The 123589-nt window shown below is 53.9% G+C and overlaps 3 protein-coding genes across 6 annotated transcripts; 1 reads left to right on the forward strand and 2 right to left on the reverse strand.

The window, feature by feature from the left end:
- Positions 1 to 4166: 4166 nt before the first annotated feature.
- Positions 4167 to 7599, reverse strand: Znf664 (zinc finger protein 664). Its single transcript, XM_042668999.1, has one exon. The coding sequence runs from the start codon at positions 7197 to 7199 to the stop codon at positions 6414 to 6416; it is 786 nt and encodes a 261-aa protein (XP_042524933.1). The 5' UTR covers positions 7200 to 7599; the 3' UTR covers positions 4167 to 6413.
- A 15740-nt stretch (positions 7600 to 23339) lies between these two features.
- Positions 23340 to 42798, forward strand: Ccdc92 (coiled-coil domain containing 92). 4 transcript variants are annotated; one of them, XM_042668997.1, is made up of 4 exons: positions 23340 to 23396; positions 37895 to 38040; positions 38466 to 38507; positions 41630 to 42798. In XM_042668997.1, the coding sequence occupies exons 2-4, from the start codon at positions 37911 to 37913 to the stop codon at positions 42397 to 42399; spliced, it is 942 nt and encodes a 313-aa protein (XP_042524931.1). In that variant the 5' UTR covers positions 23340 to 23396; positions 37895 to 37910; the 3' UTR covers positions 42400 to 42798. The 4 variants fall into 4 exon arrangements, with proteins under 4 accessions (XP_042524931.1, XP_042524930.1, XP_042524932.1 ...); XM_042668996.1 differs by lacking the exon at positions 23340 to 23396 and adding an exon at positions 23641 to 23712; XM_042668998.1 differs by lacking the exon at positions 23340 to 23396 and adding an exon at positions 23656 to 23710 and having other exon boundaries at positions 37888 to 38040.
- Positions 42799 to 43239: 441 nt separating this feature from the next.
- Positions 43240 to 120569, reverse strand: Dnah10 (dynein axonemal heavy chain 10). The gene is made up of 79 exons (XM_042668943.1): positions 120343 to 120569; positions 119272 to 119354; positions 117876 to 117973; positions 116132 to 116240; positions 114605 to 114720; positions 112980 to 113205; positions 111477 to 111634; positions 110632 to 110862; positions 109818 to 110008; positions 108684 to 108882; positions 108282 to 108476; positions 107264 to 107434; positions 106684 to 106860; positions 105867 to 105992; positions 104145 to 104323; positions 102964 to 103115; positions 101617 to 101781; positions 100583 to 100790; positions 99983 to 100139; positions 98321 to 98797; positions 98005 to 98163; positions 96971 to 97087; positions 96786 to 96888; positions 95699 to 95877; positions 93805 to 94016; positions 91739 to 91892; positions 89882 to 90115; positions 88723 to 88845; positions 87682 to 87915; positions 86655 to 86878; positions 84908 to 85177; positions 84612 to 84795; positions 83686 to 83820; positions 82823 to 82975; positions 82476 to 82664; positions 81913 to 82059; positions 81161 to 81352; positions 80705 to 80823; positions 80112 to 80270; positions 79105 to 79240; positions 78012 to 78134; positions 77247 to 77381; positions 76775 to 76991; positions 75555 to 75674; positions 74875 to 75020; positions 74275 to 74427; positions 73318 to 73578; positions 71766 to 71938; positions 70683 to 70776; positions 70174 to 70341; positions 68967 to 69155; positions 68447 to 68618; positions 67632 to 67835; positions 67177 to 67257; positions 66036 to 66233; positions 64502 to 64663; positions 63568 to 63742; positions 63151 to 63332; positions 61358 to 61494; positions 59775 to 59992; positions 57432 to 57653; positions 57113 to 57260; positions 56011 to 56290; positions 54948 to 55177; positions 54076 to 54349; positions 53148 to 53252; positions 52615 to 52769; positions 51789 to 51943; positions 50800 to 50983; positions 49872 to 50072; positions 49019 to 49228; positions 48770 to 48865; positions 48295 to 48466; positions 47467 to 47598; positions 47137 to 47348; positions 46879 to 47046; positions 44785 to 44965; positions 43851 to 43996; positions 43240 to 43528 (listed from the first exon to the last, which is right to left on the reverse strand). Exons 1-79 carry the CDS (start codon positions 120567 to 120569, stop codon positions 43382 to 43384), a joined length of 13794 nt encoding a protein of 4597 aa, XP_042524877.1. The 3' UTR covers positions 43240 to 43381.
- Between the last annotated feature and the right edge of the window lie 3020 nt (positions 120570 to 123589).

Below are 123589 nucleotides of genomic sequence, written 5' to 3' on the forward strand. Positions count from 1 at the left end.
CCGCTCCTGGGGTGCAAACCCCAGCTTTTGCACTTTGTACACCGTCTGGTCTCTTTGCCCTGTTGAGACCATCTGAACCCCCAAGTGAATCTGAAGCGATCACCACAGTGATCTATGACACCCCTGATAGTCTGAGTAAAAAAGCACTCAATACAGATGTGCCCTGCCATTCTGTCCCCAGAGGAACCTCCTCTGTGACCTCAGGCTAGCCCCATCACCTCCCAGCAGATGAGGGCACTGCCTGGCCCGCTCCCCGCCCTCCATCTGGAATTTGCCATCACCGGCTCACTAGGAACTCCTAGGTGGCATTCAGCATGATGAGTAAGTTCCAAATCTCCCAGCCTTGGCCCATCTAGTGGCTTTCAGTCTCCCTAAAAATATCCTGCTCCAGAACCTTCTGGCCTCTCCCCCTAGCTCCTGACATCATCCCTTCCTGCGCCGTGCCAACACCAGCTCACACCCACCAGCAATTGTGCTGTGCCACCTGCCTCCCTCCCTGCCTGCCGCCTGCCGCCGCTCAGCATCACACCAAGGGCAGGAAACGTTCTGTTTCTCTGCCGCCCCCATGCCTGGTATGGCGCGCCAGACATGGTGGGTATTCAGTAAACACTGAACAAGTATCTCTACTGAGCTGAACAGAACAAGAAAAGGAGGGAAAATCTTGAGGTTTGTTTTCTGGAAGAACATTGCCAACAGGAAAAACGGAAATCCGATGAAGCAAGCCAGTGCCCCCTTGTGGCCGCAGGTGGGAGGGCCCGCACCACCCACAACGTGGGCACGTGGCCTACTCATTCAGATACGGGGTTCTCAGCTCCAGGTAGGGGGGGCACAGGCACCCCATTGCTGTCATCTGCCTAAGGGCAGCCCATTGGCTCAGAGCCTTGGCTCCAGGACTGAGCTTTCCTCAGCCAGGGACAAGAGTCATGGGCACCACAGGGAAGCTGACTGTGTTTTCTCCCTCTAAGCATGAGCCCACCCACACGTCTCAGATCCCAACCCAGTGGCATCAGCGGGTGAGTGGGTAAGTCATGGCAGGTGGGGGAACACTGCACACCGCACACAGGAAAGAGGAGGTACAGGCGGGCACACAGATGAAGAGTTACGTCTTTGGGAGGGCAAGTGGAGGGCTCAGAATAGGAGGGACAGGGCTGGGAAGGTGGCTCAGTGGCAGAATGTTTGCCTCGCATGCATGAAGCCCTGGGTTCCATTCCTCAGCACCACATACACAGAAAAAGCCAGAAGTGGCGCTGTGGCTCAAGTGGTAGAGCGCTCGCCTTGAGCTGAAGAGCTCAGGGACAGTGCCCAGGCCCAGAGTTCAAGCCCCAGGACTGGTGAAAAAGAAAAAGAAATAGGACAAAGGGTGAACAAATGCAGCAGTGCACTCACTGGACACTATGTTGAACTATTCAACGTGTGGGTGGGAATGGGAGGCGAAAACTGGGAGAGAGCAAGTGGTAACACTGCCCAAAGACCTGTACCGCGTCGATGTAACTGCAGTCCTGTTTATAAAGAGGTATTACAATGACATGAGTCAGGCAGTGAGCACACTTCCTTTGGAAGTGTCTTTCCTTCACTCTCTCTCAGTCCCTCCCTCCCATCTCCACCCATAAGTTGTATAGTTCACTTTTATCAGTGTCCAGTGAGCTCCATGGATATACTATTTTTTCTTTTTTTTTGTCGGTTGCAGGACCTGAACTCTGGGCCTGGGCGCTGTCCCTCAGCTCTTCAGCTCAAGGCTAGCACTCTACCACTTGAGCCACAGCGCCACTTCCAGCTTTTTCTGCTTATGTGGTGCTAAGGAATGGAACCCAGGGCCTCATGCATGTGAGGCAAGCGCTCTATAACTGAGCCATCTTCCCAGCCCCCTTTTACACTTTCTGTATACCGCTTTTTTTTTGTTGGTTGTATGGCCTGAACTCTAGGCCTGGGCGCTGTCCCTCAGCTCTTCAGCTCAAGGCTAGCGCTCTAACACTTGAGCCACAGCACCACTTCCAGCTTTTTCTGCTTATGTGGTGCTGAGGAATGGAACCCAGGGCCTCATGCATGCAAGGCGAGCACTCTACCACTGAGCCACCTTCCCAGCCCTGTACACTACCTTTATAATAATAAGTAAAATCTAAATCAGGATGTGGTGCTTAGCGCAGGCCTTCAGCATTATTGCTGGTTTAAAAATAAGATCTCCCAGTGTAGTCCAAGCTCAGCCTTGGCCTCAGCCTTCTGTGTGCTCTGATTATACACACCATCACACTGGGCTCAATAGGATTCTGTTGATATGAAGTCTGAGAAGGGGAAATGATAAATCAGAACAGGGCTACTTGGAACTGGGGGTCTGACTAGGAAGGGTACAGGGTGATGTTCATGTTCTTTATCCAGAAAGGGAGTTGAGTTACATAAAAAGATGCATTGCACTTCACTTATCAAATACTGGACTTAAGAGTTCACATATTTTGTTAAGTGTAAATTTCACATAAACAAATGCCTAATGTGGCGCAACCGGCACCTTTGGGGTTATCTCCGAAAGGCCCGCCTCAGACCTTGACCTCCAGAAGGACAAGAGAGGTTGGTGTTACTTTAAGCCATGGGGTTTGTGGTCCTTTGGAACAGCAGTGGTAGAGGAAGGCAGCCATCCCTCCCACGGGTGAGCTCCCACCATATCCAGCTCCGCCTCCCTTGGCCGCTGCCCAGCTGGCCCTTTAGTAGTCCCTCAGGCCCTGGAGGCACAGATACACAGCCACCCTCCAACCTAGAAATTATTACAGAGAACGGGAGATTCAGACGGGCCCAGCACAGATGTCACCGAGGGGACTTCCTGGCTCAACGCTGGTCCCCCGGTGTGTGGGTGCGGTGGTGGCAGGCAGCCCTACAGCCACTCTTTAAAGTCAAGCCACTTAGGAGCCCTGGACGTATTATTTTTTGGGAGCCTAGAATCTTTCCCATGCCTTCCTGCTCTAGAAGCAAACCCGCTGCACACCCAGCCTCTCCCACACTCACAGCAGGGGCCGCTGCACACCCAGCCTCTCCCACACTTACAGCAGGGGCCGCTGCACACCCAGCCTCTCCCACACACACAGCAGGGGCCGCTGCACACCCAGCCTCTACCACACACACAGCAGGGGCCGCTGCACACCCAGCCTCTCCCACACTCACAGCAGGGGCTGTGGCACACTCAGCCCTTTCCTGAATGGGAGGCCCGTACCCACCTAAGGGCAGGGCTGCCAGGCTTGACAGCAACAAATCACACAGGGTATCCAGTTAATTGGGTTTCAGATTCACAAGGAAACACCTCTGGCCTAAGTGTGTCCTGTATACAGAGTTCATTTAACTGACACCCTGCAGCTAGTTACCGGATAACACTTGTCAAGGGAGAGCCTGGACGTCGGGGACCTCTAGAACCTCCAGGATCTGTAACCTGGCCTCCCGTCTGCTTGAATAGCAAAGAAAAGTTGGCCAGCCATGTGCTGCCCCAGCTACGGTACACTTCACTCACAGGCCACCAGACCCTGGCACTGAGGCAATGCACAACTCAGGAGTGCACCAGGGTGTGTGTGGACTGTGGCAGGAGGAAAGCCTTAGCTAAAGGGTGGGAGTTGTGGGACTGAGGGTTGCTAGGGGAAAAGCAAGCCCCACAGCATGATGGGAAGTGAGGAACTGCTGGAGGTGTGGCTGCAGGCTCCAAGGGCAGGTGTTCACTCAGAGCTGCCCTTTGTATTTCCCTTCCACGCAAAATCCATGCATACATGTGTCCCCTCTCTTGTAATTTCTCTCCAGCTTACAGCAACGTCACTCACTGGACAGTTTAGCAGCTGTGGCCCCTGTGGAAGGGGCACTGGGACCTTCTGTGGATACATTTACCCCATGGTGGTGCCGTAACAAGATGGTATTACTGGGGGGGAGCCCCCTCCCCTCCCTGGGCTGGGACTCAGCTGCCAGGCGGTCAGATGGGGGCAGGCACAGAGGATTGCTTCTCAGCACAGGTCAGACCTGGGAGGGCAGGCTCAGAGCGGAAGCAGCGCCTATGGTTGCCAGCTGGGCAACAGAAAGAACCAAATTGGATCCCCAAGGAACGAGCTCACCGCTACTTTCCGGACCCCTACCCGCTTGGCGCAGTGTCCAAGCTCCCCTCCCACCGTGGACTACGGAAGGCACACACTACAGGCAAGCCCAGACCCTGTTATAAAGTGGTTTTATTAAATTGATTTGGACATACTGTAGGTCAAATAATATTTTCTGAAGATAACAATTATGGACTTTAAAGCTCGACATAAAATTAGTAGCTTCAAAAGTGTTAGTCATTTTCCCAGCAACAGCATGATAAAATAATTCAACTATGTAGAAATATAGAACTCTAGGACTAGCTGGAAACTCAGAAATTATTTAGTCTAATATTCTCATTTTGTGAGAACTAGACTCAAAAGATTAAACAATTTGCCCAAGCTTACATACCTAATAGTAATAAAGCTAGAAATCAAACCAATTTATCCTAAAACTAAAATTCTACCAATGGTATTTCAACTGGCTTTCTATTAACTAAAAGTCTAGGCTTTCCCCTAACGCTCCACGCTACTGTGACATGAAGTGATAAGACACTACAGTAAATTGCTGTGGCGGCCGTCAGGCCTGGGGTGGCTGCAGCCGGCACCTGTGCCTGTGCTCCGGACAGGACAGGGGTGGCAGCAACACAGAGGCTGTCAGCAGAGGTGTCGGCACCGAGATCAAGGCGGTGACAGAAAATCTCAGTCTGGCTCTGGCCTTAGCCCACTGCTCAATCTCTGCACAGAACCCCTTCCAGACGGCCGGAGCCAATCCCAGCGTGGAGATGACCCCAGGGTCACCTTGGCAATGCCATGACCACCTTGAGAAGCCATCTCGGCCTCTTAGACAGCTGACAGATGCCGTCACCTGACTGCCCACTTCACAGGTCCTTAATTTCCCCAAAGACTTCCTGAGCAAAAGGGACTACATGTGGGACACACATGAGAATGGGAATGAGAAGAAAAACAATGTTAAAAACTGGTCACTTTTTTTGTTCTTGTCATTGGGGACTTTTGGTCTTTTAAACATTCCTTGAGTTCTTCCACTTAAGTTTTAATATCCAGCAGAAACAATCAAACAAAACAAACAACAGGTCTGCAGAAGTCAAGATCCCGAGCAGCCCGGCCTCTCCCCTCCCCGTACAATGCCAGCACCCGCCTCCCTGCTGTCCCCAGCAAGCAGCACCTGCACTGTGGCCGGCGCCCCTCCACCTGGCCCCAGATGCCCCGGACCCTGGCGAACGCTCTCCCCCCACCCCCCACTACATACCACCCTAGTTTATTTCTTCATAGCACGTAATCACTACCTCAAACTACATTATTTATTTGCTTACTTATCAGCTGTCCGCCCCACCGGAAGTTACCTCCGTGAGCAGGGCCCTCGTCTGTCTGGCTGATCCAGTGGCATTCCCAGCACCCAGCCCAGTGCCTGGCACTCAGGCGTTCAATAAATACTTGTTGAATGAATGAAGACGGAAAAGAAGATGGATGAACAATACACATCCATGCCTGCAAGGAACTGGTACGCGGTCCAATCCGCAATGAGTCGGACACATTATTGCCCAAGATGACAAGCAACAGGGACAGCAGCTCCTCCCTGCTTCCCTCCGGAGGGCCCACCCCGCGTGGAAGGAGCCCACCCGGGGCAACGCTGGAGACAAGTGTGCACCTCGCTTCTCCCTGCTATTTACATTCAGCTACTTAAAAAAAAAATTCAAGTTAAAAATACATGAAGCAACCACTAGAAACTAAGTCTAACATGGAGACAGTGATTGGCAGAGTCCACAAAACTAAAAAGTTCCGGGCAGGCATGTCTGCTGACGACTTCCTGACAGGCTGAGCGAGCCACTAATCTAAAACGAATCAATGCCATCTAGGAAGGGCGGTGAGGTCAAGTGGGCTCAGAAGTGGCAGGAGCGATGGAAGGCTATGGCGGGCTGAGTGAAGTGGCCACCTCAGAAATACCAGCATATGCTCTTAGTGGGGCTGTCCATTTTCAAGCGCATTGACCAGCAGACTTGAACTGAGAGGAAGGAAGGGGCATGAGCTCCGAAAGAGAGCTTTGAAGAACAGCACAGACAAAGTGACTCCAAGTACTGCTGAAGGGTTAGGGGCAGCATGTCAACCACTAAAGCCACACACCACAACAGGCAGACGGGGATGGGACAGGTGGCCTGCCTCGGGCACACGATCAGATTCCACGTTCAAAGTCAAGCTGAGGGACACACTGGTGTGAATGAACGAACAAACAATGCCTCACCTACGCTTCCTCAGTGTTCTGCCAGGGACTGCTGCAAGCATTCTGGGTCAATGCAGGTGCTCAGGGCTACTTCCTAGCGGCACTTAGGGGTTTCCGGATTATTAACTCTCAGCAAGCACTCTCTACATGACGGCTATCTTCAGATGGTTTCTCTCCTTGGTGTGCACCCTTTGGTGGATGCACAGGCTGGTGCTCTGGCTGAAGGCCTTCCCGCACTCATCACATTTGAAAGGCTTCTCTCCAGTGTGCACCCTTTGGTGGATGCACAGGCTGGAGCTCTGGCTGAAGGCCTTCCCGCACCCACAGCACCTGTAGGGCTTCTCCCCGGTGTGCACCCTCTGGTGGATGCACAGGCTGGAGCTCTGGCTGAAGGCCTTCCCACACTCGTAACATTTATAGGGCTTCTCCCCAGTGTGCACCCTCTGGTGCATGCAGAGACTGGACGTGTGCCGGAAGGCCTTCCCACACTCCTCACACTTGAAGGGCTTTTCCCCGGTGTGCACTCTCTGGTGCATGCACAGGTTGGAGCTGTTACTGAAGCCCCTCCCACACTCACTGCAGACATAGGGCTTCTCTCCCGTGTGCACCCTCATGTGAATCTGCAGGTGGGAGCTCCAGTTGAAGGCCTTGCCACACTCGTAGCACTTATAGGGCTTCTCTACCGTGTGGATTTTCTTGTGCCTGTTAAGCTTGGTGGTAGTGCTAAAATCCTTCCCACAATCATCACACTTGTACACTTTCTCTCCTGTGTGGTCTCGCCAGTGAATATGAAGCTCTGATATATGAAAGAAACCCTTGTCACACTTGTCACATTTATGGGGCTTCTCGGCCGTGTGGCTTTTCTGGTGCATGAAAAGATCTGCTCTCTCGGAGAAGAACTCCCTGCACATGGGGCACTTGTAGATCATTTTTCCTATTTGGTATCGTGACTCGGAGGAGAACCTTCTTTACCGGCACTGGTTCCTAGTTCCTTCGGAAGGCCTCCTACTCAGCCATCCTGCAGTCTATCTCAGGCCCGCGGTGCGTGGCAAGCTTGCAGTCAGCCCGTGCTTCTCCCTGCCTGTCTTTCTGTGGAAGGTTTCTCCCTGCATAGTGCTCCTCACCCAGTGGTATTACTGACTATAAAGTGACATTACTTCTGTAGGAACCCTACAACGCATCAACAGAGAACTTTCTCTTGGGTCCTGAGTGGTCCACATTCGAGGGGTTTGAAGCCCTGGAGTCTTCCTCGGGCGGAGCAGCCTGTAGCTCGTGTCTAGAAGAGGTATGCAGAGTTTGTCTGTGAGCTGAGCTACCCCGTCAGTCAGTGTGCTTCTGCCGCCCGCCCGCCAGACAGGCGACCTCGCCAGTGTGCAGGCTCCTCGGGGCCAGGGCCAGCCGGCGCTGCTGTCTCCCCGCGGCAGCTTGCCAGTTTCCTGAAATGGAAAACAAGGCGCTGAAAATGCCTTTTTTCTTGGCTAGGCACAGACCTTTCTGACCCGAGTCAGCTCCCTTATCTTTTAGAGGGACAGGTCTCTTGGGATTGCAGCTCCAAAGAAGAGAGTGGGGGGCTATCACGCTCCTGTTCTAGCCACGCACATGATCCAGTTACCACTGCACACTGCAATCAGCCAGGAAACACATGGGGAACCAGGGCTGACCCTGACCAAGCAAGAAATCCTCTAAGAGACCCACAGTGAGAGGCAGCTGTCCTGCACAAAGGAACACGGAATGCAGCCCCACCGGCAAGTTCAGGATGAACAATGCCGCTTTCGGAAAACAACACTCTGCTTGCACTGCCCTCTCATCTACAGAAGGATGTATCACGCCATGCTGCTGCACCAGCCCCAGCTCCACTGTCCTTGACACCGTCCTCATATGCCCCAGACTTGCTCTCGCCCACCTCACCCATAGTTTCTTGCCACTGGCTTTGTTCTTTAGTTCTCATATACCCTAAGCTGCTTTCTGCCTCAGGGCCTTTGTACATGCTACATTCAGTGTAGGAACCACTCTCTGACTGTGTATGGTTATGTGTCATGTACACCATGTTTGCCTAAACAAGGGCCTGGCTGGATTCCATTTTAATCTCCTTTGATTTCTTCAAAGCATCTAACTTATAATTATCTTCTTCGCTCCTGGTTTTGACCTGCTTCATCCTGGGACAGAGCAAGAGGGGGCCCCTCCCAGTGCCTCTTTCCAGTCTTGGGATAACCCAAACCAATCCATTCAGCAAGGGGAGTGAGGAGAGATTCTCCGAATCTTTATGTGAGGGCCGTCAGCAGTGCTTCCTCCTCACAGTCTACAGTGGCACCTCGCGGCCTCCTGCAGATGGGGCGCCTGAGACAGCTGAACTGCTGCAGGACTAAGTGTTTGGGAATGAAATTCAATGAGGCACTCAGAATTCCTACAAAGATACAGGTGGATATCTAGAAAAACTAGATGCATGTTTGTGCTCTAGTCATGTGCCATATAGATATGTGCCCCAAATATGCCAGTGGGCAGGCAGTGGCCAGGCACCAGGCACTGCGTCATTCCTTGAAGCAGTGTTTACCACAGCAAACCTGCTGATGAGCGCGCCCTGGCAGCTGCCCCACGAGGTGCCGCAGAGGCACTGGGCAGGACCGGCATCACCTCCATATGGCAGAGGCACAGATGTCCTGGGCGAGCTTCCACACTTACAGGGATAAAGCAATGTGGGCCAGGTTCCGGTGGCTCATGCCTGTAATCTTAACTACTCAGGAGGCTGAGAGATGAGGAACACAGTTCAAAGCCAGCCTGGGCAGGAAAGTTCATGAGACTCTCATTTCCAATTAACCCCCAGAAAACGGAAGTGGCACTGTGGCTTGAAGTGGTAGAGTGCTAGCCTTGAGTAAAAGAGCTTAGGGACAGCGCCCAGGCCCAGAGTTCAAGCGCGTGCAGGGACAGCGCCCAGGCCGAGTTCAAGCGCGTGCAGGGACAGCGCCCAGGCCCAGAGTTCAAGCACGCGCGCGGCCTCTCTCTCTCTCTCTCTCTCTCACACACACCCATAGAACAGTGTGGTATCACCTAACCTGAGCCTTCACCCCAATCAGTACCTATGGGGAAGGACACAAGGGTGCAACTATCCCTACTCAAAAAGAAGGTTAAGCAGGAAGACAAAAAACACCCCTAAAATTGTAAAAGAAAAAGAACATGTCTAGCAGCCGGCTGACACCTGACAACAGTGCAGAACAAGAGACAGTGCAAAGATGTCATTCACAGCAAAGCTGGGAACCAACCTTCAATGGAAGGAAAAGACACAAACGTTAAACTGAGAAAAAGATCTTGTGGCTGGGCACTGGAGGCTCATGCCTGTAATCCAAGATACTCAGGAAGCTGAGATCTGAGAATCTCAGTTCAAAATCAGTCAAGAAAGGCTGTGAGACTCTCTATTTTCAGTTAACACTAGAAAACTGGGAGTGGCACTGTGGCTCAAACTGCCAGCTAGAGTGCTAGCTTTGAGCAAGAGAACTCAGGGACAGTACCCAGGTCCTGAGTTCAAGCCCCACAGCCAACAAAAAATAAATAACAATATAAAAATTGATTTCGAGGGCTGGGAGGTGGCTCAGTGGTAGAGCGCTTGCCTTGCATGCCTGAGGCCCTGGGTTCGATTCCTCAGCACCACATAGCAAAAAGAAAAAAGCCGGAAGTAGTGGCGCTATGGCTCAAGTGGTAGAGCGCTAACCTTGAGCTGAAGAGCTGAGGGACAGCGCCCAGGCCCAGAGTTCAGGCCCCACTGCCGGACCAAAAAAAAAAAAAAAATGATTTCGAAAATGAGTTTCTTTTTCTGCTCCATCACCCACATGTCCAGAGAGGTGACAGAGAGGCGCATACCAAGAACCCTTCCCTTGAAGACCCTGCTCCAGCAAAGTACAAATGTGACCCCTGGACAAATGCTGGCTTCAAGGTCAGAGCGCCACTGATTGTGCCAGAGTGTGAGCTGACCCAGCCAGGAACACAGGTCCTCAGCACAACGTGGAAGGAATGGGAAACCAGCAGATAGAAGCACGCTGCACATCCAAGCCCAGGCGTTGTGAAGAACAGGCAGGCGGGCGGGCGGGCGGGCAGGTGGAGAGGGAGAGCCAAGGCTCTAGCACACTGGGAAGTCAGCACCAACTGCGTGCTCTGATAAAAACTAAAGAATAAAATGCTTCCTGTCTTTCCTCAGAAGTCTCTCAGACCCATGAGACAATGCTACAGACTGTGGTGAGCACCAAAGCAGAAAGAACTGGGGATTGACCCAGAGAGCTGCATGGGACCTGCTCTGTGATCGTGGCTGATCTCAGACTGACCTGCACACAGACTGGTACAATGTCTCCACCTGGCCAGGATAATTAAAAAAGATAATAAGTGGGAAAGTACCTATCAGAGTGCCTACAGCATAGCTGAGGCTAAATAAATATTTGTTTCTTTATTTCCTACATTTTAATTAGTGCATGACACATTCTTTCCTTTGCCAAGCGCTGCAGTTCACAGGCAGAGGCTTCTCAAGCCAGGATGATCTAATCTCCCTTAATGAGGGCTCCTCCTCTGCTCAGAGCCAGAGTCCCCTGGTGTCTGCGGCTGTCTCTGCCACACCCACGCCCGCCATGCCTCTCTAGGCCTTGTTCTGGTGTTCCGTTCGTTCACAGGTCTGACCCCAGGTGCTGCCTCAGCTTGTGCTCCCCTCCCCTCCTTGCTCTCCAGCCCCAGGCCAGGCCTCAGCTCATCTGTGAGTAAATGCAAAGCATCATACATGGTAAGAACCAGAAACACATGGAGGCAAAAGACCCAGGTTCCAGTTCTTGGTCTGACTAGCTGTGTGACTGGTGTTATTCCCATGAGCTTCAGCTTGTATAGCTACAAACGTGAGATCATGTGTCATTGCAGGGCCCTTCCTGCCTCCCATGGGAGAAGGGTACAGCCCTGGTCCCTGACACCCACTCAACCCTCGGGAGGGAGGGTACTGGTACAGTGACTGACAACAGATTCTCCTCAGGACAACACTAGGAGGCCTACAGAGAAGGCACAAGAGTGCGCACCCTCTTTCCAGTACTTGGCCTGCTGGGGGCCTCAGGGCAGGGGAATTGGGTGAGGCAGGGGCACAGGAGAAGTATAGGGCTCAGGTCAAATCCTCTCACAGGCCAACTGGAAGAAAGAACCAAAGCACAAAATCCACAGCCAGGGCTGGGAAGGTGGCTCAGTGGTAGAGCGCTTACCTTGCATGCATGAGGCCCTGGGTTCGATTCCTCAGCACCACATAAGCAAAAAAGAAAAAAGCCAGAAGTGGCGCTGTGGCTCAAGTGGTAGAGCACTAGTCTTGAGCTGAAGAGCTGAGGGACAGCGCCCAGGCCCAGAGTTCAGGCCCCACTCCACAGCCACCCCTGCTAAGAGACAAAGCAATGCCTGAGGGCCACAAGGTGCAGATTAGCCACCACCGGAAGAAACAACTCAGTTGGCTTGGCAAGCAGGCAGGGGTGGAGGGATGGGGAGGGGTGCAGGTCCTCAGTCATGCCTGGGCAGAATGACCACTTCAAGGAGCAGCTGGAAAGTTAAGGATGTGGGATTCTTGAGGGTTTGGTATGTTTTTTTGAAAGTGTGATAGGAAATGACGTAACAATGCCATCTTAACTATTTTAAGTACACCGTTTAGCAGTATTAACCTCCATGCACATTATGACGACACTCTTCTTACCTGGTTAAAGCAAAACAGAGTCCTTCAACAAAAGCGCCCTCTCCTGCTTCCCTGCCCTGCCAGGCCCATCCCGTCCTGGGCTCAGCTCCACAAATCTGACTGCTATGTGAACTTCTGGGCCGGTTATTCTTCACCTGGGTCACAACTCCTGAACAGACTTGTCCAAGGAGTGGAGTGAGCAGACTTGCTCAGCAGACAGAAGGGGCGTGCAGACTCACACAAAGATGAACAGCACCCGGACACTAGGTGGCACCTTGGAGGGCCACAGGTACCCAGTGCACCGCCACCCACTAAAGGAAGCAGGCTGTGTACGGTTCCAACCACACTGCTGCCGGTCTGTTTTAGAGGTGCATGCTACTAAAGGCTGCTGTCAAGGCTGACCAGTGGTTTCAGCAAAACCCTCAGCCCTAGGTACCTTGGATGGAGCACAACTGAACTAGAAACTAGGGAAGACTGGAACATCCTAAGTAATATCCCATGGAAGACTCAAGCTAGAGACCAAATACCTTGGTGTGAAAAGAATTCACAAAACAGACTGATTCTTCAATGTTAACCACCGTAATAAGAAGTCAGCTCAGAAGAGAGCAGGACCAGAAAGAAACACAGAACACCTGCTGCGGCAGGTACACCGCTACCCTCTTCCAAATAGGGCAGTGGACCAGAACCCAATGTGGCACTCGGGAGAATGGACAAAGGATGGTGCACTTCATGAGGAGTGGCCTGTGGAAATGGAAAGCACTACACATCCACGTGCAGTCAGCCCTCCAACCTGGCGCAGTCAGAGCCACGGGGCCGGAGGCCCACCACCAACCCAGCTGTTCCAGCTGGGAACAGGAGCGAGGAGTGGCGTCCTGCTCCCACTGGACGCTGGCCAGGGCTGCTTGTCTCATGCTTCCCAGCCACAGGGGCAGAACTTGATTCTATGACCCACACAAGTCAACAAGAACACTGTGCACTTCAGCAATGACCCAACAAAGGTGAACAAGCTCCTGTCCCACAGAAAAATACTCCTAAGCTTCCTGAGTTGGGGAAGGGTTGTTAAAATATGATCAGAGGTCTAAAAGCTCAAATGAGAAAGTCAAAGAAACGGAACACTTGTGCTGGGAGCAGGCAGCTCTCCAGATCCTGTGTGCAGATGCTGATGTAAAACACGGCTCCCAGGAACCAGCTCAGGGAGAAGGCCACAGGTCAAACTTACGAGAGAAACCACCACAAACTTCTGAAGCAACACCCTTAGCAATATAGTTTTGTTAACTCAGTGAGGACAAAACTGTGGGAGAAGGTGGACATGAACTCTAGGAGCTAGAGAAGGCCTGAAAGCCAAGGGGGAAACAGAAAAGCAAAGTGCCAGTGCCCAAGTGGCCCAGGTGGGAAGAAGATGAACAGAGAACAGATGAAGATACCTCACAGAGTAAGGACCCACCTGACCAACATCAACACCAACAAAGCAAGCTGAAGGTCCTGAGTATCTTCCCTATTGAGCTCAAAGCTCGAAAGAAACTCCAGAGATAGCTTTCGTTTAACGTAGTCAAAGGGGCTTCTCCATCTTGGACTAAGGGTCAGAGAGGGGAAACTTACCACAGTGCCAGGACATTCCAGTAAGGCAGAGGCAGGGCCTTTGATGGCTGAAGGGCTACAGAAGCTTGAGGTCCTGCTAGGTGGGAGATAGAGAGAAAAAAGCAGGTTACATGGTGAAGAGTTCAGATCAAAACATTCTGAAGATCAAATGGCCCACCCAGCTCAAAGAATGAGAAACCAAGGAAAGGAAATCCAGGCAGTCTGCACATCTTCACTCTGAGATACAGGAACCCTCCCATCACAATACACTCGCCCCATGAGGAGCAGGTGCCTGGATGACAGACACACTGGCTAGCAGCTCAGAGTGGGAAGCCAGCTTATGTCCACGGATGCTTCAGATGAAATGAGCCTTAGAGACAAACTAGTCCAGCTGGACAGTCTACAGCTGGACTAGACTGGACTCCCATCTTACCCTTACCAACCCTTGATGGGCAACTGTCACCAAAAAGGCCAAAAAGGGACCTCATGCCTGTAATCCTAGCTACTCAGGAGGCTGAGATCTGAGAATCATAGCTCAAAGCCAGCATGGCAGTAAAGTCCATGAGACTCTTACCTCCAATTAACCACCAGAAAACTGGAAGTGGCACTGTGGCTCAAAGTGGTAGAGTGCTCACTCTGAGCAAAAAATCCCAGGCTGTAAGTTCAAACTCTGCAACCAACAACAAAAATGACAAGAAGGGAGTTTGAGAGAGATGATTAAAAAGAAAGGACTATCATTTGTTTATAGAAGTTCATACAGGAGTACTTACAACAGCCCCTAGCCTATTTAAGATCTCAACAGATCCATTACCACGACCCTACTCACTCCACCTCCATCCTCTACTCTACAATGACTCGGGTTAGGACCAACTTCAAGGAGTCACACAGATTATGATGGTCCTGCACTGTCAGAGACTACAAAATAGGAAGGGAATAGAAAAGTGAAAGTAGGGTCATTGATTGATTCCCCTGTGGAAACAAAGGGCTGGCTCAGAATGAGGGCCACGCATAGGCCATGCGTTCAAGAGTGGGCATCCCCAGGGAGGGGATGCATACCAGCTCCAGTACAGTGCAGCTCCAGCTTTTGTATATACGAGCTGCCTCAGCTCTAAGGAGACCAGGCTGCCCTTGGGCCACATGACTACTGAGACCAAACACAGCCCCTGGGACCCAAAAACTTAACTCTGATGATGGTATAACTCAGAATGACATGAAAAGCAGATTCCTTCTTTCTCAGGAATCTAAACAATGCTGAAAGAAAGAGGAGTGAGCTCGAGAGGTAAAGCTGCATTTGCATAAAGACTACAGAGGGCCTGAGGAGGAAGGAGAACCCATCAGTAAGGAGAAATTGAGGGGAGAAGATATAAAAGATATGCAGAACAAGAGAAATAAGCCTGTCAGCATCAAAAGGAGACAGGAGACCACCACCTGGAAGCTGTCTCTGAAGCACCCAAGGTATCTTCTAGTCTACACGCATCCCCACCACAGCTCATGCTTAAAATATTACCACTCTTTATTCCTAGCAACCAGAGGAACAAATCCTTAGCTCCTTTATTTCTCTTGAATTGCAATTTTCCCAGGAGGCTCTTCAGTCCCACAAGTAGGTTCCTGGAGCGTCCACTCTCCCAGACATGAGAAGACATACCAACTACACTCCCCAGCAAGACTGGCATGTTTTACCCCTAGGCAAAGCAGTCTGTAGGATGTACGAACATGTCAAAGGCCCACAAAAATGCTGGAGACCTGAAAAGAAACGGACCACATGGGGAACATGAGAAGAAACTCACAAGTTCTCGCGGGCTTCACTTACTGTCAGCAGTAGCAGGGTTTGACTTCAGGCCTATGCTTGCTAGGCAGGTGCTCTCCCACTGGCCACACCTTCAGTACACTGTTACTTATTTCCCTGGACACTGCTAGCCATGTTCCTCTGGCTCCTCCTGACCCTGGTGTGCTTTCTTCTCTAGCTGCAGAAAACCCTGTGCTTTGCATGCAGGGTGAGCACCTGGCCCTACACAACCCCACTTCAATGCTCTGCCAACTCAAACCCACACATTTCACCCATCTGGCCTGCCCCTCCCCTGGTCCTCAATTCTGGTTGTCACAGAAAGCCCAGTTGTTCCCAGTGACTCCAGAGGGCGCTCCAACACTGGCTCATAAGTTGGAAAGCTATGGAAATGTGAGCATGCTCCCTGCAGGTTCCCCGCTCCAACTGTCATCATGATGTAAAGACAACAGTAACAAGTAATGGAACACAGTAATGAGAAGCCTGCGGTGCTCCAGGACAGTGCCAAGCACGCTGAACCTGTGAAATAGTCAACTCTATCAGGCTCAGCCATATGTGTGTAAAAATGATTGAGCCAGGGGCTGGGGGTTTAGCCCAGCGGAAGGGTGCCCGCCTGGCACGCGCAAGGCCCTGGGTTGGGTCCTCAGCCCTGGGGGGAAAAAAAAATGATTGAGCCATGGGCTGGGAAGGTGGCTCAGTGGTAGAGCGCTTGCCTTGCATGCCTGAGGCCCTGGGTTCGATTCCCCAGCACCACATAAGCAAAAAGAAAAAAGCCAGAAGTGGCGCTATGGCTCAAGTGGTAGAGTGCTAGCCTTGAGCTGAAGAGCTGAGGGACAGCGCCCAGGCCCAGAGTTCAGGCCCCACGACCGGACCAAAAAAAAAAAAAAGATTGAGCCAGAGGGATATAATGGCACTCACTCCACTGAAGAAAAAAGGTTTCAACTCTTGTTACTGTTTATTCACAGCTTAAGAGGTAAAATTTGCATCCTGAGACAGAGGTCTGCTCTGGCTACAACGGCCTCCTTACAATGTCCCAATACCATGAAATGTGCTGTAAAATAAGACCAGGATATAAGCTATGATTATTTGATGAACTTGCGGGGCTATGAAAAATAAATGAGCTCAAGAATAGCTTTATCGAACATCCTACAATGTATCAGGTGACACAGGACACATCATGTTCCAGAGTAAGAACAAAGGCAGAGAGCTGCTTCAGGGCTGAGAAGCCATGAAAATCACACTTTTTGAAAACTAAGCTTTAAATGCTTCTGATACATCTCCAAAAATCAAGTTCATTAAAAAAAAAAAAAAAAAAAAAAACCTTTCTTCCATTTCTCTGTAAAAGTCTGCTTTCACCAGTGGCCACCCTGTGACTTGGTGTGGCTACTTTAAACCTGGCCTAATAATTTCAATCTGCCAACTTTAGTTTTACTCCTAGTCCCTTAGTGCAGGGGTTTGAACTCAGGATCTTACGCTTGTTAGGCAGGTGCTCTACCCCTTGAACCACGCCCTCAGCCCTACTCCTGACCCCTTTGTGCCCTATCTAGGATATTTAAAATTCCATCCAAATTCCAGGCAGGCTCGAGCACCCTCTTCTTGGTCCATTCTGGCTGGCAGCAAGACTCAGCACACCAGGGAAACCTCCCCAGAACGGTGTACTCAGGAGCCAACCAGATTCTCCTCCCTGAGAACTCAAGCCTAGGAGGTGGAAAGGCTGGGTCTATGAAGCAGGCTAGAGGGTTAACAGAGCCAAGATGGTTTGGAGGAGCCATTCTGGGGTACACAGGTCTCATCCTGCAGGGTGCAGAGTGAGGAGCAGCACAGAGCAGGTGGGTACTGCCCAGGACAGGCCAGTGATTTAGGCAGCAAGCAGCCTTACTTAACCCTGCCAACGTCCAGACCCTTGAGCCCTACACCAAGAAGCTACCAGCTAGAGCCTGGGGTCATGCTGCACTCACCAGAAAGCCTCTAGCCTTTAATCACTTTTCAGCCAGATGTTGGCTGGCTAAGGAATTCTTGTGCTTCTCTAACCAACTTTCCTGTTATCTCTGTAGGCAGTGGTAGCCAAGCCCAGCTCTGCTTCCAGCCTTCACTTTACTCTGCATATGCTCACCCATGCCTAGCCAAGTGGTAAGGACACTCAACTCCAAAATCTCTACCACATCCATTGGAGGGAGGTCCGGACACCAGTCATCAATTCAAGTCACTCCAAGTAGGTGGGAACAGTCTGGCAATAGGATGACTGGACAATATCCCAAGAAGTCCTACCACCTATCCATCTACGCAGATTAACTGGATGTACTCCAAAACAACTCAAGAGTCATCCCGAGTCACATGATCTTAAATCATATATTCAAAAGATGCTGACAGTGCAGTCTAAGATGGACAGACATTCCCAGCTTCAATAATTTACGAACGAGGGGGCTGGGAAGGTGGCTCAGTGGTAGAGTGCTTGCCTTGCATGCATGAAGCCCTGGGCTCAATTCCTCAGCACCACATAAGCAGAAAAAGCCGGAAGTGGTGCTGTAGCTCAAGTGGTCGAGCGCTAGCCTTGATCTGAAGTGCCCAGGCCCAGAGTTCAGGCCCATGACTGACCAAAAAAAAAAAAAAAATTTACGAACCATTTTGTCAAGGAAAAACTGGTCACAGTAAGGAGCTCCACACTGTAGCCAGTTGTTTTAAACAGCAGCCTTAATTCCTGCACTACAGACCACCCCTGGGAAACCCTCATGAGGCATCTACATATCCCAGAAGTCCTTCAAACTTGAAAGGTCTCAAACTGAAAGTACATTGATTCTTAGGTGAGATGTCCCCACCAAGGCCTGCTACAATCCTTCAAGTGCTCAATCCAGAAGCCTGCCCTATCAAATTGAGGACATTCTACCTCTGAAGCTCCTTAAACTGTTCCACTTAACCATCTACTCTGTCACAACTTGGACTCAGGCCACCACCATCCCCTTCAATGTCTTATTTCTTCCTAGCCTATTACCACTCTAACAATCATTCTGAAACAAAGTAGACTGCTTTTCCAGCGGGTCTCACTCAGTGCAATTTCCAAATGTTTATAGATTTAAAAAATACTTGAACTTGTCACGCAACTAACATGTCCTCAGAATATTCTATAAAATGAAATGATCCATTATTTTATACACACATACATATGTGTGTGTGTGTGTATATATATATATATATATATACATATATATATATACACATACCTGGCCATAAACATAAAAAGCACTACTCACACCATAAAATAAGTTTACCTGGGCGCTGGTGGCTCACGCCTGTAATCCTAGTTACTCAGGAGGCTGAGATCTGAGGATGGCAGTTCAAAGCCAGCCAGGACAGGAAAGTCCATGCGACTCTTATCTCCGATAATCCATCAGAAAACCCTTTGGTGGCACTGTGGCTCAAGTGGTAAAGCGCTTGCCTTGAGCTGAAGAGCTTATGGACAGCATCCAGACCCTGAGTTCAAGTCCCATGGCCAACCAAAAAGAAAACAAAAGTCTAATTGGAGAGAACGAAATTTGCTGCACAGGTGCCAGTGGCTCATACCTGTTACTCAGAAGGCTGAGATCTGAGGATCACAGTTTGAACTATCCCAGTAGGAAAGTTCCTGAAACTTTTATCTGCAATTTACAAGGAAAAAGCCTGAAGTGGCTCAAGTTATACAGCACCAGTCTAGGGACAAGGACAGTTATTAAGCCTTGAGTTCAAGCCCCAGTTCTGACACACAAAAAAGATACAAAGAAAAGGGTTGGGGGAGTGGCTCAAGCAGTAGAACACTTGAAACATGAGGCCCTGGATTCAATCCCCAATAGTGGAAAAAAACAAAAAACAACAAAACCCAGTAATATGTGTGACATTAGGATTACTTTCCTCACTAAAAGATTCCAGTTTGGATACAATGGGCTGTAGAGCCCATGCTCAACACACAGAACTCCTTTCCAGCTGCTTGCTCCTGATCTCTATTTTTGCTAGGCCTGGAATCCTCCCAATCATTTCTTTTACCACTTATTGTGTTTCCATGTAGCTTATTTCTCGTGTGAACAAGTTCCAGTGGCTTGTACAGATACTCACGTTTGGGCATCTCTGTAACATTTAAGCCTCATGCGAGGACTATGCAGGGCGTCTTTTGTGGACCTCACTTTCTTGTAAGGCCCCACCTGTAAGTTTTGTGCTTTCTGTGGTAGTGTGGTCACTGCCGGGGAGTATCTACTCCTTCCGTTTATTTTCTGCTAGACTATTTTTGCACTCAGAAAACTATAGATTTTATGCATTTGTCACATGCCTAGTCATTTAGTCCCTAATTTTGTCTACTTTTGCTTTTCTGTTATTCTTATCCTAGTCAATAACATTTACAAGTATTTCCTTCAGCTTAAACATCTAACACTTCTGTGTTATAGCTTTCTAAAAACTTAGAAAAACCCTGTTAAGTGTTGTTTCAGTTTTTAACTTTCCTGTTAAGTACAGTGTGGACAACTAGCTTAACATTTACATGTACTTTTCATTAAAAAAGTCCCTTTGTTCTCTGCTTGTATTAACCCTACCTGTTAAAAGGACCCCTGCGTGTGTGTGTGTGTGTGTGTGTGTGTGTGTGTGTGTGTTTAATCAACATCTCTTTTGACAGAGTTCCCTGGAAATGGTGTGGCCTCCTCACGTCCCCTCTCCACGCTGTGCCCTTCCCTCTACATGTGGTAACCGGCACGGCTGTTTTAACCTGCTCTTCTCTTTGTATCACTGCCCCGCTTACGTCCTTGCGCGGGTTCCCCTTTCACTCTGGATGAACCACACCATTCCTAACCATCCCGAACCTGCCAGGCAAGATCCTACAGGATCTGCTCCCACCTGGCTGCTCTCTGCCTGGCAGCCTGGCCACAATTTACCAGGTGTTCCCCTTAGTTCTGGAACGGGCAAAGCTCTTCCCCCTTCAGGGTTTCCCCGAAGGTTTTCTTCTGTCTGGAAAAGTAGTCCCCATTTCACTCCACACTAATGCCTATTCACCCTTCGTATCTCAGCTTGAATCTTTGCAGTCTTTTCTGGACCACAATCTTAAATGTGGTCCCTGTTTATGTGCTCTTTTACAACAGGAGCTATGCAACTTCCTAGCAGATACTCATTTCCGATTAATGTGCAGTTGTATTATTAATTTCTAGCCCCTCACCCTCCAGTTCCCAAACTATAAACTTCAAGAAACGACACAAGTTGATTTTGCTGGCCAAACTACAGGCACTTACATTAGCATGTGACACAGCTACAAAGCCCATGATCATGTCGCCTACATCTTTTTTTTTTTTTTTTTTCCTTTTTGCTTATGTAGTGCCGAGGAATCCAACCCAGGGCCTCAGGGCCTCAGGCATGCAAGGCAAACACTCTACCACTGAGCCACCTTCCCAGCCCATCGCCTACATCTTAAAATGCTACCTATCACATCATTTAGCTAATATTTAAGTTAGTAAAGCTCTTTGATTCTGCGTATAAATTCAGTAAGAATTTGCTTTCCCTGAAGTGACATAAAAGGTCTTCTGAATGTGCTACTGCACAGGAACACATGAGTACAATTCACATCGCCAGGAAACAAATTCTAAATATTACAATGAGAGCATTATCTAACGTTGGATTTGTTAACGTGATTTATGGCTAGCCAATTGGCCACCCTCTCCCCTTTTTTTGTTTTTGATGGTCCTAGGATCTGAATTCAGTACCAGAGCTTCCTTCGTAGGTAGGTGCTCTACCATGGAACAGAACCCAGCCCATGTCTTATTTCTTACAGCATGTAACAAAGCACTAGGAAAAATGTGCCTTAGAAGTCTTTGCCACTTGAGTCTACCAAGCATTTTCAATGGTGCCACTGAATTGTGTGAGGTAGAGGACAGCCATCCCTAGTTAGAGAGAGGGAGGAGGCTTGGGAAGATCACATGCCCTCAAGGCCGCAGGACTGGTAAGCAGTTCAGTCAACACAGCTACCTCAGGGGAGGGGCCAAGTTCCCACAGGTAAATTCTTAACCAAAGAGAGCTTCCAACAGAAAAGCCTCCTCTCCGTAATTAGCATAGTTCCCTGCTCCCTTGAACAAATTCCATCTCACCAAAGAATAAACACCACTTAGGAAAAAAAAAAAACCTGCTTTAAAGTTGAAACTTCCATTGCCATTCATCTGGGAAATGGCTCAATAAACTACAGTATACTTAAACTATGGAACACAATGCAGAGGTTGCGGAAAATGAAGTATTACGTGCTAAAAATGAAAAGACCAAGTATTAGTTGGCTAGCACTTGTTAAAAACAAAGGTGGTGTACGAATCCACTGTAAAGTATTTTCGAGGATCCACAAGAATACCCACCACACACATACACCTCTGAAGACAGGTTAACAATCAAAGGCTTTTGCGTCTCTGGGAGGCAGTGGCGTTTACTAAGAAAATGCATTATAAGTCTCCAGTTAATTTCAAAATTGTAAATTAACCTGTAGGTTGAACAAGGTCATCTATTCTGCTTGGAAACGCTACCCTTTCTACAAAGGAAGTAGGGGGCCCACTTTAAGGGAGAAGACATAAACTTGAAACAATACACTCTTTAAATATCCCCAAAGTCATCCCCATAGGCAGGGAAGCCCTTGGACGTCTTTTCAACACTAGGTCTTCTTTGTTGAAATGACAGTAACGTGCGAGCGCTCAACCCCGACAGTACGGGGCCAGCTCCTCGGAGAAACGGACTTGTGCGGTTGGACAAGCCGGTTCTCACAAAGAAGCCGAGTTTGGAGGGCTCTGGGAGGTGAACTGGCAGAGAGCCGGGGAGGCTGATCCGGAAGGGCTCGAGTCGGGGAGGGGGCTCTGCGGAGTTCTTCAAGCAGGGGACGGCGGGGCGAGTCCAGGCGGAGGAGGGCGTGGGGCCCGTGGCCGCAGAGGCCCCGAGGGCTGCGGGGGGCCGGCCAGCTTACCTGGTGCGAGGCCGGCCCTGGTTGTGGTCACACAATGGAGGCGTCCAGCGGCGGGAGCCCTCGGCGCTGGGTGCGCCCCGCGTCCCTCATCACCTGCGCGGGATGCACGGCGACCGAGGCCGGGCCCGGAGGCTTCACTCCTAAAAAAGAAGACAAAAACCGACGACAGGCACCCTGGAGCGGGACCGCCGCGAGCCGCCCGGCGCCCCGGCCCGCGCGCGGCCATTACCGCCCTCGCGGGACCCGCCTGGACCGGCTCCAAGGCGCGGCCCCACGGCCTCCGGGGCCGCCGCGCTCCCCCTTCCCTCGGCTCCGACAACAATGGGCCCGGGCTCGGGCTGGGCTCCCGCGGGGCCTGCGCCGGCCTCGCCCCGCCGCTGCCCACCCGGCGCCTCCGGCCGCCATCTGCGCCCCCCGCGCCGGGGCTCCGGGCCGAGTCGCCCTTCCGGGCCCGGGCGCCGGCGGCGCGGCCGCGGCGCTGACCTTCCTCCCCGCCGCCGCGCCCGGCCGCCGCGGCCCGGGCCCGTCCCGAGCGAAGGCTTGTTTTCCTTTTCTTTGAGGTACTCCGCCGCCTTCCAGCCCCCAGCCCGCCCCGCGGCCCACGCCCCGGCCGGCCAGGCACAAGACACACGCGAGCGCTCCGCCGCCCAACTCACTCCAAGTGCGGGCTGCGAGCGCCCCAGGCCGCGGGCTCCGCGCGCCCACCGGCCCGCTCCTCAGGGGACGCCTCACAGGTGCGCCTCCGAGCTGCGCGCGCGCGCGCCCCGCACACCCAGACGCCTCCGGGGGACGGCGCGCGTGCGCACGCACGAGGCCGACGACCCTCCCCTTCGCCCCCCCCCGCCCCCCGCCGCGAGGGTGGTGATGGAAACGGACGCCCGTGCGCATGCGCAGCCCATGGCCCCGCCCCCACCGCCCGGCGCGCGCCCCCACCGCCCGGCGCGCGCCCCCACCGCCCGGCGCGCGCTCCCGCTCGCCTCTTCACTTCCCCCCACCTTCCTCCCCCGCCCAGGTCCGCGTTACCCAGGGCAACCGCAGTGCGGCCGCACCTGAGCTGTGCGCCTGCGTCCTACGGCCAGCCCTCCCTTCCCCTGCATCCTCGCCCCCGCCCTGCCGCAGCTGGGGGGAGCGGGGCATCGCCCCCTCCCTGCCGAGTGAGTACCGACCGGCCTCCCGCCCCTCGCGACGCTCACAGACCCGCAGCCGCGCCGGCGCCTCGTCCCCGCCCGCCCGGTCAGTGCGGCCAGGCCTCGCCGCCGCCGCTCCCAGCGTGCACCGCGGCGAGCGCTCCGAGGGAGCCGGCGGGATGCGCCGGGCGGGCGGCGCCCACTGACCCCGGCGGCGCCCCGCGGCAGGGCCGCAGCCCGCCTGCCCCGCACGCCCCGCCCATGGGCCGCGGGTCCGGGCCGCCGCCCGCCCCGAGGACCGCGCCAAGCGGGGCAGCCGCCTGAAGGACCGCACCGGCCGCAGGTGAGGCGGCGCCCGAGGCGCGCCGGGTCCAGCCCGGCTCACCTGGCCCCGAAGCGGGCGCGCCCCGCCGGGCTGGGCGGCCCCGGCGGGGAGGGGCGCGGGCGTGCGGGGCGCGGCGGGGCGCCCACCCCTGCGGGGCCCGGGCCGGGGCGCGCCCCGCCGCCGCCGGGGAGGACCGGCCGCCCGCCCGCCGCGGGGTCCGGCGGGGCGGGGAGCCTTCCGCATTGCAGGTGCACCGGGAGCGCCCGGGCCGCAGCCCCCGCTGCGGGTCCCCCGACGCCGTCCCGGGGCCTGGCGCCGTGCGTTCGGGCTTGGCCCGGGGTAACGTTTTTGCCGGCGCCCCGCAGCCCTGGGCGGCGGGTCCCCGCGAGTCCCCGCGAGTCCCCGAGTTGCTCTAACTTCCCGCTCGCGCCGACGCGTGCCTTTCGGTCCCCCGCGTCGCCCCGGTCCACAGTGAAGACGCGGGGGTCGGGGGAAATGCGCGCGGGCCCCGCGTGGCACCGCGGCGGCCGGGGGTCCGACCGACCCCCGGGGGCCCAGACCCACCCCGCGCCCGGCTGCGGGGCCCCTCAGCACGCTGCGCATTCCCAGAAACCCGCGAGACGAACGCTGAGCCGCCGCTGCGCAGCCCGGAAATGTATCCGAAGAACGCGATTAGCCCGCGGTTCTGGTTTGTCGTTGTTGTTTTTTAGTAAGTCTAGAATTCTCTTCTAATTCGACGCCGACGTTTAGAGTGACTTCTGCCTTCCAGGATGGTGTGGAATTTGTGTATTTCTTTCGACTATCTGCTTGCCTAAGTGGCGGACGTGGTAAATAGGTTTGGAAGAAGAGTTTTAAGATTTCCATCTTCTGCGTGTGTGCACCGGTATCCACACTACTGAGAACACTTCAGTCTTCAGCTGCTCCTTTGCATCATATACAACTTGAAGTAGAGGTTAACTGATTATGCGTGCCAGGCATTTTACTGTAACACATTTAAGTGTATTCGTGTAACAAATAAGGGTTATGTTTTTTTTTTTAATGAGGTATTTTTGTTGTCTTTTAAGATAAATTAATCTCTTAGAACACATCATTCGTTTGGGATTCTTAAGTCTTTGGTTTGGCATAGTTGGGAAATTGATTTTCACATCATTACTTGGCTATCTGCATGAGCTTGAAGTAATGATGTCCAGCACACAGTCGATGCTCTTAAGAAATACTTACAAAGCATTTTCTCTACTTCTGGCAAGAAAGGAGACAGATCTTTTTCCTTCTGTCTATAACAAGATAGCCGTAAAGTAGTCATACATAGTAGGCACACACATTTATTTGCTAGGAATGAATTCTGCCTTCCAGGTTGTGTATTATTCAAGGACAAATGACAGGTGCTCCAAAGCTGCAGTCAGTGTTGGAGACAGGGACTTCCAGACGCATTAGGTAGGTGCTGGCTGAGCTCGCTCAGCTCTCCAGCTCTGATGTTGCAGCCTGCAGCAAGGTTTGGGCAGGATGGGAATATGTCCAAATCATCTTCAGATATTCCCAGGTCTGTCATGAGCAAAGTACAGAGCAGGAACAGGAAGCAGCTTCTCACTGAAAGCAGAGGGTGTGCCCTTAGATCTTCCTGCAGGGGAGAGGGGCTGCTCCTCTCCTGGGGGTCCCAATAGGCTGCTTGGTTCCCGGCACATTGGCCACTCTGGATGTTGTAGAGCTGAGGGGAGGGGCTTTGAGAGGGGTTCTCAGGGCAACTGGATTTCCCTCCCGGTCCCTTGTTTTTTTGCTTTTGTTTTTTGTTTCCAGTGCAGCTGGCTTCTGTAGTTGTAGGCACAGTGGTGTCCCCAGACAGAAACGGAATGCTGGGAAGGTTTCTGCGAGGTGATTCTAGCCCTGCTCTGCGCTGATCTGGGTCTTACCTGTAATAAAGCACTCTCGAGTTCAGTGTGTTATTTTACAAGTTTTCTGTATCTTTCCCTTTGGTTTTTACTTTCTACTGTAAACACCTTTTTTTCAGGAGGCAAGCAGAGCATTGATTTCGTTGTTTTTTTTTTTTAATGCTGTTTTTAAAACGGAAATGATTTCAGCCATTGTTTGAGAGTCAGCAAGTTGTGAAGGTATATAGGTTTCTTTTTTCTTAGCTAAGATTTTTAGAAGGCACTGATTAAGAGATCTTTTTTGTTGTTGGTGGTGGTGGTCATGGAGCTTGAACTCTGGGCTGGGCACTGTCCCTCAGTTCTTCAGCTCAAGGTGAGCAATCTACTACTTGAGCCACAGTGCCACTTCTGGTTGTCTAGTGGTTTATTGGAGTTAGGAGTCTCACAGTCTTTCTTGCCCGGGCTGGCTTTGAACCTCGATCCTCAGATCTCAGCCTCCTGAGTAGCTAGGATTACAGGCGTGAGCCACTGGTGCCCTGCTGAGATCATTCTTGTTCTGTGTTTTAGTTTATTTCATTACTCAAATATGACTTGAGTTTCACAGTAAAAAAGCCCAGTCGTATCCACCTACAGTAGTTGTGTTGAATGTTTTCCAGTGTGTCAGCATGGTTTAAAGTATATGCTGGCAGCTGAAGGGAAAAACAGCCAAAACTAGAATCACAGTGAGCTGAAAAGATTGGGTGAATGGGAGCTGTGTGAGGAGGAAGACATGCTGTACTCCTCCTAAGCCATCCTTGGGCCGACAGATTGATCAATGGGAGTAATGACCTAGCTCCATGCTTGCACTAAGTGGGCCAGCAGGGTTAGGACTCTGGGCTGTGGCCAAGGAGCAGGGCGGCTTCCTGTGCTCACCAGAGAGCCTCGGTGCTAGAACCATCTGCCAGGACCGAAGGACCTAGGACGGAAACCAGGCCGGTGGAGTTAAACCCTCACCGGGCCGCTCTAATTTTAGAAGAACTTTGAGAAAAACAAAAAACAATTCTGAATTCATGTCTTCGTGTACTTCATTTTTAAAGTCCTTTTTCAAAGTAGTTCCTCTTTTATTTGTTAGCCGGTGAATTTGTGCCTGTGAACTCAGGTGTGATAGCTGGCCTGCACTCTGCCGCTTGGATTGGAAAGACATGCATTGATTGTCAGCTATGCACCAGGGGTAGGAGACCATGGTCAGGAGGCTCTGGCCAACCAAAAATGAAGAGTCCTGAGATTTTTATTCCTTCAGGAAAAAAAAAAATGACATGCTACTTGAAGCCCCAGCAGTCAGAATGCCGTCTTGTTAGAGGTTAGCAGAATGCTTGGTAGACCACGCTAGCTTGAAAGACCTCTGTTAATCAGAATATTGCTGGCTTTTTTAGGCAGATGCCCACGCTAGAGTGTAGACAGAGTGACAGGTCAGTTTTACCATTTCAGGGTGGGCCAGCACCCCTCGCCAGCAGCCTTGTGAGAAGGGAGCTGCCCGCAAGGGGCAGCCTAGGGGCTGCTGAGGGGCTAACAAATGGGTTGGGATGTTGTAACAGTGCTGTGAAGAGCGATGCCCAGGCTGGTGACGGGGGCTTGGTACTGCAGTGCAGTGACAGGACATTGGGCTCCAGGGTGGCACAGCCATGCGCCTGGCTGTGGGAAGCCGGCGCCTGGTTCTAGGCCTGGTTCCAAGCACGGCCTGTTGTGCCCCCGCTAGTCATCTGCCATCTATGTGTGGCTACTGTTCATGGCCGATCTGCACCTGAGCTGATTCACCACAGCGGAATGGAAAACTCAGTTTCTAAGACACAAGCTGGGCTTCTCTAGTGGCCATTTCTGTCACCACAGAATTGCCTCGGCTGAGGGAGGTGCCCTTCCTGCTCTGCACCTAGGACAGGGGCAGGGAGGCTCTGAGTGCTGCCAACTTGCCCGAGGTTGTGGACTTGACAAATGGCAGATTCAGTGGCAAGGAATGCCACGCAAAGGATGAGAACTGTTCGCTCAGAAGTGGGCCTGTGATGGCCCAGGGTGTGCCACTGGGAAGAGAGACTGCACATGCCTAGGCTGTCTATGCCTCAGCTTTCCCCACGAGAGGAGGGGAGGTAAAGGCACTTATCTCCTTCTGCTGTTGGGAGACAGATGCGGAAACACTCGGTATGGCACCAGCCCACCAAGTTCTAGCTGACTGGTGGACTGGCAACTGCGACACAGACCCACTTTTGTGTGGCTACACTTAGGCCAAGCATTCCTGAATGTACTGGAAAGAATTAGCAATTTCTGTCAGTGCAGAGCATCTGGGCCTTATCTCCCAGAGCTGCCCTGAGAACAGGCTCAAACCCCCAAAGTTTGGGCATGGGAGAGGCGCATTCTGGGAGGGCCTGGGGCATGGAAGGCGCTAGCTTTGGGTAAAAGACTTGCCTTTAGTGCCTGCACTGGCTGTTTATAAATGCTGCCAAGGTCTTCAGTCATCAGGGATGACCCTTGCATGACTGACTGCTCCAGGAAGTAAGTGACTCTGAGTCTGACACATGCTGGCAAAATAGCTGTCATCACTATTTTTCCTAATGATTTTCTGCTTTTCCTGATTTAAAAAAAAATGTCCTTGTATAATTTTTTGCCCACATGCCCTAGACCTAGAGGCTGTGGTGGGCTGGAATTGGTTGGTGGCCATCCTTGTGTTGTACTTTATTGTTTGTTGTTGTTCAGTCCTGTTTGGGGGACAGGTCTGGTGCTGCAGCCCAGGCTGGCCTCGACCTTGCGCCCTTCCTGCCTGACAGGTGTGTGCCACTGCGCCCAGCTGCTGATGCACCTTAAAGAGCAGACAGAGTAAGACATTGTAGCACCTGCATGAGGTGGAGGCTGCCCCAGATGGCTGCTGCTTCCCAGGCTTCTGCCATCTGCCTGGACTGTAGCTCTGCATGTGACCTGAGCTGACCACCCTGCCTGCACATTCTGAGCGCTGGACCCCAGCTGACCAGAGGGTGTGCCCAGGGCTGGTGCGACCAGAGGACATAGAATTTCCAATGCCATGCAGACAGTTAGCCACTCTGAACCAAAATCATCCTGTTCCATAAAGTTCGGCTCCCTGGAGTGCTTACTGGTGAAGGATCTTAGAGAGCGCGCAGGTGCCGGCTGCTGGACCCCGTGGGGAATGAGGCCAGGTGTGAAGGAAACTGGACCAAGCCAGCCTGGAAAAGGCAGCAAGCACTAGTGAAAGCTGACCTGTAACCGCAGCGGAAGGCATGGCTACACCATTCTCTACAGACTCCCCGTGAGGTGCTGTTTCCTATGTCCCACGTCTGCCATTCTCCACCAGTGCGTCCCCTCTTCCTGCACAGGTGTTCGGTTCTTTCCGCTGGGTCAGTGTACTGGTGCCTCATTTCTCTTAACGCGGCCCATATGTGGAGTGAAAGACAGGCCCTGAAGTAGCAGCACAGCGCCCGCTTCCCGCACGCAGGTGTCAGCATCCTTAGCTGGGTCCTAGCATTGTTTGTGGATTTTATATGGCCGACTCTTGGTGCCGGGGATTGAACTTGGGGCCTTGTGCTTGCCAGGCAGGTGCTCCACGCCTTCAGCCACCTACCGCAGCCCTTTTTGCCTTTGCTTGTTTCTCAGTTAGGGCTTCAAGGTAACTTTCCCCTGGCCAGCCTCAGACTGCGGACCTCTTAGCTCCATCTACTAAGTAGCTGGGAGGGCCAGTGCGTGCCACAACACGGGGCTCCTGGCGGACTTTGGTGACGGACAGGTGCCTGGTAGGGTGCTTATCTTCTCCTGAGGAATGAACCCAAGATTTACTAAAGAACTAGAACACGTGAGCCTGGGGATTCTCTTGCTCCTGACATAACACAAGAGTCATTGTGAGTGCTGTGACACCGGCGAACGGGCCTCGGGCGCAGGAAGCTCGCGGACGGGAAACCTTGAAAGAACTAAATGTCCAAATGGGGCCGCTCTGAGCACTGGATGGCAGGTCAAGGGCCAGACAGCTGGAAGGGGACATGCTGAAGCCATCCGAAAAACATCCTGGGAAGAAGAGCTCTAGGGAGATGGCCAGTGCCTTCTAAAAGAGTAAGCATTCCCGAGACACAGATGCTCAGTCGCTACACAGCCGCCCTTGGTGGCCCAGGGAGGCGCGCAGTCACCGCGGCGACGGCTTCACTCGCTGCACGGAGGGGAGTCGAACTCAAAGATCTCTATCCTCTCCCGCATTGAAGCTGCCTGTGGGTAATTGTTGTGGTCCCATTTGAAGGGGCAGGTCAGAGGAGGAGGACTGGTGTTTTCCCCCGACTTCATGGCTAAGTTCTAACGCCCTGGGAGATGGTGCGGCCGGGACCCAGCATGTGCTCCTCAACAACACGGCACGTCTGTCTTTCTGTGAGCGGCAGTCTTGACTGCTGTATTCTGTTGGAGCTGATGACACGTTGGACTGTTTCCCTTTCCATAGCAGTAGAGGAGAAGCAGGGCCACACTGATGGGTGCGGAGCGTCGCCAGCACACACTTCCCTTCTCTGCAGCCAGCCAGGCCCCGCCTGGCTAAGCACACACAGCATTTGAGTCAGTTGAAATGGTTTACCTGGCAAACAGAGAGAGGAGCGGGTTTTAGAGCAGTGGCCCTGTTCTCTGTCTACTTGGCCTAGGAATTGCCATTTAGAGTGTGGTTGCAGGGCACTAAGATTTGATTGTCAGTGAGAAAGGACAGTTTGGCATTCAGGCCACCATACCTTTGAATTCTCAGCCAGGAGACAGTTAAAATCGGCAGAGCTTACCACCAGATATGAAAATGAGACTGCCAATTCGATATGACTGCTACTTGTCCATCCATTAAAGGGAAATATCGTATGTAAAACTGTTTGAGGAGGTAACTTGAGAGATTTATGTCCTTAAATTGTTGGCTTGGGGAAGTAATGCCGTGGCTCAAGTGGTAGAACACTCACCTTGAACACAGGGACAGCGCCTAGGCCCAGAGTTCAAGCCCCATGACCGACAAAAAAAAAAAAGATGTTGGCTTGGGTCATCCTGGTGGAAGTTAGAAGTTCAAGAAGTGATGCTGTGGCTCAAGTGGTAGAGCGCTAGCCTTGGGCTGAATTGCTCAGGGACAGTGCCCAGGACCAGAGCTCAAGCCCCACGACCGACAAAAAAAAAAAAAAAAAAAAAAAAAGAAGTTAGAAGTTCACAGAAACAGTTTGTATGAAGCTGAGAATGTGTTCAGCTCCTGCTTATGGACCAGGCTGGCGGTGGACCCCAAGCACACGCATCCTGTGGGCTGCTCAGGAAAGCAGGACGTCCTAGCAGAGCCCTAGCCTGCCCTCACCGCAGCCATTCTGTCTGACCCACTCTTGGTGAATGCAGAAGTCGGGGGTGCCTCAGGCAGCAAGCTCAGCTGGCCAGCACCCCTCCTGGGCCTGAGGCCAGACGAGGTGCTACCGCCTCCTGCCCTAGGCCCTGCCTCAGGGTAATGACAGCTGGGCCATAGGTGGCTCTTTCCCCCAAGGCCCAGCTGGCAGCCAAGCACTCCGGCCTTGGCCAGCACAGCCCACCTAGAGACCCCAGAACCTGCACCACAGACCTGTTTTCTTCACCGAGGAGGTCACACCCTTACCAGTGTACAGAAACTGGACATGGTTTTTACACAGAAGCCAAATAGGAAGTCAGAGTATGAGATAATCAGAGGGCAGAGAAACACGGTTATCAAATGCCTGCGTGGGCTGCTGCGTGCAGCGGCCAGCCTCTAGTCACAATGGCATGGGCTTCCGGGCAGCAGTGAGCCCGTGCAGAGGAGTCAGGATGGCGGGCGCGCAGCAGCGGGGCAGAGCCGCCCCTGCCTCCTCTTTGTCAGTTTCTGCATCTTGGAGACCCAGAGTATTGCTTTCCCCTTAACTCCTGTCAGTTCTTGAAGTTCGGGATTACCTAGTATAGTATAACAACATCTGTTACCACTTTGTTAGAGGATATTGAGCAATCATCTTTTTGAAGAGAAACCACTTTGTGATTTCTGGCTAAGAAGTAGTGTGTGTATACTCACAGGTAAGCAAGTGTTAGGTGGTTCTAAAATAGAATTTTTAAGTAAAAAATCCATCACACACCGTGGAGATGGATTAAGTTGCCATCAGTTTTCCTAGAGTTTGTCATTGTTAATGTGTGTGTGCGCATGCGCGCGCGCACACACATAGACACACGCAGCTATAATGGTGTTACACATACAAGTTTTTGTTTTGTGACAGTCTCTGTAGCCCAAGCTGTCCTGGAACTTGAGATCGTCCCACTGTGGCCTCCAAAGTGCCACCAAGCCTGGCATATACATCACCTAATCTGCTCATTGTCAATAAATACAGCTCTAGTGCATCTTCATCGTTGCACAGATGACAGACGTTCAGGATACTTTGTGCAAAATATGCTTTTGTTGTTTTCCTAGGTTAGCTATTTGGCACATAGCTAATAAAAGATGTCTGCTGCCTACCCAGAAAATGGGCAGTCCCACAAGACGCCTTCTGGCAGTTTTCTCTTGTGGATTTATTGGAAGGCAGTTCACCTTACTACACACAGCCAGTTATAATGCTAAGTGTTTTACCAAAAAAAGAAAAAATCCAGTTTATCCCCCTGGTCGCTGTACATGCAGGTACTGGGATTATTCTCGGTAGAGAGAGGTGAGGCCTAGAGAGGCTGCAACTTGAACACAACCTGCCAGAACTGGATGCCAGGATCTTCATACCCGTGCCATATTTTTGTTTGTATTAGGCTAAAAAAGAAAAAGGCACCGTAATCAAGAATGATGAGTGAGCAAGATTTTTTTTTTTTTGTCTCTAAACAATAGTTGCATCTTGGCTTTTAGTGTTGCTTGCTTGCATTCTTTAGCGGTGTTTGGTCTTCTTGCCAGGGTGTTTCTGGATTCACTGTCAAATGCTTGGGTTTCCTTTAACTTGCCCTAATCTTTGGGTATTTTTCAAATTGCTCGGTAGTTGAATTTCTTTAGCACATGCACGCATAGGGATCATGGGGCCTTTGGTGAGCATAGTTTATTTTTCAGGATTGCTGAGTCCAGCCCAGTGGATTGAGGGTCCTTTCTTAAAAACGGTTGGGTTAAGAACTGTGCTTGGGCCATTTCCAGCCTTGCAAGCTCCAGTTCTGTGCCACATCAAGAGAGAGGTAGGCCTTCCCTCAACCCCTCAGCCCCCATGCTAGTCCCTCCCGCTGCGGTGAAAGGGGAGGCCAAGGCCGCCAGAAAATGCTCTGCTTGTGCATTGTTCTCTCCGGAAGGAGCTGGGATTTCTCTCTAGCTCATTTCCATGCCCATGTGGTATAGGAAATACTCCCAGGGCCAAGTAGACAATTTGAAGGGGTATTTATAGAGCTGTGGACTGTTCTTCTATAGGAGTGACAGCTGACATTCCTGAGCACTCACTACACGCTGGACTCCATGGTGGCATCCAGCACCGATGGCAGTGCTGTGGGCCGGGGACCACCATTGGAGGGTCAGCCTAAATGGTCCCAGCTTCTGCCGCAAACACAGGCCAGCCCCTCGCAAGTGAGCCTTCTGCCCCATCATGCTTAGCAGCTCTTCAGGGCCTCGAGTTGTTGGTTTTGGAACCGAGGTTGGTGGCCAGCTGATGTGAAGGTTTCTCTTGCCTTCTCCAGTGCTCTGAGCCCTGCATCCACTCAACCCCCTCCTTGCTGGAAGCTGCTCTCCCTCCCCGCACCGCCCACCCCCTGCGTCCCAGCACTTGCTGCCTGAGGACTGCCGAGCAGTACAGAAGTCCCTCCAAAGCCCCTGCGGTCCTCCGGCGCCATCCCTCATGCTGTAGTCTGGTGAGGGCCGCGCGGTGGGACAGCGCCTTCCGGAGAGAGGGGGCGGGAGCACTCCATTCTTCACAGGGGAGAGGTTATAACTTACTCACAACTAGAATCTTAAATAGCTCGTTCTAACTAACTCACAGCCCGAGTTCCAGGGTGCTGCTATATTATCCTCTGTCTGTGGGCTTTATGTTCATCTAAACGGTAGGTCTGCCTTTCATAGCACAGGAGCAGACATCCTGTTTTGCAGTGATGAGACCCAAAGATAGCCCATCCCTGTGGTCTGCAGGACCTGAGGCTTGTGGAGCGTTATAGGATGAGCTCATGTTCCAATCGATGCTGCTGCAGTGCTTCTTGATTAATGGGATGTAATTTGGGTTCAGATCTGCACTCAGCACCATTATGGGGCAGGATAAAATGGTCTGAAGTGATACGTAATGCATGAACTCAGACCAGAGGGAAGAATGGAAGTTAATTAGCAAGGGGCGGGAATTGCCAAGAGCAGTCCAGGCAGAGAGCGCCAGATGTGCAAAGGCCCTGGTGTTGGAAGGGTGCGGCAGATGCCCGGGAGCCAAGGCACAGCAGTGCTGATGAGCCAGGGCGTGCGGGGCGCTGCCCAGGCCTCGGGTATCACCAGGGTCACCGGGGTCACCAGGGTGGGCGCAGTGAGGGGACACACAGGCATGAAAGGAATAGGGTGTGGTTCAAAAAGGGGAAACGGGATGGAGTAAGGAGGGCTCAAGCAGCAGAGTACTTGTCTAGCAAGTGCGAGACCCCTGGGTTCAAACCCCAGTACTGCAGAACAAGAGGGGTGGGGAGAGGTGAGTCAGGGCAGCTTTTGCTCAGACACCCTGATGGCCATGGTGAGCAAGACTGCGTGGCCCAGGCCTGGGACCAGCACCTCTCAGATCTGTGGGGTCACAGTTCCCTTTCTTTCTTCGGTGAGCCTTGCTGCTTTGAAAAGGTGCTGAGAGGCTGGCGCGGCACCTGCCGTCAGGCACACACCTGCTGGGAGCGCTGCGAGCTTCGCTGCTCTGGTCGGTCGGTCTTGGGGTCAGGTTTTGGGGGTGGAAGCTCCAGGCTGCTCAGCAGGGCCCTTTCCTGACCTGGAGCGCAGGAGCTGTGGCGCTGAGGCCCTGCGTCCAGGAGAGAGCTGTCTGGGCCCTGCCTTGCCGGGAGCCCTGCCTTCCTGTCTCCCATGCAGGCAGGCGGTGCCAGCCTGCCCTGTACTTCCTGTGTACGGCTGGACAGTGTCAGAGCGTCTTTGTTAAATGAAATCCACTCGCGACTCCTGCACACCGATCCCCGGGCCAGGAGGAGCTACAGGTCTGGGGTCCACTTTATTTATGATGGGCGTTTTCTGTCCCAGTGGGGCATTCTCCTCTCCTCCCAGCAGGGCTGTGGGGACAAATGACAAGGATGGCAAGTGGCGTTGTGCTAGGACATGGAGAAATGGTCCATAAACAGAATTACTAGGTCATCATTTATGCATTAATACCCTGAGAGCAGGAGGGAGGGCAGCAACGGCTGGGTTCTGACAGGCCATTTGTCCTGGCTGGGGAGAGGGTGGGGGAGGGGCCCCCATTAGAGTCCTGTGATCACCGGGAACCGTGGCTCCCTTGGCTCCCTCCTCCCCGGGGCTGTCTGGGCTGTCTGCGGGGCCATCTCTACAGAGTTCCAGCGGAAAGCCTTTTAGGATCTTAGTTTCTGAACTGAACAGAAATGTGATGCCGACTCCACGGCCTCAGGAACCCATGCCCACGTGGCTTCCCCTCTGGTTAGGGCCAAGGTGACCTTGTCACCAGGGGCCCAGCCCCTCTGCTTCTGTTACAGCTTTCTGGTGACAGACTCAGAGCTGTGTGGGGTGGGCTCAGAAAGTGGTAGTCACGTGGAACCCACGGTCTGCAGGGACAGCTGAGCGAGGTGGGCTTCAGACACAGGCAGGGTCTTTGAGAGGAAAGGGACCTGCGTCCAGGCCCTGGGGCCTCTCGTGGAGCAATGACCACGGTTGCTAATGGCTCTCAGCAAGGCTCAGAACAATACTGGGCTGGCCGGGCCGCAGAGCCTGCATTGGTAGAGGTTAGCCTTTCAACACACAGGGTGCCCCACGCGGAGGCCTGACCTGCTGGGCAGATCGCATCATTCCCCCATGCAGATGGCGTGTCTGCCTCCACCCCGCCCATCGCGGCGCACGACTCCCTTGGTGGCCTGGCCGCTGCATTAGTCCCCTCGGTGACTCCATGTCTCCCCCCAGATGACCAGCTCCTCTCAGCCGTGACTGGCCTGGGCAAGACGCTTCCCAGCACGGCCCCTGCTCACCTGCTGCCGTGACGTCATCGTAGCGAGGACGTGGCATCTGTAGTTAGGATCGGAACAAGCAGTCGCCACTGCTTTTTGAGCTGTGGAATTCTTATCCACGGGGAAGTCGGCAGTATCCTTATCCCGCTGACCTGGTGAGAAACTAACTTCGGATACTGCTGGAGATGCTTTTCAGGCCCAGATGGGCCTGCATGGTTCAGGCTGGTCCGGACAATCACGGAAGGCCCCTTCTGGAGACGGTGGGGTGCTGACGCTGCAGGAGGGCCGCAGGGTGGCGGTGTTCAACACCGGAGCGCCGTGCGAGCGTGGCGCTCACCTGCCGGTCTCGCCTAGGGCAGGGCCGCGCTCCGCTGCGCGCCTGGGCTGTCTCAGCGAGACGTCGCCCGTAGTAATGGAGGTGCTGTGGATCCGTCCAGCGACTCCTGTGCGTGTGACTGCAGAGCCAGCTCCGAGCGGCTGACGAGGCGGTTGGAATATACTACTTAGTTAAGCCATATTTAGATGGGTTACAAATTTAATGCCGCCCTGTGATTGGGATGTGGGGGCACTGAGGGCCCCAGTGCAGGTCAGAGGGGAACGTCTGCTTCCCTGTGCACACCTGTACTGCGTCAGGGCGGGGTGAGATGGCACGGGACTCCTAGGATTCTTCCATGTGTCTCATTTTCCTGGAGCAAGGTCTGTGCAGGTCTACAAGGGCTGAACTAGGAAGCCCGGACACAGGCTCTGTGGCCCTGAGGTTCCCCATTGCTGCCACGGTGCTCTCCTGGGTGCTGGGCACAGGTGGGTGCAGCAGGCACAAGAGATCGCCTGGGGCGTGGGACACGCCAGCAGGACGGCCCTGCGCTGGCAGTCGGCCAGGACTCAGGCCACGGAGCTTTGCCTAGCTGGGCCGGGGCTTTTCCTGAAGGGAGGTGGGCTTCGGCTGAGGACTGAGGGGTCCTGGGATAGGCAGGTGAGGCTAGGAAGAGCGCACAGGGAGGAGGGGCGTCACCTGAGGGAACTGGAGAGAAGCTGCATCACAAGGCCCGGGGCCAGCGGAGGCCGGGAGGGCGGCAGGCACAGCTCTGCGCAAGCGCTGCAGTTCCCGGACTCAGGTCAGCTCTGGAGACCTATGGGAGCCACGCTGTGTTCTGAAGATGCCCCCGCTGTGCTCCAGAGGAAGAGCACACAGGCCGATTCTCCTGTGGTGGGTCAGGCCCAGGGAGGACCCCACGGGCGAGGAGCAGACATGAGAATGGATCCAAGAACTGGGGCCCAAGAAGCAGCGCCCTCACCCGCCTCTCCCTGGCATACGACCACCGGATGTTAGGTGTGGTGGGGTCTCAGGAACGGCGGGGCCACTCAGACATTCGCTCCTGGCGCTAGGCCTCCGTGGGGAGCGTCGGGTGGTAGGGGAGGCAGCTCGTGGCGGGAAGCTGCTTGTCCACTATGACTGCTGGAGAGCTCCCCGCCAGGACACCAACGCCGAGCTGTACGAGGAAACCAGGGACCACACGCGTTGTAACCAGCTCTGCGGCTGGGCATTGTGCTGTGATGGCTGGCACACTGCCACCTCTTTTCACTCAGAGGCAGTAGTTTCCCCTTGGAAGATTCTAGAAGTAGAACCGGTTGCAGAGGAGGGCTGGCGTGTCCCAAAGCTGCTGAGGGGGCTTGCCCACTGCTCCCATTAATCCCTCTGCAGAGCCTCACCGTGTTTCCTGCTACCCTGTGTCCCGCATTTGGTTGTCGTGGTGTGGGGGTGTCGTCGCGTTTTCTGTGGGGTCTGTGCGTGGGGATGGGGGACGGAGCGGGCGTCCCGCGTCCGCATGCTGCTGCTCTCCCCAGCGCTGAGCTGTCGGGGCACGCGCCTGGACGTGCCTCCTCTGCAAGCCGCGCCCCTGCTGCCCAACGGCGAGCCCCGGGTGCTCGCAAGGATAATCTCAACACAGCGCACATTTGTCCTTGGCATTTTCAGTGCTCTGCCAGGCCTTGAGTTACTCTGGTGGCTTTAGAAAGCTGGATTGGCTTGGCGCACCCTCATGACCCTGCAGGTAGACTGCAGGACCCTCTGGGGTGTCCTTCCCCCCCAGCTCCCAGGTGCCGCTCGGGACCCCTGCAGTTGGGGCATCGTGGGCGCTTCCTTGTTGACGTCCGGAGGCCCGGGCTTGAATCCTGCTTGTCCTCCCAAGCCTCACTGCCTGGGCAGTGCTGACCAGAGCTTGGGTCTCCTGCAGGTCACCGGATGTCAGCATGGCCACTGCGAACCTGGAGAACCAGCTGCACAGTGCGCAGAAGAACCTGCTCTTCCTGCAGCGGGAGCATGCCAGCACGCTCGCAGGGCTGCACGCCGAGATCCGCCGGCTACAGCAGCACTGCACAGGTGCGCGGGCCACGGGGAGGGGTGGGGCTGAGCCAGCACCCGAGGCCCACCACAGTCCCCCCCCGTGTCCCCCCCCACTCCCCCTCCCTGCCTGAGCCAGGCAGCCATCTCCTGGGGTGTTACAGGTTCACACTGCAGTGGCCAGAGCTTGCCCTGCATGTAGGAGCCATAACCAGACATCCTGTGTGCTGTGTGGGGATGGAGGAAGGAGGCGGCAGTCTCGGAGGAAGGGGGCGCCCCCCCCCCCCCCGTAGCCCAGTGAGAACAGTGGCCGCCCGGACAGGGTTGGTCCTCACACTGGCCTCTAAGCAGCCAGCCCTGTGTGCTGTGGACAGTGCTCTTCTTGGAAACGTGCTCTTTTTCAAAGCTGTTGAAGGCTGTGAAGTCTCCCATAATGAAACTCATGCATACAATTCTCTTTGCAGATTTAACATATGAGCTGACCATCAGAGGCTCTGAACAAACAGGTGAGAACTCCCTGGGAGCCGAGGGCTGAGCCATTGTTTGTGCCCAAGGTCATTCCTTCCCACGGCCGCACATGCACAGCGTCTGGGCTGTGAAGGGAGGTCTGCGTGGCCAGGGCTCACTGAGGGAAGATGAGAAGGAAGTTGGGGCGCCTCAGTTACCCACAGGCCACTTGGAGCTGGGGAGAAGCAAAGTTAATTCCTTCTCCTTGACATACATTTAGAATGTCTGTTTTAGCTGGGCGCCAGTGGCTTACGCCTGTAATTCTAGCTACTCAGGAGGCTGAAATCTGAGGATCACGGTTCAAAGCCAGCCCGGGCAGGAAAGTCTGTGAGAGTCTTAGCTCCAATAAACCACCAGAAGTGGTGCTATGGCTCAAGTGGTAGAGAGCTAGCTTCGAGTGGAAGAGCTGAGGGACAGCGCCCAGGCTGAGTGCAAGCCCCACAACCAGAAGAACAGGAAAACAAAAAACTGTTAACATGCTCTTTCTGGATCGTCTGACCTTCCCACCATGGATATGAATCCACCTGCAGATGCGGCCCCCTCTGGGGGCTTGGCAGCACCGCCTCCCCGCCCCCACGTCCCCAGAACCTAGCACAGGCCTGGCTGAGCAGGGGCTCTTGGTGCTGGCATGAGCAGTGGGCTTATGCTAGGTAGTCCTAAGCATTGCCACACAGCCTTCTCTGGACCGCAGTCATGGAAGGGCCTCCCCAGCCAGAGCCCTCCGGACCCCTAGGGAGCACCTCCTAATGGCATTGGACCCTAGGGCCGTCAGGGCCAGCACGGACAGACTCAGAATCTGCTTCAGGCAGCGGCCCTGCCCCGAAGCGCCGTGTGGCGGGTAGGCCCTGCCCCGAAGCGCCTTGTGGCGGGTAGGCCCTGCCCCGAAGCGCCGTGTGGCGGGTAGGCCCTGCTCAGCCCCTGTGGAAGCTGCAGCCCATCCCGGTCCTCACGCCACTGCCTGCTGCCTGCTCGTCTCTCTCCGTCCTCATTCCTGAGTGTGGGAAGGCCCTCAGATATCGGGACAGGAGCCTGCCTTCAGGAGTCTCCCCAAAGTGCCCCAGAACTGGGGGGCAGGATTCCAGCACAGCCATAGCAGATGCGGTAGAGTAGTGTCACATGGTGGCCCCAGGGCGACCTGCCCTTCCCCCTCCCCCCCGTTGGCCAGGCTCATCTGTAGCAGCAGGCACATGCCCAGTGGTCCCTCCAGGTGTCGGGTCACAACCCCAGCTTCCACCCCAGGACACACTCTGGGGTCCCGGCAGCGGTGTGTGAGTGCTGCCCAGAGGAGCTGGGTGGTTTGAATAGCCTCTGGGGGAAATCACAGGTCCTGTCAGTGTACCCCAAATGGGCCCAAACCCGAGAAGCACTGGACACCGGCCAAAAAGACTCCTGCATCCCTTTCCTGGCAGACTGAACGCCCAAGGTCTGGAGCAGCCTGGGTCATCGGTTTCCATGGAGAGAAAGGTAGAGGTGTTTGTGTTACGGTCTATGATACCAGCTCCTCCCCGTTGCACCCACCAAATTGGGCCCAGTAAATACCACTGTGGAGCCCAGGATGCCCCCTGGAGGGCAGGGACGCTCTGCCCAATAGGCGTCTGGCTGGTGGTCACCCAATGCCCTGAGCTAGAGCCTCTGCGGGCTCCATGATGTCTGAGGTCATCTTCCTCCAAGGCAAGTCCCATGTGTCCCCAGAGCCCACGGCCATCAGAAGCCACCCGGCAGCTGTCCTTGGCAGGACACAGCACAACCAGGGAGAGTCTGTTCTAGAATGTTCCAACATCTCTCAGCCCTTGGCAGAATAGCCTGGGAAAAGGAAAAGGCCCTCCTGGGAAGAAGGCTGAGAGAGGGTCCTGGCTGGCGTTCGCCGCTGGGGGAGAAGGTGGGTGCCAACCCGGCTGCCCGGCTTTGCGTCCCACAGGTGCCGGCCAGCCACGTGTCTGGCAATTACCCTCAGTGCATTTCAGCGGGGATAGGACTCCTCACCCCAGGAGGCCACCTGCCAGCCTCCTGCTCGTTCATGGCACGCCCTCACCTGCAGTGAGCCGCCCAGGCAGATGGGACGGACGGATGAGGCTCAGATGCTCGGGCCTGTGCGGGCCACAGAGTTTGCAGGACAGCTGAACGCATCCGCTCAGAGTTAGGACCACCATAGCCGTCCCCACCTCCAAGAGGAGCAGGGAGGGCAGGGCTGACTTGGGGCTTCTGAGGGAGCAAAGGACTGACAGGAGGAGGCAGCAGGAAGCCTGGAAATGACGTTTTTTAGGTCGTCAGGAGCTGGAGGAGCAGGCTTCCCCTGCACAGGGCAGAGAGGAGACAGCCGTGCTGGTGGGCGGCGACTGCGGCTGAGCTCAGGAGGAAGGCCCGGAAGGCTGTGGGCGAGGTTGGAAAGTAAAGTCATGGGCAGAGGAGAAGCAGCATGGACTTGAGGGTCATGTCCGGTGGTCCGTTGCTCCAGAGATGCTGGGTACACCCGCGTACATGTGGCAGAGCGGGGCAGGTGACGCGTAGACGAAAGGCTTCGCCTAGGACGGGGCAGAGCAGCCCCACCTCCCCATGGGAGCAGGGCAGGAGTGGCGGAGGAGAGGGACCAGGCCAACATGCCTTCCCTTCATGCTACATGCTGTACACACATGTACGTGTGTGTCTGTATAACTGTCTTGGGTGCTTTCCCTCAGCTTTTTCACTTAAGGCTGGCACCTTACCACTTGACCCACAGCTTTACTTCCCCCTTTTTGCTGGCTAATTGGAGGCAGGAGTCTCAAGAACTTTTCTTGCTCAGGCTGGCTCTGACCCTTGATCCTCATATCTCAACCCCCTGCGTAAGCTGAGATTATAGGCATGAGCACTGGGCAGACACAGGGAATTCTCAAGACTAAAGATCCAAAGCAGAGCCTTGGACCAGACAGACAGATGCCCTGCTGGCGCTGTTATCTGAGTCTGGAGCTCCGATGCTCTCAGCTTGCCTGTGTTGGCTTCAGCTTCTTGAAAACTTGGAGACATTCTATTCCACCACAATCCAGGGATCCGGGAGCCGGAAGGGGCCTCAGAGAGCCCAGCCCATGTATAGGGAGGACGGGGCTCTAATCCGGCCCTGGGCATGTTGGCTTTTCTCCTGTGGCAGGCGATGGCTCTTCCAGGAGCAGTGAGCTGAAGAGGCGCTGTGCCGAGCTGCAGGCCCAGCTGCAGGCCAAGGAGGAGGAGAACGAGGAGCTGCTGAAGGAGCTGGAGCAGAAGAGCGCCATGATGGCTGTGCTGGAGAACACCATCCGCGAGCGGGAGAAGAAGTACCTGGAGGAGCTCAAGGTGAAGAGCCACAAGCTGGGCCTGCTGTCGGCCGAGCTGGAGCAGCGGGCGGGCACCGTGGCCTACCTCACCTCGCAGCTGCACGCCGCCAAGAAGAAGCTGCTGAGCTCCAGCGGCACCTCGGACGCCAGCCCGGCCGGCAGCCCCCTGGCCAGCTACAAGCCGGCACCCCCCAAAGACAAGCTGCCCGAGACGCCCCGCCGCCGCATGAAGAAGAGCCTCTCGGCCCCACTGCACCCCGAGTTCGAGGAGGTCTACAGGTTCGGGGCTGAGAGCCGCAGACTGCACCTGCGAGAGCCGGTGGACGCCATGCCCGACCCCACCCCGTTTCTGCTGGCCCGGGAGTCGGCCGAGGTGCAGCTCAGGGAGAGGCCGCTGGTCATCCCGCCCATCGCCTCGGACCGCGGGGCCAGCGGGCAGCAGAGCCCAGCCCGCGAGAAGCCACATAAGGCCCACGTTGGCGTGGCCCACCGCATCCACCACGCCAGCCCGCCGCAGGCGCAGCCCGAGGTGGAGACGCTGGCGGTGGACCAGGTGAACGCGGGGAAGGTCGTGCGCAAGCACTCGGGGACGGACAGAACTGTGTGAGGCCCGCCGGCCAGCCGCGCCGGCCACGCACTGTGAGCCAGGGGGCCGCGCCACCTCCCCCACGCATGCCAGACAGCTTCACGTCCGCCCCACAGCACCGCGCCCGCCGCCGCTCGCTTCCAGCCCCCAGCCACCAAAGTACACGCCTCAAGTACACGGGCGGAGCCATGTGTCCCCCTCCCCGCCCCAGGGCGGCCTGTGCCGAGCAGGGCCCCTGCCTGGAGACCCCACCCCACCCCAGGCGGCACCGGGCCACCGCGCAGCCATATGTATGTCCCAGGAGCTAAATAAGATGACATTTCTCCTCACGTCGCACAACCCGAACGCGTGCTCATATTTTCTTTGTTAGTAGTATCCAGAATGTTCAAGATCCCAACAAACTTTATTTTCTAAACCTGCCTTCCTTCTGTTTTGTGTGTTTTATTAAACCAACCAAGGGAGGTGGAGGGAGGGAGGGAAACTCAGGCCCTGGCATTTGACGCATTGGCTGCCCAGGCTGTTGTCTAGAGTATTCTACACACCTGAGGTCCAGGCAGGGTTCCAGGCCAGGAGCCCAGGTGCTGATCCCACCTGGGCCGCAGCCAAGGCCCCAGCTTCCCGCTGAGCATCAGCTGCAGGCGGCCACCAGCCAGGAAGAGGCCCTGCCCCTCGCCCTCCCACCGCCTTGGCTTTAGAGCACCGGGCTCTGGCCAGCAAGCAGCCACTGCCGCTGCCGCCCGGACCCCGCAGTCACCCGAGCGCTTCCTGGCGCCGGGCACCCTGGGCAATCCCTGGGGCTAAGGACGTGGCACATCATAAAATTCTCTGTAGCTTATGAACACAGAAGCCTTGAGACAGCAAAACCGCACAGGCTACTTTAATAGAGATTTCGGTGACTCATTTCAAACAAAAGGAAGCTGGGCCAGCCCCTCTTCCCCCCCCCCAACACCTCTAGACTGTTCTTCAAGGAGCGCAGAGTCCCTGCAGCGCGCTCCGCCCTGGGTTAGTCAGAATTCAGGGTGAGGCACACGCCCTGTAGCACCCAGTGAGAAATGTGCCTCGTGGTAAAGAGATCGGCTTCAAAAACCAGGCCGACCCCCATGGCGTTCCTCCTCATGGAGGTGGTGTAGACGGGCGTCCGAAAGGTGTTCTGCAAGGGAAAGGCCGGTAAGGTGTCCAGCCCGCATCTGGGCGTGCGCGGCCTTCGGCCAGCCTGAGGACTGCGCTCTGCAGAGGTGACCGCAGAGGTGGCCGGGACCGGGGACAGGACACCGCTGCCCCCAGGTGCACTTTGTAATTCAAGCACTGACGACAGGCTCTACATCCAGAGCACACGACCTGAACTTGAACCTGACCCAACAGGTGTCCACACACCAGCGTCTCCAGGCATTTACCCGAAAGCCCTCAGCTTCCCCAGCCCCCACGTAAAAAGGCACGAGCACAGAAAGCCCTCCTGTGCGGCGGGGCCTCACCTGCAGCTTCAGGCGGTGGGCCTCGATGGGGATGATCTTCAGAATGGGCAGGTCCACCACCAGCACCTTGGGCTTGCTCTTGATGAGACAGCCTTTCTCTAAGTCCCAGTCAGCGCCTTCCAGGTACAGTCCTGAGACAAAGCACCCTGGGGACAGCAGAAGGGCCACATACACCAGGGCCACGACTGTCTGCCACTGTGCGGATGCACAGGACCGCAGCAAGCCACTGACTGGGCCTTCACAGGACACAACAGGCCTTGTCCTCCCTTCTACCCTGCCCGGCTCCCCAGGCAGACAGGGCATGCTGCAGATGCAGGGGCCAGGCATAGCGGGCACCTGACTCAGAGATGGTCAGAGCTGGCACCCAGCAGCCCAGCCTCCCTGAGTCAAAGGGGCTGGAGAGCAGGAGACAGAAGCCCACGGAGGACAGGCCTCCGGAGGCGGCTTGCAGGCCGTGAAGAGACAGGTGGGGAGACAGTGATTTGCCCCCCGGGAATGACAGTCGGGGACTTGCCAGTGAGACCTCATCTGCAGCTGCTCTGCGAGCTGCGCCCATCACTCTCTCCTTAAGCTGGCCCAAGAGTACTTAAATGGGCCCTGTCCCGGGCAGTATGGCCCAGGAGCAGCTCAGAAAGAACTACCTTGCACACACAGGGACCTGACACCTCTGCATCCTCCAGTGGCCCCACCAAGCCTGTCCACATGCGGTCTGGCTGTCAGGGTGGAGGGCGAGCTAGCTCTGTGCGGGATAACTAGTCCCCACCCGAGAGCCTGCTTTCCACAGACAGGCAGGCTCTCCAGAGACAGGAGCCAACCACTCCAGGTAGTTTCCAGAGGAAACGCTGTCGACCTCCAGGCTCTCAGGATGGTGGTGAACAAGTGAGGGGCTACAATGCTTGGCCTGCACCTCAGGCCCGCACCGAGCGCACTGTACCTTGGCCTGCCCGCTCATTGACTTCATCTGCATCTTGGAACTTGGTCACCTGCGTAAACAGGGTGGACCGGTCTAGCGGCCAGCCGTTCTTCCGGCAGGTGGCCTGTACCAGGGCTGTGAGATAGGACTCGGGAATGTGCAGCCCAGAGAGCCACATGACGCTCGGCTCGTTCTCTGTGACCTGGAGAGAAGGCGGAGCATGGGGAGAGCCGGGGCCTCCGAGCCCCAGGGCCCCAGGACCTCAGCTCAGGACAAAAGACAATGTTCCAAGAGTGTTTAAGGGAGGGGCACAGCAATGGAGGGACAAAGGGTGAACAAATAGAAATGTACTCTTGGGGGGCTGGGAAGGTGGCTCAGTGGTAGAGCGCTTGCCTTGCATGCCTGAGGCCCTGGGTTCCATTCCTCAGCACCACATAAGCAGAAAAAAAAAGCAAGAAGTGGCGCTGTGGCTCAAGTGGTAGAGCGCTAGCCTTGAGCTGAAGAGCTGAGGGACAGCGCCCAGGCCCAGAGTTCAGGCCCCACGATGGGACCCAAAAAAAAAAAGAAATGTACTCTTTACCTGACTTATGACATGCTAATCCCTCTGTACACTGTATTCGTTTGTCAGTCCTGGGGCTTGAACTCAGCGCCTGGGCGCTGTCCCTGAGCCTTTTCACTGAAGGCTAGTGTTCTACCACCTGGAGCCACAGCTCTATGCCCAGTTTTCTGGTGGTTCATTGGAGATAAGAGTCTCACAGACTTTCTGCCTAGGCTGGTTTTGAACCTTGATCCTCAGATCTCAGCCTCCTGAGTAGCTAGGATGACAGGCATGAGCCACCAGTGCCTGGCTTGTACATCACCTTTATAATAACCATTTAAACATTTTTTAAAAAAGACATTCCATCTTGGTGGCAAACACGGGAGTTGGCACAGCGGGCAGCCATGGGGGACAAGCTGACTTCGAGTCCCAATCGGATCAAAGGTTTTGTTACAGAAGGAAAAGCACGGGAGGATCAAATCCAACTCCAATGGCAGCTTTCAAAATCCTCAGCGAACACAAAGCCCAGACACCGTCAACAGGTTCATCTGACTGCCTAAAACTTAAATCTTTTTCCTATGGAGAAGACACTGTGCACAAAGTTGGAGGGTCCAAGATCACTGGCAGAGGGGTGCACAGCCCCGGTAGATGAAAAGATCATTTCTCCCACATGCAAACAACAACTCAATATCAATGAGAAAGATGGAGGCCTCTATTAAACGAATTAAGACACAAAAAGACACTTTACAGAAAACACACGATGTCTAAAAGCATCTCAAATATATTCAGAAATACATAAATGCCAAACCTAAACATTTTCTTCATCATTGAGCAGAAAAAATGGCCCATCCAAATACTTTGGGCTTTTCTAGAAATCCTCTGAGGAGACCCTCAAAATTTAAACTGGACTTACTCTTTGATCCAACTCTTCCACAAAATTTACCCATGAAATATACTAGCAGAAGACGGTACTGAAACACTGTTAACCAAAAATACTCAGAGAAACCATCCACTAGGAACAGGAGGGGCAAAGGGGTGGGTTTTTTTGTTTTGTTTTGTTTTTTTGCCTGGACTTGCTCTGAGCATGATCCTCAGATCTCAGCCTCCTAAGCTGCTAGGATTATAGATGTGAGCTGCTGGCACGTGCTTCTTTTTATTTTTTATTTTTATTTTTTGTCAGTCATGGGGCCTAAACTCTGGTCCTGGGCGCTGTCCCGGAGCTCTTATCAGCTCAAGGCTAGCGCTCTACCACTTGAGCCACAGCGCCACTTCTGGCTTTTTCTGCTTATGTGGTGCTGAGGAATTGAACCCAGGGCCTCACGCATGCGAGGCAAGCACTCTACCAATGAGCCACCTTCCCAGCCCCAACGGGGTGTTTTTAAGGTGGAACACACATGCTTCAAAGTCAAAGATGAAAAGGGAAAAAGATAGATGGACTCATGGAACCCGAAGACAATTCTAAAACCCCCGAGACCCCCACCAAAGGCCCTACTGGGGAGCAGCGTACAGGGGTGAGGCTTGGTTGGAGGGCATCCAGGTGGGACTTGAGCCTGTGGACGGCAGGCTACAGCACTCACCCATGTCGTGTACTGGTGGAAGCGCCTCAGGAAGTAGACGATCCAGTTTCCCAGGGTCTTCAGGGTGTCAGGGGCAAGTTTTCTCCAGATGTTGGGGATGCTCCCCAGGAAGAGAGCCCTGGCTACGTCATCTAACTCGTTGCTCATTCCAACCTCCCCGGCCAGGGCCTATGGACGGAGTGGTGCGATCGAGGTGAACCGCAGACCCCAGGGGCTGCACCAGGACAGCAGCACATGCCACGTGGGGCCGGCGCTTACCCGCTGGAGCTCGGCCAAGGACTTGCTCATGCGCACCACCAGCTTGTTGAAGCGCCCCAGCTCCTGCAGGAGCACCACCGAGGTAGGCGAGATGCCCAGGCCCAAGTGCTTCCGGACCTGGTCCACATCAAACACCTTGGGCATCTTGTTCTCTATGTCCTTGGCCACCTGGGCAATGTAGTCATCGCGGCTGATGCCAGAGCTGGACTCGCCTGCAAGGAAGACACTGAGAGCCAGTGCGGCGGACAGAGCTCCCAAGGCCGCCGGCCTGAGGGAAGGCGCTCAGCACCCAACAGCAGCACCTGCGCCCTCCCTGGGGCGCCACGCCACCTGTCTGCGGCTGCAGCTCCAGCAGGTGAGACCACATGTCTCGAGCTGCCTGCGTGTAGTAGCCGATCTCCGCGTTGGGATGCAGACCAAACACCTCAGGTGTGTTAGCAAGTGGGAGGGCCTCAATCGCTTCTAGAATCACAGAGAACAAACAGGCTTGTTCAAACCACCCTTGATTCCTGACACCCACCACTATGGAAACAATGTCCACTGACAAGTGGCTGACTGTGTGTGTGCGTGTGCGTGCGTGTGCGTGTGCATGTGCGTGTGTGTGTGTGTGTGCGTGTGCGCGCCAGTCCTGGGGCTTGAACTCAGGGCCTGGGTGCTGTCCCTGAGCTTTCTTGTTCAAGGCTTGTGCACTACCACTTGAGCCACAGCTCTACTTCCAGTTTGTCGCTGGTTAATTGGAAATAAGAGTCTAAGGGACTTTCTGCCCAAGCTGGCTTGGAATCAAAATCCGTAGATCTGTCTCCTGAGTAGCTGGTTTCACAGGCATGAGTCACCAGTGCCTGGTCTGATATATTTTTATACCACCATGCCCAGCGCACCTGTATTCACGTTTGATGAAAATGGCTCAGCGAGCTTCCGGGGGCCACTCTGGCCTTGCAGTGGAATTTGACAACCATCAAGGACAGGAGACCAGAGCTGCCAAGCTGCGCAGAACCTGCTGCGGCCCTCACAGAACAACGCTGCACACCTGGCAGCCAAGGGCCCAGCCGCCCCCGCGGGAGCGAGGCACTCACTGCCCAGACCGCTGCCGGCCGGAGCAGGTGAGAGGCATCGCTTCCTCACAGGTAAACAAGCCCGCCTTTCTTTTGGAGCCCTCACCGACAAACCTGTCCTTCACATCTCCCACAGGGATTTTGTAGTCTACTTCCTTGTTCCGGAAGAAGTGGAATGGCTGGAAAGTATCAAAAATGAAGTCCCCCAGGTACTCATCCATGTAGGTGGTCAGGATGCGGCGGTCGAAGCTGTCAATGGCGCGGCCCCCGTACATGACCTGCGGTGGGGGGCGCCTGTCACATGCCACTGGAATGACCTTTGGGGTCCTGAGCACCCCAGGCCTGCTCTACCAGATCCTGCCCAGAATGGGGCCCAAAGCCGCAGGTGGCCCCAGGAAAGTGCAGGAGCTCCCGGCCCCACATGGCCACCGTGCTGGAAGTTGCGGTCCCAGGGCCTGGGTGCAGGTGACAAGAGGACACGGCCCAGGGACTCCTGGCAGGGTGGGGCACCACTGTGGACCAGGAAAAGCTGGTGCTGAGCCTGAGGGGAGCTCGAGCAGGAGGGGGTTCCCGGCCCCTACCTCCCCGATGAGGTACTTGAGGCTGCCCCACGGGATGCGGGGGTCGCGCTGCTGGAAGGCCTTCGTCAGGTACGTGTTCAGAATTTCCATGCACACCTTAGGGAGAGGGCAGTGTGGTCAGAGTAAACCAACGGCGGGGGCGGGGGGGGGGTGCGCAGCCAGGCTTTTCTAGAAAGCAGGCGGGAGCGTGGGGCTGCTGGGTCGGCGCCCAGGGTGCGTGGGGGGGGGGGGGGGGGAACAAGGCCTCACCTGGAAGTCAGACTCATTGAAGTCGTAGCTGACGTTCCAGCCAATCTTCCCGAACTTCCTCCTCTCCTGCACCACAGCGTGGAAGAAGGCCAGCACGTAGACCAGGGGCTTGAAGGCCGTGTGCGGGCACTGCTCCAGCGCCTCATGGGAGATCTTGAAGTACGTGGCCCGCATGTTCAGCTTGAGCCCATTGGGCGGCTCTGTGACCACCTGTGCATGACAGGACACAGCCCGACAGGAGTCACAGACTAGGAGCACAGCAAGAGCTGTGCCAGAGGCTCGCTTCCTGCCCGGTGGGGTAGCACATGCCATGACCCAGCTACATAGGAGGCAGGGGTAGGAGGATGGCAGTCTAAGGCTAGCCCAGGCAGAAGCACAAGACCTTATCTGAAAAAGAAGCAAACTGTGGCTGAAGGCATGGCTCAAGTGGTAGAGCACCTGCCTAGCAAGCCTATGACCCCGAGTTCAACCTTGTACTTAACTGCAAATAAAAAGTAAAGCTGGGCCCTGGTGGCACACACCTGTGATCCTAGCTACTCAGGAGGCTGAGATCTGAGGATCACAGTTCAAAGCCATCCCAGGCATGAAACTCTACAAAAGACTCTTATCTCCAACTAATCCCAAAAAAACTGGAAGCGGCACTGTGGCTCAAAGTGGAAAAGCACTAGCCTTGAGCAAGAGTTCAGGGACAGCACCCAGGCCCTGAGTTTAAGCCCATGACCTATGGAGAGGAGGGGGGAGAAAAAAAGAAAAGGTAGACTTTCTGGCTCCTCCAACTCCTTGGACTGCCAGCTTCTTGTCAAGAGCCAGGCAAAGAAGTGAGAGCCGGGCTGGGGAGGAGCCGGGTCCTGACCTTGAGGGACTTCTGCAGGATCCCAATGGGAAAGCCCTTGGTGGGGTCTGTGGTGAGCCACAGGCGGAAGCTGGGGTGTGGCTTGGTGATCTTCTCCAGGGACTTCTCCAGGTCCTTCAGCCACTTGACCAGGAGGTGGCAGTTCTGCAGCATGAGCCACTGCCCGCGAGCCACCGCCGTCTCCAGCAGCTGCAGTGCCACCTGCCGGCAGGGAAGAGGGCGTTGCTGAGTGGGGCCGGTCCTGGGCCCACCCCACGATGGGGCACAGCCATGCCAGGAGAAGCCAGTAGCAGCTCCAATAGGAGCCCTGGGGCCTATCTCGCCCAGAGAGCCTGACCGTCTCCACAGTCACCAGGCAGGGCTGAGGGGAAGCAGCACCAGCCTGACGAATCCAGAGAAGAGCAAGGCGGGGCGCAAAAACAAGTTCTACCCCCCAGCAAGACCCAGGCTTTGAGGAGACTCAGCATGTGTGCATCCTGTGGCTCTGTGGTAGGAGAAGCTTCTCCTATCCGGCTCCACCATTCCCGTCCTAGTCTCGCTGTGGGCACCAGCAGCGGTGTTCACCCAGAGCCACACAGACACCACACAGCAAAGCCAGGACTGGTGGTCAGCCTGCCATGGGCCTGGATGTCAGGACATTGCGCAAGCAGGCTGTGGATGCACCTGCCCGTCTGCCCTGTCTGTAGGACCCTGGCTGGGCTCCCCGCCCCCTTTCTGGCCTACGGGGGGGGAGCGGGGGGGGAAGGGGGCTGAGGACACTGAGCTGCATGGGCCGAGGCCGCAGGGCTGAGAGCACGTGGCCACGCTGTCACCTTCTTTGACGCCCGCTCGCCGCTGTGTGGCCCGCAAGCCCACAGGCACAGGCGGGAAGGGCGCAATCCGCTTCCACCCAGGGAGGAAGGGCACTGTGCCCCTGGTGCCAGGCTACCTTTTCCTGCCCCTGGCCCATGGCAAGGAACTTGAGATGGTTCCCCCCGAAGCCTGTCCGTTCGGCCAACTTCATCAGATCGCTGGCGGGGTCTGAGCCGGGGCTCAGGATAAACACAATGGGTGAGTTGGGGGTGCTCTGCTCAAAGATGGCTTCAAAGCTGATCATCGGGGGCTGCACGTACCTGGCAGAGGAAAGAAGCTTTGAAAACGTTCCCTGGAGGGCCGCGCAGACCAGGAGTCACCCATCTGCTCAGCATCGTCTCCTCCACCACATCCAGAACCTTCCGCCTGCCTCTTTCCCATAGTACTGTCTTCCTGGTTTGAGAACCCGCTCCACACAGGTGGAAAAGTACCAAGGCTCCACCTAACTCCAGCAAGTTGGCCGCACGGGAGACGACTGTTTTCCAGGTGGGTGAACCAGAGGGGCTGCGCAGAAGGTTCCCCGCCTGCCCATCTCCAGAGGGGCCGCCGCGCTGCGCATGGCTGCCTAGCCTCTGGTGTCTCATGACAGCCACGGCCGAGACAGCCGTCCACACCGCAGCCATGGCTCCACACAAGCACGTGGCTTTCTAGAGTGTGTGGAGGAGAGGAACAGGCTCCCCAGGGCCTCGCTGCTGCCCTGTGGACCAGGACCCAACTCTCTTGTTTGCCCATTCCAGTGTCATCACCCCGTGCCCACCTGTGTTTGTAACCTCTGGCTGGCTTGGTGCTCCAACATCATCCCATGTGGCTGCATGGCTGTCCCGGGTGTGTACCCCAGGTGTACACCCCAGGAACCCAACAAGGCCTGACTAGTGTGTGGATGCTGTTTATACTACTACGTCAAATGAGGACAGGAATCCTTTGTTTACATGGGCATCAGGTGTTCAGTTAAATAAACATGCCATTAAAATGAAGGTAACGGAAGCATTTCCCCCACTGTTTTGTGCTGAGCACTGCACCCAGGCGCCCCGAGCCGGCTGGTGCGGAGATGCAGCACACACTTACTTCTCGCCCATGACAATGGTCACGTAGTCCGTCACTGCCCGATACACACGGTCCACGCGGAAACAGCGCAGCATGAGCAGCTTCTGGAAAGGCGTGATGTTCTTATCGTAGCCCAGGGGGAAGGGAAACTGCTCTAGCGAGTCCAGGTCATACCACTGCGCACAAGAAAGACACTGGCAGTGCTCACCTTGGAAGGGCGTGCCGCCCTCCCCACACACGGAGGGGGAGGGACAACAGATGAACGCAGGTCCCTGCTGCCGAACAGCAGCAGCGCTGGCATTGCCTACGGCAAAAACTATGAACTTCAGAACAGGAGAAACTGAGGCCCACTCACTGTGGTCTCTCCAGTGTCCATTTAGGTCCATGGTACTTGATAGATGCTCAAGGAGCTATTTCTTGGGTGGAAGGATGGATGGATGGATGGACAGATGAGTGGATGATGAATGAGAGGCTGGATGGTGTACGGCAAATGATGGATGGATGGATGGAAGGAAGGAAGGAAGGTGGTTGGTGGGTAGACAAATGCGTGGATGGATGATAGAGGAATGAGGGATAGATATGTGGATAGAAGGATGGTGAATGGATGGGTGGGTGGTGGATGGATAGCTGGGTAGCTGTTAGATGGATGATGGATGGCTGACGAATGACAGACAAATGAATGACGGATGGATGGTGGATGGGCAGAGACACTGGTTTCTCTCGTACAGCCAGCCAGCTTGGCCAGGGAGCTGTCCAGAGGGCTCTGAGCAGGTTTCAGCGATGCTCTGGTGTCACACACCTACAGCTCACTGGCCATCGGGAAGGAAGAGGAGAGAGAAGAGCTCACCTCCTGCCAGACCGTCAGCTTGTCCTCCACATCGTTAGGAAGCTGCCCAAACTCTTCGGAAAACATTTCTGATAAAAGAATAATGTCTTCCCATCCCTGGTCAGACAGCCAAGCGCATGGCTTCTTCCTCTTGCTTTTCTCCAGGGAGATGTTTCCTAACCGTCGAGGAGAACACACCATGTACTGCCCATGCTGTCCAGTGCTGCCCACACTTCCCGGTACTGCCCATGCCACCCAGTGATGCCCATGCTGTCCAGTACTGCCCATGTTGCTGGGGTACTGCCCATGCCACACAAGCAGCTGGGCACTTGGCCATCTCATGCACCAGAGGAAAGGAGGGTCTGGGAGGAAGGAGCGGCTGGCCCCGTCCCCTGACCCAACCAGCCTGCTGGGTGCCACTTCAGCCTCTGAGCCACTCTGGGGCCCAGCAGAGCCCGTGCATTAGAAGCCAAGCCGGAAGGAGCGTGTTGTGGGTGGTGTGCTGGTTAGGACGAATGCTCCCCGTGGGTGAAAAGGGGTGCAAGTGGCAGAACCTTTCAAGAAGAAGTCGAGCTGATCTTGCGGGACCCGGCCCTCGGCCTGCTCAATCTTGATGGTCATGTTGAAGGAGAAGAGCAGCTTGTGCCTCTCGAACAGCCCTGCGGGGACACGTACTCATTCGGAAACCAGGGGGCTTAGCTTTGGGGAGCAGGGGGGTGACAACCCCAATGGCGTACTCCATTCACCCCTCCTCATCTGCCCAACATGCAGAAGGCACAGGCTCCGAGCTCGGAAGGCTGGGTGCAGCAGGTGCTGCGCCCCCAGTGGCTGGCAGCAGGGTGGTGGCACCGGCGGGAGGAGCTGGCCTGGGCCCCAGGTGGGCGGGATAGTGGCGGACCACAGGCCTGGCCCGAGCTAAAGGTGCAGCCCCGTGTGTAGCAATGCCCCACGCCACCTGGGGGGCCGGAGCGCCAGGGCTGCTCACTGGCCGGCGAGGGTGGGGCCTGGCGGATTCTCACCTTCCCCAGCAAAGTTTTTTTTAACAGAAAAAAATTTCCCCACTTCTACTGAAGTCAGGCGTGTTTGATGTTTTGTTTTGTGCCTGTCCTGTAGCTTGAACTCGGGGCGCCATCCCTTAGCTTTTTTGCACAAGGCTGGCATTCTACCAATTGAAACACAGCTCTACTTCTGACTTTTTGGAGGTTAATAAAAGTCCCACAAACTTTCCTGCCTGGGCTGGTTTTGGACCATGATCCTCAGATCTCAGCCTCCTCAGAAGCTAGGATTACAGGCGTGCGCCACCAGCATCGGGCTTGTTTTCAGTTTTAAGATTCTACAATTCATGTGTTAGATCTTTTGTATTTATCACCAGGCATCCGTTTTGCTAGGATACACTGGTGTTTTGAGTGCATGTGTGTTCTCAGGCAAGTCGGCGGGACCCACTGGAGGCGCCCTGGCAGCGGCGGTAGCGGCGCACGCTACCTGTGCACCCGTAGTTGTAGATGTTGAATGTCAGGGTGTCCATGATGTTGCGTAGGCGCTTTGCAAGGATGGAATCGGGCAGCGACTTCTTCAGCGACAGCGCGAACACATCCAGGAAGGCGGTCAGGGAGTACTGGTACATAGAGTTGACCAGAGCCATCTCGGACAGCACGAAGAACAGGATGGCGCCCCGCCGGGCAGCTGGCCGGTAGCCATCCCGCAGCCGGTCGATGTCCATAGCTGTCTTCTCTGCCAGCTTCAGCTTCTCTGTCACCTGAGAAGAGGGGCCAGTGACTGCGAAATAGAAAGGCTGGGCCAGGCAGAGAACGGGCAGCAAAGACAAGGCCGTGACCCCCAGAGGACAGCATCCGGGCTACAGGGGCCAACGGTGCCACCTTCTCAGGAGGTGGGTGGGCATGGGCGAAGTTCTAAGTGTGTGAGTCCTGGGCCCTTGCCTCCACGCTGGCTGCAGGGCCGGCGCGTGGGACCCGGGCCCAGCCGTCCAGGCCTGGCATCCCCAGGCCTCAGGGACCAGGTCAGGGTGGGCCTAGAACGTTCACGACAGAAACCGGAAAGAGTCTCACTTATCCCCTTGAACTTGAGGAGACATCGGCTAGACCTCTGAGGGCAAAACTGGCAGAGAACGAAGAAGGCCCAGCCCAGAAACGGAGAGGAACTAAATCCAGATGTGGTATTTCTAGAGCCCTGGATCCAGCCCCAGCTGAAGCCATCCCTGGCTTTTCAGCGTTGTCAGAGGATAACTTCCCTTTGACTTACACCACCTAGGGCTGGGTTTTTCTGTCCATCTCAGTTTCAAGAATCTCATGGAAGCCCCGGTGGAGCCTGGCCTCTGCCCGCCTGGCGGCGCGTACCTCCATGGCCTTGGACTTGGTCTCCTCCAGCGTCTGCACCAGCTCCACGTTGTCCAGCATGTTCCCTGTGGACGTGGCCAGCTCCCGCAGCAGCGAGTCCTCCAGGTCCTTCAGCAGGTTCTTGTTCTCGCTCGTCTCCTGGATGAGGTGCTCCCGCTGCTCCTCCAGCTCCCGCCGCTCGAAGGCCACCAGCACGCTGAGCAGCTGGTCCTCCAGGCCCTTCAACGTGACTGCAGGCACCAGAAGCCGCCTCGCTGCGGGGCTGCCAGCTGCCCACGCCTGCCCACCCCCACAGGACTGGGGTGCAGCCCCCCATCCCACCAGACCCCATGCAGGGACTGCATGAGACTCACGCAGCACAAAGCAGCCACGTGGTAGGGTAGGAACAGGACTCATATGGGGGCACACCCTAATGTAAACAGATGTCTGACAACCCCAGGCTGGGCACAGCGGCTGATACCTGTAATCCAGCTATCAGGGCAGAGTAAGAGGATGGTGGCTGGAGGCCAGGATAGACAAAAGGTAGCAAGACCCCATCTTAACCAACAAGCCGGGCAACAGGGAGGCACAGGAAGAAGGGTTGCCATCAAAGGCCAGCCCCAGGTGAAAAACAACAGACTCTCTAAAAATTACTAGAGCCCAAAGGGGCTGGAAGTGTGGCTCAAGTAGGAAAACACCTGCCAAGCAAGTGTGAGGCCATGAGTTCAAAGCCCAGTAGCACCGTAAGCAGTACCCCAATCATATAAATACGTAAGTTGAGAAACAGTATTCAATTCCTGATCAGAAGCAGGGCCGCGTCCTGAATCCTGACTGTAGGAAGGACTGGCTCAGCAGAGCCCCGCTGTCAAGCCCTGTGCACCTGAGCTCCTGAGCCTGGGGAATGGCCACATGCCCAGGCCCAGGGACCCACAGCCCTGCAAAGGCCCCAAACCTTCTCGCTGAGAACCAGCCTGGGAGATGGACGCCAGGGTCACAGGGTGAAGGACCCCGTCCAGTGCCCATCACACGTGGTGGTCTCTGGGAAAGCCAGCTGGATCTGCACCCAGGCCCCGGCCCTCCTCACCGGTGTAATTGATCACCATCGCTTTGCCGAACACGGATGGGGAATAGCGGGGGTTGGCCAGCTTGGTGTTGAGGTAGAGGCGGAAGTTGGCGTCGTAGTCCACCTCCTTGTCCCCGAGGATGATGAACTGCCGCCCCTGAGACACCTTCACGTTCTTCTCCAGGACGTTGTCGATCACCGGGTCGATGTACTCGTCCACGTCGTGGAACAGGAACGGGCTGCCGTACTTGATGGACATCTCCAACTGCTTGAGGAAGTCGGGGTCGTTAAAGGAAGCCACCTGGAAGACAGGGGCAGACGCTGGAGCCGCTGCGCACCAGGAAGCGTGCAAAGAGCGTCCGGACAGAAGCAAGGAATTCACTGGGAACCCGCCATTGGTTAATGACTTCCGGAGTCAGTGTGATCAGGCCCCCGAGCCCTTCTCCCAGGTGTGAGCCTCCAAGGCCTCAGAGTGCGACCAGAGAGCACAGATGTTCACAGCCAGGAAGCTCAGCAGCGGACAGGGAGAGGGGAACCTGGCATAGCCCCACAGTGGAATATTATTCGAGTATGGATGAAGTTGGAAACTTGACACTATACACAGCAGCCAGACACAGAGGCCCGGGGCAGACTCCATGGATAAGGAACGCACAGAAATGGCGGTGACCGGCAGCGCTACAGCGTTTCCTTATGGAGAAGGAGAGGCGGTCTGGACTTTATTCTTATGACTGTACTACAACTGAGGACCTCAGTTACAACAGTCTCGTGTGCGCTAGAAGGGGAACAAGATGGCGAGTGAAATCTATCCCCATGAAGCTGCTGATCTCGACTTCCCGCCCGCCCGCCCCTCCTCCTCCTCGCCCACCCCTCCTCCTCCCTGTACCCGGTGGAAGGGGAGGAAATGGGAAAACGCGATCTTCTCCCTCAAGACGCTCCAACCTAGAGGGTCAGGCTCATACCACTCTAGTGCCTGGGAAAGCCGAGGCTGGCAGAGGAGGGAGAGGAGGGGCGGGGAAGGGAGGAGCTGTGCGGGGCTCAGGGCAGGCAGTCATGGGCTGTGGTGGGAGCTAGCATTGGAACCGTGGTCTGGGGATGCGCCCAGGATGCGGGGCGCCGGCTGTACCCGCAGGTTGTTTTTCTCCTCCTTCCTCTTGATCCAGTTGAGCGCCTGCTGCTGGGGGTCGATGCAGAGCGGGAAGCGGCTGGCACGTGTCGTCAGGATGCCGTTTTGCACAGACAGCTCGTCAGGGGGCAGCCCCTGGGACCCCCACCTGGAGGGACAGCCCCGGAAACTTCAGTGACCCATCGGCCTCCCAGAACATTCTGCCCACGGCCAGGCTCCAGGGAGGAGGGCTGCAGGCTGCATGGACTGTCTGTGCCCTCGCCTCGTCCCCGGGACGGCACCCCGCAGCCGCAGCCTGAGGGCTCCGGCCGCGTCCCACCTGCTGATCTCCACGTCGTCGGTGAGCAGGCTCTCCAGGCGGAAGGGCTGGCTCAGCGGGATCTCCCGCTCCAAGATGTCGTTCTGCCAGACCTCGTGCACCATCTCCTTCCGGAACTCCCAGGTGAAGGCCCCCTCGTAGCTCAGGAAGGCCGCGCAGAGCAGGCAGTCACCCAGCAGCTTCACCCGCCGGTGCATCAGCTCGTCCAGGTCCTTGAGCCACCTGCACGGGACGGGGGGCCGCACTAGCCGAGGCCTTCCCGCCACAGGGACAGTACCTGCACCCCACAAGTACGCTCAGACCTTGTGTCCGTGAGAACGAGGGAGAGGACCCTCGCGCGGGTCCTGACCACGGGCAGTGACTTGAAACAAAAACAGATTCCCATCACAGCAGGTAAATACACCATGAGAGCCAGACAGAGCAACTAAGAACTACTAAAAGAATATTCTAGAAAAACCAGCTCAACACCTCGCTAACCAGAGTCTGTTGGCTTGAGGATTTTTAAGGTTCTTTCTTCTAGAAAGCAAGCTCCATCACCAGCCCAACCTCGGGAACACGGCGTTGTGAAGATGGTTGAAGCCAGTCTCCAGCAGGAGGCGCACACTCCCTAACAGGATTCATTTGGCCCAAATATTGCTCAAGTTGTAAAGGCAATAGACATAAATAAGCCCAGCAGAGCTCAGAGCTCTGGTCCCAGCTGACAAGAGTTCTACACAAGAGAAACAAAAGCAGATTTTTTGGGGGAGGAATGAGGGAAGGGGTGTCATTGTCCAAAAAGAAATGTGCTTTTTACCTGACTTATGTAACTGCAGCCCCTCTGTACATCACCTTTGTAATAACATAAAACATTTTATTTTATTTTTGTCAGTCGTGGGGCTTGAACTCTGGGCTTGGGCGCTGTCCCTGTGCTCTTCAGCTCAAGGCGAGTGCTCTACCGCTTGAGCTACAGCACCACTTCCGGTTTTCTAGTGGTTTTATTGGAGATAAGAGTCTCATGGACTTTCCTGCCCAGGCTGGCTTTGAACCGCGATCCTCATATCTCAGCCTCCTGAGTAGCTAGGATTACAGGCATAAGCCACTGGAGCCCGGCCATAAAACATTTTAAAGTAGATATTTTATTTGTTTGCCTCTTCTGGAAAATACCTACCATCTTCTAGGTTTTAGCAATATTGGAGATTTAGTCCATGGCACGTTCCAGTGGTTTCTGTTTGTTTGCTCACTTGGTCTTTTGGAACAGTATCTTGCTAGGTAGCTCAGGCTGGCCTCAAGCTCACAATCCTGGAGCCTCCACCCAGTCGTGGGATTATGCACCACCACACCCAGCTTTGCGGTGTACTCTGTACCACACTAGTGCCAGATGAGAAGCGGACCTATGGCTCTACTCACAGTCCTGTCTCCAAGCATTGAAGACTGAGGACCTGAAAAGCCACAGGGCCCTACGAATCCCTTCTGCAGCCAGACAGGGTGGAGCACTCTTGTAATGCTGGCCCTCAGGAGGGAGAAATGGGAGGATTATAAGTTTGAAGCCAGATTCTAGGACACTTCGGGCTGAGACTCTGTTTAAAGAACACTTAAAGCAAAATAAAAAGAAACTGGGCACCAGTGGCTCACGCTTGTAATCCTAGCTACTCAGGAGGCTGAGATCTGAGGATCACGGTTCAAAGCCAGCCTGGGCAGGAAAGTCCATGAGACTCTTATCTCCAATAAACCACTAGAAAACCGGAAGTGGTGCTGTGGCTCAAGCGGTAGAGTGCTCGTCTTGAGCTGAAGAGCACAGGGACAGTGCCTAGGCCCAGAGTTCAGGCCCCATGACCAACAAAAAAATAAAAAATAAAAAGAAGCAGGTGCCAGCAGCTTACATGTAGAATCCTAGCAGCTTAGGAGGCTGAGATCTGAGAATCATGCTCAGAGCAAGTCCAGGCAGACAAATCCAAGAGACTCTTATTAGCCAGGAAAAAAAAAATCCAAAAAAGAGTGTAAGTGCTAGTGCAAGGCCCTGAGTTTAAGCCCAGTACTGGCCCACGCACATGCGCACGTGTGCATACACACCCCACTGGGGGCTAAATAAAGGCCACCAAGAGGTCCCCACTCCCCAGACATGATCGTTTTGGGTCTCCAGAGCCCCGCTGCCTGCTTTGACAGTTAATGGTGACCTAATGGGCGAGCACACCAGTTAGAACTAAATACAACTGCCACGTAACCTGTCACATGGCTTTCAGATAGAAGAACAACGTGGATGAAGAATCCACAGGGTGGCGCGAGTGAGGGCAGGCTTGAAAGCTCTCCCGTGGCGCCGCGCAGGGGCGGCCCTGGGCGCAGGGGCGGCCCTGGGCGCAGGCTGACCTGATGTTTTCCGATCCCAGCCCGGAGATGAGCTTGTCAGCAGCGATGAGCCGCCGCTCCATCACCTCTGCCTCCTCCTGCAGCTTCTGCTTCTCCAGGATGGCTGCCTCATACTTGGCACCCAGAGCTTCCAGCTCTTTCTGGATTGCAGACAGCTCGTTCTGGATCCTTTCTAGTTCTCGTTTTGTTAGGTAGAAATTCCGCTCCAGCCTCGCCACCTGGGTGAGGACAAGTTCCCAAATAATGGGCAAAAGGACCATGGTGGGCAGAGACCCTGCCCCGGGCCTGGGCGCAGTCCACACGGTGTTTCTCGTGGTGGTCATGCACTCTGGGACCATATACACACAGAAGAAAAGGTCAGGAGGGCTGGGGGACAATACTGGCCCAGGGAAAGAGCTAGGGAAGCCCCATCTCCATAACAAACTGGGTGTCGGGTTTTACACCTGCAGTCTCAGCTACACAAGATGCAGAGGTTGGAAAATGGCACTCCAAGTATGAGACTGTACCTGAGCAACACACTAAAAGCAAAGGAGCAAGAGTGTGGCTCGGGGGTATGGCATCTTTCTAGAATTTCTGCCCTGTCCTGCTGCATCCATTAGAAAATGACACCCTGCACCCGAGTGCGCGGTCGGCACGCTGCCCCTGTGTGCCGCGGTCTCCGTGGAAGCTCCACAGCATGTGTGGACAGCGCTGGTCCACCAGCGAGCTTCCCAGTCACACAGCCGTGGGAGCGGGATGACCGGCCACCACACAGGGCTCATGCTCCGGACCAGCTGTTCTCAACAGGGCCCTTCTTGCCCAGGGGAATGTGAGGCAGTGCTGTGGTGTTTCTGGGTGACACAACTTGGGGGGTAGAGACCAGGGTTGGCCCCCCACAAGAGGGAATGACCCAACAAGCACAGCCCCACACAAGGAGGAGGACCCAGCCATATGTGGCAGCCAGGCTCAGGCTGAGACCCTCTGCCTTAGCGCTAGAATGTGATTTTTAACATTTTCCATCCTACACTGTTTTTTATTTTGTTTTGTTTTTGTCAGTCGTGGGGCTTGAACTCTGGGCCTGGGCGCTGACCCTCAGCTCTTCAGCTCAAGGTGAGCGCTCTACTACTTGAGCCATAGCACCAATTCTGGTTTTCTGGTGGTTCATTGAAGAGTCTCATGGACTTCCTTGCCCAGGCTGGCTTTGAACCTTGAACCTCGAGCCTCAGATCTCAGCCTCCTGAGTAGTTAGAATGACAGGCGTGAGCCACCGGCACCCAGCTTCCATCCTGCACTTTTTGTACAGAATGTTTAAGTCACTCAGACCTTGCCTCTATTCCCAGGGTCTATAATGCAAAGCTGAAACTCAGGTCACATTTACTGGGGAGATCTATTGAGATCTATTGAACTTGTTCCAGTTTTTCCAATACAGATATTCCTCTGACTCCAAAGTAGCCTGTGTGGCAGTAGGGGGTCGGAGGTGTAGCCTCCCATGGGCATGGCCTTGTTGGGGCGTGGCTTTACATGGGTGCAGCCTTGTGTGGGGTGTGGTCTAACTGGGCCTGGCCTCTCAGGGGACGTGGCTTCTCCGGGCAAAGGGCTCAGACCTTTTCTCTTTTGGGCTTGATTTCTCTGAAAACATCACAGTAGCCCATCACGGCCTCCACGAACTTGAGCATGCCCAGCCCGGCCTTGCTCACAGCCTCCATTTCTTCAATGGTGGTGTTGAGGTTCTTCAAGAGGCCTGAAGGTCAAAGATACCGTCAGGGCCCTCTTTGTCTCAGGGAAACAAAACTGGGGGTCAGTGCCTCTCACAAAGCCCCCACAGGACAGGAGTGGGGTGAACAGTGATCCCTGCACACATAGATACTGACGGATATGAGGGGCTAAGGAATTGTGAGGGTCACAGCTACTGCCACCTGCAATAGCCTGTGACCCTGGTGCACCCCACAGCCCTGGGGACCCCAACTGGGCACAGGCACCTGACACAGTGGGTCACCGACACCTCCCGTCACCTCCCTCTGTACCCTCGCCCCAGGAGCCAGCTGACAGAAATGCGTGGGGTCCACACATACAGCAGTTTTCAGGTAAAGGGAGACCTTGGGGCTTCCCAGCTGTGACCACTAAGAGCCCCGGGCCGGGGTGTTGAGAGCTGCCCGCGTCGGTGAGCAAGCTCTCCTTTTGTACTGCCACGGTTCTGTTCTTACTGCCATGGTCCCGCCATGGTTCTGTTGGTCCCGCCATGGTTCTGTTGGTACCGCCATGGTTCTGTTGGCTCTGCCATGGTTCTGTTGGTTCTGCCATGGTTCTGTTGGTTCCGCCATGGTTCCGCCATGGTTCTATTGGTTCCGCCATGGTTCTGTTGGTTCTGCCATGGTTCTGTTGGTACCACCATGGTTCCGCCATGGTTCTGTTGGTTCTGCCATGGTTCTGTTGGGCCTGCATGGTTCTGTTGGTTCTGCCATGGATCTGTTGGTCCTGCATGGTTCTGTTGGTTCTGCCATGGATCTGTTGGTCCCGCCATGGTTCTGTTGGTCCCGCCATGGTTCTGTTGGTCCCGCCATGGTTCTGTTGGTTCCGCCATGGTCCCGCCATGGTTCTGCTGGTTCCGCCATGGTCCCGCCATGGTTCTGTTGGTCCCACCATGGTCCCGCCATGGTTCTGTTGGTTCTGCCATGGTCCCGCCATGGTTCTGTTGGTCCCACCATGGTCCCGCCATGGTTCTGTTGGTTCCGCCATGGTTCTGTTGGTTCTGCCATGGTCCCGCCATGGTTCTGTTGGTTCCGCCATGGTCCCGCCATGGTTCTATTGGTTCCGCCATGGTTCTGTTGGTTCTGCCATGGTTCTGTTGGTACCACCATGGTTCCGCCATGGTTCTGTTGGTTCTGCCATGGATCTGTTGGTCCTGCATGGTTCTGTTGGTCCTGCCATGGTCCCGCCATGGTTTTGTTGGTCCCACCATGGTTCCACCACGGTTCGTTTGTACCGCCATGGTTCTGCCATGATTCTACCTAAGTGCTGCCTAGGGCTCCAGGGCTCAGCTCCACCTGAAGCCTCCCAGCTGGCCATGGGCGATGCCATCCTCCCCACTTATTCCCCGGGGGCCCACGGCAGCTTTTGTGGCAGAGTATGCAAGAGGGGCAGGTGAGGTGGGCAGGCACTGGGCTGTCACGCACATGGGGACACAGAGGTGGCCAGGCTGAGGGCCAGCAAGCAGACACAGGCCTCTGACCTAGAGGTCCAGCTGGCCCAGTGACCAGGCTCACTGGCCCATCCCCAGGCCACTACAGAGAGATGCCACTTTCTCCCCAAGTCACCAAAGGGACGCGCCGCTGTCCCTCTGCTGTGTGTGAGAGCGGCGGCGGCACCAGCCCATCCTCGCCGCTCTTGGTCCACTCACCCTTGATGTTCTTAACCTGGCTCTGGGTGACAGAGTCGAAGTCCATCTCCATCAGAGACCTGAGGAAGTTTGGGTCAGACATCATGCCCTTGGCTGTCTTCCAGTTGAGCTCCTTGTAGCCCTTTATGATGAGGATGCACTCGCACACTGTCTGCACCTGCTTCGGGGGCTTAGCGAAAGACCTGGCAAAACAAGAGCATCAGCTGGAGGGCACCCAGGGTGGGTCCGAGGTGGGAAACAAAGGCACAGGCACACTTGCACACATACGCACATCAGGCCCTGTTCCCTAGGGATGGAGGGCCGGGACAAGCTGTCTTTTCTATCTGCACATGAGGGCAGTGGCTGTCCCCACCTGGACACGTGCCCAGGCACGCGTGGGGGCAAAGGCAGCAGCCAGCAGCTGGTGGCCCTGGCTACCTGATCTCGGTCACGTCTGACTTATCCAGCTTCTGCAGCTCTAGCTTGGCTGCCTCCAGGATAGGCATGACCTCAGCCAGGGCTGTCTCGGCCTCTGTCTTCTCCACCGCGATGATCTTGTTCTGCTCCTCGATCTCTATGGCCTTCTCCTCCGCCAGCTTCTTCTTCTCCTCAGCTGTGGGGTGCAGGGCTGGTGAGCCCCAGCCCTCCCCCTAACCCCCCAGCATGTGCAGGCCTCAGAGCCGGCTCTGAGGGGCTCAGGCAGATGTGGTAGCCTTGGTCATTCCCGTGGGACTTTGTGTGGGGTCTCCAACCACCAGACAGCCACTCTGCCCCCCATCCCATGGCTGGTCACCCCACCCCTGGACACCTCTACCCCTGTCTAGTTGGGGTTTCCCAGGCACCCCAGCCTACCCACCCTGTTCTGACTCACTGAGATCTCTCTGTACCTCTCTCCTTCCTCATTCCCTTTTCTGGGGTTTCATTCGGGCCCACATGCAGGGTCACCCCTCTGTCACAGCACATCATTGCTGACTGCTTGCTCCCTGGCCATTCGGTTGCTGTTGCCCCCAGGGCCTGCAGCCCCTATGCCTGGGCAGGACTTGGCCTATGGGTGCTGAGCTGGGGTGAATGAACCCCCTACAATCCCTGCCCGCCAGAGCCTCCAAAACGCACTTTCTTGGAAGCAATGGTGTCAACTAGGTGAGGTAGGGTGGCCCAGCCTGGTGACCAGCGTCCTTTTGAGGAGGACACACCCCATGGATGGTTAATGTCAGTGTCCCCTAGGTATGACTATGACATGTGAAACAATTTCTGAGTGGGGACATCCTCACATACAGCCGTGTGCTGGCACACAGCGAGGTGTTGGATGTGAAATGTCAGGTATAGGCCGGGACTGGAGGGGAGTCCTGGGGGGCCCTGTCCCCAGACTCGCCTATGGCTGTGTTGGTGGAAATCTCCTCCAGCAGGGCCTCACAGGCGGCAGACTTTTCGGCCAGCACGATCTTCTGCTCAGCCAGCTTCTGGTTGAGCTCGTCCAGCTGGATGGACGCCTCCTTCAGCTTATCCAGCCCGCCCTCCAGGCGCTTGCACTGGGCTGGGGACCGACAGCACCGTGCACCTGCAGGGGGCGCTGTCCCCCACAGGCGCCCCACTAGCCCCGCTGAGGCTGACCCAACCTCACTCAAGTCCGGTAAAAATCACCTGGCTCAACAGTATGCGTCTTCCAGTACCACCTGCCCCACCCAGCGTCAGCAAAGTGAACAGATTTTTCTGAAACCTATCTCAGTGGACCCGCAGCCAGAGCGCCCTTTCTAAAGAACCCCGTCCAGCAGAGCATGCTGCCCACCAAAGGGCAGCCCCAGGGCTGCCAAGTTCGTGGCCAACACTAGGAATAGTAAGAACTTGCATCTACCCACAAGAATTACCCAAAGTCAGACCCCAAATGAGCTCTGCTCTGCCTCAATCCTGAGCATGCGTGTGATGTGACACCCTTAACTGGGGCTGGAGCCTGACAGCAGGGCTCTTCCAAGAACACTGGGGCCCTCCCTGGGCTCCATCACCAGCACCACAGACGAAGAAAACCACCTGCTTCAAGTCGAGCACTTGAGCCAGGTGCAGTGGCTCAGACCTGTAATTCTAGCTGCTCAGGAGGCTGGGATCTGAGGATTGTGATTTGATCCTCAGACAAACCTAAGAGGCTCCCATCTCCAATTAACCACCCAAAAGCCAAAAGTGAAGGTTTGTCTCAAGTAGGAGAGGGCTAGCCTGGAGCTAAAAAGCTAAGCAAGAATCTGAGGGCTGGGAAGGTGGCTCAGTGGTAGAGCGCTTGCCTTGTATGCCCGAGTCCCTGGGTTCGATTCCTCAGCACCACATAAGCAAAAAGAAAAAAGCTGGAAGTAGTGCTGTGGCTCAAGTGGTAGAGCGCTAGCCTTGAGCTGAAAGCTGAGGGACAGCGCCCAGGCCCAGAGTTCAGGCCACACAGACAAAAAAATTAAATTAAATTAAAATTTTGGGGCTGGGAAGGTGGCTCAGTGGTAAAGCGTTTGCCTTGTATGCCTGAGGCCCTGGGTTTGATTCCTCAGCACCACATAAGCAAAAAGAACAAAGCTGGAAGTGGCACTGTGCTCAAGTGGTAGAGCGCTAGCCTTGAGCTGAAGAGCTGAGGGACAGCACCCAGGCCCAGAGTTCAGGCCCCATGACCGGACTAAAAAAAAAAAAATGACAGAGTAATTGACTACCATGTCAAAGACTTGAGTTCAAATCCTAGTATTTCCAGAAAAAAAAAAATAGAAAAGAATCTGAGGCCCAGAGTTCAAGCCCTGGCACCAGTGTGCGTGCATGTGCGCGTGCCCACACACACACACACACACACACACACACACACACACACACACACACACACACACACACGAATCCTCACTCCTAAGCCACAGTGACAGGCTAAGCATCTCATCCCCACGTCTTACCTATGTTATACTGAGTTTTTTCATCCAGCAATTTTGAGTATGTGTTAATAAAATCCAGGTAATTCTTAGGGGTCACATAGTTACTGCGCCTCAGTTTCTGGAGGAACTGCTTGCTATATTCACCCACAGATTCGTGAACCAGAACCACATGCTCCACCAAGTCCTCAATGCTGTCTCCTGGGATCAGATCGTTGTCACCTGAAGAAGATGGGATGGAGGGAGAAGGGCGGTTCCCCAAAAAGAGACATGTAGAAAGCCAGGGATGGTGGTGCAGGCCTGTATCCCAGATGACTGGGAGAATCCTAGTCCCAGGTCAGCCAGGAGAAAGCATCCAAACTAAAACTGAAGGCAAAAGCATAGGCTGCGTGGCCCAAGTGGTAAACAGCTCACCTAGCAAAGTCAAGGCCCTGAATTCAAAAGCCTCGTACTACGCACACTCCCAAAATGGTTAAAATTCAAAAAGGTTATATTAAAATAAACTTTGTTTCGATAGAATGTTTGGTGCTTGCTAGGCAGGAGGGCCTACCACTGAGTCGCTCTTCCAGCCTGATCTTACCACCTTTTTGCTTAGGCTAGCCTTGAACCACAGTCCTAATCTCTGCTTCTGTCTCCTGAATAGCTAGGACTGTGAGCCACTGGCACCAGGCTGATCTTTTTAATTCAATTCAAGAAGAAGTCAGGTGCTAGTGGCCCATACCTGTAATCCTAGCTACTTGAGCAGAAAAAGCCAAGCAAGAGTGAGAAGCCTTGAGTTCAAGCCCCAGTACACACACACACATACACACACACACACACACAAGACTGAGTGTAGTAGGACAGCCTGTAATCCGAGCACCCCAGAGGTGTGTGTGTGTGTGTGCGCGTGTGCGCGCGCACTGGTACCAGGGCTTGAATTCTGGGCCTCACATTCTTGCTTAGCTTTTTAGCTCCAGGCTAGCCCTGTGACACAGAACCACTCAGTCAGTTTTTATCCTAGTGGCCTTATGAGTTCCTGAAATCCCTTTGGATTTAAACGACAAAAGAAACAAATAATTCATTAGCTATTTTGTTATAGGTCATTCATTGCCATAGAGAATCTATGGGATCAAAATTCAAAGTCGGAAAGGCATTACCACAGTTTTGTCAGGATGAAGTGACTTACCTAAAAATGACTTGGCGACTGCGTGCAGTGCCTGTGAAGGCCAGGGCATGAACCAGTCGATGCCAGTGTTATTCACCAGACCTTGAAGAATAAAAGAAGTCTGAGTTCAAATCCAAGTGCCAAAGGGCGGGGGGGGGGGGGGGGGGGGGAAGGAAGGAGGGAGGGGTGTGTGTGTGTGTGTGTGTAATATGCTCTGATCAGACCTGTCCTTACTGTCATATCCCCTCCCAACCCCTCTTGAAAACAACGTTCCCAGGTTCCTAGCTAATGCACTCCAGCCTGTAGAGAGTTTGCCACACGCACCCCTCTCCCGGCCCTTCTTCACATCCACACCCCTCTTTTAGGCCCAGCTTCACATCGTGGGACACTCGGCAGCGCCTTGTGTCCTCTTGGAGGGAGCTTGGGCAGCGGTGCCCAGTGCCCATGCCCTGCCACCCGAGGCAAAGCCCTGGTACCCGGGAAGTTTCTGCACCAGGTCCTCAGGGTGTCCCCGACAGGCGACATGCCCAGGACGATGTGCAGGTTGTTAGCACTCTTCTTCACGAAGTACTGCCACACAGACTCCTTGGCAGGCCCCATGCCCATCTTCAGGGCCTCCTGGCACAATTGGCTGAGTATGCCCTCCTTCTCCTCCTCGAGGAACAGCGCAGGGACCATGCCTGCACACAGACACGGGAGCTGCCTCTCCATACCACATCACATGGTGCCACTCACCCCCACTCCCATACAGAAGAGCCAGGAGGGCAGGGCTGGCCCCGGGCCTTCCAATGACCCCTCCTCTCCTGCCCCCCAACCTAATCCCCATGATCAAAGAGAAGCCACATGTAAACACACAAACAAAAGCAAAGCTAGACATCCCTGCAATGACTATATGGCCTTATCTTCTTTAAACACCCCACAAAGAGGCTAGGTGCAGTGCTGTGTGCCCATAATAAAGCTGCTCGGGAGGCAGAGATCAGGTTTATAGTTTGAGAATAATTGTGGCAAAAAGCAAGCAAGCTTCCCCCCGCCTCCCCCCAACTATTAATCTAGGCATGGTGGCTTACGCCTGTCATCCAACTTATGAGTGAAATGTAACTAGGTGTATCAAAGATGGAGACCAATTTCAGGCAGAAATGTAACATCTTGTAGAGAATCGGGTATAGTAGAGATGAAGATCAAGTCTGGGTAGACCTGCTCAGAGGTGGGGCCCTTCAATCCTCTGCAGCATGTCTGCCTCAGTTTCCCCCATTCCAAAAACAAGGTGGATGCCCTCCCACCCCCGCCATACCTGAGGTGAGCATGTTGTTGATGAGCTCCAGGAAGCCCTCCTCGGCCACCTGCGCATCGGTGAACAGGAAGATCATGGTTTTGTTCTCGATCCCCAGCTTCAGGTAAAGGTTCTTCAGGTCCTCCCGGAAGCTGGTCTCACAGTAGCCACGGCTCAGCATGATCTCAAACACCTGAGGGTGGACACTAGATCACCAAGGTTGCCACAGGCACAGAGGCCATGACCCCTGAAGTCACCCAAGCCACAGCCACTGAGGCCAGAGCCACCAAAGCCACCCAGGCCACAGTCACTATGCCACGGCCACCAAAGCCGCCGAGGCCACAGCCACTGAAGTCACCGAGGCCACTGACACCAAACCCACCCGGACCACTACCACCAAAGTCATCTGGGCCACAGCCTCCCCACCCACCTGCCGGCTTGCATTTGACCTTTGAACTTGACATCTTCTTCATCTTTCAGCATCACATGCACGAAGTACTGTGGCCTGGGAAGCCTCTGCGAGTTGGGCGCAGGGACTCACCTCATAGCCAGCTGTGTAGGCCGCCAGCCTGGCCAGTGACTGCTTCCCTGAGCCTCCGACACCCACCAGCAGGGCGTGGCCACGGTCCATGCGGATGATGCGGTGCACTCGGGTCAGGTGCTCCAGCGCGTCGTCAAACAGCACCAGGTTCATCTTGGTGTTGCTCTCATTGTACTCTTCCAGGATCTCCTGGGGAGACACACTTTACACATCACTGTGTGTACACCTGTTGTTCATATATGTGAATGTGTGTGCATGTGTGTGTCGTTGTGTGAATGTATACTCAGGCATGCCAGTCCCAGGGCTTGAACTCAGTGCCTGGGCACTGTCCCTGAACTCTTCCATCAAGGCTGGCGCTCTACCACTTGAGCTACGATGCCACTTTCAGCTCCAAACATCTACAATTATGATGACTCCTTATTTTGGAGAGATTAAGAATGTAGACTTTTTTTTCTTCTCCAAACATCTACAACTACTGAAATAATGAAGCCATGTGTACTTCCGGAATTAAGTTGAGCTTTATCAAGATTTCATTCTGCTAGGCTATTTTATTTATTTGGCAGTACTAGAGTTTGAGCTCAGGGCCTTGTGAACTTGCCAGGTAGGCACTCCACTACTTGAGCTACTCCCTCAGCCTTCTTTGCTTTCATTATTTTCAAAAAGGGTCTGTCAGTCGGTCTGTCTGTCTGCTACCTGGACCATCCTCCTATTTTATTTTTAAATGACAGGCATGAGTGGGGATCTCATTAATTTCTTGTTTTGTTTTTCTTTTTTTTGGTCCAGTCGTGGGGCCTGAACTCTGGGCCTGGGCGCTGTCCCTCAGCTCTTCAGCTCAAGGCTAGCGCTCTACCACTTGAGCCACAGCACCACTTCCGGCTTTTTTCTTTTTGCTTATGTGGTGCTGAGGAATCGAACCCAGGGCCTCAGGCATGCAAGGCAAACACTTTACCACTGAGCCACCTTCCCAGCCCGATCTCATTAATTTCTTTCCCAGGCTGGTTTCAAACTGAAATCCTCCCAATCTCCATTCAACTCCTGAGTAGCTCCAATTATCAGAATGAGCCAAGACACGTGGCCCGTCTGCTAGGTTCTGTCTGTCCAGCAGTAAACCAGAACAGACCACAGAGGTATGAGCCACCAGATCTGACGCGGGCCCACGCGTCCGGCCTGTGGTGGGCAGGTGCTTCTGGGGGCAGGCCCGGCCCACCTGGAACAGAGCCTTGGCCGCCTCGTAGTCCTGGATGTCCTCATAGACACGCGCCTCCTCCTCATGCAGAGCCATGCGGAAGTCCCCGAACAGAATGGGGTCCCTCATCACTGACTCCAGGTCGTCAGGGAAGTGCTGCACCACCAGCGTTCTTATGTGTTGTTGCACCTGAAAAGCAGAGGAGCCGCGCCGGGACCCAGCCTTGAGGGCAGCACCGGGGTGCGGACTGGGGGAGGCGTCACTACCAAACAATGCACCCATGAGTTTTGCTTTAAAGATGGCAGGGTTCCCCATAGCTCCCTAATGACCTTCCCAGCTGGTGTCTATTCTGTCACAATTTGGGGTCCTGTACAGAAACCCCAGGTTTGTGGTTGTGACTGCTGTTGTTGGCAGTGGTGTGGTGGTAGGGTTTGTTGTTTTTTTTAATACTTGTTTGTTCTGCTCTGTCTGTTCTGGGAGGAATCTGGTGACCCACACCGCAGCCCCAGCTCCACCTCCTGTGCACTGACCAGCTCCTTGTCTGTTTCGTTGATGAGCCGGTCATGGAAGACTCGCAGACACTCATTCCTCCAAACCCTCACCATCTGGGCCACAATCAGGAACCTGTGGGCGGGCAGATGGACGGATGGACAGAGAGCTGAGTCAGCCACCGCGCTGCAGCCTAGAGAGGCTGCCACAGGTGCTGAAGGTAGTGACAGCAGGAAAGCCACATATTTCTAGAACCTTCCTGCCTCTAGTCTCAGGCCACGGAAATCTCACCTAATGCTCTCCGGAAGTCAATCAAATTAAATGCAAATACCATAAATGTCTCCCCGACCTACACGGTTCTGAGGAAGGAAAAGAATCTCTCTCTAAATAACATACATAGTAGAGGCTTAGCAGTGGATGCCACTTGCTGGAATATATGAATTTAAAATCAGTATCAGTAAAAGCCAACACCATCTACTCCTAGTTCCAGAACCTTCCCTGGCCAAGACTATTATGCACCAAAATGCCTGGAGCGGTGGTCCCACAAACTCTGCCATCCTGAAGCCGCCCAGGACAGTGTATAAAGGGCTGGACTCATTTCCCAGAGGCCCTTGACCAGCTATGAAGCAGCCCGGTTGAACTGGGTTTTCAAATCCACATAGACTAAGGCAGATCCCAATCCAGTTTCAATCAGAACCCATTTCTCCCTGACTTAAATCCTTTCTGTTCCCTGCACGGCTTCTCACAACCATGTAGCTGATTGGCAGCGGTAGGGGTGAGAGTCCTTGTAGTTTAAGGTTAGTCCAGGCAAAAAGTGAGATCCTATGTCACACACACACACACACACACACACACACACACACACCTCACACACACACCTAGGCATGGTGGTATGTATGTACCTGTCATCCTAGCCATGTAGAAAATACAAATAGGAGGATTGCAGTCCAGACCAGTCAAGGAAAGAAAAAAAGCCTGAAACCCTACCTGACAACCAGCAAGGTCTGAAGCTGTGGCTCAAGTGGAAGGAAGAGTGTCTGCCTAGCAAGCATGAGGCCCTTAGTTCAAATCCCAGTACTGCCTAAATAAATAAACCCATCCTCTTCACAAGACGACCGACTTACCGCTCCGGGTGAGTGAGGACAAGACCATTGAAAACCCGGGAGAGATCTCGAAGGTTGAAGATGTAATGGAACTTGGAGGGGGTAGGAGGCAGATCCTGAACAATGACTTTGTAAAGAGCCAGCGTGCAGGAGGTCAGCTTGCGGCTCACAGCTGCGATGCTCTCGTGAAAGTTCTAAAAAATGAAGCAAGACATACCCACTACCCATCAGTGGATGAATGGAGTCAAAGCCATGTCATGTCCGTGCCCCCGCCCTCCCCTCCCCCCGCACCATAGGTACTGAGCCCCAAGCAGGAACAACACTTGAACAGCCTAGAGGAACCTAGAACATGATGCTGAGCAAAAGAAGGCAGATTCAGAGGCCACGTGTAGAATTCCCTCTATTGGAAATGCAAGGATGGCTAAGTCCACAAAGACAGAAGAAACATGCTGTGAAGGAACTAAATGTTTCAGATTCTAAACTTTCTATCATTTCTCCTCCTGCCCAGAAGCCTTTCAGTGTATAGACTTTGAGAGCACAAACTCCAAGTAAGAAAGGGACTAGCAAGGCCGGGGTGAGGAAGAGCAGGCTCCCTGGGGAGAGCGCATGAGCCATCATAACAATGCACCTAGCCAGGTGCTGTGGCTCATGCCTGTAGTCCTAAGCCTCTGGGAAGGCTGAGATCTGAAGTTCACAATTCAAACCTGGACAATAAAGTCTGCAAGACTCTTTATCTCCAATAAACCAACCAAAAAGCCAGAAGTAAAGCTATGGCTCAAGTGCCAGCCTTGAGTGAAAAAGCTAAGCAAGAAGGAGAAGTCCTATAGCCGGGCGCTGGTGGCTCACACCTGTCATCCTAGCTACTCAGGAGGCTGAGATCTGAGGATCATGGTTCAAAGCCAGCCTGAACAGGAAAATCTGTGAGACTCTTATCTCCAAAAAACTGCCAGAGAACTGGAAGTGGCGCTGTGGCTCAAATGGTAGAGCACTAACCTTGAGCTCAAGAGCTGAGGGACAGCGCCCAGGCCCAGAGTAAAAGCCCCATGTCCGAGAAAACAAAACAAAACAAAACAAAAAACAGTGATGAGAGATCCTGAGTTTAAGTTCCAGTACTAGAATATGTGTATCTGCACGTGCATGTACACATACACTCCTCCCCCACGCACATGCACGCACAGTGCTCCACAGCCACGTGCTATCCACTTCAGTGTTGTGCTCGAGATCTCCCCAAGCCCCGCCTACACTTCCTTGTCCCAAGAGAGACAAGGGCAGGACAGGGCAGGCAGCAGCCCAGGCCCCAGGGGACACAGTTGTCACTCAAGATGGAAAAAGCTCAGCCACATCACAGCTTCCAGGAGCCCCTGGCTCTTTTCTTTTGGGGATCCCCTGATCCATGAAAAATATGGATGTTAGACTTTATGACTGTATGACTTTATGACCACCGTGGCATAAAAAAGCTTTTCCTTTGAATCAGAGAGGACTAAAGCGTGTCATGGCCACAGACCCCGCAGCGGACACTGGGCACTGGGCTTGGGGCGAGGCGAGGGCGGTGGGTGTGGGTGGCGTCCCTCACCGAGGTGTGGCCAGTCAGGATGGAGGAGTAGATTAAGTGCAGAGACTCCTCGGAAGGGAAGGGCACGTTGAAGACGTTGAACAGCGAGATGAACCTCGGGTCCACCTCATTGCGGCCGCCCCCGGCCTTGCCCATGGCAGCGACGAAGCCCAGGTCTCGGATGCTTTTGCAGTTCAGCTCCTTCCCGCGGTCGTACAGGAAGCCTTTCTCCAGCAGCAGCTTCAGCAGCGCGATGGGCTGCTGCGTGCCGTACTCGTCCACCTGCGGGAGGAGCACGGGGAGGTGGGGTTGCCAGCGGAACTAAGTTGTCACTCCTGCACTCTCTCTCTCTGGGTACTCTTCCCAGCTTGAAGCTTCTTAATATGTGCAGTGACAGATCCCTTTGTGACATTTTACGTCTGTCTCCCTTACTAGGCTGTAAGCACCATGAGGGCAGTGACGGCCATTCTACACACAGCACCTGACCTGAGGCAGGGGCTCAGCAATGGGAGCAACTAGATGGATGATGGACGGATGGGTAATGGATGGATGACAGATGGATGGATGGCAGATGGATGGATGGATGGACAGATGGGTGGGTTAATGCGCGATAGATGGGTGGATGATGGATGGGTGGGTGGATGGTAGATGATGGATGGACAGATGGGTGGGTTGATGGAAAGATGGATGGGTGGTGGATGGGTGGATGATGGATGGGTGGGTGGATGGTAGATGATGGATGGACAGATGGGTGGGTTGATGGAAAGATGGATGGGTGGTGGATGGGTGGATGATGGATGGGTGGGTGGATGGTAGATGATGGATGGACAGATGGGTGGGTTGATAGAAGGATGGATGGGTGGATGGATGGTAGATGAATAGTCAGATGGACAACCGATGATGGGTGCATGGGTGGGCACACCACCCCTCCCCCTCCTGCCCCACACCCTGACCCTGCACACCATCTCCTCAGGGCACCTTTGGCATATTCATGTCATCCATGAACACCAGGAGGCGCTTGCCCATGGGCGGGCCGTAAGTGTCTTTGGTTCGCTTTTCCACATTAGCTTCTAGGTTTCTCTGGATGTCTAGGGACGTGGTGCGTGAGGAGAAGTTGACTATCAGCACAATCTGAAAGGGAAGGAGGAGACAGGGAACACCGCAGTAACTGTCTGACGCTCACTTTGATCACTCAGTGTGTCTGCCCATTCTGGAGGAACCTGCTGGCTGGGCCCTGTGAACCCTCCTGTGGGCTCACCCATTCCTGGGTTCCAAACCAAATCCCCCAATTCAGGTTCACAGGATTTGGAACTCTTTGTGCGGCAGCTGGACTCCCGTGAATGCTTTAACCCATTCATTATCCATAAGCTACAAAGGAAGTGACTTTAAAAACACACACATGAGAATGGACTTTGTCTGGCAGCCTGCTATGGTGCTGCCACAACACAGCACGGAAGTCGATGCTGGCACCATGGCCACACCTGTAATCCTAGCTGCTCTAGAGGCTACATGGCACCAACATGCTCTGTGCTGGGCTGACTTGTTACACAGCCATGGATAACTGATACAGAAACTTACATTAGTGTCTTCGTTCAGACCATTGAGGAAGTTCTGGGTCGTGGCTGTCTTAGAAGTGCCAGATTCACCAACAAAAAGAATGGGCTGCTTAATTTTAACCATTTGCTCCAGCATCCAAGTGGTGCGGGTTGTGTCCACCGTGTGAACTGGAAGATGAAGGACGAACATCACCAGGACCCCAAGACTGGTGAGCATTTGGCAACATTGTCACAAAACCCCACAGATGGCAGAAAAAGCACCAAGCTGACATGGGGCAACAACTTCAGACAGACATGGAGAAAACCACTGCCCCAGCCATTGTCTCCTAGCTTCCCTGAGGTCAGGTCCCCCATCTGAAGAGCATGATTTGAGGCATTATGTCTGCGCACAGCTACAGCCCAGGTTTGGAAGTCCCAAGCTGTCTCCAGCAGGATTTAATTTTCTTCCTTGGAAGATGTCTTGCCTAGCCCACCCATTCTTCCACAGCAGGCTTTGATCCCCACAGGGTCTTGAGAGATGTGGGGTGAACGAGGAACCCCACCCCAGGGAGAGGGGCTGGTGGAGAGCTGCCAAGGGCCCCAGGATGAGGACCCTGAAGTCACCTCCCAGGGGCCTGTGGCTCCTCTGCCCCCACTCCTCTGGTCCAGCCACAGGCCTGCTCCCGTCCACACACAATCAGCCCATGCGTGGCCCCCACTCACCCAGGATGTCCACAAATTTCCTCTGGTGGTCGTGAATATACTCAGGGACGAGTTTATTCCATGGGATCCAGCAGTTCTTCTTGGAGTCAAAGTGGAAGTCGTACAAAGTCGGAAGGTGGCCTGTGGTGACAGCGGCCCTGCCAGTGTGACTGGCGTGGACGTGGGACCAGTGCCAGCAATGCCCACATCAACTAAGATACTTGATCCTCAGACAGACACTGAGTACCCTTACTGAGTTCCTATCACTACACTTTCTTGGACAGGTGCTTAGTGAGTACTCAGAATGAATGCTACTCTGTCATTTGGGACCAACATTGGCTGCTTGCTGATGGATACTCACTAAGTCTTTTCCTGGGGAATATAAGAGTGCAATAGAGAGCCCAGCCTGCCCCTACACCTGTGGAGGGTGGGAGGTGGAGGGCGGGATACGAGCAGGATTCTCAGTGCAGAGCTTTAAGTTCTGCCATAGAGAAGCAAGGCACAAGGTCCCCACACAAAAGCACCACGATGGGTATGGAAGAGCACCAGGAGTCACTGGCAGCCCTCTCTGCCATGCCAGGGTGCTCTGCAAACCTATTCCCAGGTGAACCCATGCACAGATGGCGTGACGGGACCCTACCACCAAAGCTATGTGGACACATTCCATGTGCAGAGCCAAGCACCCCTACCATGGCGTCCTGACCGTTCATGAACCCGAATGGGATTGCCCACAGCACACAGACTGGGGAACAGGAGCCCCAGGAATGAATGAATGAACAAATGATTGCACGGAGCTACAGACAGACAGGGAGCTCAAATGGAGGAAATGAAGAGGCAGTGGACTGTGGGAGGGGCAGAGGCCTTTTCCCAGCCAGGGGGTGAGGGCATGGGCTGCCCCAGGTGCTCAGACACCCAGGGACTAGGCACGTGCAACGACACGCTCAAACTGGAGGCATTCTGACCACTGTTTTCTTAACAGAAGTACATGGTCGGAAAGCTCACGCTGGCAGAAATATAGAGAAGAGTTTGAAACCTCTGCTCGTAACCCTAGCTATTCAGGAGGCTGAGATCTGAGAATCATAGTTCAAATCCAGCATCTAGGTCCTTAATTCAAGCCCCAGGACCATCACACACACACACACACACACACACACACCACACACACACACACACACACACACACACAGCAGAAAGCCCAGTGGGCAGGAATGCAGGTAACAGTACTGGCACTCAGTTCTTACCTGGCAGCTCCCCAGGCTTGGCCCAAACCCCGTCGGCTTCAGCGGTGGGCAGGGATGCGAGGCGTTTGATACATTCATCAAATTTTAGCCGCCCGTCCTCCAGCAGCGAGGCACCCAGCGAGCAGCACAGAGCCTCCAGAAAGAAGCACTCGGTCAGGTCTGGGTCCTCGATTTCCCCCTCGAGCAGCGAGTCCAGCATCTTGGTTAACTGGGTGACCTGTGCCGAAGGAAAATATCCAGTGGAGCAGGGTGAGCCATCTCTGGGCCTCCAAGGGTCAGCTCTGACCCAGCCCTGGATGCCCAGCACATGGGGTCTGCCATATTCGTCTAAGCAGACAGAGCCCAGCACCCTGACTTCCAAGGGTCCCCCAGGCAAGGCTCCCCCCTTTGCCGCCCTCTGCCAAGTGGCGGTTGGCACCAGTGGCATGTCTGAGGAGCCGTGGGGCCGTCTTTGGCAGCTCTGGCGTCCTACCATGTTCAAGTCCGTCTGTGGGACAATGGTCTTTAGCTTCTCGCCCTGCCTCCCATCCATGAAGCCCTCCAGGATGGCGTCCATGAGGTAGGGCACATACTTCTCAAACAGGTTGTTCAAATCTCTTTGCTCTGCCTAGGGGACAGAGAACCCCAGACATTTTCCAGGGGTTGTTGACTCTTCATTATTAGTTTAGCTTCTTGGGTTCCCATTTATAGAGTGCTTAGATGACGTGGGGATGGGGGGCGGGGAGAGAGTAGGGCTTGACCTTGGGGCCTCACACTCTGGCTTAGCTTTCACTCAAGGCTGGTGCTCTACCACATGAGCCACAGCTCCACTTCTGGCTTTTGATACATTCTGAATGGTCCAGTACTCAGCTGAAGCCATAGGATTATGCACACAACTGAGTCCAAGCACCAGAACCAGGCGGCTCCTGGCAGTAACAGAGTCTGTCTGGGCTAGGAGCTGTGGAGCACCACCATGGCCACCTCGGCCACCTCAGCCTCGCCTCCCCGGCCCTCATCCACAGACAGATCCTCTCCTGCACAGCACTGCCACTGGCCATGGTAAAGCCATCAGAGCCATTCTCTAACCACCAGTAGGAACTATCTGATATCCAATAAGTGCAGCTGCCATATTATCCTCTGATCCAGGCTCAAGGATATTAGCAAGGTCAGGGTCACGGCCTTCTACTACAAACATCCCTCTGGTCTAGCCGCCAATGCTACTAATAACATTTCCATTTAGCTGATGAATAAGTTGTACCTTGTTTTGTATTTGTTGGATCCATTTCTGCCAGTAAGGTTGATATTTCAAGTTTTTAGGATCCACATAAACCATTCCACACCGAGACACGGTTGCTGGGGAGGCATACTGCAGGTCTCCAACCTGCAGAAAGACATTGAAAGCCATTCATGTCAACCATTCAGCTGTCAACCATGGGGCCACGGCTCAAGGCTGTGTCTCACGTGAGATTTTCACTGCTGCACAAATTCCGCTTTCATGAGTCTTTTAACTAAATACCTTTATAATGAGATTATGCATCTCTGATACAGTCACATCTTCCACTTTTCCACTGTTATATAATCAATATGAACATAACTATATTGTAGTATATCTGACAAAAGGGAAGTATAAAGAAAAAATACATTATCCAAATTATCCCACTTAGAAACAATGCATTTGTGTGCTTTCCTTTACATAATTTTTGTTATTATTGTTAACCTAGTTGAGATGAGGTAGCATAAAACTTAAGTGCAGAGGGCTGGGAAGGTGGCTCAGTGGTAGAGCGCTTGCCTTGCATACTTGAGGCCCTGGGTTCGATTCCTCAGCACCCATAAGCCAAGAAAAAAAAAAAAAGCCAGAAGTGGTGCTGTGGCTCCATATTCACAAAATGTAAATACAGTCCACTCTTAATCAGCTTAGCAATATAGGATCTGAGTACATATTTATCAATAATCAATGGCTAATGGCTAATTAATAAATCCTCACTTTCATAGTACTCAGCCAATAAAGAATATATAAGCCTAATAAATATAATATATATTAGATATTATATATGTATTATATATAATATATAGCCTACATTAGAAAGAAATAGTTTACTAAGCATGTTACGTGTTAAAATAATTAGCAGCAGGAACAACTCCAGTTTTAAAAAAGTCGAAGGAGGATAAGAAGGGGATACAAAGCAACAGCGTTGTACCTGTGATCAAACCTTCTGCATCTTCATAACCACCTGTTCCTGATGCTGTTTTAATCAACATCTTTACTAGTTTACTGAGCTACTCTTTCCTATGACACTGATAGTTTCATTTTTAAGTTAAAGAACTGATGGGAAGTGACTTGTGTCACTCGCCTCAAAGAGCAGCGCGCAGTGTGCCTGGAGCCGGATGCGCTCCCCGTTGGCCAGGGTCAGCAGCTTGTTGTCGTCCATCACAGAGTTCATGTTCTCCACCCACAGAGCGTCCACGTCCCCATCAAACAAGATGTACCTGCAGACACCAGGCCGGGGACCACTGATGCTGGGGCGCTTCCAGTTACGGAACATACCGGAGCCTGCCCATCCCTGTCCAATACCATCCCCGAGTTTCTAGCCAGGATCGGACAGAATACTGTCCTGCATCTGGTGAAGCCACAACGCACTAAAAACCATCCGAGTTCATTAACAATGCTAAGGAGTCAGGGAACTTCAAAGTGACAGGTCCGACCATCTGCTGAGACCCACCTCCCCACACTCCATTCTTAAAGCAGAGGCTGAGCCCAGTGCTGGTCATTCACACCTGTAATCTTAGCTATTCAGAAAGTTCAAAGCCAGCCCAGGTGGAAAAGCCCATGAGACTCTTATCTCCAATGAACCACCAAAAAAAAAAAAAGGCAAAAGCGTCTCTGTGAGTGCTAATGGCACCTCCCTGTGGCGCTTATCAGCTGCACTCCTGATTAATCATGAAATCACTCCTGACAAAGCTCAACTTCTGTCAAAGAGCCGAGCAGAGGCTGGGGCTTGGGGCCTCTGGCATTCTCCCATGATGCTTTGCCTCACCGTGGGGATCTGGCAGCCTGGCACAGTGGCTGACTCAAGGGCTCATGCATCCCAGGTCTGAGTCCCCAGGGTTGGCACAGCCTTCTTACCTTCTCTTGGCTGGGTAAGCCAGGTGAGCCCCAACACCTACCACATGGTGTGAGGCCCATCAGGATCACAGGGCAAAAGCTCCAAGATGGTCCCTTGCTTTGTACAAGGGGGTGCCCGGGTCCAGCCCACATTACACAGGTCCCCAGGTTCACCACCACCGACACCTGTGCCCTTCCCCTCCCCCTCCCACCCCACCCCACCCCACCCCCTCAGCCATTGACAAAGGTGCTCACTTCCTCTCCTTCTTATCTGTCGGCTTGTTGATCTCTCGGAAGATGTTTGACAACACCCCATCTGTCCAGTCTCGGGTGGTGGGGTCCAGGATGCCATAGAGCTCGATGACACTTACAGCCTTGGGGTTCAGGATGTACAGCTTCGTCATCAGCCCAAGCCTAAACCACAAGGGCGCTGTCAGCCGAGGCTTGGGAAACACACTGGGGCAGCTGCTCCCAGTGAGGAGCTGGAGCCAGAGTCCAGTCCGCAGCTCACGACATGACCCATGCTCCGCAGGCTCCCACGCGTTGCTGGGGGTTTTCATTAGGGTAAAGGAGCCAGGGAGCCAGGACACAGTGGAAGCACAGCTTTGCCTCGCAGTGTCAGGAGGCTGACTTCCATGCACAGTAGGTCTGCGCGTATGTAACGCTGCCTGCCGGTGGAAGAGCGCTTACACGGGCATCTGCTCTGGGTGCAGATATCTGGTTTAGGTATTTCCTTCCTAAAGACTGTGATTCATCCAAGGAAACTAAACTCAGGGCTCATGTTAACAAATGAACAAGAAGACTGTATGCCCCTCGCCCCCCACGGCAGTGCCTCATCACACACTCACTTAGTCTGGGCCTGACACAGGGCGTTAATGACCACGGACTTGCCACCTCCCGTGGGCCCCACCACCATCGTAGTGTGGCGGGTAAGCATGGTCTCGAACATCTGGACCACTTTATCCACCTGTGGGACAGAAACCAGCTGCCTTCAACTCACCTTTCAGCACACATTTAGTTCCAATCTTACAGAATACCAAGACTATCTCATTTTTTTTTTTTAATGGTTAAGGTAGTAAAATTGTTTTTCAAGGACTCTAGATCTTCCTCCCTCTGCCTCCCGAGTGCGGGGATTACAGGCATACCTATTACCATACCTGACTAAACTTTTGTATTATGTGTATCTTAGCACAATTTTAAATGAGAGCAGATGACTATGGTGCTACAAGTTATATTCCAAGCTACAACAACTATGAGCGAGCAGCTGGAAGCCGCAGGAAGCCCGGCGTCACTCCACACACGACCTGGACTGGCAGGAGTATGTAGCCGCTGTCCTCCAGCACCTGCTCCACAGCGTCGTTGAAATCAGGGTAGCGTACGCGAGGACAGTCCAGGCCCGGAAACAGGTCGGAGATCAAGCCGAGGAACAGAGGCACGTCCTCAAATACAAACTTGGGCAGGTTCATGTCCCGCAGGGCTCGCATGAGAACCACATCCTGGAGGAGCAGAGGCCAGGAGGGTTTCATGGAGCCCAGGGCTCACCTGGAGCCTCCGGAGCACAGCACCAAGAACTTTACATATGGCTACGTCTTTTTTTTTTGGTCATGGGGCCTGAACTCTGGGCCTGGGCGCTGTCCCTCAGCTCTTCAGCTCAAGGCGAGCGTTCTTCCACTTGAGCCACAGTGCCATTTCTAGTTTTCTGGTGGTTAGTTAGAGATAAGTGTCTTATGGATTTTCCTGCCTGGGCTGGCTTTGAACCTTGATCCTCAGATCTTAGCCTCCTGAGTAGCTAGGATTATTAGCGTGAGCCACCAGCACCCAGCTTGCTACATCTGTATAGGACACAAGGGTGAGGACCAGAGGTTGTGCATCTCCCTAGCAACCATGAATGGGCAGGAGGGGGGTTAAGAGGGAGGGAGGGCAAGGCCCAGCAAGTGAGAACAGCCTGGACTTCAAGTTCCAGGATGAGCGTCGCTAAGCACTGGCACTGTGTACTAAGCGCCGAGCACTGCCAACCCTCGCCCCCTGCCGGCCCTGGTGTGCTGGGCAGCCCTACCTCTTGCAGGTCGGCGGAGCCCCTCTTCAGTTCGCCGGCCATCACCAGCACGGACTTGAGGGCACGGAGCCCGAAGTCGTAATGGTGCTGTTTGGACAGCTGCTCCCGGGCCAGCTTGTACAGCACCGTCATCTTCTTGGCCAGCGTCTTCACACAGCGCAGAAGAGCCACGTGTTGAGGGGAGGGGGAAAATTCACAAATTCTGGCTCTAAGGCCCAAGTGCTAGGGCTGGGACAGCGTGAATGAGGGGACGGGCTATGTCCTGACTGCAGCGCCATCCACGTGTGGAACAGAGGCGTTACCGTAGTAACACCTGTAGAGCAGCCCGGAGTTGGCCACACCACACCACGCCACGCCTGGTCTGCGTGCTGCCTCGCGGCCACCCAGCTCCCACCCCAGGGGATCAAGGGATTCAGAGCAAATGCTGTCCTTCTAGACAGTAAGGAGGAGAGGGCAGATGGGAGGCAGGGTTGACACGGCGCCCACACATGGGCCTAGGCACACAAGGCCTGAGACCCCTCCTGGGACCCTACCCCCACCCGTGACCCTGGGCCGGGCCCCACCTTGGCCCACAGGAAGCCCTCGGAGAAGAGCATGATCTCGCAGATCTGCTGCAGGTCGGGCACGATGACCACCACAGGCCGGAAGAGCGCCTTCACCGACTCGGGCAGCTCTGTGCGGCCCGCGTAGCCGGGGTTCATGGTGATGAAGATGCCCATGCGCGAGTCCAGGGAGATCTCCTGCCCTTCAAACTGGGGCCACAGGAAGGGGTCATGGGCAGGGGGGGTCACACGGCACGTGACAGCAGGGAGGGGCGGGGTTGGCCACATGGCACGAAGTGGATCCCACGTCCCACCCCACATCCCACCCCACGTCCTGCCCGGCCGCCCAGCATCCCGCCCCGCATCACCTGGAAGGTGGTGAGCTGGTGGATGAGCGCATTCCGGATGGTCTGGATCTGGGAGGAGATGACGGACAGCACCGAGGCGTCGATCCGGTTGAACTCGTCGAAGCAGCCCCACGCCCCACACTGGGCCAGGCCAGAGAAGATCTTCCCCACCGCCTAGGGCAACAGGAAGACATCTTCTAACTTAACACCACTGGCAGGTGGCAGTTGGCAGCTGGCTGGCACTCACTCACAGACCTTTCTAGCAAGCTTTCCCAGGCCTCTCATAAGCAGTACCCACACTGAATCTTACAAATCAGGATTTGTAAGCCAGGTACCGGTGGCTCATGCCTGTAATCCCAGCTACTCAGAAGGCTGAGATCTGAGGATCCAAGTTCAAAGCCAGCCTAGGCAAGAAAGTCCATGAAACTCTAATCTCTAATTAACTAGCAAAAAGCCAGAAGTGGAGCTGTGGCTCAAGTGGTTGAGTGCCAGTCATAAGCAAAAAAAAAAGAGAGCAAGTACAAGCCCTAGCATGCACACACACACGTACATGCACACAAGTGTACTTGTAAACCTGATTTCTGGCGAGCCACAGCACCACTTCCTCTGGCTTCTCTTGAAATACTGAAGGTCTAGCACGTGGGTCTGCCTTCAGAAGCCATGAACTGCGACTGAGCAGTGACGCCCTCTACAGGCTAGAGCCTGATCTCCAGTTTGCCACACTTCTGCTGTCGGTCGTCTTGCCCGGCCCCCTCCCCAGGTAGGTGAGAGAGCTCAGGGCTCTTCAGCTGCCACCAAAGCAGGTACACCCCAGCTCTTTGACGCCCAGGCCCACCTCCGCTGCCATCTTGCAGGACGAGGCTGCCCCCTCCAGGTGGCCTTACCTTGTAATCCATGCCTTCACCACAGTTGGTGACAACACACAGCAAGCCCAGGGCTTTCGCCAGGTCTTTGGTGGTCTCTGTCTTTCCAGTCCCTGCAGGGCCAGCAGGGGCCCCTCCCAGGTACATGGACAGGGCCTAGGAACCAGGGGCAAGACACATGTCTCCTGACCGCATGAGGAGGCAGTGTCCCTTCAAAATGTTGCCTTTGGGCTGTGACAACACATGCAGAATTCACACACACACACGCACACACTCACACTCGTTCATACGCACATGCTTGCTCACACACATACTCATACTCAGCATCACATGTCAACTTGACTGATTAACAGTTGTACATATGGGGGCCAGGCATGGTAGTACATGCCTATAATCCCAGCTACTCAAAAGGTGGAGAGAGGATCGAGGTCTGAGGTCAGCCTAGGCAAAACTGTGAGAACCTATCTGAAAACAAAAACAAAAACCAAACAAAACTAAGAACAAAAGGACTGGGGCATGGTTCGAGTAGAAGAGCCTTTGCCTGAGAGCATGAGGCCCTGAGTTCAAATCCCAGTAACATGGTAAAACATTATTCATGGCTCCTGTGAGGGGGTTTGGTGGGAGGTGGGCATTTGCAGTAGAAACTGAGTAGAGTGGAGGAACTCCCAGCGAGAGTGATGTTCTCCAGTCCCCAGGGACTGAAGGGACAGAAGGCCAAAGCCAGCCTCGCCCAGCCTGTTCCCCACCACTGCCACCATCCCAGGAGACACTGTCACCCTCGAGCTGAGCCCTGAACAACTCCTGGAGTAAAAGCCACAGAGTGTGCAGACAGGGCATGCTGGCCTTGGGGGTCATTGCCTCCAGCCTGTCCCCCCCCTCCCCGCGCCCCCCCCCCGCAGTCATGCGGCCCATCCCAGCCGCCCAATGGTGACGGTCCACCCGGTCACCTGTGTGAGCGTCAGGTAGATGCGGTCAGTGAGCGGCGTGATGACCAGGCGTCCATTGAGGCCCATGTACTCATAGCCGTAGCCGAAGGTGCCGGTGCACTGGCGGATGTTCAGCTCGTCTGGCTCCCGGTCCCAGTAGAAGCGCAGCTGGCTCTCCCACTCGAACTCCTGCGCCTCGAGGATGCTGGGAGGATGCAGGGAGGAGGACAGGGAAGAAGAGGAGGAGGAAGTGAGGCTGAGCTGTGAAGGAACCACGAGGCATCTTCGCCCGCCCCTCGCCCCCCACCGGGACTCACCTGCCCCTTATGAAGGAGTCCACGATGTCCCTGGCATGCACATCGATGATCAGCACAGTGTTGTACTTCTTCCGGTCGTTCCTGCTCAGGGGCAGCGTGATCCTGGTGACCAGCTCGTCAATCTGCTGGTGCATCTTCTTGCCATAGGTCTTCATGGCCTGCTTGTCTCCTTTCTGCACCTTGTGGAACACGTCCTCCACCTCCCATGTCCACCACACCTGGCTGGCGGCCAGCACCACCATGCCCTGGTACAGCAGCATCCAGTCGACTCTGGGACAGGGATGGAAAACAGAATCTACTTCTCTGAGGCACAGAATGGGAGCTCATGCCTGTAATCCCGGCAGCTAAGGAGGTAAAATGCCAGCTGGGTTGAGGTTTGAGGCCAGCTAGGGCAAAAGTTACTAAGACATCCTGCCACCCCTGTCCTCACCCCCCACCCCACCATCTTAACTAAGAAGCCAGGCTTGATGGTACATTCCTGGAATCCAAGCTACACAGAGCCTCATGGCCCAAGCTAGCCTGGTGCAGCATCTAGAGATGCTATCAGGAAAAATAGCCCAAGGACAAAAGGGCTAGGAGTGTGCCTCAAGTGGCAGAATACTCTAGCAGACTCAAAGCCTTGAGTTCAAAACCCCAGACCACCATCTTTTTTGCATACTTCTTCATTCTGGAATAGGAGATGCAACTTTACATAAGAAATGGCAGTGAGCTGGGCGCCAGTGGCTCACGCCTGTAATTCTAGCTATTGGGTAGGCTGACATCTGAGGATCAAGGTTCAAAGCCAGCCTGGGCAGAAAAGTCCATAAGACTCTTATCTCCAATTAACCACTAGAAAGTGGCGCTGTAGCTTAAGCAGTAGAGCGCTCGCCTTGAGCTGACGAGTGCAGGGACAGCGCCTAAGCCCAGAGTTCAAGCCCCACTACCAACAAAAAAAAAAAAGAAAAGAAAAAAGAAAGAAATGGCAGTGAGACACTAGCTACAAAGCAAAATACAAAAAACAAAACAAAAACCCGTGCTGTTCCCGTTCCTGACGGGGCAGAAAGACGACCAGCCACTTCCAGATCACCCAGCACTGCTTGCATTTGTGGCGGGAAGGAGAGAATCCAGCAGGAAAGCGGCTCATCCACACCCAAGCCACCTTCTCCTTCCCTTTCCTAATTGACCAAAGTCGGGGAGTACAGGGAGGGCCTGTCTCCCCAGAAATGGTGTCCTGACATTCAAGTTGCTGCACCTTGCTTTTCTCATTCTCACAGGCCTGCCTTGAGGTCACCAGATATCTGCAGATTCTGTTTCCAATGAACCAGCAAAAAAGCTGGAACTACATCTGTGTCTCAAGTAGCAGAGTGCCAGCCACAAGTGAAAGAGCTGAGCAAAAGCATGAGGCCCTGAGTTCAAGTCGAGGAGGAGGAGGAAGAGGAAGAGCAAGGAGAAGGAGGCAGAGGAGGTGACAGTGACAAAGAAGGTGACGGCTTCATTTGGGGTTGAGGGCATGGGCATGGTGAAGCATGCGTGTGATCCCAACTATGCAGGAGCTTGTGCGTTCACGGTCGGCTCTGGCAAAGTTAGCAAGACTCCCTCAGAAGCAAACAGACAGACAAGGCATGGAGCGTGTAGTTCAAATGGCAGAGTACTTTCCTAACACGTACAAGGCTAGGAGGAGGGAGGTTGGGAGGGAGCAAGGAAGGCTGGGAGGGGGCTAGGAGGGGGGGGAGGGGACCTCCCGTGGCTGGGGGGGGGGCGCTCTCACCGGCTGCGGTCCTCACAGTAGCGGAAGATGGCCTCCTTGGTGATGAGGCGGTTGGTCCTCCTCATCTCCACGAGCACAGCCGTCATCCAGTCCTCCACGCGGCCCTCGGCCCGGATGATCTTCCGGAAGTCCATGACTTCCCCTTCGGCGGAGATCATGCCCAGCACCAGCTTCTCCCCACTCTCCCCGTCGTTGAACTTCAGCAGGGCAATGTTGTCGTACATCTGCAAGCCAGCGCAACGCCATGAGGGCGGCTGACCCCCGCATGCCCTGTGCTGGACAGAGCTGCGGTGGAGCCAGGAAGGCAGACGCTCAGGGGGCCAGATGCTGGCTCAACCCAGGGGAGGCCGACTGAGGTTTAAACACCCAGGCTGGAGGACTAGACACCTGGGTGAACGGGCAATCCAGGCAAGGTGCTCCCCGCCTCGCCTCACAGTTAGTGGGTAATAGTCAGGGTCACGTCCACTGACACATGTGGAGAAGGATGCTCAGAGAGGTGCCGTAATTTGCCCAACATCACACAGCAAATGTCTGTGGACTTGAACCCAGGCAGTCTGGCTCAAGAAGCCATGTGCTAAAACTGGCTTTACTCTCAGTGGCATACTTGTTTATAGTATTCATCTCTGTGCATTTCTGTATTTGGTTTTAGTTTCTCAAAAAAGGAACACAAGTTTTTGGCCTCTGTAAAGGGACCACAAACAGGTGAGTCCTGGTGTAATTTCACACGAGGTGACATCACATGATCCTAGAGTTCCATTGAAACATGATTACCATTCCATCATCCACCATCACAAACTTCTGGATAGAAACTCCCTGCAGAGACTAGGTGCAAATCACAGTGAGGAAGCCAACCCAGAGAGCTCCCTGAGTGAGCCTTAGCCCTGCCCTTGGCCTTGTACTCAGACCTTGGCCTGGGCCCTGGCCTTCATCAAGTACTGTAACTGTGATCTGTTCCCTGCCCTTGACATTGTACTCTGACCATGACCTGTGGCCCAACCCTGGCCCTGACCTGGCCCTGCGCCCTGACCTTGATCATGTGCTCCTGCACACACAGCGGGTCGCTGTTGCCCAGGATACTCAGCAGCTCGTCATCAGAGATGAAGAAGAACCTGGGGAAGGCATTCCTCTTGGAGTCCAGGTAGTCGTTGAGGCTCTTCTGGCACTTCTCCAGGCCATCACTGATGTTCTCCAGGTCGCTGAGACGGTTCGGGGCCTCGCAGCACCGCTTGATCACGGGGTCCTTCAGGGTCTCGCCCATGATCTGCACAGGGCAGGAGAGAGTAGTCAGCCAAGGCTGGCAGAGGCGCCATCCTGACAGATAGCACTGACCAGGGTGAGAAACAGAGCAACAGCCACACAGCACCACACCCGGGAGAACGCCGAGAGCCACCATGTGCCAGACCATTGTCCTTACTCCACGTGTGCTCAGATGCGGACTCCACGCATGGTCCCTGATCTCTGATTCCGTTTTCCATCTGTCCAGGAGAGGACTTCAGACTATGTTGTTCACATGCCCCCCCCCCCCCAACACACACACTCTAACAGTGACGTATGCAGTAGGTACTCCAGCAATGCTGTGGAAGGAATGAAGCCAGAAGCACCATTATGGGTGCCTGTATCTACAGAGAATCGTCCTGCTGCTCTTTTCTTTTCTTTTCTTTCCTGTGTGTGCCAGTCCTGAGGCTTGAACTGAGGAACTGGGCACTGTCCCTAAACTTTTTGGCTTAAGGCTAGTGCTCTACCACTTGAGTTATAGTACCACTTCTGGTTTTCTGGTGGTTCACTGGAGATAAGAGTCTCACAGACTTTCCTGCCCAGGATGGCTTCAAACCACAATCCTCAGATCTCAGCCTCCCGAGTCGCTAGGATTACAGACGTGAGCCACCACTCCCAACTCAAATACTACTTTTATAAGGAAAAAAAAAAAGCACCTGTCATCTGCCCGCAGCTAATGACCAAAGTTGTACAAGACACATTAAAGTGACAGGTAATGACTGGAAGCGCAGACAGCCCGCCATGCACGCTCTGCCCCTGCCCACTCTCCCACATCGCCACGATGGCCACTTGCCCTTTTAAACACTCTGTCGATGTTGTCAAACTTTTTTGCTTCTTCAGGAAGTTGTGATCTTATGTCTCCACCAATGAAGATGCTCTCAAGGTACATCCACTTCCTCTGAACCAGCATCCAGAGCTGAAATGGCCCAGGTCGTGTCACAGGGGTGAAGGGGGCAGGTATGGGCCCCACCCCCACCCCACGGCAGGTTGGCATCTACTTAGGTAGACCGTGAAGGGGGTGAGGCCTGGCCACCTTCCCACGACAGGCTGCTTCTCTCGGCCTCCTTTACTGGCACCTAGCTGTGACCCCAAACCCAGTACTATGGGGGAAGAGCACAGACATGTGACTTTCAGTAGGGTACATTGTAAAGGGAAGTGGACCCTACAAGAATGCCACAGGGCTCCGGGTCAGTACCCACTGTGGTTGGGACAGTCTGACGTCATATTCCCTGCAGGAGAACAGGGACTGCGCTATAGGAATTCTTGAGAGAGCACAGGGAAGCAAGTCAGCATCCACAACCAGGCCCAGAAGACTTTGACTCCCTGCTAGCTGGGGATGGCTGGAAAACCTGTACTGTGGAGACAGGCCCAAAACTAAGCAAAACGCGCCTGGGCTGTCCTTGAGACCAGGACTCACAAAGCCACCCAGGAGGAGCCACCAGAGCCCCTGATGGAGACTGGCGGCCTTGCACTGGCCAGGCCAGGCAGAGAGATGGCAGCAGTGGACGGCACTGTGAAGCATGCACGGGAGGAGAGGGGGACATCTCCACGTGAGAGGCACCAGAAGACAATCAACTACACAGAGAGAAACCCACCTGCAAGGGCCAGCGGGCAGACTCTGAAAAGAAGGAATGACAGAGAAGGGAGATCCCCAAAGAGAGCTTTGAAATCACTGTGTCTACAGCTGCCCAGGAGACAGCGACATTAACCCACGCCCACACAAGAACAGGACAGCAGTAGAGAAGAACAGGACATGGTCACACACACACACACACACACACACACACACACACACACACACACAACCAGGAATCTTAGAAATGAAAACACAGCAACTAAAATACTCAAATCGACTCCTCAACCATGCACTACTCCCCCAAAAGAAATCAAGCCAAACGGGCAGAAAGGAAGGACGCCGCTCTGAGCACGTGTCCTCAGCACCGCCCTCTCACCTCGATGACCTCCCCTATGAGCGACAGTGTCTTCTCCCACTTGTGAACAGTCTGCAGAAAGGGCCCCACAAATCTGCTCCCCGAGATGCTCTGCAGGTTGACAGTGTTGTCGTCAAGGCTCTGGATGATTTCATCCACTGAACCCAAGATGTAGCCACGCTCCTGCACCCCCTTGTAATACTTGACCACGGTGAACTTCATGTTCTCCCATGTGTCTAGGATCTCCTTCACCGCCTGCTCGGGAACGAGAAAACCTGCATTTGTGCCCAACACTGGAGAAAGAGTCCAAGCCAGCACCCAGCTCCCCCCGGAGTCCCAGCTCTGAAGGGCTCAGGGGCCCTTCGAGGGGATAAAAGTCATGTTAGCCAGCCAGGCCAAGTGGGGTACAGGCCAGGTGCTGGCATCTATCCTGTGTTCATGCAACTATCAAACAACCATCATCGATATGCATACGTGTATGTGCACACGTGTGTCTGTGCACATTTTGTGTAAGCCTGTGTGTTTATAAGGCACTCATGAGAGTATTACATGTGTGAGATCATGATTGCAGGTGTGCACAGATGTATGCATGTATATTCATGCATTAAAAAATTTTTTTGTGTGTGCCATTCCTGGGGCTTGATCTCAGGTCCTAGGCACTGTCCCTAAGCTGTTGTGCTCAAGGCTGGGGCTCTACTACTTTAGCCACAGCTCTACTCCTAGCCATTTTTAGTGATTAATTGGAGATAAGAGTCTCACAGGCTTTCCTGCCTGGAATTTGAACTATAATCCTCAGATCTCAACCTCTTCAGTAGCTAGGATTATAGGCATGAGCCACAAAGCTCGACTTATTTTATTTTTTTGTCGGTCATGGGGCCTGAACTCTGGGCCTGGGCACTGTCCCTTAGCTCTTCAGCTCAAGGTGAGTGCTCTACCACTTGAGCCACAGCACCACTTCCGGCTTTTTCTGCTTATGTGGTGCTGAGGAATCGAGCCTCATGCATGTGAAGCAAGCACTCTCCCACTGAGCCACCTTCCCAGCACCTTATTTTATTTTTGAGTTAGCATATGTTTGTAATGTGAGAAAGTTTCATTTTGTATTTTCCACATATGCAACTCCGATCACTCTCCTTGAATTTTTAAATAAGGAAAGATATTCAGTAAGATGTTAGCAACTAAGTGGCAAGATTATCAGTGGTTTTTCCTTTTTAATTTTCTTTTACCATGAATACCCATTACTTCTATAATAAACAAGCAGAAAGTGAAACTATAACTAGGAATGATACAAAAGTTAACTGAAACAGAAGTTCAATTTCTAAAACAAATTGTTTGTCATAGCCAGGCGCCGGTGGCTCACACCTAGTAGCTAGTAATCCTAGCCACTCAGGAGGCTGAGATCTGAGGATCACGGTTCAAAGCCAGCCCGGGCAGGAAAGTCCGTGAGACTCTTATCTCCAATAAACCACTAGAAAAATGGAAGTGGTGCTGTGGCTCAAGTGGTAGAGCGCTCGCCTTGAAGCTGAAGAGCTGAGGGACAGCCCCATGAATGACCAAAAAAAAAAAATGTTTTTCATTACCCAAACACAACAGATACCAGAGCAAGTGAATGGGCTTTCTCTTTCCATGAAAGGACAGGCCTTGCCTGGCATGGTAGTACACACCTGTAATCCTGACACTTTAGAGAAAGAGGCAGGAGGATGGTGAGCTCTTGACCAGACTGGGCTACAGAGCAAACTGTCTCAAGACACCAAGGGCCAGGGGTGTAGCTCGGTGGTTGGGCCCTGGGCTCCATCTCAGCCTGGAGAGGAGGGGGAAGCGCCCAGGGGGAGGGGTGAACCCAGACCCCAGCCTCTCCCCATGGAGTGGCATGGGGCCTACCTTCTCGATGGCGACCTCCTTGACGGCAGCCGTGACAATCCCATTGAGGACATCGGAGTGCTTGTGCAGCTCCATGGCAAACATGTTCTCCAGAGTGAAAGTCTCTGTCATCTCAAAGAAGACGCCCGTCTTCTCCATGAGCTCCTTCCAGTGTCTGAGGGGCACACAGGGTGGAGAATGCTGGGCCACAGGAACCCCATCACCCAACCCTCTGCAGACCCCACCGCCCGACCCACCCACTGCAGACCCCACCGCCCGACCCGACCCACCGCAGACCCCACCGCCTGACCCGACCCACTGCAGACCCCACCGCCCGCCCCACCCACTGCAGACCCCACGGTCCGCCCGACCCACTGCAGACCCCACCGCCTGCCCCGACCCACTGCAGACCCCACTGCCCGCCCCACCCACCACAGACCCCACCGCCCGACCCGACCCACCGCAGACCCCACGGTCCGCCCCACCCACTGCAGACCCCACCGCCTGCCCCGACCCACTGCAGACCCCACTGCCCGCCCCACCCACCACAGACCCCACCGCCCGACCCGACCCACCGCAGACCCCACGGTCCGCCCCACCCACTGCAGACCCCACCGCCCGCCCCACCCACCGCAGACCCCACCGCCCGACCCGACCCACCGCAGACCCCACCGCCCGCCCCACCCACCGCAGACCCCACCGCCCGACCCGACCCACCGCAGACCCCACCGCCCGCCTCACCCACCGCAGACACCACCGTCCACCCCACCCACCGCAGACCCCACCGCCCGACCCACCCACCGCAGACCCCACCGCCCGACCCACCCACCGCAGACCCCACTGCCCGACCCCACCCACCGCAGACCCCACCGTCCACCCCACCCACCGCAGACCCCACCGTCCACCCCACCCACCGCAGACCCCACCGCCCGACCTGACCCACCGCAGACCCCACCGCCCGACCCCACCCACCGCAGACCCCACCGCCCGCCCCACCCACCGCAGACCCCACCGCCCGCCCCACCCACCGCAGACCCCACCGCCCAACCCACCCACCGCAGACACCACCGTCCACCCCACCCACCGCAGACCCCACTGCCTGACCCCACCCACCGCAGACCCCACCGTCCACCCCACCGCCCGACCTGACCCACCGCAGACCCCACCGCCCGACCCACCGCAGACCCCACCGCCCGACCCACCGCAGACCCCACCGCCCGACCCGACCCACCGCAGACCCCACCGTCCACCCCACCCACCACAGACCCCACCGCCCGCCCCACCCACCGCAGACCCCACCGTCCGCCCCACCCACCACAGACCCCACCGCCCGACCCCACCCACCGCAGACCCCACCGCCCGACCCCACCCACCGCAGACCCCACCGCCCGACCCACCCACCGCAGACCCAACCACCCGCCCCACCCACCGCAGACCCCACCGCCCGACCCGACCCACCGCAGACCCCACCGCCCGCCCCACCCACCGCAGACCCCACCGCCCGCCCCACCCACCGCAGACCCCACCGCCCGACCCGACCCACCGCAGACCCCACCGCCCGACCCACCGCAGACCCCACCGTCCGCCCCACCCACCGCAGACCCCACCGCCCGACCCACCCACCGCAGACCCCACCGCCCGCCCCGACCCACCGCAGACCCCACCGCCCGACCCCACCCACTGCAGACCCCACCGCCCGACCTGACCCACCCCAGACCCCACTGCCCGCCCCACCCACCACAGACCCCACCGCCTGACCCGACCCACTGCAGACCCTACCACCTGATTCTGACTCCCTCATCCCAGGACCAACCTGGCCATAGACACAATCTCTATGGCCAACTTCTCATGGTAGAACTGGGAAATATAGGCTGTGCCTGCAACCTTGTCTGAGAGTTATGGGGCTCACACTGCCACTCGAGCTGAGTCTCCAGCCCCAAGCCTTTCCCCAGTTCCAGCCTGGGCCATGCTCTACCTACTTATGCCTCCTGCATATCTGGTGTTAGCATTCCCTCAATCCCAGCTCCTCAGCTCCTACCATGCCTGCACATGCCCATGGTCAGCCAAGAAACCAGGGCAAACCAAACCTGTCTCTCAGCGCCTCATGCTTCAGGTCAAGGAGTAAGGGGATGGACTCTTTGAACGCCTTCATCCTGGCTTCCAGGTGGAAGGCCACAGACAGGCTGCGCACGGGCCGAGGCAGCTTGCGGAGGTTCTTCAAGAAGCCGTCAATCCCGTCCTGGAGGAACTGCACGTTCAGGTTGGCCCAGAGCGTCTGGGACCATTCTTCCTTTGCAGCCTGCAAAGGTGCAAAATGTGGGTCCGAGCTGGGTGTGGTCGCTCACACTTGTAATCCTAGCTGCTCAGGAGCAGTGGATCTGAGGAGCGAAGAAGTTCAAAGCCAGCCCAAGCAGGAAAGTCTATCAGACTCTTATCTCCAATTAACCACCAAAAAGCCAGGTAGAACTGTGGCTCAAATGGCAGAGCACCAGTGAAAAAGCTAAGGGACACAGCCCAGTCTCTGAATTCAAGTCCCAGGACTAGCACAAACAGCTACACGAGATACTACATGGTTAGAATGAAGAAAAGACTTTCTGGGATGGGGGCATAATTCAGCAGTAAGGCAGGTACCTAGCAAACACAAAGTCCTGAGTTCAAACCCCACTACAGAAAAGAGAGATGAGAGAGACATTCTATATTCTAATTTCCTCAGATTGCATATTAAAAAGTTCTTCCTTACATCACATTACATAACTTCTTTACACTATTAGCCTCTAACTATCTGGGCAACATAAGTTGATCCTGTCTCAAACAGTTTGGGATTTTTAAATGAACTCTGGGAGTCACGGCCTCCCTTCCACAAAAATCTGACGTGGCCCAGAGGAGGCAGTCCTGAGGATTAAGGTCCTCCTTGGGGTCTGCCTGCGGTGCCCCTCTGTCCCCGCCCCAGCACCTCTGCTTCCCCAGGGGCTAAGATGGCCAGAGAACATGGTCCACAGAAGGCTCCCTAAAACTCAGGCCCACACTGTGCCACCAGTGACCCCAATTCCTATGGTCATCCTAGGACACCAGCTCTCACCACCTCTGCCCACCCCTCTGCTGTGTGGGAAAACAGGTGGTTCACCCTTCCTCCTGCAAGCAGCTCTGATGAAACTGTCTGTCCCCAAGGTGAGGTCACTTCTTGACTCTGCCAGAAAGGGTCCCTCCCCTCCCCTCCACTCCGCTACCCTCAGCAACCAGGGCTCTGTCCTAGAAGGGAGAGGAATTTCTTTTTCTTTCTTTCCTTCTTTCTTTCTTTCCTTCTTTCTTTTCTTTCTTTTTGGTTGGTCGTGGGGCTTGAACTCTGGGCCTGAGCACTGTCCCTCAACTCTTCAGCTCAAGGCTAGTGCTCTACCACTTGAGCCACAGTGCCACTATCAGTTTTCTGGTGGTTTATTGGAGATAAGAGTTTCATGGACTTTCCTGCCCAGGCTGGCTTTGAACTGCGATCCTCAGATCTCAGCCTCCTGAGTAGCTAGGATTACAGGCCTGAGCCACCGGCACCTGGCGGAATAGGAATTTCTATCTGGTAGAAATGCCTATTGGCAGACAGACCCATGTACCCAAAAATCATCATCCTGTCCCCCACCCTGTCTGCTTCTCACTTCCTTGGTAAAAAAAGTCACAGGGAAAGCTGTCTAGACTAGAAATTTCTTTAAGGATTCCCTAGCTAATGAAGCTATACAGACTTAGCCCAGAAAAATCCAGCTTCAGTGCATGGGAACCGGCCCCAAAGTGCCATGAGACCGGGGCGGCAAAGTGTGATCTCTGGGGGACTTCCTGCCCAAATTATCTGGGGCAGGAGCAGGTCAGTAGATCCCGAGATTGGGGACAGGGCTGGGGGCGGGGCGCAGTCAGGACATCAGTGACTTCCAAGCTGCACCTGGAGCTACTACCAAAGACATGGGGTGCCTTCCTGGCCCTCTAGCCCGGAGCTCCCACCTTTAATTCCCTGTAGATGTCGTAGATCAGCCGCAGGCCACTCATCTCCTTCTGCACTTTCAGGAGCTCTGGGTACATCGTAATGGGGAGGTCAAAGAGTTTCTCAGCATTGGCCAGCTCCTGGCGGTTCTTCTCAAGTTTCACCAGCTCTTTTTCAAAAGTGCCTAAAAGCTCGGCTCCTAAGAAATAACCACGAGTAAATATGGAATAAAGTCAACTTTGCACTGTATAAATTAATTGAGAACTCAGGGATGATGTGCATAAATTGTCATTTCAGGGGCTGGGAAGGTGGCTCGGTGGTAGAGCGCTTGCCTTGCATGCATGAGGCCCTGGGTTTGATTCCTCAGCACCACATAAGCAGAAAAAAAAAGCTGGAAGTGGCACTGTGACTCAAGTGGTAGAGCGCTAGCCTTGAGCTGAAGAGCTGAGGGACAGCACTCGGGCCCACAGTTCAGGCCCAACGACCAGACCCCCCCCCCCCTCCCCGAAAAAAAAAATTGTCATTTCACCTGCATAAGCCATATTTTTTTTTTTAATTTTTTGGGTCCTCTGAAACTGGGCCAAAGAATCTCTGGCCCCCTTTTCTCCCCCCTACCCCCACCCCCACCCCGTGTCTCTCAATTCTAGGCCTTGAACTCAAGGCCTCCTGCCACACACACAATCCAGATTACTTCAGTTATTTTTTCAATAAGTTATCATGCTTTTGTCCAGGCTGGCCTGGACCACAATCCTCCTAGTTACACTGCTGGATGATGGATTATAGGCATGAGCCACCACACAGTCCAGTATCTAAGTGCAAAGAATAAGTTCAAGGGACACAGAATGGCATGGCTACAGGTGAGCGCTGGCAGCTAAGTCTCCTGAGCTATAGTGGGGATCTTGGCAGCCCCACCCCCAGCTCTTTGCAACGTCCCTCAATATTCAATGTCCAGAACTAGTCCAGTTTTCCCTACCGGTATCTACTAAAGCCATCTGTGAGGAAAGTATTTGGGGGAGATTTATGGGTTTATAAGTTCTATTGCCTCCCACAAACTTCATAAGCAAAACGCACACTACAAGCTCAGAAACCTCACAATGGATGATTTACCTTTATCAAGGTCTTCGCCCACAGACCCAGGGCCTTCCTTGTAAAAGCGGTGAGCAAACGCCTCAAGCTGAGATCTGTAGTTCAGGATTTCACCGCGGGTGATCTGCGCAGAGCAAAGGACTCACTGAGAGGTGCTCACATTTGACCCAGTAGCACCCGCCCTGAGTGGAAGACCACGAAGGTACCTCGGTGAAAGTCCGCTTTATGCCTCCAAGCGCATGTTCCACGTTCAGGGAGTCATTAAAGAGATTCAGCCACATGCTCTCGATCTTATCCACCAGCTCCTTCTCTGAGTTGGTAGGCTAATTGACAGGACAAATGAAGAAGGCCTCCTGGGGATTTTTGCTTGTACTTGAAATGTTAGCATTATGTTCTTACAGTTCAAATGAAGTCAGAGCCAAATTTGGTAGCACTTGCCCATAATCCCATACTTGGAAGGCTAAGGCAGGAGGATAGAGAATTTAAGGCTAGCATTAGCTATATATAGCAAGACTCTGTCTCAAAAACAAAAACAAACAAAAAACAGCCAGGTATTAGTGGCTTACATCTGTAATTCTGGTTACTCAGTAGGCTAAGTAAGATCTGAGGATCCAGGTTTGAAACCAGTACAGGCAGAAAAGTCTGGTGAAGAATTAAAAAAGAAAGAAGAAGAAAGAATAAAAAAGGAAGGAAGAATAAAAAAGGAAGGAAGGAAAGAAGGAAAGAAAGGAGGGAGGGAGGGAATCCAGGAGACTCACAGACCACATAGGAATGGAAAGATGGAGATTTAGCAAAAAAAAAAAAAAAAAAAAAAAAAGTTCACTAAAGTCAACAAAAGGTAAAATTGAGAAGCTACACAGACAAAAGGAAACTGTTTCTTAAAGTGGAAATTCCAGGACTGTTACCATGCCTGAAATGAAGAGCTTCAGGAAAGAGCCACCGTGGAAATGTCTAGCAACACACAACTGGAGTCTCAGAAGAGAATGAAGGAAGCTGTGCTAATTACCAAAAACTAGACAAAAGGCATTGGCCTGCTAAATATTTTGTTGTTTGTTTGTTCCAGTACCAGGCCTTGAACTTAGGGCCTTTCAGTCTTGTTCAGCTTTTCCACTCATGGCTGGTGCTTTACTACTTGGGTCATGCCCCCAGTCTAGAGGTAACTAGAAATGGAGTCTCAGAGACTGTATTCCTGGGAAACCTTTCTGGAAGAATTGTGTAGTTAACAGGGGAGGGGACTTACAAAGATCTTATATATTGCCATGGTCCGGTAGCGCTCCTGGACATCCTTGTACCTGAGTTCCATGATTAAAGATTTATTTCTAACTTCTGCAATTGTTGCAAGAACGAACTTGAGGTCTTCCAGAGTACTGGGGCTCTTTTTAAGGTTTTTGGCCAGTAGCTAGGGAAAACAGATTCAAAGGTCATAACTCAGGAGGGCTGAGGGCTGAGGTGGCACACAGGCTGAGCCAGGCCTCTAGGTGCTGGAACCTGGAGCCTTGTGCACTGGGCGGGCTCCCTGCCGCTGCCCCCAACCCCTGGAGAAGTGGGCCAGGCACCTCTATCTCCTCCTGGAGGCTGTAGAGCTCCTCCCTGGCCGAATCGTTGAGGAGCTTGCCCAGCGACGTGACCCAGGACTTGGCGTTGTCCTGCACGGTGTGCGCCAGGGGCCCCAGCTGCAGGCGGATGCAGTGCTCGTCCCTCAGGAGCGGGTGGCTTATCACATCCTGCGCCACCCGAGAGTAGAACTGCAGCTTCTGGTCGTAGGCTGAGCACGAAGGCTTCTTAGCGGCAAACTTCTCCATGACGATGGCCTTGTCCAGCTTCCACAGGGGCCGGTACCGCTTCCACCGCTGCAGGTACTTCATGAGGTTGATCAGCAGCCTGTGGATGTTCTGGGGGATCATGACGGCCTGGTCGATGATCTGAGGGTTCTGGGCAATCTCCTGGTAGAAGCTCACGATCACGATTTCCTCCTCTTCCCCCTTCTGTGGGGGACACTCGATGCAGCTGCCGTTCATCCACCGCACAAAATGCTGGCAAGACGAGAACGGGGCCAACAGTGTCTTAGGGCAGAGTGGTGTCTGGCTGGTGGGGAAGTGTGGTGGGGTCTGGCTAGTGGGGAGAGTAGGTTCGCCTGTCTGGAGACAGGATTTTGCTGGGGGTCCCGGAGTCTAACACAGGCAGGAGCTGAGATGAGGAAGGCGGGCAGGGCGGGGCCACGGAGGACCTCACCACCACACTCACTGGAAAGGTGTGTTTGTGTGATCACGGCACCCACGAGGCTGAGGCAGAGGATCTTGAGTTTGGTAATCCACAGCCTGGATTACCTGGTAAGGACCTGTCCTAAACAGAACAGCCAGGGGTGGTGGCTCAAGCCTGTAATCCCAGCTACTTGGGAAGCAGAGATTATGGAATTAAGGTTCCAGACCAGTCTGGGCAAAAAATGAAGTGTGTGAGACTTGATCTCCTCTGGTGGCTGTGCACTGTCACATGAGCCAGCTGCGCCAGCTCCAGGGGGAGCACAGGGCTGAGGGCATGGAGAGAGATCCTACCTCAAAAATAACCAGTGCAAAAAGGGTCTCGGGGAGTGGTCCAAATGGCAGGACCCCGTCCAGCCACCACAGGCCTTGATATCAAACCTCCATAAAGCAAAAATAGTCATAAAATAAATAGGCATTGAGAGGTTTTCACACAAAAGAGAATCTGAATGCCTCTGGTAGGAAACGGATTCTAGAAGCCTCTAAAAGCTTCCTGGTGAGTTGGGGTAAGCATGGTGAGGTGGGGGGCGGGGGTACTGCGGCTGGGCTGAGGTATTGGGGAGGTGCAGGGGGAACGAGGCAGAGGGCCAAGGGCGGGGCTGGGGTCTGTGGCTCCATCGCGCCTTGGGCTGGCATTACTGTTGCTCCCTGGCACAGGGCAGTGGCCTGGTGAGGAGTCAGGTTACTGTTTGGAGACACTGAAGCCATGACCCAAGGGAGGCAGCGTAAGAGACATGAGACCCACGTGGGGTTGAAGGAGTGCTGAGGGCTGGAGACAGACACGCGCGGGCCACCTCCCCACCACGGCTGGCCTCGGCAGGGATGTGAAGGAGGAGTGGAGCGAGCGGGGAGCCGGGGTGAGGCTTGGGGACTGGACACCCCACGTCAGGGTTTTCAGAGGAGCTGAGCCCATGTCCTCCGCATCCTGAGTGTGGCCTGAAGCGGCCTGCGTGCCCTCACCTTGGTCACCTCCACACAGCTGCGTGTGCAGTGGACGCTCATCTTGTCGATCTCGCTGGCATTGGGGTGCAGAATGATCTCGGGAGCCGTCAGGATGGTCTCCGCTTGGAACAGAGGGGTGTGTCCAAGGACCTGGCAGTTGAAGGACTGGAGATTCCTGACCCAGAGCAACGATGCACCAGTCACCCAGAGTGGACATGCCACGCCATGCCATGACACACTCTCACAGGACACGAGGTGACCAGTGCCCCCTTCCCCCCCCCCCAAGTCCTGATACCCGGTGCGTGGCTGCCCAGGGAGTTGAGACCCGCAGCTGGGGAGTAAGAGCCGGGATCCGACAGCCGTTCTGCAAGGCTGGGGAAGTGAGCGCCGTACCTGGCCTCGCGCTCCCTCCTGGAATCCAGCTCCTCATCCCATCTCCCCCACACCATCACAGCATGGCCAGGGCGTGTGTTTGGTTTGGGTTTTGAGATAGAGTCCTGTGTAGCCCGGGCTGGCCTGGAACTTGTGACTCTGCTTCATCCATTGCCTGAGGGCTAAGATGACAGATGTGTGTGCACACACATGTAGGGGCGGGGGCACGAGTGCGCACACGCTTACTTGAGGATGAGCTTCGTGAGGACATCGTAGATCTTGCCCTCCCAGTACTCGTAGTAGGGCGCTAGCTTGGACGCCCTGCCTGTGTTGGTGTGGATGACCAGGCCTTCCACCTTGGTGAGCAGAGGCCCGATGGCCAGATACCACCTGACCATGTGCTCCACATCTTTGGCCCTTTCCCGCTCAATGTGCTCGAAGAACTCCTTCACGCCTGTGGAGGAGCCCCCAGTCACCGCCTGCTACCGCCACCCACCAAGGGCTCCACAGAACAAGTGAGGGAAAGAGGGGGCGCCTCCCAGGCTGACCGGCAGTGGAGAACGGCCAGCACCAACAGGACCAGCCTGGATGAGACCCACGGCCATGGCAGGGGTTGGGGGGTCCACACACTGGGCGCCCTTGCCCTTGGCTGTCCTATTTGTCTTCAAATATCTCATGTGGACCAGTGAATGTGAGCAGGGAAGGCCTTGGCTTATGGGCTGGGACGTGGTTCCACAGTAAAGCGCCCGCCTCACCAACTCAAGGCCCTGAGTTCAAACCCCAGCACAGCCAACAACAACAAAAAGTAACTTGGGTTCCTATACAAAGTATGGACAAAACCTGACCTTCACAAAGTCCAGACATGCAGGGAAAATACCAAGGACACGTGAGGCCCTGAGTTCCAACTCCAACACCAAAAATACTAAGAAGGATCTGTAAATTCACTTCAACTATACAGAAAACACGGCAAAACTGGGGGCTGTACTCACTGTCCTTTCATGTAAATAAGATCATTGCGAATGAATTAGTACATTCATAGACTATATATGCAACATGAAATTAAGTCTATGTGATGTCTGGCATATAATAATTATACCTATTTATGCGTATATTAGGTATATTTATGTATATATTAGATATAAGTCTTGTCTGAGACTTTCCTTTCTTCCACAACTAGCTAGCTACTCTGCATGCATGTATTCTACACAGATTCTGTGTCTAAATGAGATCCTGATGGCATTTCCTATTATCCCCCACCCAGAAGAGCAGGCACCACGCACTGGGGAGCTCCTCCTCGCTCTTCGGCACGGGGTACTTGAAGAGGTTTATGGCCTCGATCAGCATGAGCCGGGAAGAAATGTCTTCTGCATTCTTGTGAATCTGATGGACAAGAGACTCGAACTTCCCAATGGCCTGCTTGCACCGAGTTATGTAGTCAGCAATACCTTTGGAGAAACAGAAAGACATCAAGGGGCCAGCAGGCCCACCCCTCCCCCTGCTGTGACGGCATCCACACACCTGCAGGCAGCCGCTCTGCGCCTCCCACTAGCCTACAGCCCCCCCGAGACTGCACCCCAATCAACCAGGGTCATTAAAAATGGCTCTCTTGTGTGTGCTTAGATGTGTGCAGGTATGTGTTTGAGTGTGTGTGATTTAAGGAGAAGACTGAGACTTGAGATAACAGGACTGTGAGGCCAGAGCCAGCCTGGCTACACAGGGAGACTTGCTGAAATAAACAAAAGGAACTGAGCACTGGTGGCTCACACCCACAATCCTAGCTGCTCAGGGGCTGAGATATGAGGATCACGGTTCACAGCCAGCCTGGGCAGACACATCCAAGAGACTTTTATCCTCAATGAACCAGAAAAAAGCTAGCAAAAAGAAGCAAAGGTGAGGCTCAAGTGGTAGTGATCCAACCTTGAGCAAAAAAGCTGAGCAAGAGGACAAGGCCCTAAATTCAAGTCCCATTCAGTACCAGCATGAAAGAAAGAAAGAGAGAGAGAGAGAAAGAGAGAAAGAAAGAAAAAGAGAGAAAGAAAGAGAAAGAGAGATAGAAAGAAAGAAAGAAAGAAAGAAAGAGAGAGAGATAGAAAGAAAGAGAGAGAGAAAGAAAGAGAGAAAGAGAGAAAGAAAGAGAGATAGAAGAGAAAGAGAGAGAAAGAAAGAGAGAAAGAGAGAGAGGAAGGAAGGAAGGCAAAGAAGAGAGTAGAGGGGAAGGGAGCGAAGGGGAGGAGAGTGGAGAAGAAAGGAGGGTGGAAGAAGGGAGGATGGCTCAGCTACTCTAGAAAACAGCACGCTTTCTAACCTATTAAACATGCAGCTGCCATATGACTGAGCAGTTGAACGTTTGAGTGTTTAATCTCAGAAAAAAAAGGCAACTTGTGTCCACACAGAACCCTGTCCACTGCACAGCAGCTACCCAACATCAAAATAACCTAAGTGCCCTGCAAAAGTCAATAGTACCGTGTGGAACACTACCCAATAAGGAAAAGGACACACAACTGCAAGCAGTAACTGGACGAGTCTTCAGAGAATTAGGCTGAGCAGAAAAGTCACAGCCCACCAGATTCCATACACGCTATTCCATTTATATCAAGTGTGGAAGTGGTGGGCAGGGGCTTTGGTACCTAGTGAGTTCCAGTTGAGCCTCTTGTGTCCAGAGCGAAACACGCGGATGAGCTCCTGGGAGTGATCGGCCAGGAGGAGCGTCTCGGCGTCATTCAGCGTGCCAATGAGCATGTGGTAGTGGTCCAGCATGCGCTGTATCCCATCCGTGTACCTGCATCATGCCCCAGGCTTAACAACTGCAGCTAGCAGCACTGGTGGCTCATGCCTGTAATCTCAGCCAGTTAGGAGGCTGAGATCTGAGGACTGCACTTAAAGCCAGTCTGGGCAGGAAAGTCCTTGAGATTCTTATCTCCAATGAGCCACGAAAAAGCCAGAAGTGGAGCCATGGCTTATGTGGTAGAGCATTAGTTTTGAGTACCATAGCTCAGGGACAGTGCCCAGGCCCTGAGTTCAAGCCCCAGGATCAGCACAATTAACCAATGAACTACATTCAAAGGCCACAGTCAAACTCAAAGCCATGAGTTCAAATTCTAGTACTATCAAAAATAATTAAATTGATCTGCAGAGCTGCGTGTGGCTCAGTGGAGGAGTGCGGGCCTGGCGTGCCCACAGCCTGCTCCCCCTCCCACCCACTGCAAAAGGAAATGGTATTTCAACAGTAATTGTTACTGTTCTTTTGAAATACTTCTTAAGTTTTAATTTCTGAAGTACTCAGGATTGGGAGGTAGAAAGCCCACAATGAATGCTTTGAGGGAGGGATTGACCTTCAGTAATTTTTGTGTGTATTTGTGTCTGTGTGTGCGCGTGTGTGCGTGTGTGTGTGTGTGCATGTACGCGAGCGCACATACGCATGAGCACCAGTACTGAGGCTTGAACTCAGGGCCTGGGAGCTATTCCTTAGCTTTTTCTCTCAAGTCTGGCACTCTACCCTTGAACCACAGCTCAACTTCTGGCTTTTTAGTGGTTCACTGGAGATAAGAGTCTCTTGGATTGTCTGCACGGACTGGCCTCAAACTGCGATCCTCAAATCTCAGCCTCCTCTGAGTAGCTAAGATTACAGGCATGAGCCACTAGTGCTTGACATCTTTGATCATTTTTAAGAGGTAGTTTAGGAGATGAATGTTCTAGGTTGGGATCCTGGCTCAAATAGCACAGTGCTCACCTCGCAGGCATCAGGCCTGCATTTTTATTCCTGGCACTGAGAAACCAAACAGAAACCTCCAAGGGGCACAGGCTCTACCTGAGTAACTTGTCCTCCTGGAGCGCCACGTTGCGGGCCAGCTCAGGGATGCTAAAGCCCAGCTGCTCCATGTATTTGGTCTCATTGATGATCTCTTTGAGGGCAGGAGAGAAGTTGATGACAAACACAGCCCCCTTCTCTGTGCCCAGGCCCGAGGACTCCTCTGTCTGCAAAGAGCCAGTTCCGGGGTGAGGGGTGATTCCAGTGACTCCAGCTCCCACGACCCTGAGTGACCCACAGGCCGGAGCTGGCGGGAATACCGTTTGTTTGGGGAATGGTTTGTTTTCTTTTTAATACTTTTTTATTGTGAGAATACTGTACAGAGGGGTTACAGTTACATGAACAAGGTAATGAGTACATTTCCTATCGAGCATTGTTACCTCCTCCTTTGTTTTTCCTCTACCATCCCTTCCTTCCCACCTTCACAGCTACACTACCCCCCCCCCCCCGGCCTAAATTGTAAAGTTTGTTTTTCAATATAGTGTTTTGTGCATCTCGTTGTTACAATGGGTCAACCTGTATCCCTATTTAAGCATTTTGGTTTTTTCCCTTGGAATGGGGTTTTCAAGGAGTTTGATTTAGTCAGCAAACTGGGTGATTTCACATAAAATTCCGGGATTCTGGCTCCCATCAAGAACTGGGGCTCTGATTATGCCTAGGGTAGGCTGGGGCTGGGGCTGGCTCCTCGTGGAGGGGCCGCAGCCCAGGCCCCTGTCCTCCCATCGGCTCTCTCCCTCCACTTGGCTCCCCCCTTTGCTAGAATTTCAAGAACCAAAGACTTAACATTGCCCAGTCCCATCTCCTTTCCCTAACAGCTAGTACTGAATGATTGAGTGCCTACTGCATGCAGAGAGCCTGGTGCTGAGAGAAGGATGGGTCGCATGAAGGGTGCTGCTGGATGCTGCTTATGGCATCCGCTCCAACCATTTCTAAACAGGGAAACTGAGACTCAGAGTTAGGCTTCTTGCTCATACTCAATGGGCCATTTCCTACCCATGGCAGGCATTGTGCTGACTTACTCCCTTTCCTTCCAACCTCACCAAACTCCACAGAGTCTATCTCAGGAGAATGCCACACATAGGCACAATGGTTCTCCCTTGGGAGGTAGACATCAGAGGATCATGATTGGAGGCCAGCCCAGGTAAAAAGTTCTTAAGACTCCATCTCAACAGCTGAGTGTGGTATCACACACCTGCATCCAAGCTAAAAAGGAGGGTCATGTCCAAGCTGGCCCAGGCAAAGAAAGAAAGAAAGAAAGAGAGAAAGAAAGAGAGAGAGAAAGAAAGAAGGAAAGAAAGAGAGAAAGAAAGAGAGAAGGAAAGAGGGAGAAAGAATGAAAGAAAGATAGAGAGAAAGAAAGAAAGAGAGAAAGAAAGAGAGAGAGAAAGAAAGAGAGAGAAAGAAAGAGAGATAGAAAGAAAGAGAGAGAGAAAGAGAGAAAGAAAGAGAGATTGAGAGAAAGAAAGAAAGAGAGAAAGAGAGAGAAAGAAAGAAAGAAAGAAAGAGATAGAAAGAAAGAAAGAGAGAAAGAAAGATAGAGAGAAGAAAGAAAGAAAGAAAGAAAGAAGGAAGAAGGAAGGAAGAAAGAAAGAAGGAAAGAAAGAAAGAAAACAAAAACCAAAAAGGGCTTTGGATGTGGCTCAAGCAGTAGAGCAGATGCCCAGAAGGCACAAGGCTCTGAGTTTAAACCCCAGTACCACCAAAAGTAAGGGACAGCCAAACCTTGGTGAGAAGGCTCTTCTTCATGAGACTCGGGAGGGTCTGCTCTGTGGCTTCCTTCCACTGCTCGTATTTCCGGTCTTCATATTCCTTCATTGTTCTGCCCACCATCAGGTACTTCTGCTTTACCTATCATTCAAGCAACCATGCTAGGATGTGGCCCAGTGGTAGAGTACTGGCCTAGCAAGTGCAAAGCCCTGAGTTCAAACCCCAGAGAGGAAGGGAGGAAGGAAGAAGGAAGGAAGGGAGGGAGAGAGAAAGAGATGGATGGAGGGAGGGAAAGGAAAGGAAGGAAGGAAAAGGAAGAGTGATCCAACCTTTACTCTAGAGCATATAAAAGCCCTGGGCTGGAGGAGGGACAGAATTAAGAAGACAGGAGTAGCTAGGAACCAGTAGTTTATGCCTATAATCCTAGCTACTCAGGCTGAGATGTGAGAATTGAGGTTCAAAACGGCCTGGACAGGAAAGTCCATAAGAGTCTTATCTCCAATGAACCACCAAAAAGCTGTGGCTCAAGTGGTAGAGCTCTTGTTTTGAGTATAAAAGCTAAGGGACAGTGTCCAGGCCCTGAGTTCAAGCTGTAATCTGTACCCCAACCCCCCCAAAAAAAGACAATTGTCCCATCAGAGGCCTGCATCAAGTACAAGAAAAAGCCTGGGCATTAAATGCAGAGAGAAAGCACAGGGGCATTTCCAACAGGACACCTGGGGCCCAGCCCAGGAGACACACACAGATACATACACATGCACATGCACATGTGCACACACTCACGCACACACACATATACACTACATGACCCCTTCAGGGCGGCTGGCCATACCTCCTGGCCCCGCTCGCTGGCCAGGAGCTCCTCCACCTCCTGGAAGCGGAGGATGGTGTGCTTGATGCGGTGGAAGAGTGAGCGTTCCCAGTAGATGGCGCCCGCCACCGGAGGATGGTTTTTGTACAGCAGCGGCGTGTCCAGGTTCCTCACAAAGATGTGGTTCACAATATCGATCTGCAAAGCGGGCAGAGAAGCACTGTCAGTCAGATGCTAGGGGAGCCACAAACTGGGGCTGAGATTTGGGTCTTTCAAGAGATGCAACACACTTACTTACATGGTGGCACTGGGGCTTGAACTCAGGACCTGGTGCTCTCTAGGCCAATGCTGCATTTGTTCTTACAGAAGCAGTCCAGTTGGGCTCTGATTCAACCCTCCTCCTCCCTCCCACCCACCCACCCACCCACCCATCCCCACTCTTGATGATTATGGTTACGATTATATTCTTATTAGATATCTCACTAGATACAATGTCTATTCTCTGCATTCTAGGAAGAGGATGGCTGGGTTCATTTTGACATTAGTATTTTTTTCATTAAGTATTTTTTGGGGACAAGGCAGCCATAGTTTTTCCAATTACCTCTTTACAGTACTGTGCAAGAATGTCATTAAATTTCATCATCATCTGCCGATTAATGGCCTCCCGGGAGCGAATATGCTTAAATTTTAACAGCATGTCAAATGCTGCTTCCGCAGACCGAAGTGTCTTAAAGGACTCATCAATAAAATTTTTTGCTTCTTTCTCAATGACCTGAAAAAGAAAACAACAACAACAAAATAGTCCTCTTGCCACTGTGATTCTCCTACAAAAACACCATGAAAACACAGAGGGTTGTCCTAGAAAAATTAAATCTGAAACATGGAAAGCCAGATATAGATAGATAGATAGATAGATCTCAACATCCCAAGAAACCATTCTCAAGAGAGTACTAAAAATGTGTTTTAGGCTGGGCACCGGTGGCTCACTCCTATAATCCTAACTATTCATGAGGCTGAGATCTGAGGATCGAGGTTCAAAGCCAGCCCAGTCAGGAATGTCCATGAGACTTATCTCCAATAAACCACTCCGAAAACTTATCTCCAATAAACCACTGTGGTTCAAGTGGTAGAGCGTGCACTCGCCTTGAGCTGAAGAGCTCAGGGACAGCACCCAGGCCCCATGAGTGACAAAAAAAAAAATGTTTTTAGCTAAACAAATGCATCAACAGGAAGGAATAGAGCTGAGTTACAGGAGACCAGAGTGTGCACACACACATGCACACTAGCACACACCAGTGCACAAACGCACATGCACGCACACACACACAGCAGGCAGAAGTCAGCTGCTACTTTGTAAATTTGTACTGGATTCATAAAGAAAGCAGAGTTCCAGACTATGAAGCAAGCCATGAGAAATACTACTATGTCTGGCACAATGAAAACTTGTTCCACTGGGGGACGACATAGGGACAAAGAATACAGAGAAATGTTCGTTTTGGTTTTGTTTTGTTAAACAAATCGTGAGGAGTAACTGAAAAGCAAACAGAACCTGCCAACATCACCCAGCCCAAGGAAGACACATGCCACCCCCACCCACCCCCGTTTCTTAGGTTACTCGCCAGAACTTCAATCTTGAACTCCTCCATCACATATTTCCAGTACTGGGAAGACCTGATGCTGAAGGGGTCAAAGGTCAGGTTTTCCATGGGAGTCACCAGGCTGTCCACTCTGCCCAGGACATCATCTATGCGTTTAGGGTCCCCCGTCACGGCCTTTAGTTCTGGACCAAATATGTTGTAAAATTCCTCTAAAACCTGGGCGATTGGAGGGGACAACAGAGGGGACGCTGTGGTGAGCAGGAAGTGGAGGCAGGCAGCTGCAGGGGTCAGCACACAGGCCCTCTCCCACCTCCGGCTCTGGCCACAGCTTGCTGGGTAAGGTCTAGACACCCCAGCGGGCTCACAAGGCCTGCACACCGGGCCCCACCACTCCTCTCCTCCACTTCTCCATTCCCCTCCCACCTGCAGAATGTCAGAAAGGTCCTGGCAGATCGAAGCCATGTAGTCTGTCCTCTCGAACAGCCGCTTGCGGTCGAACTCCCAGCGCGCCTCCCGGCCCGAGGCCTCAATCTTGGCCCGGATATCGAAGTAGGACTTCTTCCACAGGGTGAGGGTCTTTTTGGCATCCAGGGTCTTCTGCTGTGCGCTCGCCCGGTTCTCCCTGCCAAGTGGAGGGCCGGGCCTGAGTGCCAGGCAGAGCTCCCGCTTCTGGGCCCTGCATGCCTGAGCAGCAGGGCAGGGATCATTCGAACCCCAGATGTCCCTGGCTCCATGGCCTCACTGGGAAATGGTCCTCTGCAAGGGAGTCCTGCTGTGAGCTGGGGGGAGTGGGGGAGAGGGGCAGAGACCACACAACCAAGACCGCAGTTCCCAGGTAGATTTCGCTGTAAGATTTCGTGGGTGATGTTCTGCCAGAGAGGAGGCGGAAGAGCAGCCTCAGCTCAGGGCCCAGACATTCCCACAGCCCACACGTTCCCCAGGCCATGTCCAGCATGGAAGGAAAAAGAAGAAAAGAAAGATCTTTACCCCCTCAACTTCCTCAGGGCTGCTCCATCTGAGGGAGGCTGAGGCCCAGGACTGAGCACCCCAACCCTCAGCTTCAGCATCCCAAGTCTAACTAGGAAAGACAGTCCCATTAAAATGTAATATTAACACCTATACTATATACTTACATTTCTATGTAGTTATATAAAATATATGATTATATATTCCATTTGCACAAGTGGAATGTCTATGCCATTGTACAAATGAGACACATGTATATAGACATGTTATATGCATGGGAGCCTTGGAATACTACTCAGCCATAAAAAAGGACTGGTATGGCTACGTGAAGGAACCTTGCAGAAATAGGATGTCAAGTGAAAAGCCAGTCACAAAGGGCCATGTGAGGCCATGTGTCGCATGATTCCTAGAGCTGGAGGGTTTGGGGGGATTGGGGAGAGAAGGGGCAGTGGCTGCTCAAAGCTTTCTTGAAGAGATGAGGACATAAATGCTTCAGTTGACCAGATGATGCAGCACACTTATGTGGCCCCTCTGGATGGGCAGGGGTGGGCGGAGCTGTCGTGGGGAAGCTGGCCGCCCACCGCCACTCACTTGAAGAGCGTGCGCAGGTTGACCACTCTGCAGACGCGCTCGGCCAGCTCCCAGGCGATGCGCTCCATGAGCGGGATCATCCTCTCGTCCTTGTTGTAGTGTCTCGAGATGATCCACACCATGCGCAGGGCACTCACCATGGACGGGATGGTGTCCAGCACCACACTGAAATTGGACCCGTGGGTGATGTTCTGCCAGAGAGGAGGCGGAAGAGCAGCCTCAGCTCGGGGCCCAGCCATTTCCACAGCCCACACGTTCCCCAGGCCAGGGTTTCAATGTCCGGGATTTAAACCACTCCTCCTAGAAGGAAGGGTTTCATAAGCAAAAGTGGTTGCAAATAAGGCTAACAGAGCCTACTTGGAAAAACAGATAAAGGCAGTGGGCACCAGTGGCTCATGCTTGTAGTCCCAGCTGCTCAGAAGGCTGAGATCTGAGGATCACAGTTCAAAGCCAGCTCAGGCAGGAAAGCTCATGAGACTTATTTCCAATTAATCAGCAAAAGGCCAGAAGTGGCACTGTGGTTCAAGCGGCAGAGTACCAGACTTTAGCAAAAAAAAACTCTCAGGGACAGCGCCCAGGCCGTGAGTTCAAGCCCCAGCACTGGCGCACGCACAGAAAGATGGAATGAACGTGGGGCTGTGTGGCACAGCAGAAGAGTGCTGCCTAGCGAGCATGAAGCCATGACATCCATACCCATCACCACGTGTATGCCCGTGTGCGATGTGTACCAACACACATGCACATGCACGCACGTGTGAACACGTGCCCACATGGAACTTAAAAGCTCCGCCCCGCAGCATGGCCCACACGCCACCTTGAAGTGGCGCTCCACGGTGGACAGGAAGCGCACGTTGTCCGAGGCCTCCATGTGGAACTTGAAGAGCTCGGTGAGCATGGGCTGCACGTTGGCTAGCAGCATGGAGTCTGCCCCTTTCAGCACGTCCAGGACTTTCCTCACCACCGGCAGCTTGGTTTGCTCATGGAGTGCACTCAGCGTGGCATTCCGCTCCCGCCAGAATTCAATTTCGGCCAAGGGGCCATTGCCCTGAGACAGATGCGATGTGGGGGACACTGAGGCGTCTTGCAGCTCATTCTGCCTTCCTGACAGATTCACGCCAGATCCTGACACCGGCCTTCAGGGGTAGGTGCCCCACCTGGGAAGACCCTCTTAGGGTGACCTTTGGACTCTGGTGGGAAATGCCAAGACACTTTCCTGTGGAAATGTGGGGGTCCTCAAGATGTTCCTATTAAGGAAACTAGCCTGAGTTGGAGCCTCATACCCGGAGAGGAGACCACAACCCAGAAAGTCATACAGAGACCCCCCCCCCCCCACTGGAGTCCTGATCGAGCTGTACCTGAAGCTCTCCTTCCCTCTGGACTTCTCAATTCTATGAGCCAAGGGCCTCTCTGTTATGTAAACCAGTTGACTTGGGCTTCATGATCTGACAGCCCAAGTGTCCTGGTGGATACACACAAGTGTCTTTAGCGATCAGGGGCTAGCTCAGAAGGTCAAATGCCCGGGAGCGGTGTGGGGGGGGGGGGGTGCTTACTACATGTGACCTCTCTAAGGCAGTGTCACAGAGCAGCAGTTCAGGCAATTCCCAGACCCCTAGGTCTTTCTCACGCTATGAGAATGACCCAAATCCAGGAACAAGTTACCTGGGGCATCTTCTTGAGCTGGCTCTCCAGGGCAGTGGAGATCTGATTCAGCCAGTTCATCACACACTGCTCCAAGGCCTCCACTGTGTTGGAGTCAGCTGCCAGCTCTGACACATCCCCCTCCAGGCCGATGGTTGGCATTTCTAACTTGATCTCACCTGGTGCAGAGAGCACGTGGAGAGAGCCACTGGTGAGAGCAACGTCCAGCCTAACCAGCCAGCTCTTCTCGCCATGTCTCAGTGCAGCAAGGTCCGACACCTCACACTGCTCTTTCAGTCAGACACTGTGGTGTATGCACCTAACCCCAGCTCCCCGGGAGGCTGAGACAAGAGGATCAAAGTTTGAGGCCAAGTTTAAGCAATACTATGAGACCCCTATTGCAAAAGAGTTGTTTTGGCTTTTTCACTTGGGATGTAGTTCAGTAATAGAGCACTTGCCTACTATGCCCAAGGCTCTGGATTCAACCCCCCCACCCCCCAAAAAAACATAATTAAGCCAGGCACCAATGGCTCACACCTGTAATCCTAGCTACTCAGGAGGCTGAGATCTGAGGATCATGGTTTGAAGCCAGCCCAGAATAGAGTCTGTGAGACTCTTTATCTCTAATAAATCACTAAAAAACCAGAAATGGAGCTGTGGCTCAGGTGGTAGAGCACAAGCCCTGAGCAGCACACAAGGCCTGAGCTCAAGTCCCAGGACCGGCATGCACATGTGTGCACACACATGCACATCCACACACCCTTCAGGATTCTGTTTTGTGTTGCAGTACTGATTTGAAATCAGGACCTTGCACTTGCTCCCTCGGTGCTCTACCAATTTTTGCCACACCTCCAGCCTTGCTTTTTGCTCATAATTTTGCCAATGGATTCTTTTTTTTTTTGGGGGGGGGGTCCAGTCATGGGGCCTGAACTCTGGGCCTGGGCACTGTCCCTCAGCTCTTCAGCTCAAGGCTAGCGCTCTAACACTTGAGCCACAGTGCCACTTCCGGCTTTTTTCTTTTTGCTTATGTGGTGCTGAGGAATTGAACCCAGGGCCTCATGCATGCAAGGCAAGCGCTCTACCACTGAGCCACCTTCCTAGCCCTGCCAATGGATTCTTTTTTTTTTCTTTTTCTTTTTTTTTGGTCATGGGCTTGAACTCTGGGCTCTCAGCTCGTCAGTTCAAAGCTCGTGCCCCACCACTTGAGCCACAGTGCCACTTCCGGTTTTCTAGAGATAAGAGTCTCATAGACTTTCCTGCCCAGGCTGGCTTTGAACTGCGATCCTCAGATCTCAGCCTCCTGAGTAGCTAGGATTATAGGCGTGAGCCCTGCAATACGTTTTTTTTTTGGGAGGGGGGGTGTTGTTGTTGTTGTTTTTGGGTTGTGGGGCTTGAACTCTGGGTTTGGGCCAGTGGATTCTTAAGCTGACCTCAAATCTTAGCCTCCTGAGTCGTGAGGATTACAAGCCAGAGACACTGGCTCCTGGCTAAGCATTCCTCATGAAGGCGAGAGGGGAAACGGACCTTCAAGCTGCTGCAGGGTCCTTTGAATGTTGCTGGCAAACTTCTGGATGTTCATCAGAAACTCATCCCGTATCAGCTGTGCACTGTGGTACTCCATGGTGTCCCCCCGCAGGCTGGGCAGGTCTGCCTCCTGCTCTGGCAACTCAGGGATTTCGGTGGTGGACGCCGTCAGGAGGGCCGACATCTCCCCCTTGTGCTGGTTAAAGGACAGTGCTGGCAGGAACACCTGAAAGGTCGGGAGTATCGCCAAGTCACATGGTGTCGCCCTGCACTCACGCACTTAGCTGCCTCGGCTTCCCATGCTCTCGGGCAGGCATGCAGAGCAATGGTGCCGGGAGTGATGGTGCATCCCTGGAATCCCAGTTGTTCAGGAGGCTGAGGTGGGAGAATGGAGAGTATCAGGCCAGTCTGAGCTAGAGTGAGACCCTGTCTGAAAACTCCAAGGGCTAGGGTTGTAGCACAGTGGTAGAGTGCCCGCCTGCAGGGGGAAGGCCCTGGAATTCATAACCAGCACTGCAAAGAAAAGAAACAAATACTCAGAGAAAGCAAAGCGTTCAAGCATACAGCTCTAAAGAGAGAATTACACTAGGATGAAAACAACCCAAGGGAGGCTGGGCGCCCATGGCTCACACCCATAAATCCTGGTGACTCAGGAGGCTGAGGACTGCGGATCTCCACTCAAAGCCAGCCTGGGCAGGAAATTTGGGTGACCCTTATGTCCAGTTAACTACCAAAAAGCTGGAAGTGGATCTGTGAAACTCAAGTAGTAGTGCGCCAGCCCTAGCTTAAAAAACCTCAAGGAGGGGCTGGGAAGGTGGCTCAGTGGTAGAGCGCTTGCCTTGCATGCATGAGGCCTTGGGTTCAATTCCTCAGCACCACAGTGGCTCAAGTGGTAGAGCGCTAGCCTTGAGCTGAAGAGCTAAGAGACAACGCCCAGGCCCAGAGTTCAGGCCCCATGACCGGACCCCCCCGCCCAAAACAAAACAAAACTCTCAGGGAGTTGGGCGCCAGTGGCTCACGCCTGTAATCCTAGCAGATTACAGAGGCGGAGATCTGAGGATCGAGGTTCAAAGCCAGCCCGGGTAGGAAAGTCCGTGAAACTCTTATCTCCAATAAACCACCAGAAAACTGGAAGTGGTGCTGTAGTTCATAGTGGTAGAGCGCTCGCCTTGAGCTGAAGAGCTGAGGGACAGTGCCCAGGCCCAGAGTTTAAGCCCCATGACCGACAAAAACAAAAAACCTCAGGGACTGAGTTCAAGTTCCCAGGATGGGCTCACACACAAAAAAGTTTTGATTGTTCAAGAAAGCTCAGACATCAGCCCTCAGTAAGTCATGCATACCCCACTCCTGGGCACCTATATGTGTATTTGTGCGCGCACACGTGTGTGTGCAGACACACACACGCACACACACAGCCCATTTTACCATGATTTCTGTTGCTCCTCTCAGGTCACTGCCTGATCAGTCATCTTGTGTGTGTGAGCCTGTGTTGTGTGCACCTGTGTGTGGTGTGTGTATCTGTGTACACATGTGCATGAGCCCATGCTTTCCTCTTGCATGCTCCAGAGCACAGTCCTTCCTGGTGGCCTTTTTCCATAGCAGCCCGAGACCACCCCAGCACCCACCTGACACACAGCGTCCTTCAGGGAGCGTAGCACGTGACCGCTGAGGAGCCCGAACTCCAGCGCCTCGGGCAGAACCTCCATAGCCTCCTTCATGTCGCTCGGCTCGTTGACTGTCTCTGCACAGACATGGGTGGCCCATGGGTGAGCGGCAGGGGCCAGCAGGGCTCTAGGTCCAGCCTTCCTCCTGCCTCTCCGCTCACCGCCAGCGGAAGACTCCCACACTTAGGATACGCACACACGTGTGGGTCTGGGCTAATCTCTGAGTGTTCGAGACCCAGCCACATTGGCTCTTCCTGTTGAAGCAAGCACAGCTGGACACCCCGAGAAGCAGAAACAGAGTAGGCTGTCTTCACTGCTGTGCTTGTGTCCCCCAAAAAGAGGCTGAACCTTAAATCCCCAATATGATGGAACTAGGACATTCTGGAAGTAGTGAGACTGTGGGGGGACCTCCCCTCTGACACACACCGTGGGGTGTGTGGCCCCATTGGCCACAATGTCTTACAGACACAGTGTCTTACACCTATAATCCCAGCTACCCCAAAAGCACAGATCAGGATTGTGGTTTGAAGTTAGCTCAGAGAAGTTAGTGAGATCCTCCATCTCATCCAACAAGCAGGTCACAGTGGGTCACATCCGTGCTCTCAGCTACTCTACTCAGGAGACAGAGGTAGAAGGATGGTGGTTGAAAGCCAACCAGGAGAGAAAGTCAGCAAAGCCCAACCTTAGAAAACCAAGCTAGTGAGGGGCTGGGAAGGTGGCTCAGTGGTGGTAGAGCGCTTGCCTTGCATGCTTGAGGCCCTGGGTTCGATTCCTCAGCACCACATAAGCAAAAAGAAAAAAGCCAGAAGTGGCGCTGTGGCTCAAGTGGTAGAGCACTAGCCTTGAGCTGAAGAGCTGAGGGACAGCGCCCAGGCCCAGAGTTCAGGCCCCACGACCGGACCAAAAAAAAAAAGTAAAAGCCAGGCGCCGGTGGCTCACGCCTGTAATCCTAGCTACTCAGGAGACTGAGATCTGAGGATCATGGTTCAAAGTCAGCCCGGGCAGGAAAGTCCCTGAGACTCATCACCAATAAACCACTAGAAAACTGGAAGTGGCACTGTAGCTCAAGTGGTAGAGAGCTTGCCTTGAGCTGAAGAGCACAGGGACAGCATCTAGGCCCAGAATTCAAGCCTCACAACAGACCAAAAAAAAAAAAAAAAAAGTGTAAAAAGGTGGGCTAGGAATGCGGCTCAGTGGTAGAGTACTTGCCTCACATACATGAAGCCCTAGGTTTGATTCCTCAGTACCACATGAAAAGAAAAAGCTGGAAGTGACTCTGTAGCTCAAATGGTAAGAGTGCTAGCCTCGAGCAAAAAGAAGCTTAGGGACAGTGCTCAGTGCTCAGAGTTCAAGCCCTAGGACTGGCAAAAAAAAAAAAAGTGTAAAAAGAGAAAAAAATACACGTGTGCACTCACAAATGCACACACACATACACATGTGTACAGGCACGCATGTTCCCCCCCCCACACACACACCAAAAAGATCTACCTGTTGTGTTTCTGAGAAAAAATACCAGGTTGTAGTCCAGGCACTCCTCGGGGACTGGAGGGCACAACACCCGGAGGTAAGGCTTCTCCACCATGCGCTTCTCCATCCGCTGAATGGACAGGGACACGGTCACGCGTGCAAGCCCACTCAGCCCCGCTGTGCGTCCGGAGCCCTTAGCTCTGTGGTCCCCGCCAGGCCCTTTCCACAGTGCAATGTGGCCACGGGCACAATGGGGACCAGTGGGAGGCAGCCTGCCCGGCGGCCCCTCACCTGCACACCCTTGTGCCAATTGGCTGTTGGCATAGCCACTCACCCAAGTCAGGGGAGCCTGGCCAGGCATGTGCCTCTCACAGTGGACCAGGCCTGAACTTTGTTTTCAGATGAGTGTCTCAAAGCCCAGCCGGCCAGCCACATACATCCTAGCCCTTAGCAACCCCCTTAGGCCTGAGTTAGCCACAATTCCCATATTGTGTGTGTGTGTGTGTGTGTGAGAGAGAGACAGAGACAGAGACAGAACAGAGACAGAACAGAGAGGAAAGTGAGACAGAGACAGAGACAGAGATAGAACAGAGAGAAGAAAGAGAAAGACAGAGAGAGACAGAGAAAGGGAGAGTGAGAGGGAAAGGGAGAGGGAGAGGAAGAAGGAGAGGGAAGAAGGGAGGGAGAGAGGGACCTCACACTGTCACTTGGCTATTTTGCTCAACCATGTGAGCCATGCCTCCACTTCTGGCTTCTTGGTGGTTAATTGGAGAGAAGAGTCTCATGGGCTTTCCTACCCAGGCTGACTTTGAACAGTGATTCTTAGATCTCAGCCTCTTGAGCAGCTAGGATTACAGACAGTGAGCCACTGTCTGTACTGAGCCACTTTCAGTACTGGTGCTGGAACTCAGGATATCGCACTTGCTAGACAGGTGCTTTACCACTTGAGCCACACACCAGCCCCTTTTTGCTTCAATTATTTTTCAGATAGGGGCTTGCATTTTTACTCAGGGCTAGCCTTACTTAGACCATGATCTTTTCATCCTTGCCTCCCACAAAGCTAAGACTACAGACAGGTACCACCATGTCCAGCTTGGTGATTGAGATGGATAACTTTTTGCCCAGACTGCCTCAAACTCAGATCCTGTTAATCTTCATTTCCCAAGTAGCTGAGATTACAAGCATGAAACATGGTGCCTGGCCCCGTAAATGCTGCACATTGTAAAGAAAGACCCAGCCCCTGAGCATCCCTGGCAGGATGCCCTGTCTGACATGGTGTCTTTGTGCACGCGGGCTGCAGGCTGTACCAGATCATCATGCTAACCCCATGGCGTTCATGAATGCCACTGTGTTGACCTCTGGGGTGGGGCTGAGTGAGCAAGGCCAGCCACGCGGACGCTCTGTGCTTATGGGAGGGACCCCAGACAGGATTGCTCAGGTGGGCGTCCCTGCTGGCACACACTGTGGTGCTGCCCTTCCAATGCCAGCAGGGTTAGTGCCGTCTCAGGCCACCTGGGAGCAGAGGCCTGGTCTCACCTGGATTGTGCCTTGGATGGCTTTGATTTCCTGAACTTGAATTCACGTCCTCTCAGTAACAAACATGATATGACTGACAGCTGCTTTGCTTCCCAGTCCCCTGGCCCATTGCTGGATGTAAGGGAGGTCGCAGGAATCCCACACAGGGGTCCTGCCTGCACTCCCCCTCCCAGTGCTAGGCCAGGGACCCCATCTTAGGCGAGGGCACTTGGCCCAGCACTGGGCATACCTTGGCAGGAGCACTTTCTGACAAGTCTCTGTTCAGGTCATCGTTGCCCTCGCCGATAAGCGATGGGGTCATGGAAGTTCCCCGCAGAATATTCTTAGCTACAAAATAGGACACAGTGAGTAAGATGGAATCGTGGGAGTCCCAGTCCTGCATGGCACCAGAGGATTTCATGGGCTTGGATGACAGCTGAAGGAGACATGTGTGCAACTGGCAGACTTTTTTGCGGCTGAGGGGCTCTGCCTGGCCCTGGGGGGAGGCCAGCCATCAGAGATCAGCAAGTGTCTGTGCACACGTGCGTGTTCCAATTATGGGGACCACATGTGCTGTGAGACAGGAATCACAGCTGACAGGCCATCCTTACCTCTGAGATTTAAAATGCATCAGACAAGATGAAAGAAAAGTAGTCTTTCAAAATGCTGCTCTCAGCGGGTACCAGTGGCATGCCCATAATCTTAGCTACTCAGGAGGCTGAGATCTGAGGATTGTAGTTTGAAGCCAGCCCCAGCAGGAAAGGCTGTGAGACTCTTAACTACAATTATGCACCAAAAAGCTGAAAATGAAGCTATGGCTCCAGTGGTAGAGCACTAGCCTTGAACACAAATCAGGAACAGAGCCCAGGCTCTATGTTCAAGGCCCAGTACAGACACACAGATCTACTTTAGATAATTATTATAAGAGCTGCCACTGTGGAAAACCTTGTGAAAGCACTGAAGTCCCACTGCCACTGCAGGAGATGCCTGTCCTCGCCCACCAGGGGCCAAGGCGTCAGGCAGCTGGGTCAAGTACTCACCCTGCTTTCCCTAGCTGAGACATTCCCAGCTCACTCATCACTGGGCCTCAGGAAGGTTCTAGAAGAGGAGGCCACTGTGATTTGCACAAGGAGACTCTACACTCCAAGACAGAGTATGGCCAGTTTTCATGGAACTGACCAAGACCTTGCCATGGGGGTGTTTTTTTGTCCTGGGCCAATGAACTGTGAACTATGAACTGTGTACCCCAACACTCCCTCCACAGGGCATGGTCTTACTTGAAAGGGGGTCTTGCTGGTATAATGAGCCAAGATGGGGTTATGACAGACTAGGGTCATTCAGAACCCAAAGCCCGGTGCCTGTGGGAGACAAAGAGCTGGAGGCCATGTGACCACCAGGCCAAGGCAAGAAGGAGGTGGCCACAAAGCCAAGGAGTGCTGAGGACTCTGGATGTTCCAGAGACTGCGGCAGGCAGGGGAGGAGCCTGCTCAGAGCACAGCCCTGCCACAACTTGATTCTAATCTTGGGAAAGGATGTTTCCTGCTATTCTGCCCTGGGAGCCTCACAACGTATTTATGAATACCCCACGCAGCCTTTCCCAGTCTGCCCGCCCCTTCCCCACGGCGCTCCCCCTCCCTATGCCACACCTGCAGTTTTATCTGTGGCCTCTGTTTTTTGAGATTCAGTTTCTTCTTCCACAGCCTCCTCTTCCAATGGGACAAATATGTCACTGTCTTTGTGGCCACATAAACAGAAAGAAAATACGAAGTATAATTTTTCGTGACATGAAACACTTGGGGAAGGCCATAGGCCTGGGATGCAGCCCACAGGAGATGGGCGCGTGTTGCAGAAAGCACAAATGTTCCCCGGGGCCCATCCAGGTTGTTGGGACAGCCGAGAATGCCCCAAAGGGTCCAATAAACCTGTTTGGAGCTGTTTGTGAGCTTAGGCCTAATAAGACTGGGAAGAGTGATTGTCTGAGGCAGTTGTGGGGAAAAGGGGAGAAGGTCCCTCCATAACCCTTCACCTGGGGTCATTTTGGGCCCAACACCGGGTACCCCAGCTGGATGGTGGCTGCTGGTCTACACATGGGCTAGAGGTACAGCAGGAAATCACCACCCATTCTTAGCAGGGTGACAGAAGCCCAAAGTGCAGCCATGTTTCAGGACCTCCATAATTTTTTAAAGCACATAATTCAAGGTTACTGACATGGTGGAAAACCCACTAGTGTACTTTGTAGTCACAATGACAGAGCTTGGACCAAAGGTGCCAAGGAGATAGGATAGTCAGACATGAAGCTCTTCCTGCATAAACCAAGTGAATGACCAGAAGGTTCCATCCCCAAGCATTGCTACTGTGTGGTCCCCTCTCTGTGGATTTGTGGATTTGCATTTCTCCATAATAGCTACATACATTCTGTTGTGTGAGCAAATCATTTATATTGAAACTGAAGAACGAGGTGTGGTGTTACACACCTACAATCCCAACACTCAGGAGGTAGAGGCAGCCTGGGCTACATGGGGAGACCCTATGAGGGGTCTGGGCAGGGACCCCACCTCTGGGGCCTGTGGGCAAAACCACCACCGTCTGTTTCTCTGCGAACCTTGTCCACTGGGGGGGAATGGGAAGGGCACTCAGTGCTGCCGCTGACCCGAGGTGACCGGGACCCTTCCCCGGTGACTCCTCCCGGCAGGGCGGGGCGGGTCGGGGCTGCGGGCGGCTCACCGATCTCCACCTCCACCTCCACCTCCTCCATCCGCGTCAAGCACTGGAAGAAGAGCGCGGCGGCCTCCTCCTCCTCCGTGCGGCGGTTGAGGAAGTGCAGGACCAGGTCCTCCACCTCGCCATCGTCGCGGCTCAGCAGCTCCTCGAAGAGGCCGGGGTCGCTGAGCCCAAAGGCGGCGAACACGCGGTCCCGCATCCACTGCACCCGCATGTCGTCCATGGCGGCGCCGGGCCGGGCGGGCGGGAGCCGAGCCGGAGCCCAGAGCCAGAGCCGGACGGGCGGGCGTCCGTAGCAACGGCGCCCTTAGCAACGGGTTTCGGGCAACGGCGCGGGCACGCGCGCCCTCCCCCCATCGCGGGCCGCGGGGCGCAGCCCCGTCCCCTCGAGCTCCAAGGGCGGCCGGGCCCTGGATGCAGGTCCGGGACAGGGAGGCGCGGGAGCGCTGCTTCCCGCACGCCCGGCCTCGCCCCGGCCCCGGCCCCGGCCCGAGGCCAGGCGGACCTGCCGCCCCGGCCAGGGACCTGCGGCCGCCCGGGAGTCAGGCAGAGGCTGGCCAGCCCGCGGTCCGGGGCCAAGCCAGGCACAAACAAGAATGCACCACAGCACGGCTTAAGAATATAGGTTTATTTGTTCTGAGCGAAGGAAGTTCGGAGCCGCCGGGGCAGGGCGGCTCCGGCGGGCCGGTGCGCAGCAGACCCTGCCGGGGAGCGGCCCCTCCACCGCGCCGGGCCCTCGGGGGAAGCGGCTCCCCGCCGGGGAAGCGGCTCCGAGGCAGAGCGCTAGCCTAGCGTGCCTGAAGCCCTGGGTTCCTTCCATTCCTCAGCACCACAGACACAGCAAAAGCCGCAAGTGGCGCTGTGGCTCAATGGTAGAGCGCTGGCCTTGAGCAAAAGCAGCTCAGAGGCAGCGCCCAGGCCCTGAGTTCAAGCCGCAGGGCTGGCAAAAAAAAAGGGAAAAAAGTCTCATAAAGAGCTAGCTGCAATGTTCTGAGTGTCTCAAAGCTCAGCCACAGCACCTGTGTCCATCCCGAGTGAAGGTCCCTGAGACCCTGAGACCCCACGATGCCAAAGCCAACCTCACAACCTAAAGGGAGAAACTTTGTTTTTAAAGACGAGCTGCACAAACGCTATGGGAGCTACGTGTTTGTTTTCCAGAATGGGTCAGGCTCTAGATCTGGATGCTTAGTTCACCACCGTGAGTTCCTTAGGCTATAGAATCTTTGCCTTTCTAACCCACTGAAAATATTGCCATAGAATACCCTTAAAAGTGGTAGCATCCTAGTGACTGGGGAGTCTGAGGCAGGTGGATGCAAGTTCAAGGCCAGCTTGAACAATACAGTGAGACTGGATCTCAAAAAAAAAAAAAAAGGGGGTGGGGGTGGGGGTGCAGGGATGCAGACAGAGCACCAGGAAGTGGGCGCAAGCCTGCTGCCCTCCTGCCCAGAGGGGAGGCCCGGGCTCACACAGAGCACATTTAGCTCAGGAAAGTAGACGTGGAGGCCATTCAGACAACCTGTCCTTCTCCCTCTGGACAACGGCTATGAGACGATGGCATGTACAACAACAGGACCCAAACTAGACAAGCTGGAGCTGCCACCCGGGCGACGCCATTGGATCCACCACTTCAGAAATGGAATTTTTTACATCTTTCTTTTTAAAATACCAGGGGCTGGGAAGGTGGCTCAGTGGTAGAGCGCTTGCCTTGCATGCATGAGGCCCTGGGTTCCATTCCTCAGCACCACATAAACAAGAAGAAAAAAGCCGGAAGTGGCGCTGTGGCTCAAGCGGTAGAGCGCTAGCCTTGAGCTGAAGAGCTGAGGGACAGCGCCCAGGCCCAGAGTTCAGGCCCCATGACCGGACCCAAAAAAAAAAAAAAACACACCATTATTGACTATATTCCCAGAGTTCCTTTCACACAGTAGGACCAGAATTCACTTATGTCACTGCATTCTACACATTCACCACTCTTTGCCCTAAGAGACATCCACTAGAACCACAGCAGCCCATGACATATGCCAAAAGAGCAACTAAACCCAAGCTTGCAGACAGTCTGCAGCTGCCCCTGCCGCCAGGTGGAGCAGCCTCAAGGATCCTGAGCATGCAGGGACACCAGCAACAGCTGTGGGGCTTGAGTCTAGGTGGGGTTTGGAGCTGACTCTCATCACTCAGCTTTCATGGTCCCCAGCAGAAAGCCCAGCACCACATCTTCCTGGGGAAGGAAACTTTGGGGCAGACCCTTGCCAGAGTTCCTTCATCATCATCATATTAAATCTGAAGGGCAAAAGGAAGGATGAGCAGCCCTAGGCGACTTGTATCCCCCAGCAGCACAGACTCGTCTAGAAGCAGAGAGGCTTCACTTTACAGTCACAGCGGTAACGATGTTCAATTCACCCTTATACATACGCCTTGAAACAACCTGCAAAGATCAATCTCTGGTACAGCACCCTCAACCCTGGCTTGGCATGAAGGTGCTCCCCCAGAAAGGTGGGGAGCACAGAAATGTGTACTCAGAACACTGATGGTACCAACACGCGGGATTTCTTTTGGGAAATAATTATCTATGACCACTTGAAGTAAAACTGGAAAGTTGGACATAATTTACAAAGCTATGGAACAGACCAGACTGTTCAAAAGGACCAACTCAGATTCATGAAAGTGAATCAATGAATTTAAATTCAAGATGATAAATGAATGGCACAATGAGAATTACTTTTCAACTGATCTGAATAGTGCTTAAGGGTTTCAATGAGTAACTACCTTCTTCAGACCTTTTATTGAAAATTAGTCTGAAAGTAAAAAACTTAAACTGTTCTCAAGGACAAGTGAAATATTTTCAGGGTAAAATACCTTAAGTTATACTTTACTATAAAAATATACAAATACTACTTTTTACCTTTCTTTTACTCAGTATAAATGGTTCTGGCTCCGCGACATCATCAGGCTGGTCACTAAGCTCGAACTGTTCCCTTCTGATAGCTTCTGCAGTCACACTGGGTCTTAAGGCTCAGGACAGTTTATCTTTCCAAACTGACAATGATCATAATTGGTTTTAAATGAGAATAATAGGATAAGAGTCTTTTTTAAAATATATACATAAGTGGGAAAACTATTCGTTGTGTTATTACATCCCATTTTCCCCACTTATTAAAACAAGAAAAAAACTGTACAAATAATCCTCTATTCGAAATCTTGACAGCATACAATTAAAAAAAAAAAGTCTTGGATATTCTTTTTTTGAAG

This window comes from Dipodomys spectabilis, unplaced genomic scaffold (genome assembly GCF_019054845.1).
Source record: "Dipodomys spectabilis isolate Male_0828 unplaced genomic scaffold, ASM1905484v1 ptg000480l, whole genome shotgun sequence".
NCBI classification, from domain to species: domain Eukaryota; kingdom Metazoa; phylum Chordata; class Mammalia; order Rodentia; family Heteromyidae; genus Dipodomys; species Dipodomys spectabilis.

Coding starts and splice junctions, on each gene's coding strand:
- Znf664 (XM_042668999.1), bottom strand. CDS start 7,199: ATGATCTACAAGTGCCCCATGTGCAGGGAGTTCTTCTCCGAGAGAGCA.
- Ccdc92 (XM_042668997.1), top strand. CDS start 37,911: ATGGCCACTGCGAACCTGGAGAACCAGCTGCACAGTGCGCAGAAGAAC. Junction 38,041..38,465: donor GCTACAGCAGCACTGCACAG/GTGCGCGGGCCA, acceptor TTCTCTTTGCAG/ATTTAACATATGAGCTGACC. Junction 38,508..41,629: donor CAGAGGCTCTGAACAAACAG/GTGAGAACTCCC, acceptor CTCCTGTGGCAG/GCGATGGCTCTTCCAGGAGC.
- Dnah10 (XM_042668943.1), bottom strand. CDS start 120,569: ATGGACGACATGCGGGTGCAGTGGATGCGGGACCGCGTGTTCGCCGCC. Junction 98,164..98,320: donor GCCTCCAGGAGGAGATAGAG/GTGCCTGGCCCA, acceptor TGTTTTCCCTAG/CTACTGGCCAAAAACCTTAA. Junction 47,599..48,294: donor TGTGAAGGACAGGTTTGTCG/GTGAGGGCTCCA, acceptor CTGTGATTCTAG/AAGCGATTGAGGCCCTCCCA.